Source organism: Salvelinus namaycush, chromosome 18 (assembly GCF_016432855.1).
Source record: "Salvelinus namaycush isolate Seneca chromosome 18, SaNama_1.0, whole genome shotgun sequence".
NCBI classification, from domain to species: Eukaryota; Metazoa; Chordata; class Actinopteri; order Salmoniformes; family Salmonidae; genus Salvelinus; species Salvelinus namaycush.
In genome coordinates this window covers 3,144,268-3,288,446 of record NC_052324.1, presented here as the reverse complement: position 1 = coordinate 3,288,446, position 144,179 = coordinate 3,144,268, and the positions used below count along the sequence as shown (strand labels likewise).

Sequence of the window (144,179 nt, the reverse complement as noted above, 5' to 3'; positions counted from 1 at the left end):
ATCATACTACATAAATGTAGTCAACAAATTATCTCACTAAAGCTGGTAATATTCTATGCTTTTGCAGATGACTCGACCCCAACCGAGAGAGAGCCTGGAGAAGTGGTGGATAGCCTTGTTGGCAAACAAGTGGAATATGCCAAAGAGGATGGTGGCAAAAGGACAGGCATGGTTATCCATCAGGTTGATGCCAAACCCTCTGTGTATTTCATCAAGTTTGATGACGACTTTCACATCTACGTCTATGATTTAGTAAAAACGTCTTAGGATATTGAGAAAATCATTGATTCACAGACCGTGGCAAATGTTTTCAGGATTTCTTTGAGACATCAATTTCCAGTTAAATGGACAATTCCTTCACAGGCTACGAATGTGAAACTTGTCATTTTCTGTGTCACTGCTTCCAATGCGAAAGCTTTTAGTGTACTTTGTCTGAAGTCCACTTTTGTTTGAAAAGAGACCTCTGCAGAATTCACCATGTCTGAACATTTACTCTGTTCAATTGGGCCAGACACCAGGAGCCTAATCAGTTTTTCTTAACGTGAAAGAAAAGTGAGATTTTTTTTTTTTTTTTTCATGTCTATGATGCTGTAAATGAATTCTTGTGAGGTTCTCGTAACATGTTTCCACCACTTTTGTTAACTTGTGGGTTTAACATCCTCAGAATTTAGCATGCATCAGTCCAACAGCTGTGGTCCTTTGTAGCTCAGTTGGTAGAGCATGGCACTTGTAACGCCAGGGTAGTGGATTCGATTCCCCCATCCATATGTAAAATGTATGCACGCGTGACTGTAAGTCGCTTAGAATACAAGCGTCGGCTAAATGGCATATTACTGTATCAGTCAAACACACCAGTAATCAGTTTAAAAAGAAGGGTATTACATGAAATTCTGTGATTTCATTTTATTCCTTACTTCTGTACTTGTATGAACTGCCATTGTGAAATTGTCCTTCACATAAGGCTAGTTTCTGAGACCAAGGAAATCCAAGCGCTTCTTCCTTTTAGTTTTTAATCAGTGTTATTTTATGTCGGCCACACTTAAATTCTCCCGAAATGGGTGTCTAGACCTCTTTTACTCTGTCAAATCGAAATTGTATTCGAGTAATTTCCCTCAGCAATTTGGCTGATTGATTGTGCAAAGTTCATCAATTATTTAATTATAATATTTTTTGTTTACTGTGGCTTTTAGAATTCATTTTAATTTCCTTCAACCTGAAATGATTTGTTTTGTTATGTAATACTCTGTATCATCCAAATCTGATTTAAAATGTGTATTAACACATTCCACTCTTACCCCTTTGCTAGAGCTACTGTATTGCAACTTTGTTGTCAAAAACACTAAAAGGATAATGATTGATACACATAACTAACTATACACTGAGTGTACAAAACATTAAGAACCCCTTCCTAATATTGAGTTCCACCTACTACCCCGTCTAAAGGCACTTAAATAGGCACTTGCCTATTCACCCTTTGAATGGCACGCATACACAAGCCATGTCTCAATTGTCTCGAGGCTTAAAAATCATTTTTAAACCTGTCTTCTCCTCTTCATCTACACTTGTAGTGTATTTAACAGGTGACATCAATAAGGGGATCATAGCTTTCACCTGATCAGTTTGTCATGAAAAGAGCAGGTGTTCTTAATGTTTTGTACACGATGTATATGAAAGACGATTATAAATGCGGCTTACATGAAATATATTTAATCAATTATCTTCTTGTTAGCATATTGATACATTTGGAAGTATTTTTACGACTTACCTTCAATTCTACATGCCCTTTTTGCCTGTTTCATGTCTGTGCCATATGTTTTCAGAGTGATAGATCTCAGAAATGTTTCTATCAAAGAATGTGTGGTCTAAATTGAATAAGCAAAGGGTCTGTTAATGTTCTAATGGATTTTGGGTCATATGCCACTGAGCCACCTACCATCAATGAGGTTAATTTTGAAAATGTCATTGTTTAATTGAATTCAGCATCAATCCAATCCATACGCTTATTTCTCATTTAAGTAAATATGAATTGCTTGCTGTTTTCTGACCTGAGCCTAGGTTGATTTCATGATTTAACTTGATACTGTATAATAGTATTATACATCACTTGCAACATTTTGAATTTCATCCAAGGATTTAGAAAGCTATTTAAATGGTCAACATGTCATGGTTATTTTAGAATTGTTGTATTGTTAGCATGTTCAAATTGTGTTACTGAAGCCTACAGTGCATTCGGGAAAGTATTCAGACCCCTTGACTTTTTCCACATCTTGTTATGGTACAGCCTTATTCTAAAATGGATTAAATATTTGTTTTCCCCTATTCAATCTACACACAATAGCCCTTTAACAAAAGCAAAAACGTTTTTTTTTTTTAATGTATTAAAAACAAAAAATGGAAATATCACATTTACGTAAGTATTTAGACCCTTTACTCAGTGCTTTTGTTGAAGCACCTTTGGCAATGATTACAGCCTTGAGTCTTCTTGGGTATGACGCTAAAAGCTCGGCACACCTGTATTTGGGGAGTTTCCCCCATTCTTCTCTGCAGATCCTCTCAAGCTCTGTCAGATTGGATGGGGAGCGTTGTTGCACAGCTATTTTCAGGTCTCCAGAGATGTTTGATCGGATTCAAGTCGTGGCTCTGGCTGCGCCACTCAAGGACATTCAGAGACTTGTCCCGAAGCCACTGCTACGTTGTCCTGTTGGAAGGTGAATCTTCACCCTAGTCCTGAGGTCCTGAGAGCTCTGGATCAGGTTTTCATCAAGGATCTCTCTGTACTTTTCTCCTTTCATCTTTCCCTCGATCCTGACTAGTCTCCCAGTCCTTAAGGCTGAAAAACATTCGCAACGCATGATGCTGCCAGCACCATGCTTCACCGTAGGGATGGTGCCAGGTTTCCTCCAGACATGACGCTTGGCATTCAGGCCAAAGAGTTTAATCTTGGTTTCATCGGACCAGAGAATCTTGTTTCTCATGGTCTTTAGGTGCTGTAGAGATGGTTGTCCTTCTGGAGGGTTATCCCATTTCCACAGAGGAACTCTACAGCTCTGTCAGTGACCATTGGGTTCTTGGTCACATCCCTGACCAAGGACCTTCTCCCCTGATTGCTCAGTTAGGCCAGGATGCCAGCTCTAGGAAGTCTTGGTGGTTCCAAACTTATTCCATTTTAAGAATGATGAAAGCCACTGTGTTCTTGGGGACCTTCAATGCTGCAGACATTTTTTGGTACCCTTCTCCAGATCTGTGACTCGATAGAATCCTGTCTCTGAGCTCTACGGACAATTCCTTCGACCTCATGTCTTGGTTTTTGCTCTGACATGCACTGTCAACTCTGGGACCTTTTATATAGACAGGTGTGGCCATTTCCAAATCATGTCCAATCAATTGAATTTACCACAGGTGGACTCCAATCAAGTTGTAGAAACATCTCAATGATGATTAATGGAAACAGAATGCACCTGAGCTCAATTTTGAGTCTCATAGCAAAAGGTCTGACTACTTTTATTTTTTTATACATTTGCAAACATTTTTTACCTGTTTTTGCTTTTGTCATTATGGGTTATTGTGAATAGATTGATTTAATGTAATACCTTTTAGAATAAGGCTGTAACCTAACAAAATGTGGAAAAGGGAAGGGGTCTGAATACTTTCTGAATGCACTATGTCTGGAGCTTCTGCAGGTTTGCTTGCCACCACTAGTCACACTCCCGCACAAAGATGAGATCCTGCTAACCTCTGTAGTATTATTAAGACATCTTGAAAGCGGGCAACAGGTCTATTTAAAATCCTTGATTGCTCCTTCGTGATTTCCAAAGTGAGGAAATCATCATATGCTGCCAATGGCTGTGGGAGTCAAAGCATTTAACATTTTACATTACTATTGTAATGTACTGTGTATATTGTCAGTTCCACTTCTGAAAAGCAGACTTATGTCGCATGCATATAGCTAAATGTAAGTTGATGTGAGTTGCATGTAAGTTTGTTTTCAAAGTTATTAGCATATGTCAATTGTGACATTTTGTTGTTTTTGTACTGTGCATTACAGGAACGCACTGATCATGCTAAATGAGTGCCAACTAAAGGTGCCAGTCTTGTACAGCATTTAAGGGGTAACATTTGTAAATAAATCATTTGTCAGTTTATTTAAAAAAATGACTGGCTTATTTATATGTATCCATAAAGAGCTTTCCTTATTTGATTGGGAGAAATGTGTGTGCATGTAAGGATGGACCTTGTGCGTACATATTCAGTCAGTCGATATGTTAAAATAGATTTAAATAAGGGACAGTAGTAAAGTACTTTTTTTTTTAAAGCAATTTGTATATGTTTATATATCAAAATAGAGGTAAAATTCTGTCTTAATGGCCTTTTTTTAATGAAAATTGTTACAGTTTAGTCATCTGGCACAAACACTTTAATGTTACAGAATTCTTTAAGAAGATTTGATAATGAAGGACTAACCTGAATATTAAAAGAAATAAGTAGTCCTATGTAATGTTTATTTTTTTAATGTTATGTTTCGTTTTCACACAACAGTGGAAGATCCATTATTTGTGTGGCGGGTGTAGTCGTCCAAATGGGGTCCATGGAAAAGCTTTCTTAATATTGAGTGTTGCAGAACTCACATACTAGCCATTCCCTTTGTCATGCCAACTCTGAGAAATATGAATATAATTACATACAGAATATAAATTGTAGGATCTTTTGTATTTAGCTGCAGAATATTATCAAAGTTTGTATAATTTATTAGTTGATTTCTTTATCAATACTCAGGCATATCGTGAGCAGAAACAATAGTCTAGCTAGGCCTTAAATACTGCGTTTGTGATGTCTGAGGGTTGGACTGTGTCCCTGGCTGTCCATAAATAAAAATATAAAAACAAGATAATTATGCTGTCTGATTTGCTTAATATAAGGAATTGGATGTATAATATTTGAGTACTTTTTCCACCACTGTACTTATATTTTAAACCAGAAACTTTTACTCAAGTATTATTTTACTGGTGGACTTTTACTTGAGTCATTTTAGTTTTTACACAATTTTTGTTACAAATATAGTACATTATTCATATACTTTACATACATGGTACTTTTATACACAGTATTACATGATAAGAATACAGTTTGACATACACATTACACATGAAATGGTACTCATCATTACATTCTCTTGCAATAAGTGCCATGGGATCTTTAGTGACCAAAGAGTTGGGACACCCATTTAAAGTCCCATCTTCTTAAATTTTATTGAGGAACATTCCATTGTTAGTTAGTACTTCAACATTATTAAAATGAAATGAATTTTGTATAAATTACAGTGATCTGTCGTAGAAATGACTGCCGCCTTGTTCAATTCAGCAGCATATTTCTCTTTGGCTTTTGCCTTTCCCCAGGTGGCATTCATGTCTTTGTGCCCACAACTTGAAACGGAACACCATTGAATGGGAGACTTTTACTCTCTCAACTTTGTTTTTATCCTTCCAAAGGCTGTGCATGTGTTGAAGGTCAAGAATATGATGTATTACTATTAGAATGAAAGGCTTGTATGGAACCTAATAACATTCCTCTATCAAATAGAATAACTCCTCTGTGCTTGGAATGGAATCCCTTATGTTACGCTAGCTCACTCATTTTAGATAAGAGTAGCAAAAGCTTATCTTAGAAAGAAAAGACAACTGAATTATGTGAGAAATGGCAGTGGAAACGCTTGATATAACACATTTTCTGACAAGCAAGCGCTTAGATATGGACATTTTTACGTTTACATACATTCATAGAATGTTTATCAATATACTGTGTGAAAGCGGCCGTGCATTTGGACAATTAATAGACACTGCAGTAAATAAACCTAATAAAAACATCTGTCTTGTCCAGGACCAGGGTCTACACAGACTGATGTGCCATAGCCAATCAGAGCTACAGTAGGCCTTTAGAGCCACACAGTGGAAGTGTCATAAAACCTAGTGGTCAAACAGGGAAATGGTTCCAATCGTTTTTACACCATTAATATTTTAGAAACACAAAATAAGAGCTGTGTTTCGTGTAGGCCTACCCTGGAATGACATTTTAATAACCATGTATATCTCGGACAAGGTGACTTTTGTCAATGTATTTGGTCTCAGTTTTGAAAATGCTAATTAGCATCAAAGTAGACATGCAAAACTACAAATCACTGCAAGCTCCTGCACGTCATCTCTAGCTGATACCTTTGCTAATAGGTATTGTCAATTTAAAACTTGCACAAGAAAGTTCACAGAATTGGCCATTTAAAGAAATTTAGACTCTTTATTAATGACTACGGTTAGCTAACATTACATACAGTGCATTCGGAAAGTATTCAGATCCTTGACCTTTTCCAAAAAATTTTACGTTACAGCCTTACTCTAAAATAGATTGATTAAAAAAAATATTTCAATATACACACAATACCCCATAATGACAAAGCAAAAACAGGTTTTTAGAAATTGTTGCAAATGTATTAAAAATAAAAAAAACATATCTTATTTACATAAGTATTCAGACCCTTTTCTATGAAACTCGAAATTGAGCTCCGGTGCATCCTGTTTCTATTGATCATCCTTGAGATGTTTCTACAACTTGATTGGAGTCCACCTGTGGTAAATTCAATTGATTGGACATGATTTGGAAAGGCACACACCTGTCTACATAAGGTCCCACAGTTGACAGTGCATGTCAGAGGGGGAAAAATCTGCAGCATTGAAGGTCCCCAAGAACACAGTGGCCTCCATCATTCTTAAATGGAAGAAGTTTGGAACCACCAAGACTCTTCCTAGAGCTGGCTGCCCGGCCAAACTGAGCAATTGGGCCTTTATGGTAAAGTGACCAGACGGAAGCCACTCCTCAGTAAAAGGCACATGACCGCCCGCTTTGAGTTTGCCAAAAGGCAACTAATGAACAAGATTCTCTGGTCTGATGAAACCAAGATTGAACTCTTCGGCCTGAATGCCAAGCGTCACGTCTGGAGGAAACCTGGCACCATCCCTACGGTGAAGCATGGTGGTGGCAGCATCATGCTGTGGGGATGTTTTTCAGTGGCAGGGACTGGGAGACTAGTCAGGATCGAGGGAAAGATGAACGGAGCAAAGTACAGAGAGATCCTTGATGACAACCAGTTCCGGAGCGCTCAGCACCTCAAACTGGGAGCGAAGGTTCACCTTCCAACAGGACAACGACCCTAAGCACACAGCCAAGACAACGCAGAAGTGTCTTAAGGACATTCAGAGACTTGTCCCGGAGTCGCACAGCCAGAGCCTGGACTTGAACCCGATCTAACATCTCTGGAGAGACCTGAAAATAGCTGTGCAGCGACGCTCCCCATACAACCTGACAGAGCTTGAGAGGATCTGCAGAGAAGAATGGGAAAAACTCCCCAAATACAAGTGTGCCAACCTTGTAGTGTCATACCCAAGAAGACTCCAGGGATTAATCGCTGCCAAAGGTGCTTCAATAAAGTACTGAGTAAAGGTTCTAAAAACTTATGTAAATGTGATATATTTTTTTTATGTTGCAAAAATGTCTAAAAACCTGTTTTTGCCTTGTCAATATGGGGTATTGTGTGTAGATTGATGAGGGGGAAAAACTATAATCCATTTTAGAATAAGGCTGTAACATAACAAAATGTGGAAAATGTCAATGGGTCTGAATACATTCCAAATGCATTGTAGTTAATGCAGAGATTCTTACCTTAGCCTTGTTTCGGAAGTCTCATCCAGATCATCATGGCATTTGTAGTTTATGATAACCATAATAGCAGCTAATTAGCATTTCATTTTGGGGGGGGTAAATACAGGTGAATATACTGATAAAAGTTATCTTGTCCGAGAGAGATTTCCACGGTTATCAAAATCTCAGGCCAGGGTAAATCTACATGAAACACATCCCTTATTTGAGCTAAACGACTATCGCCCCATAGCACTCACTTCCTTCATCATGAAGTGCTTTGAGAGACTAGTCAAGGATCATATCACCTCCACCCTACCTGAGACCCTAGACCCACTCCAATTTGCTTACCGCCCCAATAGGTCCACAGATGATGCAATTGCAATCACACTGTACACTGCCCTAACCCACCTGGACAAGAGGAATACCTATGTAAGAATGCTGTTCTTTGACTATAGCTCAGCATTTAACACCATAGTACCCTCCAAACTCGTCATTAAGCTCGAGACCCTGGGTCTCGACCCCGCCCTGTGCAACTGGGTTCTGGACATTCTTACAGGACACCCCCAGGTGGTGAGGGTAGGAAACAACATCTCCACCCCGCTGATCCTCAACACTGGGGCCCCACAAGGGTGCGTTCTCTGCCCTCTCCTGTACTCCCTGTTCACCCATGACTGCGTGGTCATGCATGCCTCCAACTCAATCATCAAGTTTTCAGACGACACTACAGTGGTAAGCTTGATTACCAACAACGACGAGACAGCCTACAGCGAGGAGGTGAGGGCCCTCGGAGTGTGGTGTCAGGAAAATAACCTCACACTTAACGTCAACAAAACAAAGGAGATGATCGTGGACTTCAGGAAACAGCAAAAGGAGCACCCCCCTATCCACATCGACAGAACAGTAGTGGAGAAGGTGGAAAGTTTTAAGTTCCTCGGCGTACACATCACGGACAAACTGAAATGGTCCACCCACACAGACAGCATGGTGAAGAAGGCGCAACAGCGCCTCTTCAACCTCAGGAGGCTGAAGAAATTTGTCTTGTCAACAAAAACCCTCACATACTTTTACAGATGCACAATCGAGAGCATCCTGTCGGGCTGTATCACCGCCTGGTACGGCAACTGCTCCGCCCCCACAACCGTAAGGCTCTCCAGAGGGTAGTGAGGTCTCACCGGGGGCAAACTACCTGCCCTCCAGGACACCTACACCACCCGATGTCACAGGAAGGCCAAAAAGATCATCAAGGACAACAACCACCCGAGCCACTGCCTGTTCACCCCGCTATCATCCAGAAGGCGAGGTCAGTACAGGTGCATCAAAGCTGGGATTGAGAGACTGAAAAACAGCTTCTATCTCAAGGCCATCAGACTGTTAAACAGCCATCACTAACATTGAGTGGCTGCTGCCAACATACTGACTCAAATCTCTAGCCACTTTAATAATAAAAAATTGCATGTAATAAATGTGTCACTAGTCACTTTAAACAATGACACTTTATATAATGTTTACATACCCTACATTACTCATCTCATATGTATATACTGTACTCTATACCATCTACTGCATCTTGCCTATGTCGTTCGGCCATCGCTCACCCATATATTTATATGTACATATTCTTATTCATTCCTTTACACTTGTGTGTAAAAGGTAGTTGTCGTGAAATTGTTAGATTACTTGTTAGAAATTACTGCATGGTCGGAACTAGAAGCAAAAGCATTTTGCTACACTAGCACTAACATCTGCTAACCATGTGTATGTTGCCAACAAGATTTGATTTGATTTATTTTAAGTGCTTCTAAAATCCCCTATGGGAAAAATGAATGGTGGAAAACGACTGAAACCATTTCCCTGTTTGATCTCTTGGTTTTATGGGTATTATGACTTATACTGTGGTACTCTAGTCTGTTCAACCTCTCTTTCGTATCGTCTGAGATTCCTAAAGATTGGAAAGCTGCCGCGGTCGTCCCCCTCTTCAAAGGCGGTGACACTCTAGACCCAAACTGTTACAGACCTATATCCATCCTACCCTGCCTTTCCAAAGTCTTCGAAAGCCAAGTTAACAAACAGATCACTGACCATTTCGAATCCCGCCGTACCTTCTCCACTGTGCAATCCGGTTTCCGAGCTGGTCACGGATGCAACTCAGCCACGCTCAAGGTACTAAACGATATCATAATCGCCATCAATAAAAGACAGTACTGTGCAGCCATCTTCATCGACCTGGCCACGGCATTTAACTCTGTCAATCACCACATTCTTATCGGCAGATTCAACAGCCTTGGTTTCTCAAATGACTGCCTTGCCTGGTTCACCAACTACTTCTCAGACAGAGTTCAGTGTGTCAAATTGGAGGGCCTGTTGTCCGGACCTCTGGCAGTCTCTATGGGGGTACCACAGGGTTCAAATCTCGGGCCAACCCTTTTCTCTGTATATATCAATGATGTCGCTCTTGCTGCGGGTGATTCCTTGATCCACCTCTACGCAGACGACACCATTCTGTATACTTCTGGCCTCTCTTTGGACACTGTGTTAACTAACCTCCAGACAAGCTTCAATGCCATACAACTCTCCTTCCGTGGCCTCCAACTGCTCTTAAATGCAAGTAAAACTAAATGCATGCTATTCAATCGATCACTGCCCGCCCGTCCAGCATCACTACTCTGGACGGCTCTGACTTAGAATACGTGGACAACTACAAATACCTAGGTGTCTGGTTAGACTGTAAACTCTCCTTCCAGACTCACATTAAGCATCTCCAATCCAAAATTAAATCTAGAATCGGCTTCCTATATCGCAACAAAGCATCCTTCACTCATGCTGCCAAACACCCTCGTTAAACTGACCATCCTACTGATCCTCGACTTCGGCGATGTCATCTATAATATAGCCTCCAACACTCAACAAATTGGATGCATTCTATCACAGTGCCATCTGTTTTGTCACCAAAGCCCCATACACTACCCACCACTGCGACCTGTACGCTCTCGTTGGTTGGCCCTCGCTTCATACTCGTCGCCAAACCCACTGGCTACAGGTTATCTACAAGTCTCTGCTAGGTAAAGCCCCATCTTATCCCAGCTCACTGGTCACCATAGCAGCACCCACTCGTAGCACGCGCTCCAGCAGGTATATCTCACTGGTCACCCCCAAAGCCAATTCCTCCTTTGGTCGCCTTTCCTTTCAGTTCTCTGCTGCCAATGACTGGAACGAACTGCAAAAATCACTAAAGCTGGAGACTCATATCTCCCTCACTAGCTTTAAGCACCAGCTGTCAGAGCAGCTCACAGATCATTGCACCTGTACATAGATTGGCTGTTTACAGACGGGCTATCTACCTCATCCACATACTGTATTTATTTATTTATCTTGCTCCTTTGCACCCCAGTATCTCTACTTGCACATTCATCTTCTGCACATCTACCATTCCAGTGTTTAATTGGTATATTGTAATTACTTTGCCACCATGGTCTATTTATTGCCTTAACTCCCTTATCTTACCTCATTTGCACTCACTGTGTAGAGACTTTTTGTTTTCTTTTATTTCTAAAGTATTATTGACTGTATTTTGTTTATTCCATGTGTAACTCTGTGTTGTTGTGTGTGTCGAACTGCTATGCTTTATCTTGGCCAGGTCGCAGTTGCAAATGAGAACGAGTTCTCAACTAGCCTACCTGGTTAAATAAAGGTGAAAAATATATATTTTTTAAATTAAACAGAGGGTAGTGCGAGAACGGCCCAGTACATCCCCGGGGCCAAGCTTCCTGCCATCCAGGACCTCTATACCAGGCAGTGTCAGAGGAAGGCCCTATAAATTGTCAAAGACTCCAGCCACCCTAGTCATGGACTGTTCTCTCTGCTACCGCATGGCAAGCGGTACCGGAGCGCCAAGTCTAGGTCCAAAAGGCGTCTTAACAGCTTCTACCCCCAAGCCATAAGACTCCTGAACAGCTAATAAAATGGCTACCCAGACTATATGCAATTTTTACTGAACACTTATTTATCTTAAAACTGCATTATTGGTTAAGGGCTTGTAAGTAAGCATTTCACTGTAAGGTCTATACCTATTGTATTCAGTGCATGAGACAAATAACATTTGATTTGAATTCATTTGTAATTTGTTTTTAAATAGAACCAAATTCATTCCTATATTATGACAAGTTCAGGGGGTTCTGAGCTTAATTTAAAATATATGACAGTACCTCTGGCTTCCCGATGGCCAACAGCTGTTTCCTCAAACCTTTGACAATGTGCCACAGGTCGTACTCATGCCAGATATAAGGATAGGAGTCCCTTAACCACATCTGGACCCAGTACACGGAGGCCATTCTGGCTTCTTTTGGTGACAGTCCACTGATTGTATCTGGAAACGCACGCTGTGATTCACCAGCCCACTGTGCCTCCGTTGGCACTTACACCATCCTGGACTCTGCTTCCCAACTGATCCTCGCCCAAGAGACTGTGCATGTGACAGAAGTGGAGAACAGCTACTAATTGGAGACAAAGGGATTAGAGAGATGCTGGCAACACATTGTGGTAAGCTATAACCCTTTCTTTTTTTGTCAAAGGCAATTAATGCTGTTATGCAATGTGTAGGCCTTCTTTAGGTACCTTTAGTAATAATGCCTTTATTATTGTCCTTACAGGCCCATGGATGCGTAGTCAAAAACCTGGCCACTGACAGGCATCCAAGTGTAAGGTGCTCATAACCTCTGGCACAATGTGGAGGCGCTGTATGTTGGTGAAATGTCGCCGCGATATGGACACCAGGCTGAGGAGGTGACAAGTTTCCACAAACTTGGAGTGGGAGACGCCAGTAAGGAAGACGGCTGATGGCACCAAAAGATTCCCTGCAAACAGATTTCCCGCTCTGGTCTGGGACTCTTCCTTCTGTGACCCACAATGCACTCGGTCTCCATCGTGATGACAAAACCACTTTTGTTCTGCTGCCACCACCATGCTACACCGTAGGGATAGTGTCTGATTTCCTCCAGACGTGACGCTTGGCATTCAGGCCAAAGATTTCTTGGTTTCATCAGACCAGAGAATCTTGTTTCTCATGGTCTGAGAGTCCTTTAGGTGCCTTTTGGCAAACTCCAAGCCGGCTGTCATGTGCCTTTTACTGAGGAGTGGCTTCCGTCTGGCCACTATCATAAAGGCCTGATTAGTGGAGTGCTGCAGAGATGGTTGTCCTTCTGAAAGGTTCTCCCATCTCCACAGAGGAATTCTGGAGCTCTGTCAGAGTGACCATCGGGTTCTTGGTTACCTCCCTGACCAAGGCCCTTATCCCCCAATTGCTCAGTTTGGCCAGGTGGCCAGCTCTAGGAAGAGTCTTGGTGGTTCCAAACTTCTTCCATTTAAGAATGATGGAGGCCACTGTGTTCGTGGGGACCTTCAATGCTGCAGAATTGTTTTGGTACCCTACCCCAGATCTGTCCTTCGACACAATCCTGTCTTGGAGCTCTAAGGACAATTCCTTTGACCTCGTGGCTTGGTTTTTGCTCTGACATGCACTGTCAACTGTGAAATATTATATAGACAGGTGTGTGCCTTTCCAAATAATGTCCAACTGAATTTACCACAGGTGGACTCCAATCAAGTTGTAGAAACATCTCAAGGATGATCAATGGAAACAGGATGCACCTGAGCTCAATTTTGAGTCTCATAGCATAGAGTCTGAATACTTATGTAAATAAGATTTCAGTTTTTTATTTTTAATACATTGATTATAAACATGTCATCCTGAAAACAAACAAAAGTTTTGTTACTTCTACAGAACCCAAATATATCAGTTGGTTATAAATGTGTTATGCACACACTACGTGACATACTGTAGCAGAGCAAATACAGGGACATTTCTCAACTTCAGTCTAACCATCTAATCTACCCCCCCACACACAGCAGAGAAAATACAGGGAGCGACTTTTCTCTTTCAGCAAACATTGGCTATGTCAACTTCAGTATAGCTGTCTAAGGTGGTCCTAACAAAATCAGGTAGCTAGCTAGCAACACTCATTGACAGCTAACATTACTGGCTAACAGTAGCTGCTGCAGGCCAAAGAAAATCTGTCAGCATAACTAGCTGAGGTTACCTTCACTGACTCGCGCCGCCTCATCCAATCATTCCTTGACACTGAAGTCATCAATGTTGTCGATGATTTTCGGTCAATAACCCCCACACCATAACCCTCAAAGTTGAAGATGGAGGGGCAGGTGAAGGGCTTCAATGTTTGACTTGTTTACATTTGGAAACTCCCACTGCGACATTTAAAGTGCCCTTAATATAAAAATCCTCTTTGGCGAAGTGCTGGCTGCAGGCCCTGCCCTGAGCTGGCACGTCCTTCCTCTTCAGGACCTGGAGCCACTTTTTCCAGTATTGTGGGTCCTTGGGTAGCCGATGGTAGCTTCCACAAGGATTGTTTTTGTATCAATTAGTACAGCCTGGTGCTATACAGTTCACGTTTGAATTACTTGTTGCCATCTTCATAACCCGCTGCTCACTCTTTCGATTCACTCTTTGCGCCAAAACTCAATACCACAGACAATTTGCTCACTCCTACTAATGAAACATTGACTGCAGTCGTTACTATGGCAATTTAACATGCCGCACACCACAGGTCAAATAAACATTGTTCAAGATCCAAATATATAAAAATAGAGATGTTTCTATGTTACATACACATGTTTAGTGCTAGTGGACTGAATACATATCGTTGCTTAGCTTTACTTCCTTTGTGTTTCCATTCCCCTTTAACGCAGGCAGATTGCTAACAACAGCGAAGCTGGCATTGTGACGCAGAACAATGGGCTGGGAATAGAATGTTCGGAAAGCGAGTTGGTGCCACGGTGCTCAATAGAACTAATAGGAGCTGGAAGGGTGAAAAATGCCCTAAAATAAAGCCTGTTTTTTCACGATTACTTCAGAACTATGGCAAGCAGCTGGGACATATGGTAATATTATGAAACTGGGCTCCATGGCAGATGCAATTAACCATGTGGTTAACTATTTTGTTAATTGTTCATGTTTAACGAAATTAGTGTATGTATTTAGCCTGGAGATGTGGTTTTATGCACTGATTAAATGGAAGCTGATAATTATGAGTTGTTTACTCCGCTGGTCACTGTCTGAGACAGAGTCAAGACTGAGTACAAATATATCTGACACCGAGACAAGACCGAGACACTCAAAATGTGGTGTTGAGATGGGACTCGAGACCGAGATCAATCTTGAGTACTACAACACTGCTAAAGTCGTGCTGTTGCAACTGCCTCTAAACACACAGTCCAGTTAAAAGTGAATGATGGCAGGCCCATGTGGCAAATGGCTTGTTTGTATAAAGGTCTACTGTAGCTCTGATTTTCTATAGCTCATCGGTCTGTGCAGGCTCCTGTCATGGACAAGAACATTGTTTTTATTCGTTTCATTGTATGTTGTATTTATTATGGATCCCCATTAGCTGTTGCCAAAGCAGCAGCTACTCTTCCTGAGGTCCAGCAAAATTAAGGCAGTTTATATAATTTTAAAAACATTACAATAAATTCACAGATTTCACAACACACTGTGTGCCCTCAGGCCCCTACTCCACCACTACCACATATCTACAGTACTAAATCCATGTGCATGTATAGTGCGTATGTTATTGTGTGTGTGTGTGTGTGTGTGTGTGTGTGTGTGTGTGTGCCAATGTTTAGGTTGCTTCACAGTCCCCGCTGTTCCATAAGGTGTTTTTATATGTTTTTTAAATGAAATTTTACTGCTTGCGCCAGTTACTTGATGTGGAATAGAGTTCCATGTAGTCATGGCTCTATGTAGTACTGTGTGCCTTCCATAGTCTGTTCTGGACTTGGGGACTGTGAAGAGACCTCTTGTGGCATGTCTTGTGGGATATGCATGGGTGTCCGAGCTGTGTGCCAGTAGTTTAGACAGCTCGGTGCATTCAAAATGTCAATACCTCTTATAAATAAAATTAGTGATGAAGTCAATCTCTCCACTTTCAGCCAGGAGAGATTGACATGCATATTATTAATATTAGCTCTCTATGTACATCCAAGGGCCAGCCGTGCTGCCCTGTTCTGTCCTTTTTTGTGGCACCTTCCCACACGACTGAACAATAGTCAAGGTGCAACAAAACTAGGGCCTGTGGGACCTGCTTTGTTGATAGGGTTGTTAAGAAGGCATCGCTTTATTATAGAGAGACTTCTCCCCATCTTACCTACTACTGCATGAATATGTTTTGACCATGACAGTTTACAATCATCTCAACTTGCTCAATTTCCACATTATTTTTTACAAGATTTAGTTGAGTGTTTTGTTCCAATTACAATGCTTTTAGTTTTAGAAATATTTAGGGCTAACTTATTCCTTGTCACCCACTCTGAAACTAACTGCAGCTCTTTGTTGAGTGTTGAGGTCATTTCAGTCGCTGTAGTAGCTGGCGTGTATAGTGTTGAGTCATCCGCATACATAGTGTCTATTAATTGTCCAAACACACGCCCGCTTTCCCACTCTATATTGCTATAGAATTTTCACAAATGTCTTAGTATAGGTAATTCCCAAACATTCTCAGAATTTATGACCATAAGTGGTCGCTTGTCAGAAATGTTTTTAAAAAGTGTCATATTCTTCCTGGGGCTGTATATAAACAGATTTCAATAAGATTTCACATTGCTAAAATGCTGTCAGTTCCACTTTATTTATATAGTTATTTTCAAAGAGCTGACAACAGCAAGCGCGCTGCGATAAAAAACACAGTTCCACTCACCAGATTATGATAATTTGAAATGTAACTTCTTGTTGAAAGTTATTATTGAAAAGGGAGAAGCAAATTAGCAACAACATTATCTTTGATAACACCTACTGCAGACACTGCAAACTAGCCGACAACAAAAGCTAGCTAAACCGCTATTGTGCAGTCACCTGTTGGCCTTCAAGAAGGCAGAAGTTTCCATACTTTTTGTAAAAACGGTCCCACTCATTAAGTCAAAATGTGATTGGTTGAGTCCACTGTCACTCAAGTGTTACCCTAATACAGTTTAATGACAGACACCTTTATATAGCTTCTGATGGCCTAGCCAATGGCTGACTTAGCTAGCTAGATTTATCTCCCCAGAAACCAGCAAAGAAAAATCCTAATTGGATCTTTTTTCTCTTTAGTGTTAACACTTTCCAACAAAAACTAAAGAGATTCAATCAGAATATCATTGAAAATGAAATTGTAATTATCATTATTATTATATTATTATAATCACTATTTTATAAATCCTTATTCCTTCTCTGAAGGTGTAGAAGGCCCATTGTTCCCCACTGTGTTTGGATTAGTAATTGTCACACCCTGATCTGTTTCACCTGTCCTTGTGATTGTCTCCACCCCCTCCAGGTGTCGCTTGTTTTCCCCAGTGTATTTATCCCTGTGTTTCCTGTCTCTCTGTGCCAGTTTGTCTTGTATGTCCAAGTCAACCAGTGGTTTTCCCAGTTTTTCTATTGTCATTTTGCTATTCCTCCCATTTTTGACCCTTTCCTGTTTCTGGACTCTGCCTGCCTTGACCTTGGGCCTGCCTGCCACTCTGTACCTCCTGGACTCTAAACTGGTTTTGACCTTTTGCCTGTCCACGACCATTCTTTTGCCTACCCATTTTTTGGCTCAATAAACATCTAAGACTCCAACCATCTGCATCTGGGTCGCACCTTGTGCCCTGATAGTAATAATTTGTAGAGTGGCTGTATTTTCCCTCAGCATGCATTTTTTACAGTATTCTGTATGTCTAAAGAATCCATATATTTTTCTGAAATATGAACACAGAAATACTGGACATTTTGAACTCTTATGGTGGTGATTCGACAAAATTACAATCATGGTCTTGAATTGGACTCACATTTTTCTGGTCTCAGTCTTGACTCAGTCTCGAACCCCTTGTCCCCCTCCGGTCTTGGTCTTGACTCGGTCTCGCTTTAGGTGGTCTCGAACAACACTGGGCAACAGTGTACACCACCACAGGATGAATGTATGTCTCATAGACAGTTTTCAGGTAGTCAGTGAGAATTAACAGACATTGAGAACCTTGCATTGTATGGGGGTTCAATTTCATTCATGTTGGCCTCTGTCCACTCAGTTAGCTCATCCAGGTCAGTTTGCAGTGAGCTGGACTCTTTGATTCTCCTGACCTCCAGTATGTTCAGGTCATCCACAAACTTCCACCTTTTCGCTTTTGCTGTCAGGGAGGCGCTGTTCATCTTGGCCCGGAAGAGAATGGTACCAAGTATTGTTCCCTGTGGCAGGCCACAGAACAGTCTCCCAATCTGAAAGAGTAGATTGATGCCTCACACGCTGTCATCTTTCTGTAAGGAAGCTACACACCTATTGGAGTAACTCTGGCTGTACACCTAGCTCAGTGGCGGTTCTAGCTTGTATGGCTCCCTGGGCGAACCCCCCCTTCAGCGCCATTTTGCACTAACTGTAAACACAAATAAATAATCATAACATTTAAAACTATATAAATATATACAAAAATAAGATTCATGAATATCAAAAAGTAACAAAGATAAATAGAAACAAATTTGTGTTGATTTGGCACTCGAGCATCAATACATTACCCATCCCCCAAAGCTGTCAACCAAGAGTCAAGACTAAACCAATTCACCTTGATGGTGTGCAGACTGGTTTTATATTATTCTTAATGATTTCGCACAAACCAGAAAAAAATGCAACAATATGTCTGTGAAACTATATATTCACAGTATTATGAAAGATTTGTGGTTTATTTGGTAGAATTTCATAGTGTGACTGATTTTACTAATTGCATTAGCACTGTACAAAGTTAGAGGTGCGCTATTTGATAGATTTCCCCGCTCCCCCTACCTCGGGCATCCGGTGGAGAGACTCGAGGTCAACCTACCCCCGCCCACCTCCCCATCTCGTACTGAGTGGGAGACCTTCCCAGGCAGTAGCTAGCCTAGCTCACAAACTAGAATCAGGGCGCCCACTCCAACAAGGTTAATTGACCCACAGTCCCACACGGTGACATGATATCATTGACATGACGTGCAAATGAGTGATATAAAACCGATCACGCAAATGTCACCATTACAATTTTTTTGTGAGGCAAGATGCCGCCCTGGGCGGCTGCCGATGTCGCCTATACCTAAATCCGCCATTACTCTTTAAGCAGCTGAATTGCTCCATGTCCAAATATGTTTCCATGTCGCTCATTATCCAGTTTGCCACATGCCTTTCCCCAGATTTGGTGTGGCCTGTGATCAGGAAGTGAAGGTCCAGACTTTGGTGGAGCTTGTGCATGGTCCGCCAGGCACAATACCAGAGCACAAACTTGTTGTTTTGGCCACAGATGGGACCTAGCTGCATAGGGTCAGAAGGATAGCCACCTGCAAACAACAAAATAACATTAAGATAAGTTAATGAAAAGAACATGTAACGTAAAACGTAATATAATTTTAATGGATTATTATCAGGTAAGTTTCACTTAGCTACAAATGTGCAGAACAGCAACACTGCATACAGAAACACCATCTTGGGAACTGGAAGTTAAAATGAGAACACACAGCCTGACTACACGGAAAATACAGAAATAATGTGAGATCAATAAAAGTAGTGCCAATCATGTTGGAGGTCAATTATGCTTTACATACCAAGTGTTGTCATCGATTCCTTGTAGAGACGCCACACTGCTACTTTTGTCACATGGGATGGCAGCAACTTTCCACTAAAGTGTTTGTGTTCTGGGTGGCTTCCTGGTAATACTATTGCATTATCCTCTGCGTAGTTGATGAAGTTCACCACTCGCTGCAAGTGCTCATGCTTCAGGTGTAACCTGTGCTTGCTTGGGCCAGCTCTCTTTTTGATGGGAGGTATTAGACCATTCTCCTTGTATGACTGGTGGAGGAGAGTCAGGTGTGTTCCGGTTGCTGAAAGACAAATTCCAGATACAAATATTTTGGCATTATTATACAATAGATAGCCGTAATCACCGTCAGACACACCTGGCTTACTTGATACTTGGCTTACTTGATGGGTCATGTAATCATCTGGCGAAGTGGAGTCTTTTGTTAAGACATGCTAGCTAAACAATGAGCCATAATCCTAATCCATTGTCATAGCTAGCTAAAGTTAACCAAATAGGTTCAATGTTAGCTAGCTAACATTAGGCTATAACTAGCAATGCGAAATGGCATTCTGAGATAACATTAACGGAAACTAACGCACTTTTGTACATCGCGCTGTTCCGTACATTTGACCTTATTTTAGCGCCCCAAAAACGGAATGCTTCCAGATCAAATGTAATATGAATACCATTGTAAAGAATCGGCTTCCTATATCGCAACAAAGCATCCTTCACTCATGCTGCCAAACATACCCTCGTAAAACTGACCATCCTACCGATCCTCGACTTCGGTGATGTCATTTACAAAATAGCCTCCAACACTCTACTCAACAAATTGGATGCATTCTATCACAGTGCCATCCGTTTTGTCACCAAAGCCCCATAGACTACCACCATTGCGACCTGTACGCTCTCGTTGGCTGGCACTCGCTTCATACTCATCGCCAAACCCACTGGCTCCAGGTCATCTACAGGTCTCTGCTAGGTAAAGAAATAGCAGCCAGGAAAAGGTTGCTGTTGGGGAGACTCGATAACTGTGGGGTCACTGCAGAGACCAAAAAGAGAGGATGGATGATAGTGGCCGAGTCTGTCTCTGCCGTCGGGGGTATGGCAAGGGACAATGACGCCGTAAAAAAAGATGTGGGCCGACATCAAGTCGGCTGCTAAGAAAAAGGGAGCTGAGAGAAGCAGGGAGTTGAAGTAGACTGGAGGGGGGGTATCGACCGTTCATGTGGATCAGCTAGAGGAGAAGGTGTTGTCCATGACAGGACAGACGTTGGTAGAGGGACTGCGTTCGGTGCATCGACTTGGACTGCGCGACCGGTAAGTTATCTAGCTAGCTAACGCGAAACAACATTAACGTTAGCTACTTAGCCAACATAGCTAACGATGTTAACGTTAGCTAATTTAGACAAGTTCTTCTTTGCAAATTGACAAGCTAACTCTAGCTATATAACACTTCTAGAATATTGTAATATATTGTTAATTACTAGCTAGCTAGATAAATCACGTTTAATTAGTTTTCTTGCCTTATTTAAATGTTCGGTAGCCATCTTTGGCAGTGGCCCAAGATTACGTTAATGGTTACAAAAGTATCCAGTCGTGCAGCTAACGTCACATTTCTTTACTTCTCTCATCATATCGAGCCTACAGCTCCTGAAATGTTGTTGTCATGCCAACACGATGTGTATGATCTTCCAGGAATAACACTGGACCTCATCCATATGCCCATGTGGCCGGATGTGGGAGCCATGGATCATTATGATCATTTGACAGAAGAACAAGCAGAGGTACAGTGGTTCCTCCTTTGAAAGTTGCGAGCTTACACCGCGGGACTTAAAGGTACCCAGCGGCACGGCTTCATTGCTCCAGACCACCACAAGGGGGAGTTAGAGCACTCATTATGCATTTGGGTCCCAAGGTTTTTATATGACCAATCATATCGAGTTGTTCCAATGACGAATTTGACGCGAACCACCCGTCCCTGGTGACTTTATGGTGGAAGCAAATGTATGTAATTATAACGTCATAACAGGTCAAGCAAAACAATTACAATTGAGAGGAATATGTTAGTTAATGTAGAGACAAACGATTGTGCATATTTGTTTGTCATAAAGCTAATTTACAAAAATGTCTATTTAGCAAGATTTTTCCAGTCATATCCAATACCAGGTGTATCAAACTCCATTCTTTGAATGATGCTGTGTATGCATGTATGTATTACAATTATACACTTCAACAGTTTTTACCACTCCTGCTCCTGGGACATCATAGATTACACATTGTAACTATGCAATAGACTAGAAACATGATTTAACTAAAGGCTGATTTGTAAATCATATAAACAGAATAAAAACAGTACATCCTTCCAGCACGCCCACAAGCGAGCCACTCAGGCGGAGAATGACGTGTGTAAGAGAGCGAGGAACGAGATGGAAGTAACAAGCCAGGCTATTTGCTCTGAGACCGGCAAAATAATGTAATGAAACAAGCAGGGAGCAGGTTTCGAACCCTCAACAATCTAGCCCGAAGTCCAGCACACTATTGATTAATTGCACCAAATGTATTAATTGGGGTTGGGGCCGATTGTGGCTAAAAACACTTTATCAACTGGAATCTTTAACATGTGGAAAGGGAAAAATATTATTATCGTTTTTCACAAGCGTAGCAGGATGGGCTATTAGCTGAACAATAGACTATTCAACCTTTACTAAAGAATTGTCTAATAGCCGCGCTAGGTGTGAACCCCCCTCCCCCTCAATTTGCCATGACATCATGGCTCCAGAGTGGCGCAGCGGTCTAAGGCACTGCAGCTCGGTGCAAGAGGCTTTACTCCAGTTCCTGGCTTGAATTCAGGCTGTATTACATCCGACCGTGATTGGGAGTGCCATAAGGTGGCGCACAATTGGCCCAGCGTCATCCGGATTTGGCCGGGGTAGGCCGTCATTGTAAATAAGAATTTGTTCCTACCTGTCTTGCCTAGTTAAATAAAGGTTCAATTTAAAAAACTGGCGGCAACAACAGCGCAATCAATAAGAGGTGAACAGTGGCTGGTGCTGAAAATATAGCTAACTTGTTATGCAAGTGTTGCACACCAACAGTTGGAGAAAACCTACACCAGTCAAGCAATTCATTTCAACAATAATCATTAATTTTAAATTTAAATTTACAAAAAACAAGAGGGCTTAATTTGAGTCTATTTCTTCAGAGCCTATATAAAATGACTTAACTGGCTGAGGTAGGCTATGAGGCAAACAGCCTAATATTAGTAGGATTTCTTTGCACATTTGTGGCCTGCTGGAGGTCATTTTGCAGGGCTCTGGCAGTGCTCCTCCTTGCACAAAGGCGGAGGTAGCGATCCTGCTGCTGGGTTGTTGCCCTCCTACGGCCTCCTCCACATCTCCTGATGTACTGGCCTGTCTCCTGGTAGCGCCTCCATGCTCTGGACACTACGCTGACAGACACAGCAAACCTTCTTGCCACAGCTCGCATTGATGTGCCATCCTGGGTGAGCTGCACTACCTGAGCCAGCCAGGAAGCATTGTGTGGGTTATAGACTCCGTCTCATGCTACCACTAGAGTGAGAGCACCGCCAGCATTCAAAAGTGACCAAAACATCAGCCAGGAAGCATAGGAACTGAGAAGTGGTCTGTGGTCACCACCTGCAGAACCACTCCTTTATTGGGGGTGTCTTGCTAATTGCCTATAATTTCCACCTTTTGTCTATTCCATTTGCACAACAGCATGTGAAATTTATTGTCAATTAGTGTTGCTTCCTAAGTGGACAGTTTGATTTCACAGAAGTGTGATTGACTTGGAGTTACATTGTGTTGTTTAAGTGTTCCCTTTATTTTTTTGAGCAGTGTATATTGATTGCAGTTATTCCCGAATGAGTTTTCATGTTTAAAGGATTAGCATTTCAATTAATATAAATATCAACTGTGTAGTGATTCCTTTTTTGTCTTTCCCGCTGTTCTCAGTCCACACCCACTTCCCTTTGTCCACCAAGCCGTCATATCGGCTTAGCCCACTAGGGAACCTCCCCTATCATTTCCTTGTAACCTTATCTACTGTTTGTTTGTTTATGCATTTCTGTGATTATTTTGTTAGTTAGTAAATAAATGATTAAGACAATTGGTGTATGGATGATTCATAGTAAAGGCTGGGTTCGTACAGATAACCAACAATTTACGATGTTTGGAATGAGACTAACGTGAGGTAAAGAATAATTCATTAATTAGAAGACTAATTGATCAGATATTAAATTATCTAAGGAGTTATATTAGGAAAATATAACTTTGTAATCTGAAGATTTTCCTTGGTGCCTCGACTTCCTAGTTAATTACATTTACATGATTAGTTTAATCACGTAACAATAATTACAGAGAATTGATTTGATAAAATAACAGTCTTCACTTTAATGATGCCAAAGACACGATACTACTGAAATAATACATTTTGATGGTGTGCAAACTCTACTTATGTAGACATATTTTGACAGAAGCTGGTTATCGTCACTGACCTTTTCTGCCACATGGGTCCCATCCACAACACCAAGGACATTGGGGAAGTTAGCCACCTCAAACTTTTGTTTGGTGCTTATTTGTTCAGCTGCAGTTGATGAGAACTTGATGAATCTTTGCACATGACGACACAGTGCATCACACACCGCACTAGCCACCCGACTCACAGAGGACTGACTAACTCCCACTGTCCCTGCAAGCAAGGCTTGAAAGGATCCCGATGCTAGGAATCTCAGTGCTATCATGATCTCATGGTCTTTCTTTTTAAGTTTTCATTTAGAAGATCAGCCAAGTACATGATAGAGTCTCGTGGTAGTCGATATTTCCTCACTAGAACATGGTCAGGGACATGTCGAGGATTCATCCGATCTCTGAGAGGTCTCTGTGGGTTCTCCCTCTCTCTAGCACCTACCCAAAGAATCATTTAATGTACAGTATTAGAAAAGCTTTGAATTACTAAATATTCCAGTTTGATTATTCTGTTTTTTGACTTATGTTATTTTAATAGCTTTTCTAATCAATACATTTGGCGTTTGTCATCATTTGATATTATGACCATTTCAAAAATTATAATAATAATATTAATTATTGTCAAATATGTCATTAAAAGCTTTTCAAATTAAGGTTTACATTGGTGTTTTTAGTTATGATGTATTTTTAAAATGCTCACCTCCTGGGCCCAGTCTGCAAACGAGAAGGGTTTAGCTGTCCTAAAGGTACATTTCCAAGAAGAAATCCTAAAGCATTATTTTCAAGAATCCATTTCTTCTGAAGGAAGAAACTCAGGAAAACAATTAAGAACATTTCCAATAACTTTATTGAGGAATAGCAACTTTGCTTAACTTTCTTCTTAAGTCTATAGTTAAGGAAAAAATGGCAGTTACTGAGAGACTGAAAAACAGCTTCTATCTCAAGGCCATCAGACTGTTAAACAGCCATCACTAGCACATTAGAGGCTTCTGCCTATAGGCATAGCCTAGGAATCACTGGCCACTTTAAGGAATGGAACACTAGTCACAGATCTGGCATTACTGATCTCATATGTATATACTATATTCTATACTATTCTACGGTTTCTTAGTCACTCAATAATGTTTACATATCTGGCATTACTCATCTCATGTGTATATACTGTTTTCTATACTATTCTACGGTATCTCATTCACTTAATAATACTTACATATCTTGCATTACTCATCTCATATGTATATACTGTTTTTCTATGCTATTTTACTGTATCTTAGTCCGTTCCGCTCGGACATCGCTAGGCCATATGTATATAGTCTTAATTCATTTCTACTTAGATTTGTGTGTATTGGGTATATATTGCTAGATATTACTGCACTGTTGGAGCTAGAAGCACACGCATTTCGCTACACCCGCAATAACATCTGCTAAACACTTGTATGTGACCAATAAAGTTTGATTTGATGGTTTCTCATCGACCGAGGGATAGTGAAATGATACCTGTTAAAAAAGTGGACTTTCTATTATTTATTGCAATGGTCATAAACTGTACAGCACAAGCGGAGGAGAAGTCTAAGACAATTGGAATTATTGTGAATGCAGCTGAACGTTTTTGGGGTCTTTGTGATTTCACAGCCGAGGCCTTGAAAGAAATCCTGTTGTTGAATGCTCTGCCATCACAGGACCCTGAGCGTGTGTATGGATGTATTTTGGAGTGGACTGTGATTGAAGTAGTATGGGTTTTGTTAGTTGAAGTGTTTAATTTTGTATGATGCCGTTTTCCCCCTTTCCCGCAGTTTTTGTTTCTTATTCAATACCCCGTCCAGCTGGTGGCGGTAATTGCACCAATAAACCCCATCGAAGAGGAAGCAATTATACCATAGAAGAAGAAGCAGGCTCCTACACATATCGCTGTTGCTTTTGTGTGTGCTTAGCTGTCATTTTCATTCAGGACACAGAGGGCAACGAGAAAGAGGTAATTTAGGAGCCACTGGATTAGCTTCATATTCAATCTTCAAACGACTTGATATTGAAAGTAGGTGATTTTGTGAAGTTTATACAATTTTGCTTCAATGAGGGGCATTGTCAGTCCAGTAGTCGCTGCGACGAAGTAACGTTAGCTAGTTCTGGTGGGTGGGTATAATTTGGGGAACGTTCCAACAGGAATCTGTTCCCAAAACTGAGTAAATAACAAGGATGTCAACAAACAATGCATACAACGTAGCATGATCAATTCACCTAGCTAACTAGCTGCCGAATAGGCATCAACTCACCACGTAGCTTATTCTTAACGTTTGTCCACAGTGTGAGGTTAGACATTTTTCGGAATAAACGTGGTGAGTGGAAAAACTCAACAAAATTGCTCACTCCCTACCTGGTATTTTACTCTGCCGCTATACAACGTTGTATGCGTTGTTTACGACGTTTTTGGAACAGATTCCTGTTGGAACGTTCCACAAATTATACCCACCCAGTTCTGGTTTCTCAAGAGTTGGCTAGCCAGCAATTCTTGGGAACTTTGTTCCTAATTAACAGTAAAAAAAAAAAACATTCACACGTTTCAATGGTTTGTGGTAAGTAATGGTCGATATCTATGTTATCTAGCAGATAGTTAGCGGCTAAAAGACAGATAACGTTAGTTGGATAACTAGCCAGCTAACGGTAATTCGCTCCGTTACCTACTAGCTAGCTATCTTGTGTGTGCGAGAGAATCATGTCATTGAAGCAGGCCCCTCGCCCGGCTTAGTATATCATTTGACTAAAGGTATCTAAATAACTATAGAAACTACAAACCAACTGTTAGAATTCAAAATATGCTTGTTTGTTAACTGACGTTAGAACATTGTGTTTTGCGAGTCGGATACCCATGTCTTGTATGAACAAAGTTTTTGACATTTGGTCCTGTTTTCATTCGGGATTTCATTTAGAGAACCAATGGGCTCTTTTAGAAAAGCAATTTTAGGCGGGTTCACATTAGGTGGTGAATGAGAATATTTAAAGTATGAATGCAAGATCAAAACAGGCGTAGCGGCCATTGCTGCTATTTTTAGCGAGTTTTCAGACCCCTCCAGCGACTTTGATTGGTAAGAGGTGTAACGGATGTGAAATGGCTAGCTAGTTAGCGGGTACGCGCTACTAGCGTTTCAATCAGTTACGTCACTTGCTCTGAAACCTACAAGTAGTGTTGCCCCTTGCTCTGCAAGGGCCGCGGCCTTTGTGGAGCGATGGGTAACGATGCTTCGTGGGCGACCGTTGTTGATGTGTGCAGATGGTCCCTGGTTCGCGCCCGTGTCGGGGCGAGGGGACGGTTTAAAGTTATACTGTTACAGAGGCTAGCGACAAATATCATGCTGATAGTTTTGTTGCCCGCGCTACAGACGGCTATATCCGTGCGGATACTACAGAAGTAGTAGTAGTAAAGGCCCAGTGCACTACTTTGGTGATATATATATTTTTTTCCATTACGATTTTTCAGGGGGTCCTGCAGCACCCCATACTATGCACAGTACACACCACAGCATGCCCACACTTGTCCACGAATGCACAAAAAAATAGCCTCTAGGGTTGGACTGTATTCAGATTTTCATACTGTCTCATTTTTTTGTATTTATTTAACTAACCAAGTCAGTTAAGAACAGTCTTATTTACAATGACGGCCAAACCCGGATGACGCTGGGCAAATTGTGTGCCGCCCAATGGGACTCCCTATCACGGCCGGATGTGATGTGACGCCTCTTGCACTGAGATGCAGTGCCTTAGACCGCTGCGCCACTCGGGATATACGTTGCACAAGGGTGCGCTAGAAAATTAAGAAATAACCATTACATTTGCTAACGAGCCCTAACGAAAATAACCTAATTGCAAAGATAGGCAATTCAACTCATAACGTTTATATATGTGTGGGGGAGCTACCGAATGTCATTTTTGGTGAGTTTGGACATTTACAAGCGAATGTGAATAAGAGACATTGTGCAAATGAACAGTACTGGCTGTGGAGCAGCATGTGTAGGCTACACGTTGTCTGTCTGGAGTCCCTAGGGCAGGGCTGTTCTGATCTCCCTGTTCCTGGAGATCTACCATCCTGTAGGTTTTCACTCCAACCCTCATCTAGTGCACCTGATTCTAATAATTAGCTGCTTGAAAAGCTGAATCAGGTTGGTTACAACTGGGGTTGGATTGAAAACCTAGAATAGCTCTCCAGGAACAGGGTTGGACAGCCCTGCCCTAGGGCAACAGACCTGCTCTACTCCGAGAACAGGGGAGAGAAGACTTGTCAAACACGGCAGAAAGCTAACACAATATGATGCCCTGGCACTTACTTGGATTAAATAGCATGTTGAATTTAGGGGTTGTGTTAATGCAGAATTCAGAGTATTTCACCCCCCAAAAATTGCTTGCAAGATGAATAATGAACCAAAATCCCAACCCATAGATACAGTACAGATGGTTTATCATAGCTAGTCACCATGCATGAAATGCTGTAGTATGAATCTGCAGGTAGCAAAAGCTAACCAACTATGTTCAATGTTAGCTAGCTAACATTATGCTATAACTAGCAATGCAAATGGGATTTCTGAGATACAAATAATATTAAGACAAAGATCATACACGTGGTGTTATCTAGCGAGCCAACAAGCTAACATTCGCTGGCTAGCTAACATTACACTTTAACCTGCAATGAAAATGACTTTCTGACGAAATTAGAAACATAATATCTGAAAATGTAGCTAGACTCTTACCATATCCATGGATTAATGCTTTTTTTTGCCCGTGGTGTCAACCGTGGTGTCAACCAATCTGAACTAATCTCATGTCCAGCCCATTAATTCTCAGCCAATCATGGCTAGCGGGAAGGTTCCTGGCTTTTTCCGTGGCTAAACCAACTAGACTCGTAATTTAACAATTTTATTTGTATTTACAGATGGCATGCAAGTTTGTTATTGAGGCACAGGAAATTTCATATGTTCCAGATCATTTTTTAAAAACGTTCTAATGCCTTCTGTGAAGTAGTGACATACGCCTAGCTTCCTGAAATAGGTCACAAATTGCATGGTATCAATACACTTAGGTATGTCACACCCAGGTTTACCATTTCCACTAAAATCTACTTTCTACGCTTGAAAATTAAACTAGAAATGGGCATTATTTCAGTGTTTCTCCCAACTCACTTTGACTACTGATACAGTTAAATCCAGCTGCTGGCTTGCTTTTAAAGCTAAGCAGAGTTGGTCCTGGCCAGTCCCTGGATGGGAGACCAGATGCTGCTGGAAGTGGTGTTGGAGGGCCAGTAGGAGGCACCCTTTGGTCTATGAAAAAAATATTCCAATGCCCCAGGGCAGTGATTGGGGACATTGTCCTGTGTAGGGTACTGTCTTTCGGATGGGACGTTAAAAACGGGTGTCCTGACTCTGTGGTCACTAAAGATCCCATGGCACTTATCGTAAGAGTAAGGGTGTTAACCTCTCTGGGATATGTGGGACGTAGCGTCCCACCTCGCCAACAGCCAGTGAAATTGCACGGCACCAAATTCAATACAACAGAAATCCCATAATTACAATTCCTCAAACATACATGTATTTTACACCATTTTAAAGATACACTTGTTGTAAATCCAGCCACAGTGTCCGATTTGAAAAAGGCTTTACGACGAAAGCAAACCAAACGATTATGTTAGGTGAGTGCCTATTCACAGAATAACACAGCCATTTTTCCAGCCAAAGAGAGGATTCACAAAAAGCAGAAATATAGATCAAATGAATCACTAACCTTTGATCTCCATCAGATGACACTCATAGGACTTCATGTTACACAATACATGTATGTTTTGTTTGGTAAAGTTCATATTTATATCCAAAAATCTGAGTTTACATTGGCGCGTTACGTTCAGTAGTTCCAAAACATCTGCACTTCTCCTTAATGAAACCGCTGTGTCAGATTTCAAAAAAGCTTTACGGAAAAAGCAAACCATGCAATAATCTGAGGTCGGCGCTCAGAGCCCAATCAAGAAAAAATATATCCGCCATATTGTGCAGTCAACATAAGTCAGAAATAACATTATAAATATTCACTTACCTTTGATGATCATCAGAATGCACTCCCAGGAATCCCAGTTCCACAATAAATGTTTGTTTTGTTCGATGAAGTCTATCATTTATGTCCAAATACCTCCTTTTTGTTTGTGCGTTTAGTACACAAATCCAAACTCAGGAGGCGCAGGCAAGTCCAGGCGAAAAGTCATAATACAGTTCGTAGAAACATGTCAAACGATCATAATAATATCCAGAAAATTGCCCATATCTGTTACGATACTCGTTTTGTCCTACTACTCGGCACACCCCTAGTAAAAAGTGAAGTATTTGGTCCCATATTCATACAGTGACTACAAATTTGTTGGATACATTTGCTGTTTTTACTTTTTGTACTTGCCAGTTAACAGTTCTCAGTTGTTAGCAGCCAATGGCTAGCCGTTTCTTAATGGCGATTAAAAACTGATTGCCATTTTTCTGAGTCATTACTGAATTATTTAATGTAACAAATCAAACATTAAACCTTAAACAGTTAATGCTATCCTTGTAAACAATTCATTTAGAGCCATTGTTTATTTGCTGAAATGTGTGCCATTGTCCGGCTATTAAAAGGGACAGGTGGCTATTTGAGACTGCATTTAATTGAAGTTTTGAAGTACATATTTTTTGGGGGGAGGGGTGTAAAACTCGAGGCCACACTTGAACGTCTAAAACTAGATAAAGTCTAGAAATTATACTGAACACCTTAATATTGAGTTGCACCTCCCTTTTTGTCTCAGAACAGCCTCAATTTCTTGGGGCATTCCACAGGGACTGCGTCCCAGTTTTCAAGTTGGCTGAATGTCCTTTGGGCGGTGGACCATTTTTGATACATGGGATATTGTTGATTGTGAAAAACCCAGCAGCGTTGCAGTTCTTGACACTTACCGGTGCGCCTGGCACCTACTTACCATAACCCGTTCAAAGGCACTTAAGTATTTTGTCTTGCCCATTCACCCTTTGAATGGCACACATAATCAAACCATGTCTCAATTGTCTCAAGCCTCCTACCTTTCTTCGATACTGATTGAAGCGGATCATAGCTTTCACCTGGATTCACCTGGTCAGTCTGTCATGGAAATATCAGGTGATAAGGTTTTGTACACTGTATAATGGACCTATATATTTTCAAACGACTAGCCTTTTTCTGGCCCGCAAATCAATTTTGATAAACAAATTGGTCATAAAAAAAATCTGTGCGGCCCACCGTTTGAATTTAGAAAATCCGGTGTGGCCCCCAAGGCCACTTTAAAAAAAATATATATATTATAATTTTTTTTTACCCATCTGAGATGAACTTAAGTTTCAGTCATGAGATGTTTTGGAGCTTTAACCCAGCCCTCATTAAACTGTACTCTCATGCCCTTAAAACAAATGATACAATTTTAATTTTGACAGTTTATTACTCTCTGTGTGTGTGTGTGTGTGTGTATATAGCAGGGGTCTCCAACAGGTAGATCGTGAGCTTCCAGTAGCTCGCAGCCCACCTATGAGTAGCTTGCCATGCAATTCTGAAAGGAGGCTACATGCATTGTTTTTTCATATTTTTTCCAATTTCGTTGTTTCTCTGAATAATTGTAATATTGAGAGAAAAAAATGTATTAACCATTTATTTTACTAGGTGTATATTGACACAACACTCTTGTACACCAAGGACCCGGGGAAGAGTTGCAGGGTAAAGCAGAAGAATGGGACTATTTGAAAGCTATAAAAAAACACTAGCTTGTGACGTTTCATTTTTTTTAAAAGTAGCTATCATGCTAGAAAAGGTTGCTGAACCTTGGTGTATAGAATAGTACTGGCAGTGACATCAATCAAAGTTGGCTTTGCCCTGTTTTATTTTAAGTATCGGGCTGTCCCTTTTCCTCTCTGTTATCATTGCCTATATATTCACACAACCTCTCAATCTTTTGCAGGTCAGGAAACAAAGACCGCTGACAAGTGGAAATCAAAGGCCCTCTGGAGAAATAGGTTTCCAGTGGATCATTTGACTGCAGTTTGGTTGAAGTGAAAGTAGTCTCAAACCTGCTCTGTGGTTGTTTTGGAGAGACAGGCGAGTTGTGTGTGTGTGCTAAAGGACTGCGATGCACCGCTTAAGGACTTGTGCTGCCCGGCTGCGGCCACTGACTGTCTCTCAGACCTTTTCACAGCAGAGGCCTGCGGCCGTACCAAAGACGTTTCAGCCAGTCAGGTGCTACACTTCACCTGTGGCTGCAGAGCCTTTCCTCAATGGAACGAGCTCTAATTACGTGGAGGAGATGTACTATTCATGGTTAGAGGACCCCAAGAGTGTGCATAAGGTAAGGCCCTTTACTTCCAGAATATTGGGGTGCAGGAGGGACATCTACCTCCTATAGAGGGAGATGTTCCTTCTCTCTCCTTCTGTCTCTGGGGGTTCTCTTTTTTTGTGGTGTGAAATTCATGGGCGGTTACAGTGCAGAGAATGCAGCATTGTTAACATGTATGATGGTCTAATTATCATAGACATGATTCAGAGGCGTTTTTCTTTGGTTATTTTAAAAACCGCTTGCAATACCAAGTGGCAAAGTATTTGTAGACTGCATCCCCAAATATGCCCATGCGTTACAAGGGTTTTTAATGTTTTGTTAATGCCCCCCCCCCCAAAAAAACACGGTTATTAACCAATACTGCCTATGAAACATTCTCACTACTCGAACATTACAGTCCTGTGGCAAAAGCAATTGCTCCAGAATGAGTTCTGCTGCCATTTAACATTTAACTTACTCTTACTCCGTGCACACACCAATTGTAGCTTTGAGTAATTGTTTGATGGTTTTAAACGTTACCAGTTTACATAATATAATGAATTTAGGAAAGCCAGGTTAATTATGTACAGCAGCATAGGCACCTGTTTGACAGCAAGGTCACATTGCTGGGATCCCTGTTTGTGTATTTATAGCTAGCTACTGGAGCGTTGTCAAAGGATTGCTGTGATCTCTGACCACGGTCTGCCTGTCCTGCTATTATTAGGCTAGCCTTTAGCCTGAATGCAGGTCGGCAGTATAGACCAGAGCCAATCCTCTCTGGCATTGCGATTAGTGCTTTGGTTATTAAAATAATAACGGTTTTGGGTTTCGATATTTTTTTCCAAAGCCAAAAATAGGAAACATTCAATTGCCAAAACATCCCATTGTCTCAGTCAGGTCCACATTGGGTAGACATCAATAGGACATTTCTATGAAATAATAAAATATCTCCATTTGTGTATATTTCTACGTTTTTATTAGACTTTATTTTTCATTCCTTAAAGTCATCAAGTTCAAGCTCTATCCAACAGTGCAGTAATCAATATCAAAATAGTATAACTAATAAAAGAATCTGTGTATATACAGTGGGGAGAACAAGTATTTGATACATTGCCGATTTTGCAGGTTTTCCTACTTACAAAGCATGTAGAGGTCTGTAATTTTTTATCATAGGTACACTTCAACTGTGAGAGACGGAATCTAAAACAAAAATCCAGAAAATCACATTGTATGATTTTTAAGTAATTTGCATTTATTGCATTTTAACCTCTCTGGGACTGCGGGACGCTTGCGTCCCACTTGGGGAGCACCCCCCACCCACCCCCCACTGATTAGCATCGCTAGCATAGCGTCACAATTAAATAGTAGCATCTAAATATCATTAAATCACAAGTCCAAGACACCAAATGAAAGATACAGATCTTGTGAATAAAGCCATCATTTCTGATTTTTAAAATGTTTTACAGGGAAGACAAAATATGTAAATCTATTAGCTAACCACGTTAGCAAAAGACACCACTTTTCTAACTCCATCAGTTTCTTACTCCATCAGGTGCTATCACAAATTCGACCAAATAAAGATATAAATAGCCACTAACCAAGAAAAAACTTCATCAGATGCCAGTCTGATAACATATTTATTGTATAGCATAGGTTTTGTTAGAAAAATGTGCATATTTCAGGTATAAATCATAGTTTGCCATTGCAGCCACCATCACAAATCTCACCAAAGCGACTAGAATTACTACAGAGAGCAACGTGTATTACCTAATTACTCATCATAAAACATTTCTTAAAAATACACAGCGTACAGCAATTGAAAGACACAGATCTTGTGAATCCAGACAATATTTCAGATTTTCTAAGTGTTTTACAGCGAAAACACAATATAGCGTTATATTAGCATACCACAATAGCAAACATCACAACAGCATTGATTCAAACCAAACATAGCGATTACGTATAAACCACCAAAAGATATTAATTTTTTCACTAACCTTCTCAGAATTCTTCAGATGACAGTCCTATAACATCATATTACACAATGCATATAGAGTTTGTTCGAAAATGTGCATATTTAGCGGCACAAATCGTGGTTATACAATGAGAAAAGTAGCCAAGCTGCAAAGAAAATGTCAGGAGAAATCTTGGGAAAGGCACCTATTCTAATCGAAAACTATTCATAAACTTGACTAAAAAATACAAGTTGGACAGCAAATGAAAGATAAATTAGTTCTTAATGCAATCGCTGGGTTAGATTTTTAAAATTAACGTTACTGCGCAATACAGCGTGCGCTAAAGCGAGACCGCCCCATAATTCATGGCGGAATTATTATTTAACATTTGTCAACATAAGTACGAATTAACAGCATAAAGACTGCTTACTATTAGCTGAGCTTCCATCAGAATCTTGGGCAAGGTGTCCTTTCTCCAGAACAATCGTCTTTGGGTTGAAAGATGTCCTCTTGTCCGGTCGAAATAGCCGCTAATGTTAGCCACCAACTGGAGAGGTGTCCAACTCGTGAAAGCGCATGACAAAGAAATCCCAGAAAATCGCAATAAACTGCTATAAACTGCTATAAGTCAGTTTAAATTAACTACCTTATGATGTCTTTAACACCTATAACGAATAAAAACATGACCGGAGATATAGAACTACTAAAACGAAAGCGTTTGCAGGACGCCATTGTGATGTCTTCTTGCGCCAGGCGCACCGTTGAAAAGGACGGTACTTCCGTTCCACGGGCTTATATAGGGCCCCAGATGGTGCAATCCACTCCATTCAAATTCTCACCGCTTACTGACATCTAGAGGAAGGCGTATGCAGTGCATGTAGCCCGATGGCTTACATGGGGACGTATAAACTGGCCTCAGAACAGGGACCTCGATTTCTGAAATCTCACTCCCTGACAGGAAATGTGCTGCAGAATGAGTTCTGTTTCACTCAGAGAAATAATTCAAACGGTTTTAGAAACTAGAGAGTGTTTTCTATCCAATAGTAATAATAATATGCATATTGTACGAGCAAGAATTGAGTACGAGGCAGTTTAATTTGGGAACGAAATTATTACATAGTGCAAATAGCACCCCCTATTGCCAAGAGGTTTTTAACTGCCTTGTTCAGGGGCAGAACGACAGATTTTTACCTTGTCAGCTCAGGGATTCAATCTTGCAACTTTGCGGTTAACTAGTCCAACGCTCTAACCACCTGCCTCACGAGGAGCCCGCCTGTTACGCGAATGCAGTAAGAAGCCAAGGTAAGTTGCTAGCTAGCATTAAACTTATCTTAGAAAAAACAATCATTCAATCATAATCACTAGTTATAACTACACATGGTTGATGATATTACTAGTTTATCTAGCGTGTCCTGCATTGCATATAATCGATGCAGTGCGCATTCGCGAAAAAGGACTGTCGTTGCTCCAACGTGTACCTAACCATAAACATCAATGCCTTTCTTAAAATCAATACACAGAAGTATATATTTTTAAACCTGCATATTTAGCTAAAAGAAATCCAGGTTAGCAGGCAATATTAACCAGGTGAAATTGTCACTTCTCTTGCGTTCATTGCACGCAGAGTCAGGGTATATGCAACAGTTTGGGCCACCTGGCTCATTGCGAACTAATTTGCCAGAATTTTACGTAATTATGACATAACATTGAAGGTTGTGCAATGTAACAGGAATATTTAGACTTATGGATGCCACCCGTTAGATAAAATACGGAACGGTTCCGTATTTCACTGAAAGAATAAACGTTTTGTTTTCGAGATGATAGTTTCCGGATTCGACCATATTACTGACTCAAGGCTCGTATTTCTTTGTGTTATTATGTTATAATCAAGTCTATTATTTGATAGAGCAGTCTGACTGAGCGATGGTAGGCACCAGCAGGCTCGTAAGCATACATTCAAACAGCACTTTCGTGCGTTTTGCCAGCAGCTCTTCGCAATGCTTCAAGCATTGCGCTGTTTATGACTACAAGCCTATCAACTCCCGAGATTAGGCTGGTGTAACCGATGTGAAATGGCTAGCTAGTTAGCGGGGTGCTCGCTAATAGCGTTTCAAACGTCACTCGCTCTGAGACTTGGAGTAGTTGTTCCCCTTGCTCTGCATGGGTAACGCTGCTTCGAGGGTGGCTGTTGTCAATGTGTTCCTGGTTCGAGCCCAGGTAGCGGCGAGGAGAGGGATGGAAGCTATACTGTTACACTGGCAATACTAAAGTGCCTATAAGAACATCCAATAGTCAAAGGTATATGAAATACAAATGGTATAGAGAGAAATAGTCCTATAATTCCTATAATAACTACAACCTAAAACTTCTTACCTGGGAATATTGAAGACTCATGTTAGAAGGAACCACCAGCTTTCATATGTTCTCATGTTCTGAGCAAGGAACTTAAACGTTAGCTTTCTTACATGGCACATATTGCACTTTTACGTTCTTCTCCAACACTTTGTTTTTGAAGTTTTCGTTCAACGTTTTCGTTCAATTGCGCAAGTGTTTGGACACGTGAAATACACATGCTAGCCAAAGTTGCTAATTCGACATAAGTAATGGACATTATAAAACAAAAAAACGATTTATTGTGGAACTAGGATTCCTGGCACTGCATTCTGATGAAAGATCATCAAAGGTAAGGGAATATTTATGATGTAATTTCGTATTTCTGTTGACTCCAACATGGCGGAGAATGGCTGAGCGCTGTCTCAGATTATTGCATGCTATGCTTTTTACTAAAGTTATTTTTTAAATCTAACACAGCGGTTGCATTAAGAACCAGTGTATCTTTAATTATATGTTAAACATGTATCTTTCATCAAAGTTTATGATGAGTATTTCTGTATTTCACGTTGCTATCTGTAATTACTTTCGCTATTTTGGAGCCATTTCTGAACATGGCGCCAATGTAAAACCACGATTTGTGGCTATAAATATGCACATAATCGAACAAAACATAAATGTATTGTATAACATGATGTCATATGACTGTCATCTGATGAAGTTGTTCAAAGGTTAGTGATTAATTTGATCTCTATTTGTGGGTTTTGTGAAAGCTATCTTTCCTGTGAAAAAATGGCTGTGTTTTTTGGGATATGGTGGTGAGCTAACATAAATATATGTTGTGTTTTCACTGTAAAACATTTTAAAAAATCGGACATGTTGGCTGGATTCACAAGATGTTTATCTTTAATTTGCTGTATTGGACTTGTGATTTCATGAAATTATATTATATTATATCCCTGTGGCACTAGGCTAGGCTATGCTAGTCAGCGTTTCTGATGACAGTTATCCCGGATCCCGGATGGGTGGTCCAGAGAGGTTCATTAATGCCAATTATTGTTTCTCTTCTCTTTTCCTTCAGTCTTGGGACATTTTCTTCCGCAATGCCAATGCAGGTGCTACCCCAGGCAAGGCACACCAGAGCCCTCTGAGCCTGGCCGGGCAGCCCCAGGCCCAGTCCCTGGTGGGGGCTCAGATCAATGTGGAGAAGCTGGTGGAAGATCACCTGGCTGTCCAATCCCTCATCCGTGCCTACCAGGTCAGTCTAGTCAGTCACCACAGGGTCTCACAGAGCTGTAAATTGAGAAAACGAGGACGACCATGTCCATATCTTAGTGAGCATGCCAAGTAGTCTAACCATTACAACACATTCAGCAGACAGAAAGCTGTAACTGTTTAACAAAAATATTTTGTAAAATGTGTCTAGAGCTGTGGCTTTCGCGTAAGGTCGGAAAACTATTTCAGCCAAAGAATTGAACCAGTATTGCCTGTCCTCAATATTTGAGCAATTTCTACCTGTGTTTTAAGGTTTAAGATGTATAATCTGTTTTCTGTAAGCAAAGCTAATTATTTCCACAAAGTTGACCAACCGACTTAATGATGGACTAACATTCTAGTGAAATAGTGTCTTCAGAAAGTATTCACTAGACTTTATCCACTTTTTGTTGTTACAGCCCCAATTTAAATTGATTCAGTTGAGATTTTCTGTCACTGTTCTACACACACGCAGTACCCCATACTGTCAAAGTGGAATCATGTTTTCCAAAATGTTTACAAATTTAATGGCAAACCTAAATAAGTTCAGGAATAAAGTTACTTAACAAGTCACATTGTTGCATGGACTCACTCTGTGTGCAATAATAGTGTTTAACATGATTTTGGAATGACAACCTCATCTCTGTACCTTACACATACAATTATCTGTAATGTCCCTCAGTCAAACAGTGAATTTCAAACACAGATTTAACCACAAAGACGAGGGAGGTTTTCCAATGCCTCGCAAAGAAGGGCACCTATTGGTAGATGGATAAAATATAAAAAGCAGACATTGAATATCTCTTTGAGGATGGCGAAGTTATTAATTACACTTTGGATGGTGCATCAATACACTCAGTCACTACAAAGATACAGGTGTCCTTCCTAACTCAGTTGCTGGAGAGGAAGGAAACAGGAAACTACTCAGGGTTTCACCATGAGACCAATGGTGATTTTAAAACAGAGTTTAATGGCTGTGATAGGAGAACTGATCAACATGAATTATTCCACAATACTAACCTAATTGACAGCGAAAAGGAAACCTGTACAGAATAAAAAATATTCCAAAACATGCATCCTGTTTGCAACAAGGCACTAAAGTAATACTGCAACTGTGGTAAAACCAATAACTTTTTGCCTCTCATTTTTAACTTGTTAGCAAACATGTCGGATCAGCAACTGTAAGTCATTTTACTAGCTATGTAACATTGACAAGGGTTGACATTGGTTACGATTATGACCTTGGATGCATTTCAATCAAATGTATAGGCATGACGCAAGATAGGATTCCAAACAGATGTAAATGACAAGTATTGCATATCTAAGCTAGATAGCTAAATTTACTAACAGTGAGGAGAAACAGTAATACAACAAATTACTGTTGTAAATCTCTAAAACTGAAGCTGGTTTTACAATAAAAAATATTTGCCTGATAGACATGGCTGTAGGTAGATACTGTCTACCTACCTACCTAGGCTCATTTGTACAGTCTTGTCACTGTGCAAAGGTTGAGGGTTATGCCCTATTTCTTTCTATTAGGCTACATATTGTTGTAAATGTAGTCTCTGTGCCTGTGCACATGTATGCATGTTCAACTAGTCTACCTTCATATTGATGTTATGCTGGCCCGGTTCAACTGTTGTTCGAGTATCATTTGGTTTGTGTTTTGTCTTAAAGACAACCTGGGCATCTTCCTGGAGTGGATTCTAGATACAGAATTTCTTTGCCTGTGTGTCATTCTAGCTGAACTGTATCCCTGGTTGTAGAGGGTGCAACAGGTCAGCACCTCAGGAGTAAATGTCAGTTGGCTTTTCATAGCCGATCATTCAGAGTATCTCTCTAGAGAGTTGAAAACAGCAGGTCTGGGTCAGGTTTCACATCCGGTGAACAGGTCAGGGTTCCATAGCCGCAGGCAGAACAGTTGAAACTGGAGCAACAGCACGACCAGGTGGACTGGGGACAGCAAGGAGTCATCAGGCCGGGTAGTCCTGAGGCATGGTCCTAGGGCTCAGGTCCTCCGAGAGAGAGAAAGAGAGAATTAGAGAGAGCATACTTAAATTCACACAGGACACCGAATAAGACAGGAGAAGTACTCCAGATACAACAAACTGACCCTATCCCCCGACACATAAACTACTGCAGCATAAATACTGGAGGCTGAGACAGGAGGGGCCAGGAGACACTGTGGCCCCATCCGATGATACCCCCGGACAGGGCCAAACAGGAAGGATATAACCCCACTCACTTTGCCAAAGCACAGCCCCCACACCACTAGAGGGATATCTCCAACCACCAACTTACCATCCTGAGACAAGGCCGAGTATAGCCCACAAAGATCTCCCCCACGGCATAACCCAAGGGGGGGCGTCAAACCGGACAGGAAGATCATGTCAGTGACGCACCCCTCCTAGGGATGGCATGCAAGAGCACCAGTAAGCCAGTAACTCAGCCCCTGTAATAGGGTTAGAGGCAGAGAATCCCAGTGGAGAGAGGGCAACTGGCCAGGCAGAGACAGCAAGGGCAGTTCGTTGCTCAAGTGCCTTTCCGTTCACCTTCACACTCCTGGGCCAGACTACACTCAATCATAAGACCTACTGAAGAGATGAGTCCTCAATAAAGGCTTAAAGGTTGAGACCGAGTCTGCGTCTCTAACATGGATAGGCAGACCATTCCATAAAAATTGAGCTCTATAGGAGAAAGCCCTGCCTTCAGTAGTTTGCTTTGATATTCTAGGGACAATAAGGAGGCCTGCGTCTTGTGACCGTAGCGTACGTGTAGGTATGTTCGGAAGGACCAAATCGGAAAGATGGTTTGGAGCAAGCCCATGTAATGCTTTGTAGGTTAGCAGTAAAACCTTGAAATCAGCCCTTGCCTTAACAGGAAGCCAGTGTAGGGAGGCTAGCATTGGAGTAATATGATCAAATTTTTTGGTTTTACCAAAATCCCCTGCAATATGCGCAGGGGATATGGTCACTAGTGTAACCAGGAGGTGAGGCCTCATTTAAAACAGTAAATTCATCAGGCTTAAGATACTGTTGGTAGCAGGCCAATCACATCAAGATTCTGATCAGTGATTAGTTCATTGACTTTAACTGCCTTGGAAGTGAGGGATCTAACATTAAGTAGCTCTATTTTGAGATGTGAGATCACAATCTCTTTCAATAATGGCAAGAATGGAGGAGGTCTTTTTTCCAGTGAGATTGCTAAAGCGAACACTGCCATGTTTAGTTTTGCGCAACCTAGATCGAGGCATAGACACGGTCTCAATGGGGATAGCTGAGCTGACTACACTGACTGTGCTAGTGGCAGGCTCAACTAAGCTGGCAGGCTGGCTATCTCATTGTGGAGCTAGAGCCCTGTCTATGTTTGTAGGTAAGATACTGTTTGTTGTAGCACAGATAATTTTCAACCAACCTTAGAGATACCGTCTTCGTCCTTGATTCAGGGAAACGGGTGTCTCATAAAAATGTCTGTGTCCAGTTGCAGGGGGTCAATTTTGAATTTAGAAAATGCTCCTTATTAATTTTTTTTTTTTTGCACTATAATGTAATCCAACAATATGGCCGCTGCCATCGTCTTTCAAGTATTTTCACTCATTGATTGAGACAGGTCTCTCATCATGACATGCAGCACTTTGGGGTGGACACCCACCTGTCTCGATCAATGAGAGAAGACTAGAAATAGACAAGATGTCAGCAAAAATCTTTGGGTAAATCACTATCTGGTGTACAAATCTAGCTACAGTTCTCTGCACCTGTCTTTACACCTGAGACACACTGACATTTACTGCACTGATAAGACCTAAAAAAAAAACTTTTACCATATAACGTTGTTGAATACACACTTCTCTTGAGGTCAGCATTAAATAGTGTACAATTTCTTGTATTTTAGATATCCAATCTGAATGTCTAGCATCTGTTTGATGCTACAGAGCCCTGTACAGCTTATATAAATATCTTCTGTGAATCCATAAGGGCTGATATATTTCCAATTTTATGAGGGTTCCAACCCTTTTTCCTGATGATCTACTGCCCTGTAGGTTTTCACTCAAACCCTAATCTAGCACACCGGATTCTAATAATTAGCTGGTTGATAAACTGAACCAGGTTAGTTACAACTGGGGTTGGAGCAAAATCCTACAGGAGGTTGGCTCTCCAGGAACAGGGTTGGAGACACCTTTTCTACATGGTTTTATGCCAGGGTTCCCAGACTTGGTCCTGGGGACTCTAAGGGGTGCACGTTTTAGTTTTTTTTTTACATAGCACTACACATCGGATTAAAATAATCAACTAATCATCAAGCTTTGGTTATTTGAATCAGCTGTGTAGTGCTAGGGCAAAAAACTAAACGTGCACCCCTTGGGGTCCCCAGGACCGAGTTTGGAAAACGCTGTCTTATGCTGAGCCACACTGGCTGCGTTTACACAGGCAGTCTAATTATGATCGTTTTTTCCATTAATTGTTCTTAATCATATCAGATCTGATTGGTTAAAAGACCAATTTAGTTTGAAAAAATATCAGAATTGGGCTGCCTGTGGAAATGCAGACTTAGTCCTTTATCCGGGTTCGGTACACTGGCAAAGGTGGGCTGAAGAAGATGTGCTTATGGTCTGCGGTAAACGGCTAGCTGAATAAGACACTGCCGAAAGTGCTGTAGGGCTTCTTTAAACACCAACTGTTTGTTTCTCTTGCAGAATATCTTATGGTACTGTACGGCTACTGGAAAGACACAGTTGTGGTCTTTTTGTTATTATTTTTGTGGAAGGGACGTAGGGAAATGGTATCAACTGAATTGGACCGGCTAGAGTATTGTTTAAGGACAATGAGGGGATAGTGGGAGTGAATGGGCTGGGGGGCTAAAGGTGTGAAAAGTCTTCAGAAGGCAGTTCTTACACAGTATGAATTTTTGTGTATGTGAGATTGAGGAGAAATGGCAACAATTAATTTACTGTCTAAGCACAACCAAAACCCCCTTCATCTCAAAGTACTGTCTAAACCTCCCCGAGCCCATTGACTTTGACAGATCATTCTAGTCATTCTAATAGTAGCCCTTTGCAGGGGAAATTTGTAGACATGTCTTTGTATTGTGTTGTTGAGAATCTGCATAGGGAAGAATTAGGTGGTTGTCATTACTGTTTTAGTCTTGATTTTATACCTTTTTGTGTCCCTTGCTGGTTTCTGTCCAACATTCTTGTTGTGCTCTATAACGGTCTGCTCCTTCATGCTTGTGTACCCAAAATACCCTTGCTTTGGGGTATTTTTCAGCAGGGCACTGGAATGACTCCAGATAACCTGAGTTTTACATAAAGAGAAGAGGGGTAGACTACATGGTTTGGAAGATACTCTGTGATCCTCAGGCTACCTCTAACCACATGTAACCCCGTGTAACCCCATAACACAAACACTACCCAATTCATGTTTATACCATGCTTACTGTAATTTGTAAATCTTAGCTGTCAGCTTGTAAATATTTTAACTTACCGTTCACCTTGTGCAGAGCTAGGTGTTGGAAGTGCATGTTGGTGGAATCCGATTCTGTACGAACTACAACAAAATACACAATTTAACCACCCCACTAAATCGGCAGCAAGATTGCTAGCTTGCCAGCTGAGACTGTCTGAGAAGCAACCATAGACAATTTATACACATTCATAATTTCTACCAACACACAGAGTGAGCTAGATACTGTATATCGACAGTAACGGAGTGTTTTCCAGGCAAGGGTGGAATAGTTGGCTCCCAAATTGACTCTTCTTTGCTGACATTAGCTAGTTTACGTTAGTCAAAGATAGAACAAACATGTTTACTATGCTGAAGGTAGCTACCAATCTAGCAGTGACTACCATGGCGTAGGCGAAATGGATTGACAGTGTGCATACCAAAAGATAGATAAAAGATTTAGCTGATGGCTTTCAGCGTTCAATACCGGACCGTAATGTTAGTGAAAAACAAAGGTTAATAAAAAAAAATCTTGCCTAGAGAAATTCTGAGATTACTGTGTGTTGATGGTTCGATGCAAACGATGCCATTATTCGAGGGTACTACCTAGTGGGCGGTATCAGGATTTGCTATGACTGCTGGACTTTGTGGTTCACTATGAGCAGACGAATACACAGGGAGTCGACTTCCCGATTCTACCAGTGAAATTAAAATGTGCTTGTTCTAGTTTGTGGTTTGGATAATTGTGACGTTTATGATAAAAACGTAATGTTGTTAATATCGTAATGACTATATGCCCTGGTGAAATTCCCCTTTAAGCACAGGCAAAATTCTAGAGGGAAACCTGGTTGGCTGCTTTCCACCAAACACTGGTATATGAATTCACCTTTCAGCAGGACAATAACCTAAAACACAAGGCGAAATCTACACTGGAGTTGCTTACCAAGAAGACAGTGAATGTTCTTGAGTGGCCGAGTTAGTTTAGACTTAAATCTACTTGAAAATCTATGACGAGACCTGCAAACGGTTGTCTAGCAACAACCAATTTGACACATCTTGAAGAATTTAAAAAATAATAATGGGCAAATGTTGCAAAATCCAGGTGTGGAGAGCTCTTAGAGACGTACCCAGAAAGACACAGCTGTAATTGCTGCCCAAGGTGCTTCTACAAAATATTGACTCGGGTGTGAATAGTTATGTAAATTAGATTTCTGTATTTCATTTTCAATACATTTCTACATTTCTAATATTTCTTAAAACATGTTTTCAGTTTGTCATTACAGGGTGGTGTGTGTGTGTGTAGATGGGTAAAAAAACAACTAGTTAATCCATTTTGAATTCAGGCTGTAACAACAAAATGTGGAATAAGTCAAGTGGTATGAATACTTTCAGAAGGCACTTGTCCTGTGCTGAAATGGTTGACATTTGAAAGATGGGACAAAGGTGAGATGTCTGTTTTTATCCCATAAAGAACTAGTTACTTCATAACAGAAATGCCTATTATGATATACTCTTGAATGTTTCATATTTTTATGTTGTATTGTTGTTTTAATTGAATACCTTGTTTTACCATGTGACTAATGTTACCTTATTTCCAGTTGAATGGCCATCACAACGCAGAACTTGATCCTCTTGGCATCAGTTGTATAAATTTTGATGATGCCCCAGTAGCTACTGGGGTTCAGAATGTCGGTGAGAAATGTTCCCTCACAGCTGTGCGAGACAACAATGAGCTTGTTTGTAATAATGTTGCTTTTCCCATTTCCTCCCTCTTTTTTCTCTTCTCTATTTCCTTTCAAATCCCTTTCAACACTTATGTCTCTACATTCGTGCCCCCCCCCCCACCACCACCACCTGTCGGATGCTTTGTTCCATTTCCACTCAAACCTGTTTATGTAGATCCGTGGGCACCATGTTGCTCAGCTGGACCCTCTAGGGATTATGGATGCCGATCTGGACGCTCATGTCCCCAATGACATTATAACATCCTCGGATAAACTCGGTGAGAAGAATGAGCCACTCACTACAGAGCCTTCGGGAGGCTGGGAAGCTGAGCAAGCTCTGTTTGGCTTGAAATGCTGGTCTATGTATCACCTACGCCGGCCTTCTCTGTAAACGTGCCCGTTTGTCCCTGTTTTCAGTCTGCCCACTGTCATGAAAGGGCTCCTAGCACCCTGGTTTTCTGAAATGCCAAATATATTTATGCTTTCTGACTTAACTTCAACCGTCCACAGTTGGAGTATGAATGGTTTTGTTTTCTGTAATACTTTTTTTTAACAGCTGGATGGTTGATCCGCAGTGGTCGTAGATCATTTTCCTACAAGGCTTTATGATTAAGAGGTGGACTGTGGTTCATCTGACTGCTGTCCCTAGACCTGTCCGTTTTGCATAGACTTGCCGGGAGTTACCTCCAATGGGCATAGCTCTGAGGGGTCATTGAGGTACTCAAGCCCCGTCACCACGACAAGGTGACAGTCCAAAAATCATCAATACAAATAGGCAGCTTCGTGGTTAGCACTTCTTTCTAGGACAGCTCTGTCTGACTTCTCTGTCTGCAGGCAGCCAAGCACAAATTGAACCGTCATAACAATATTGTCTGGAGTGCTCCAGTGTTAAGTTCACCTACAGTAGCCTTGTTGAGGACACACAGGTAGATTCCCAATTTGAAGCCAGTGTTGAACCATTGGTTTTTATGATATGATTTCATTGTCCCATTACACATGTGGATGGACATTTCTAGACTGCTTCAGATTTCTTGGCTTCTAGCTCTACTAACCTTTTTGCATGCCTTAAAACCTTCCTGGACTGGACCACATTTTCCCTCACATTACTCACACCCTTTCTTGAGTATGGTCGAGAAAGCCCCTCTGACTATTAATCTACTTCTAAGCGTGATACGGTGACAACTCCCAGCAATTCAACGCATTGGTCGTTTCCTGCTGAATGATGGGGGACACAGATGAGTTTTTCTACTGCTAACTATAACATTTAGGCCTTAGTTGTCACTCACTGCTCACAACAACAGCTACCGTATGATTCCCAGCAGTAAGAGGTTAACTGTTTGAAAAGGTAAATCGCCTTCAACTTAGATTATAAGAAAAAAAGGGTAGGGAAGGGACATCCCCAAGCAGCAGTTTTTACGCACCAGCATGCCCCTAAACCTTGGACCTCGCTTCTTGTTGATGACTGAATATCCTAATTAGTAGTACTCTCAAGGTTTGTATACCTTATGCGTGTCGTATGGTTGTCCTTTCCAGTACAGCATGTCTCAGTCTGCATGGGACGTTTTTCAGTGAGGCTTTGATCCAGGTGTGATGTTTGTATTTGTGCAGTCAGGCAGGTGTTGCATTTTCTAGATGTGATTGGCACCGAAAGCTTTGTTTGCCACCCATGATGTGGTCGGTGCTGTCGCTAGAGTTCGGAGGCAGTCAATCAGTCGGTGTGTTGCTGTAGTGATTGACGTTGTGTGGTGAAGTCGAAGTTTGGGTGCTTCTCGCAAACAAAATCTAAGTTAAAATAACAAGCCAGTGGCCTAGCACGCTAAGCCACTGCCTCCGGCACATGTCTAGTGTCTGCATATGTTCCAATCCAGCCTACTGTCCTTAGACACAACCTCCCCTATCTTTCCCCACTGTCATCCGCTCTCTATAATGTCCAAAACTAGATACATTTAAAAAATAAAATACCTGTTTGTCAGAGGTGTTTGCAACTGAAATGTTCTAACTTAGCAAACACCAACCCACCACTGTCTGATCAATTTAATTAAGTGGTGGGAGGGTTCCCAGTCGTTTATGCCTGCCCTGGCTGCTGACCATCATGATGGTGGTCTCTGGTATGCAGAGATGGTACAAATATTACCAAACTATCTTGGTGTTACATTCACACAAGCACTTTTCCATAACTAGGTAGCTAGTTATTTTGTTTCAAGGTAACTTGGCTGTGGTTGCCACACCCGGCAAAAACAAATGCTATTTATCAAAAACAATGCTCTTTGAACACTACTATTTTGTGAGAATGATAGCTGTACTTTAGCGTTCTCAACAAGTTCGAAACACATGAATGGACACGACTCGTTGCTCCGAGTTTTAAAAGTTGTATTTCGGAAAAGTCAGATTGGACATAATCGTGGTATTAGCTAGCTACATAGCTTGGTGTTGGCTACATCCCATACAGTCTGTTTATGGCAATAAATTAATTAAATAGTACCAAGTCATAGCAAAGTTGACAACCTGCTGCCACACATCACCAGCAAAAGATACTAGTGGCACTAGTAGCGCCACTTACTGTATCTGAGTATTATAGGTGAGAACATGACTTCACAGAGTATAATTTGAGAAAAGGACATCTTATTGTCTTCGAGAACCACCCACAGTTCCACTTCGATTATAGTTTGCCAACCCCTTCGAGGTGTTTGCGTGAGTAGTGGTAGAGATGGCCCCCATGTCCATGATGGGGGCATGAGTCACTAACCTTTTCTGGGTCTCTCGCCCCCTGATGCCTCCTTCAGACCTGGCAATGTTCAAGGACCGTCTCAGTATTCTAACTGTTGGAGGTATGGAAACATAAGTCCCTGTAGTTCTGTCCCTCTATCTTTGTGCTTGAGTATTTGCTTTTTGTATTGTTCACGTAGGAACTTCTGCTTTATCTTTCTCATGTCTTTTTCCTCTTTTCAGAGTAGAATGCACTTGATAAACAACTAGTGGTGATGGGGGAAGAAATCGATGCAATTTACATATCGTGATATTATTTTTAATGTATAGTTTTGAGAATATCGCAATATTCTTTTGCGCTATTTGGCGGTACCTGCACCCAAACTCCAGTATTTTTCCTTCATAGCTTGTTCTCTGTCTTAAATAAACAATTGGTTCCCTATTAATTTTTTTTATCAGATGATTGGATGCAAAGCCGTTCAGATAGCCGCCCTGAAACAAAGACTGAGAAAGATAAAGAGCCTCTCTCTGTAGCAGCCCTAGTGTTTGGGTGTCGGAGCACACGGATGTCTTAAAGGGGAATGGAAACACTAGGATTTAGAACGCCAGCTAACTGAAAATCGCCATGTTGGCATTGTTGCGTCACTGGCAGGAAAGAATTTTGGAACTCCCAAAAATGGCTGAATTTATCAAGAGTAGCTCAGAGTCTGACAATTAGTTTATAACAGAGGATGAAATAACGTTAGTTAGGGAGCCGGTAAACCTACTGAAGCCGTTCATGTTTGAGCTGATCGTTGCCCCAGATCAAAGAGTTTGTTCTCGTAGCAGTAACACAGATATGCCGCCTGAAACACCTAAGCTAGAGGGTCGGCGTAGCGGTACACAATCTGGTGTGAGTGTGAATGCTGCCAGATAATGGCTAGAGAGTATGAGTGTGTGTTGTAGAGAGATGGTGGCGATACGGCACAAAATCCCAGTGGATGGTGGCTGTATTTCATCCAGTCAGAGGTTCCTGTCAATCTGTCTGGATGGCGATATATTTTTTTGGACATGTCACTAATCCTTATGAAGGACTTCCTGGCAGAAGAGGTTACTCGAACCAGTCAGCAGCTGATATGCCAGTTAAATAATTGGTGAAATTTTGCCAAACAGCGCTGGTGATAAACATCGTTACAGGATACTGATGTATATACAGTGTAAGTCGGAAGTTTACATACATACACTTAGATTGGAGACATTAAAACTCGTTTTTCAACCACTCCAGAAATGTCTTGTTAACAAACTATAGTTTTGGCAATCGGTTAGGACATCTACTTTGTGCATTACACAAGTAATTTTTCCAACAATTGTTTACAGACAGTGAATTATAAGTGAAATTAGCTATCACAATTCCAGTGGGTCAGAAGTTTACACACTAAATTGACTGCCTTTAAACAGCTTTAGAAGCTTCTGATATGCTAATTGACATAATTTGAGTCTATTGGAGGTGTACCTGTGGATGTCTTTCAAGGTCTACCTTCAAACGCAGTGCTGCTTTGCTTGACATCATGGGAAAATCAAAAGAAATCAGCCAAGACCTCCACAAGTCTGGTTCATCCTTGGGGGCAATTTCCAAACGCCTGAAGGTACCATGTTCATCTGTACAAACAATAGTACGCAAGTATAAACACATGGGACCACACAGCCGTCATACCGCTCAGGAAGGTTATGCGTTCTGTTTCCTAGAGATGAACGTACTTTGCTGCAAAAAGTGCAAATCAATCCCAGAACAACAGCAAAGGACCTTGTGATGATGTTGTAGGAAACTGGTACAAAAGTATCTATATAGTAGATATAGTAAAACGAGTCCTATATCGACATAACCTGAAAGGCAGCTCAGCAAGGAAGAAGTCACTGCTCCAAAACCGCCATAAAAAAGCCAGACTATGGTTTGCAACTGCACATGGGGACAAAGATCGTACTTTTTGGAGAAATGTCCTCTGGTCTGATGAAACAAAAATATAATTGTTTGGCCATAATGACCATCGTTGTGTTTGGAGGAAAAAGGGGGAGGCTTGCAAGCCGAAGAACACCATCCCAACAGTGAAGCACAGGGGTGGCAGCATCATGTTGTGGGGGTGCTTTGCTGCAGGAGGGACTGGTGCACTTCACAAAATAGATGGCGTCATGAGGAGGAGAAATTATGTGGATATATTGAAGCAACATCTCAAGACATCAGTCAGGAAGTTAAAGCTTGGTTGCAAATGTGTCTTCCAAATGGACAATGCCACCAAGCATACTTCCAAAGATGTTGCAAAATGGCTTAAGGACAACAAAGTCAAGGTATTGGAATGGCCATCACAAAGCCCTGACCTCAATCCTATAGAAAATGTGTGGGCAGAACTGAAAAAGCGTGTGCGTGCAAGGAGGCCTACAAACCTGACTCAGTTACACCAGCTCGGTCAGGAGGAATGGGCCAATATTCACCCAATTTATTGTGGAAGGCTACCCAAAACGTTTGACCCAAGGTAAGCAATTTAAAGGCAATGGTATCAAATACACTCAATTAGTATGTAAACTTCTGACCCACTGGGAATGTGATGAAAGAAATAAAAGCTGAAATAAATCATTCTTTCAACTATTATTCTGACATTTCACATTCTTAAAATAAAGTGGTGATTCTAACTGACCTAAGACAGGGAATTTTTACTAGGATTAAATGTCAGGAATTGTGAAAAACTGAGTTTAAATGTATTTGGCTAAGGTGTATGTAAACTTCTGACTTCAAGTGTGTGTGTGTGTGTGTGTGTGTGTGTGTATGTGTGTATGTATGTATCCTATAACGATGTTTATCACCAGCTCTGTTTGGCGCGATGGAAACACATTTACCTTTTGATTAGACAACCGGAGTTGGAATCGCAGACAGCATCATGATTCATGAAATCTCATTCTAACCAATAATGGGGTGTGCTGTATTAGATATGTATACTACTCTCTTCACAGAACAGCACAAACTGGCTCTAACCAGAATAGAAAGTGTGGGAGGCCCGGGTGCACAACTGAGCAAGAGGACAAGTACATTAGTGTCTAGTTTGAGAAACAACTGGCAGCTTCATTAAATAGTACCCTAAATAGTACCAGTCTCAACGTCAATAGTGAAGATGTGACTTCGGGATGCTGGCCTTCTAGGCAGAGTTGTAAAGAAAAAGCCATATCTCAGACTGGTCAATAAAAAGAAGATTAAGATGGGCAAAAGAACAGACACTGGACAGAGGAAGATTGGAAAAAAGTGTTATGGACAGACTAAACTAAGTTTGAGGTGTTCGGATCACAAAGAAGAACATTTTTGAGACGCAGAAGAAATGAAAAGATGCTGGAGTGCTTGACACCATCTGTCAAGCATGGTGGAGGCATTGTGATGGTCTGTGGGTGCTTTGGTGGTGGTAAAGGGAGATTTGTACAGGGTAAAAGGGATCGCTCCATTTTGCAACCCCATGCCATCACTCTGTGGACGGCACTTAATTGGGAGCCAATTTCCTCCTACAACTGGACAATGACCGAAAGCACAGCTCCAAACTTTGCAATAACTATTTAGGGAAGAAGCAGTCAGCTGGTATTCTGTCTATAATGGAGTGGCCAGCACAGTCACTGGATCTCAACCCTATTGAGTTGTTTTGGGAGCAGCTTGACCGTATGGTACGTAAGTGCCCATCAAGCCAATCCAATTTGTGGGAGGTGCTTCAGGAAGCATGGGGTGAAATCTCTTCAGATTACCTCAACTGGAATGCCAAAGGTCTGCAAGGCTGCAATTGCTGCAAATGGAGGTTTCTTTGACGAAAGCAAAGTTTGAAGGACACTAATTATTTCAATAAAAAATGATTATAACCTTGTCAACGTCTTGACTATTTCCTATTTATTTTGCAACTAATTTCTGTATGTTTTCATGGAAAACTAGGACATTTCTAAATGACCCCAAACTTTTGAACGGTAGTGTAGGTATGCACGTCAGCTTTGACGTTGGTTTTACACATTGGCGTTAAACTAGACATCAGGCCGATGTTGGCATTTTTATCTAATATCGGCCGATTCCGATATCCTTACCGATAAATCGTGCATCCCTAGTTACAGGTACTATATAAATGTCCCATCACTCAGACAGTTAGTGAATACACAGCATCCAGCACAGCAATCAATCAATCAAATGTATTTTACAAAAGCCCTTTTTTACATCAAAATAATAACCACAGTGGTTATAGAGGGTGCAACAGTTCAACACCTCAGGAGCAAATGGCAGTTGGCTTTTCATAGCTGAGCATTCATAGGTTGAGAGAGTAGAAACGGCAGGACCGGGACAAGGTAGCACATCCTTCTCCATTTTCAGAACACCAGCCCGCTCCCCCAAAGTGATCGATAGTATGTCTTGGCTCGCACTGTGATGATTGTGATTCTGAGCTCCCAGGTTCATACAGCAAGTTATGCTCTTCACTGATCTCACTCTCCGTCAGCTCCATCTGTGGCGTATAGGGGCACGACTCGGTTGTACACTGATGGTTGTGAGCTTAATCTAGCTGGTCCTCGAGCTTTTTAGGGATGGTCTCGGTGGACCTCTTCTCCACCGCAGCACAGGAACACTGTCACCCAGGGGTCAGTTTGGCATGCTGTACTAACCGTTCTTTCCTGTTGGTAGAAACAATTAAGGCATCTATTAGGCTATAGTTATATTCAAGAATCCCTGCATATACTTGAAATAAACAATAGACTTAGAAATAACATGGATTTGCATGTACCTCTGCCTCCTTTTCAGGGATGAAGATGTCATCCTGAAAACAAACAAACCTTTTGTTAAGACAACTGAACCCAAATATATCAGTTGGTATTCACAAGCTACCTGTATTCTATGATTTGTCAACACGCACAGCAAATACAGGGAATTTTTTTTAGCAAACAATAGCTTTGTCAACTTCAGTCTAGCTAAATGAGGTGGAGCTAACAAAACATTACAAAAACAAATCTGTCAACAAAATGTATTCCAGTAACGTTACTTGACAATCTGAGGTGGAAGCTAGCTACAGTAACTACCTAATAATGGGTTCACGGAGAAACTGTTGCAGTTGAGTTGCTTGCTAACGTTATTTGCTGGGGGGGGGGGGTGTTACACAAAACACTTCAGACGCAATTAGCTGGTTACCTTCAACTAGAGTTGCAACAAAGTTGTCCAGTTTCTAATGACCGGTTAACAATACCTCAGGCTCCATTGCATTGACTCGCGTCACCTCTTCCGGTCAGTCTTATTTGCTTGTCTCCGAAGTAAGCGATGATGGTCGGTCGGTAACCCCTACACCATAACCCTCAATGTAAAATGGAGGTGCAAGCAGAGGGCTTCAACGTAGGCCTATGACTCCTTTCCATTCGGAAACTCCCAGTTGCCGAATCGAAAGTGCCCTTCATCGCGAAGTCTGCTTCCGTGAAGTGCTGTCTGCAGATCCTGCTAGCTCGTGCTGACATGTTCTTCCTCTCAGGACATGGAGCCACTTCGAAAGTTCTGGGTCTTTGGGCAGTCGAACAGCCTGGCGCTATACAGTTCATGTTTGAATTACTACTTGTTGCCATCTTCGTTGTCTGCACTTAACCTCACTCTTTGATTCACTATACGCGCGAAAACTCAATACCACAGATAATTTGATTCCTGCCAGTGACGCACTGGCGTCGGTCGTTACTATGGCAATTTAAAATGGCGCTGACCATAGCTCAAATAAACCTTGTTTTTATGTTAAATGCACGTCTTCATGTTTAGTAATGGTGGATTGAATACATATCTTTGCTTAGATTTACTTGCTAAGGTGTTTCCATTACCCTTTAAGACAATAAGCTCCTCTATATGTCAGTGTACTTTTCACATTTTAGTGCAGTGTGTTTCTCAGTCCTGCTCCTGCCATAGTCCTCCTATAGTGCTTTCCTGTCGTTGCTCCAGCTGAGTAGACACTGGGTGTGGAGTAGTCAATAGGTTTATTTAAATCTATCCACAGTGCCTTCAGAAAGTATTCATACACCTTAACTTATTCCACATTTTGTTGTAGCCTGAATTCATGGATTAAATAGATTTTTTTCCCCGTCTACACACAATACCCAATAATGACAACGTGAAAACATGTTTTTAGAAATGTTTGCAAATATATTGAAAATGAAATACAAAAATATCTAATTTACATAAAGTAGAATGCACTTGATAAACAACTAGTGATGTGGGAAGAAATCGTTGCAGTTACATATCGTGATATTTTTTTTGACGATGTATAGTTTTGAGTATCACAATATTTTTGCGCTTGTTGGCAGTACCTGCACCCAAACTCCAGTATTCCTACTTCCATAGCTTGTTCTCCATCTCTCAGAACTTATTTCCATGACCGATCAATAAAAAAATACATAAATATTCACAACTCTGAGTCAATACGTTGAAATCACCTGGCAGCGATTACAGCTGTGAGTTTTTCTGGCTAAGTCTAAGAGCTTTGTACAATATTTCCACCATTTTTTTATTCTTCAAGCTCTGTGAAGTTGGTTGTTGATCATTGCGACACAGCCCTTTTCAAGACGATTTAAGTGAAAACTGTAACTAGGCCTCTGTAGCTAAGCCACTCGGGAACATTCAATTTCGTCTTGGTAAGCAACTCTAGTGTATATTTGGTCTTGTGTTTTAGGTTATTGTCCTGCTGAAAGATGGATTTGTCTCCCAGTGTCTGTTGGAAAGCAGACTGAATCAAATGTATTTATATAGCCCTTCTTAGATCAGCTGATATCTCAGTGCTGTACAGAAACCCAGCCAAAAACCCCAAACAGCAAGCAATGCAGGTGTAGAAGCACGGTGGCTAGGAAAAACTCCCTAGAAAGGCTAAAACCTAGGAAGAAACCTAGAGAGGAACCAGGCTATGAGGGGTGGCCAGTCCTCTTCCGGCTGTGCCGGGTGGAGATTATAACAGAACATGGCCAAGATGTTCAAATGTTCATAAATGACCAGCATGGTCAAATAATAATAATTACAGTAGTTGTCGAGGGTGCAGCAAGTCAGCACCTCAGGAGTAAATGTCAGTTGGCTTTTCATAGCCGATCATTAAGAGCATCTCTACCGCTCCTGCAGTCTCTAGAGTTGAAAACAGCAGGTCTGGGACAGGTAGCACGTCCGGTTGAACAGGTCAGGGTTCCATAGCCGCAGGCAGAACAGTTGAAACTGGAGCAGCAGCAGCATGGCCAGGTGGACTGGGGACAGCAAGGAGTCATCATGCCAGGTAGTCCTGATGCATGGTCCTAGGGCTCAGGTCCTCCGAGAGAGAGAATTAGAGAGAGCATACTTAAATTCACACAGGACATTGGATAAGACAGGAGAAATACTCCAGATATAACAGTCTGACCCTAGCCCCCCGACACATAAACTACTGCAGCATAAATACTGGAGGCTGAGACAGGAGGGGTCAGGAGACACTGTGGCCCCATCCGATGATACCCCCGGACAGGGCCAAACAGGCAGGATATAACCCCACCCACTTTGCCAAAGCACAGCCACCACACCACTAGAGGGATATCTTCAACCACCAACTTACCATCCTGAGACAAGGCCGAGAGTAGCCCACAAAGATCTCCCCCACGGCACAACCCAAGGGGGGGCGCCAACCCAGACAGGAAGACCACGCCAGTGACTCAACCCACTCAAGTGACGCACCCCTCCTTGGGACGGCATGGAAGAGCGCCAGTGACTCTAATAGGGTTCGAGGCAGAGAATCCCAGTGGGGGAGTGGAACCGGCCAGGCAGAGGGCGGTTCGTTGCTCCAGTGCCGTTTCGTTCACCTTCACACTCCTAGGCCAGACTACACTCAATCATAGGACCTACTGAAGAGATGAGTCTTCAATAAAGACTTAAAGGTTGAGACCGAGTGTACGTCTCTCACATGGGTAGGCAGACCATTCCATAAAAATGGAGCTCTATAGGAGAAGGCACTGCCTCCAGCTGTTTGCTTAGAAATTCTAGGGACAATTAGGAGGCCTGCGTCTTGTGACCGTAGCGTACGTGTAGGTATGTACGACAGGACCAAATCGGAAAGATAGGTAGGAGCAAGCCCATGTAATGCTTTGTAGTTTAACAGTAGAACATTGAAATCAGCCCTTGCCTTAACAGGAAGCCAGTGTAGGGAGGCTAGCACTGGAGTAATATGATCAAATTTTTGGGTTCTAGTCAGGATTCTAACAGCCATATTTAGCACTAACTGAAGTTTATTTAGTGCTTTATCCGGGTAGCCGGAAAGTAGAGCATTGCAGTAGTCTAACCTAGAAGTAGCATTAATATTAAGATTAATTTTTCTGCATAATTTTTTGACAGAAAACTTCAGATTTTTGCAATGTTACGTAGATGGAAAAAAGCTGTCGTTGAAACAGTCTTGATATGTTCTTCAAAAGAGAGATCAGGGTCCAGAGTAACGCCGAGGTGAACCATGATAATGCATGTTCCAGCCACCACCATGCTTGTAAATATAAATGTGTTGTTGGACTTACCTCAAATAGTGCCTTATTGCAAACAGGATGCATGTTTTGGATTATTTTTATTCAGGACAGGCTTCCTCCTTTTCACTCTGTCATTTAGATTAGTATTGTGGAGTAATTACAATGTTGTTGATCCATCCTCAGTTGTCTCCTATCACATCCATTAAACTTTAACTGTTTTAACTGTTTAGTCACCATTGGCCTTGTGGTGAAATCCCTGAGTGGTTTCCTTTCTCTCTGGCAACTGACGTAGGAAAGACACCTGTATTTTTGTATTGACTGGGTGTATTGACACACCATCCAAAATGTAATTAACTTGACCATGCTCAAAGGGATATTCAATGTCTTTTTTTATGGATATACCAATAGGTGCCCTTTGCAAGGCGTTGGAAAACCTCCTTGGTCTTTGTGGTTGAATCTGCGTTTGAAATTCAGTGCTCGACTGAGAGACCTTACAGATAATTGTATGTGTGGGGTACAGAGATGAGGTAGTCATTCAAAAAAGTATTTTTAACGCTTTTATTGCACATAGTGAGTCCATCTAGTAATGGCGAGGATTACTGCCGTTTTATTGGCTCTTAACCAACCGTGCTACTATTATTATTTTTTTGTTGCATTGTTTAACTTATTTTGTACATAATGTTGGACATCAGAACAGTTATTACTCCCCTTGAATTGGATGAAGAATTTTTCTCTAATGAGTCGGACGAGAGCGATTTACTCCTGATACCCGAACAGGCCCTCATCCCCGTCATTTCCAGGAGAAAGAGACGGAAGAGGTATCGCGGCAGGAGATCGGGGTGCCTTGTGAGGATCCGCCGATGAGTGGCTAATCTGCCTTTGCCATCGGTCCTATTGGCCAATGTACAATCGCTGGATATTAAATTGGATGAACTAAAAGCACGTGTATCTTACCAACGGGACATTAAAAACTGTAATATCTTATGTTTCACTGAGTAGTGGCTGAACAACGGCATTAATAACACAGCTGGCGGGTTATACACTGGATCGACAGGATAGAACAGCAGCCTCTGGTAAGACACGGGGTGGCGGTCTATGTATATTTGTAAACAACAGCTGGTGCACAATATCTAAGGAAGTCTCGAGGTTTTGCTCGCATGAGGTAGTGTGGTCTACAGCTTATCATGAGATACTCTATCTACCTAGAGAGTTTTCATCTGTATTTTTCGTAGCTGTCTACATACCACCACAGACCGATGCTGGCACTAAGACCGCACTCAATGAGCTGTATACCGTCATAGGCAAACTGGAAAACGCTCATCGAGGTGGCGCTCCTAGTGGCCGGGGACTTTAATGCAGGGCAAGATCTACCAGCATGTTAAATGTGCAACCAGAGTGAAAAAAAACTCTAGACCACCTTTACTCCACACACTGAGACGTGTACAAAGCTCGCCCTCCATCTGTCCTCCTGATTCCTGCTTACAAGCAATAATTAAAGCAGGAAGTGACTCGGTCAATAAAAAAGTGGTCAGATGAAGTAGATGCTAAGCTACAGGACTGTTTTGCTAGCACAGACTGGAATATGTTCCGGGATTCTTCCGATGGCATTGAGGAGTACACCACAACAGTCACTGGCTTTATCAATAAGTGTATCGATGACGTCATCCCCACAGTGACCGTACGTACATACCCTAACCAGAAGCCATGGATTACAGGCAACATCCGCACTGAGCTTAAGGGTAGAGCTGACACTTTCAAGGAGCGGGACTCTAACCCGGAAGCTTATAAGAAATCCCGCTATGCCATCCGACGAACCATCAAACAGGCAAAGTGTCAATACAGGACTAAGATCGAATCGTACTACACCGGCTCCGACGCTCGTCGGATGTGGCAGGGCTTGAAAACTATTAGACTACTCAGGGAAGCACAGTCGAGAGCTGCCCAGAGACACGAGCCTACCAGACGAGCTAAATTACTTCTATGTTCGCTTCGAGGCAAGTAACACTGAAACATGCATGAGAGCATCAGCTGTTCTGGACGACTGTGTGATCATGCTCTCCGCAGCCAAGACCTTTAAACAGGTCAACATTCACAAGGCCGCTGGGCCAGGCGGATTACCAGGATGTGTACTTCGAGCATGCGCTGACCAACTGGCAAGTGTCTTCTGATATTTTCAACCAGTCCCTGACTGAGTCTGTAATACCAAAATGTTTCAAGCAGACCACCATAGTCCCTGTGCCCAAGAACACTAAGGTAACCTGCCTAAATGACGACCAACCCGTAGCACTCATGTTTGTAGCCATGAAGTGCTTTGAAAGGCTGGTCATGGCTCACATCAACACTATTATCCCAGAAACCCTAGACCAACTTCAATTTGCATACCGCCCCAACAGATCCGCAGATGATGCAATATCTGTTGCACTCCACACTGCCCTTTCACACCTGGGCAAAGGTGTGTGAGAATGCTAGTCAGTGCGGCTTGGTGCGCCCCAACCAAGCCGCACCTTTCACACCTATGTGAGAATGCTAGTCATTGACTACAGCTCAGCGTTCAACACCGTAGTGCCCTCAAAGCTCATCACTAAGCTAAGGACCATGGGACTAAACACCTCCCTCTGCAACTGGATCATGGACTTCTTGATGGGCTGCCCCCAGCTGGGAAGGGTAGGTAACAACACATCCGCCACACTGATCCTCAACACGGGGGCCCCTCAGGGGTGCCCTTCCTGTACTCCCTGTTCACTCATGACTCATGACTGCGCGGTCAGGCACAACTCCAACACCATTAAGTTTTTTTATTTTTTATTTTAATTTAATTTTTTTATAAATGTATCCCCTTTTCTCCCCAATTTTCGTGGTATCCAATCGCTAGTAATTACTATTTTGTCTCATCGCTACAACTCCCGTACGGGCTCGGGAGAGACCAAACCCAACCAAGCCGCACAACCCAACCAAGCCGCACTGCTTCTTAACACAGCGCGCCTCCAACCCGGAAGCCAGCCGCACCAATGTGTCGGAGGAAACACCGTGCACCTGGCCCCCTTGGTTAGCGCGCACTGTGCCCGGCCCGCCACAGGAGTCGCTGGAGCGCGATGAGACAAGGATATCCCTACCGGCCAAACCCTCCCTAACCCGGACGACGCTATGCCAATTGTGCGTCGCCCCACAGACCTCCCGGTTGCGGCCGGCTGCGACAGAGCCTGGGCGCGAACCCAGAGACTCTGGTGGCGCAGCTAGCACTGCGATGCAGTGCCCTAGACCACTGCGCCACCCGGGAGGCCCCACCATCATTAAGTTTGCCGATGACGCAATAATGTTAGGCCTGATCACATACAACGACGAGACCGTGTGGTGCATGGACAACAACCTCTCCCTCAACGTGATCAAGACAAAGGGGATGAGTGTGGACTACAGGAAAAGGAGGACCGAGCACGCCCTCATTCTCATCGACAGTAGTGAAGCAGGTTGAGAGCTTCAAATTCCTTGGCATCCACATCACCAACAGAGAATCCTGACGGTTTGCATCACTGCCTGGTATTGCAACTGCTTGGCCTCCGACCGCAAGGCACTACAGATGGTAGAGCGTACGGCCCAGTACATCACTGTGGCCAAGCTTCCTGCCATCCAGGACCTGTATACCAGGCGGTGTAAGAGGAAGGCCCTAAAAATTGTAAAAGACTCCAGCCACCCTAGTCATAGACTTATCTCTGCTACCGCGAGTACCAAGTCTAGGTCCAAGAGGTTTCTAAACAGCTTCACCCCCAAGCCATAAGACTTCTGAACATCTAATCAATTGGCTACCCAGATTACCCCTTTACTCTGCTGCTACTCTGTTATTATCTATGCATAGTCACTTTAATAACTCTACCTACATCTACATATTACCTCGACTAACCGGTGCCCCCGCACATTGACTCTGTACCGGTACCCTCTGTATATACTCTTGCTGTTGTTATTTTACCGCTGCTCTTTAGTTATTTGTTATTCGTATCTCTTACATTCAAAAATTATTTTTTTACACTGCATTGTTGGTTTAGGGCTTGTAAGTAAACATTTCACTGTAAGGTTCGGCGAGTGTGACAAATAATATGTGATTTGATTTTGATTTGATTAAACTAATGTGACTTGTTAAGCAAATTTTGACTCCTGAACTTATTTAGGCTTGCCATAACAAAGGGGTTGAATACTTATTGACTGAAGATGACATTTCAGCTTTTCATTTTTAAACAATTTGTAAAAACTTTTTAATAAATTCTATTTTGACATTATGGGGCATTGTGTGTAGGCCAGTGACACAAAATCTAAATGTAATACATTTTAAATTCAAGCTGTAACACAACAAAATGTGGAAAAAGTAAAGGGCTGTGAATACTTTCTGAAGGCACTGTACATAAGTGTTAAAGTTGTAGTTGTTGTTTGCTTACTGGTGGATGTGTGATGTGTGATGCCTGTGTGATGCCTAGTAATATTTCTCTCAAACTGTGGCGAATTTTGTTTAAATTGTCGGTAGGAATATTTCACTGAAAGTCCCAGTTGGATCTCTTGTAAAACCAACTTAAGTGTGTTTATCTGCTTCCACTTTGTTTCAGAATCTGACTGCGTGTCACATTTTAGAGCTGACAAACATTGGGAGAGTGGTAATAATCAAATCATTTGTCATAACACGCACCCAAATGCTCTCGTAGTTAGTTGCCTTATGCTAGGTTTTTGAAAATGTGCACAAGTTTTTGCACTTCACTGCTTGCACTACGACATACTGTAGAATAGCAGGATCTTGCCTTTGTATAACTGCGATTAAGAAATCATCACCGACCCTCGTTGTACCCTGATGATGCTTTTGCACAGCTGCTTTTGCACAGCTTTGGCCCAGTGTAATGCTAGAAGACTGCTGCTATGGAACCGCCATGGGTCACACTGTCTCTCACACCATATAAAGATGACGTGTGCTGTCTCGCTCGCGATGGTAATGACCTGGGCATTGGTGAACCATGTCTTGTCTCCACTTTGCGGTGGAGAATGTGTATTCCTTGCTGTGTGCTGCTGCTGTCTGTCTGGCGTTAAGGAGCAGCCATGTTTGTTGCTGCCTTGTGAGCTGACAGTTTTGTTGTTGGAAGTGAACTTGCAGTCAGTGTGCAGAATCTGCAAGAAGCTGCTCTCCCTGTCCTTGGAGAAGCTTCACTACTGCAGGTCAGCTCTTCGGTCAGGTCAGCTAAATGCTGTTTGTTTCTGATGCCACAGTGTTATAGGATACCCATAGTTTGTCCTGCTTCCTGTCCAGTCGTTTGAAGCTTTTGTTCTGTCCCAGAGCTTATTCTTCTTTGCTTGGATACTCTTCAGTATTGCTCAAGTCCTTAACACACCCTTTCAGTCAGTCATGCACAAACCCACACACACATTCTTTTACATTTTGATCTGTCTTTCTTTGATCTATGTAATATAATCCCTATAACTGCCAATTTGTTGTAGCTAGAACTATTACAGTTGTTAAATGAATTTCCTATATCACCAATGCTCGCATTCATTTTTTTTTTGGTTTATGCATTGACTAGCCAAGGTCATAGTTGTTATTTTTTGCAATTACAATGTTGTTGCCCTTCTCTTCTTTTCCTGAGGCAATCAAAGAAACAGAGATGATTATTCTTATCTTAGATTGCCCTGACTTCTATTTCATTACCTTTCTTTTGGCACTTGCATTTTAAGAGTTACCTCTACCATAAAACAACAAGCAATTTATTTAGTTATCCTCCTGGACCATAGATGCCACACTACAAATTTGGGTAATGAAATCTGATTATTTCTTAATTGCCTCAAAATATCTCTTTAAATTCGCTTTCATCTCCTGGAAAATCTAGTCCCCATAAAGATATGGTGGAAATCTACACTTAACTTTAAGCACGCATTGATCTGTGTGGATAGTTAGGTGTGTTTTCCCCCCCTACTCTTGCTCTGTTGGGTAGAGTTTTAACAATTTCATGTTTCCCCTACCAGCTATTGTTTGTCTAACAAAAGATTTTCGATGTGTCTGTACATTTTGTAGGAAAGGTGCTTATCCGGAGTAGGCTGTCTTTGAAAAACAAAATCTAATGTATCTGTGTTTCCTCTGGAAAATGTGTTAGCTGTGGGGGAAAAGTTAGCGGGGGTGGGGGGGGGTTAAAATATATATATAATAATAATATAATATAAGTACTGAAAAGCTTGGTTCTGGTGACTTTTTAAAAGGAAAAAACTAAATATAATTTCCACCCCAAGAAATGAGCTCAATAACGTATTGGTAAAATTATTATAGTACATTCAAATCTTCTTACTCGTTTCATTGCAGAGAAGTCCTTCTCTCAATTAACGGAAGACACTGGTAAAGTCAGTGCGATTGCTGCCAGCTGTCTAAGGCAGGGGTAGACTGCCCTCACTCATCAAACTGTGAGGCCAGCTTTGTCATTGGTGTCAGCTGGTCCAAGCTCTGAAATGCATGAAAAACAAAAAAATATACAACATTAAAGAAGAGTTACCTGACACTCTTGTCCCTGTTTCCCCTTTCTCTTTCGCTGCTGTGGCTGGAAATATTACAATGAACTCATCTGAGAAAACAATTATCTAATCGAAGACCGATAAATGTAGCTATCTTGCTTGCACTTGATACAGTTCCAAACAAACTAGCTAACTAACTTGCTTAACTAGTAACCATGTTTCTATCATCAACATACTTGTGGAATTCAGATAGCTAATTGCCGTTACAATTGTGGCAGCAATATTATAGATCTAAATTATGTTAGTAGAGTTTTTAGGTTATACCTAGCTTATGTAGTTAAGTAGTAGGCTAGCTAATGTTAGTCAAACAAGCTAATGTACCTTGCAGTTTCTCACACGAGCACTCTGAGGTGATTCAAGTTAATTGTGTTTCGCGCTGCAGAGCTTCTGTATTGCGCACTGGTCACTCATGCACTGTTCCCTGGCATGCCATTTCTCGCACAGGTGCATTCTAACGTGATTCAAGTGAATTGTGTTTTGTGCCAGAGCACCTGTATTGAGCACTGGTCACTGGCGCGCTGTGTTGAGTTGCAGGCTGCCTGCCACAGCTCACAGAGCTAAATAACCTTAAGAACTGTGTTGAACCCAGACAGATCTATTTACCAAGAAAGCAAATGTGCTTTACAGAACTTTATTGAAACTATGTTCGGTAGAAATGGATGTTTCCTTTGATGTAGAGGCAATGATTATGCCGTGGCGCAGCACCACACTTAAATGAACGCAGAGGAAACACTGCTGTATCTGTTGACCTAAAACTGGTGTAGCCTTCCCTTACTTCATAGACATGCTCCACCAATCTGGGTATTCTAGATGCTATTACCTTCTCCATACCCTCTCTAATAGAGAAGCACTGAAACCATAGAGACACATGGGCTCATATTTGCATCACAGGAAACAGCATTTTGAAATTAACTTTGCAAATGTTCATCACAGTTACCATTATTTTCAAAGTAGATATAGTCCTACTTGATTGACTGGATCTTAAGGTGTATAAGAACATATGAAAAATTATAATTTTGGGTGCAGCTCAGGTCATAAGCGTTCTGCTAGACCCTGTAAAACCAGGCAGTTTTTTTTTTTTACCCCACAAGTATACCTCATTTAATGTCTTGTGCTTGTTTTGTAACCACTCAACCACGCTTTGTCTCACCCCTTCATTCACTTTCCATTCATTCATGTTGCATGCCTCCACCTCTGTCATATTCGTTTGCCTGTGATGCTGCACAACCTTTTGATTTTGCTGCATTAACTCAATGTTGCCATTATGGTGCCATCAACCATATGGCATATTCCTGTGTTTTAATCCATCCATTGCCCTCTTTTTTTCCAGCCTAAATCCTAATAACTAATCTCTGGTTGTTTTTCTGTTTTGTTTTTCGATGGTGGATGTCTTTGTGGCCTACATTCTTTCCCTCTGTGTTTCTGGTCTCTGGGTGTTTTCTCCTCTGGCCTGACTGTCTCCACATATGCCCTCCTCCTCAACCCCCTCCCTCCTGCTCCTCTGCCCTTCTGGACGGTCTGCTGCCCCTGGATGCTGGACAGGCTTCTATGGACTGGATGAGTCGGACTTGGATAAAGTGTTCCGTCTGCCTACCACCACCTTCATCGGGGGCACTGAGACAGTCTTGCCCCTGAGGGAGATCATCCGCCGCCTGGAGGTATTCAAACTAAACCACACACGTCTGTCAAAGAAGTTGGGTTCCTGTCAACCGTTTTGTCTTGAATGGGTGAATGGTGTACAATACAGGCTTATTAGCCTTGTAAAGTGACAAGACACATTGTCCCATATTTCAGATGGCCTACTGCCAGCACATTGGGGTGGAGTTCATGTTCATCAATGACTTGGACCAGTGCCAGTGGATCAGGGAGAAGTTTGAGAAGCCCGGCGTCATGCAGTTCACCCTGGAGGAGAAGAGGACCCTGTTGGCCCGCATGGTTCGCTCCACCAGGTCAGAGCGACGCTCTACAACACTTCACTCACCCCCACCTACGCAAACATTTTAGTCAGCCAATCAATCAATCAGATGTATTTATAAAGCCCTTTTCACATCAACAGTTGTCCTTAAGTGATTTGACTCACCACCTGAATTTGGTCTTATGTAGCAAAATTAGATTTTTATTTTATTTTATTTTTTACATTGGCTAAAAGTAGAGACTACAAAATGGTATATCATACACAGCATTTTTGAGGAACAATGGGAAACTAAAACACTTGTAAAAAATGGCCTTTGAATGTTTTGGTACCTGCTGGAGAGCTCTCCTTTGTCTACACCCATTCAGCATTGTTCACACCCTCTTAAACCAGCCCCACCCATCTCATTAAGGATTCACATGTGAGGTCATGTGCTAAACAGTGAGTAGTGTAGTAAAGTTTAAGACTAAAAGTGGTAGTAGCCTACAATAAGGAAAAATTCCAAGTTAACAAAGTGTCCAGATAAAAAATATTTTAGAAATATTAGATGACGCTTACCCTTACACACTTGTCTAAATTGATGGGTCATGTGAAAGAAATGCTGTAACCCCCAGCCACATCCAGTGGTGGAAAAAGTACTAAATTTTCATATTTTTTTTTTTTTTTTTTTTTGACTGATAGCCAGGGGCACACTCCAACACTCAGAGAATTTACAAACAAAGCATTTGTGTTTAGTGAGTCTGCCAGATCATATGCAGTAGGGATGTTCTCTTGATAAGTGTCAATTTGACAATTTTTCGGTCAAAATGTAACGACCACTTTTGGGTGTCAGGGAAAATGTATGGAGTAAAATGTTTTTTTTTCCCAGAATGTAGTGAAGTAAGAGTTGGCAAAAATATAAATAGAAAAGTAATGTACAGATACCCCCCAAAAATACTTTAGTACTTTAAAGTATTTTTACTTAAGTACTTTTGACCACTGCCAAATGCCTTCACACCAGTACATAAGCATACATTATATACTGTTACACACACACTTATCACATAGTATTCCATACATAAGTTAAGGCCATGCAAACTGAGTTGAAACTTGAGTGAGGTGCACATGTACAGTACATAAACAGATGCATGCGCCATTTATTTGTGGTGGACACTTAATATTGTTGTGGTATGTCACAAAATTATGTTACAACCACGCATATCAATGCCACTGCATTTATCACAATTCAGGTCCACACGTGTTTCCCCAACCAGGCAATCACTACGTCAGGCAATCTCTAAGGCATCAGAGCGCTACGTATGTTTTTTGTTGTTGAACGCTGTTCGAATGCCGAAACCTGAACTAAAGACCTCGGTTTAAAAGCTGACAGTGTTTTTATGTAGTTTTATTTTATTTTGAATCCTCCGGCTCTGTTGGGTAAAATTGCGGTGAGCGCTGCTATCTGTCTCGCGATCCTGCCAGATTCTGTATAGGGGGAGAGACGCGAAAGCCCAGCTAGCGTAGCTGGCTCGGCGGTCTCAAATGGAGGCCGCTATTGAACGCTTCCAGCGTTGCAGGAGCTGTGTTTACTTTACTTTGTTCCGGTACAATGTGGACCGCGCTGACTTTCAATGTAGGAACTTCTCGCTTGCGGAGGACTACAGGAGCGAAGTAGCTACTCTTAGCAAGCAAGTAGCAAACCTACATAAGCTACTGGGGAACCCATGCCCACCGTCTATCTTTTTTCTTCCACCCCAGTAGCCAGACGCCGCTCTGGTCTGGTGGAAGTTTCCCTGACGTGTCGGCTCTCCACAGCCGACTGGCCGGTGCTAGGCAGGGTTCCTTCCCCGAAGGGGTCTCCCCCTCCACTGGAGAACGTAGCTGATCTCGACCCAACCAACCAGCCATGGAGGTACGTCACTCGCCGTGGAAGTCGAAGAAGGCGTCCTCTGGCAAGGGGGGGGGTCTCCATGGAGATGTTGAGCCCAGAACTGACACAGACCAGAAACAGCTTTGCCGCCCTGGATCCAGAGGTTCCGGCGCTTTCGTCCTGGGTGGCTTCCCAATCAAGATGGAATCCGGAGGTACCTGCGTCTTTGTCCTCGGTTCTGTCTCCCTCTCCGGTGGCTTCTATCTCGGGTTCAGATCCTCGGGGCTCCCAGCCTCACCAGACCGTGAGGCTGCCTGAGAGACCGTCCCATTCAACATCACCAGCTGTCATCATAGGCAGCTCTATGGTAAGGAACATCTCGGTCGCCAAGGCAAAAACCCTGTCCTACCCAGGAGCACGAGTACAGGACTTAACAAGGGTGCTTCCGACTGTTCTACCACAGATGTTGGGAGCTGACACTGTCGTAGTCCATGTGGGGTCAAACGACATCAGGAGGGCTAGCTCGGAATATTTGAAAATTGATTTTAAAGAATTGATTTTAGCATTAAGACTCCAAAAAATTGCCAATAATTTCAAATCCAGTACCATCGTTGGGCTGTGGGTGTGAAAGATTCTACAGACTGCTAGCATTACACGTCTGGCTAAAAGACTACTGTAGCTCCGCTGCAGTCACTTTTATTGGTAACTTTGACACTTTCTGGAAACAGAAGATACTCTACAGGAATGACGGAGTCCATCCAAATCATCTCCTGGGCTCATTTCAAGGCTGCATTGAAACAATGACTGGTAAATGATCCAAGACCAGCTCAATTAATCCCTACCATTGTGACAATGAGTCGTCATAATACTGCATCAAATGTACATGATCTTAGGGGCATTGGCAAACACAATGTAAGTAGTTTAATTTATGTTCCCCCAATTGCACCGAATACATCTGTTTATCTGACAGCTATTGTAAGCAGTTTCGTGACTTTGTATTAGTTAATGTGACGACTGTTGCTCATCGAATGATTAAAGGGTTCTAATTGCGTGATTAGATGAATCAAGCAATTATTAACTCATTAACCTGGGGCACCATGGGAAAATGTGTTTTATTAAGTTTCTATTTTCCAAATGAACTCAAAGAATATCAGAATATCGATTTTACAACAGTCGCTAATTAATCAGTTTCCTCTTCAATCTCATTCGGAACTTCGCATAATCCGGGAATCTGCACGGATCCAGGTCCCACCAATGAGTTCGTACCACACCAATCTTAGTTGATTATTTATTTACTAGGAAGCTAAAATGATGATAACAGATACACATACACAAAACACACTCTTGGCTATTGATTAGAGCTTAGTATAACGTGCCAACACACTATGGCGCGTGTTACCCAAAATGGGGATTTAAAAGAGAGAGAAAAAGAGAAAGTACACGAGAGAAATATACATTTGGGTGCATTTGTCAGCAATGCTTATCTTAACCCTAGCCTTGCCCCGAACTGCCGTTCTTATGGGTCAGAATATAATGATGTAATTACGTGTTGGAGGTCTGAGGGGAAGCTCCGCGTGGGTGGTTTAGGCTTCTCAATGACGCACTTCTCCGGCGCAACTCTCTGGTTGTCCTCACGATGTCAGTGTCCTTCTGAGGACAGACAGCTCTGTAGCTCAGAGGTCACAGCGTAGGAATGAAACAGTGTAGATACCACGATTCGATGGAGAGTGGAGGCTAGATGGTCCGGCTTAAATTCACCCTCTTAGACAGCTACTCATACGTAGCATGGGTAAAAAACAAATATTTATTTTTCTTCAGTCTTGTGTTGCGTTTTGGGTTCGACATTTTAGACCTTGGATGCAGCTTGGGTCACTTAGTCTCCTATGTTAATTCTTAACTCACATGTCTTATACCCTCAGGTCAGAAGTGGGCTTAACCACCTTTAGGGCAATTCTCTGGGCGTACCAAGTTAACCTATCTTGGGTAGGGGGCAGTATTTTCACGTCCGGATGAAAAGCGTGCCCAGAGTAAACTGCCTGTTACTCAGGCCCAGATGCTAGGATATGCATAATATTAATAGATTTGGATAGAAAACACTCTGAAGTTTCTAAAACTGTTTGAATGATGTCTGTGAGTATAACATAACTCATATGGCAGGCAAAAACCTGAGAAAAAATCCAACCAGGAAGTGGGACATCTGAGGTTTGTAGTTTTTCAACTCTTTGCTTATCCAAGATACAGTGGGAATGGGGTCATATTGCACTTCCTAAGACTTCCACTAGATGTCAACAGTCTTTAGAACCTTGTTTGAGGCTTCTACTGTGAAGTGGGGGCGAATGAGAGGGGAATGAGTCAGAGGTCTGCCAGAGAGCCACGAGCTGACCAGGCGCGTTCGTGAGAGAGTTAGCTTGCGTTCCATTGCATTTCTGAAGACAAAGGAATTCTCGGGTTGGAACATTATTGAAGATTTACGTTAAAAACATCCTAAAGATTGATTTTATACATCGTTTGACATGTTTCTACAGACTGTAACGGAACTTGACTTTTCGTCTGCACCTAGTGATCGCGCGTCATGAATTTTGATTACTGGGCTAAACGCGCTAACAAAAAGGAGGTATTTGGACATAAATGATGGACTTCATCGAACAAAACAAACATTTATTGTTGAACTGGGATTCCTGGGAGTGCATTCTGATGAAGATCATCAAACGTAAGTGAATATGTATAATGCTATTCTGACATCTGTTGACTACACAACATGGCGGATATCTCTTTGGGTTGTGTTGGTCTCTGAGCGCTGTACTCAGATTATTGCATGGTGTGCTTTTTCCGTAAAGTTTTTTTGAAATCTGACACAGCGGTTGCATTTCTGTAAATTGATGTGGCTCTCAGCAAAATCACCGGATGTTTTGGAACTACTGAACGTAACGCGCCAATGTAAACTCAGATTTTTGGATATAAATATGAACTTTACCGAACAAAACATACATGTATTGTGTAACATGAAGTCCTATGAGTGTCATCTGATGAATTTCATCAAAGGTTAGTGATTCATTTTATCTCTTTCTGCTTTTTGTGACTCTTTGGCTGGAAAAATGGCTGTGTTTTTCTGTGACTTGGCTCTGACCTAACATAATCGTTTGGTGTGCTTTCATCGTAAAGACTTTTTGAAATCGGACACTGTGGCTGGATTTACAACAAGTGTATCTTTAAAATGGTGTAAAATACTTGTATGTTTGAGGAATTTTAATTATGGGATTTCTGTTGTTTTGAATTTGGCGCCCTGCAGTTTCACTGGCTGTTGACGAGGTGAGACGCTACCGTCCCACATACCCTAGAGAGGTTAAGAGGCAAGGTATAGATTTTATTCAAATCGTGTTTTAAACAACTAACTTCACATTTCATCTTTACCAAAACATTCTCTTTGATTTGGACATTTTCCACACAACGTACAATGTATAGACATCAAGCATATACTGGGAAAACTCTTAAAGTTACAATGTTTTTGTAATAACGTCATCTATTAACCTTTAATAACTAAACAAAAATTACATACATTTTCATATTCCATCTATCGTCATGACCACCATTGTGGCTGACGGAAACCATTCTTCCAAAGTCCCTTTATTGCATGTTTAATGTTCTGAGGCTGGTTCTCCATAGTGAGAGGACAAAGGAATTTTGTCTGTGGCCTAAGATTTACCATGGGCGTGAGGGGTCATAAAACCCCCACATCTTCAGACCCCTAGATCTTTCCTCCTCTGTTGGGGGTAAGAGATAATCTGTAGGGTTGTGGTCTCCTGTAACCTGACCTGATCAGGACAGTCATGACAGCAGTAATCATGAGCCTATAAACCAGAGTTACACTGTTAGCACTGAAGCGGTGTGCAATAGTAGGAACACCACTTTATGCAGCTCACTCTGCACTATCAGCTCCAATGTAAATAACATGAGTAAGTCTACCTCTGAAAAGCTTCCCAGTAAAGCATTAAAAACAATCAAGCAACCCAGAAAAGTGCTAAAAATACCCCATATTAACATATGTAGCCTAAGAAACAAGGTCCATGAAGTAAATCACTTGCTGGTAACAGATGACAGTCATATTCTATCTCTGAAACTCACTTAGAGATACCTTTGATACAGTGGTAGCAATGCATGGTTATAACATCTATCGAAAATACAGAAATGCCAACGGGGCGGTGTTGCTGTCTATATTCAGAACCACATTCCTGTGAAGCTTAGAGACGATCTAATGTTAAATACTGTTGAAGTAATGTGGCTACAGGTTCAGCTGCCTCACCTAAAGCCCATTCTTGTGGGAAGCTGCTATAGACCACCAAGTGCTAACAGTCAGTATCTGGATAATATGTGTGAAATGCTTGATAATGTATGTGATATCAACAGAGAAGTATATTTTCTGGGTTATTTTAAATATTGACTGGCTATCCTCAAGCTGCCCTCTCAGGAATAAACTAACCAGTGCCAGCAACCTGGATCAGGTTGTCAGTCAACCTTCCAGGGTAGTTACAAACAGCACAGGAATTAAATCATCAACATGTATTGATCACATCTTCGCTAATGCTGCAGATATGTGCTTTCAGTTTTGCGTGAATGCTGCCATCAATCCACGGTTTCTGGTTTGGGAATGTTTTAATAGAAGCTGTGGGTACGACATCGCCGATGCACTTGCTAATAAACCCGCTCACCGAATCAGCGTATTCATCAATGCTGTTGTTCGACGCAGTGCGGAACATATCCCGGTCCACGTTATCGAAGCAATCTTGAAGCGTGGAATCCGATTGGTCAGACCAGCGTTGGACAGACCTGAGCGCGGGAGCTTCCTGTTTTAGTTTCTGTCTATAGGCTGGGAGCAACAAAATGGAATCCTGGTCAGCTTTTCCGAAAGGAGGGCGTGGGAGGGCCTTATATGCATTGCGGAAGTTAGAATAACAATGATCTAGGGTTTTGCCAGCCCTGGTTGCGCAATCGATATGCTGATAGAATTTAGGGAGCCTTGTTTTCAGATTAGCCTTGTTAAATTCCCCAGCTACAATAAACGCAGCCTCACGATTTATGGTTTCCAGTTTACATAGTCAAATTAAGTTATTTCAGGGCTGTCGATGTGTCTGCTTGGGGGGGAATATACACGACTGTGATTATGAGCGAAGAGAATTCTCTAGGTAGATAATGCACATTTGATTGTGAGGAATTCTAAGTCAGGTGAACAGAAGGACTTGAGTTCCTGTATGTTGCTATGAACACACCACGTCTCATTAATCATAAGGCATACACCCCCACCCTTCTTCTTACCAAAAAGATGTTTGTTTCTGTCGGCGCGATGAGTGAAGAAACCAGGTGGCTGTACCGACTCCGATAGCGTGTCTCGAGTGAGCCATGTTTCCGTGAAACAAAGAACGCTAGTGCCCGATGAGACAAGGATATCCCTGCCAGCCAAACCCTCCCTGCCAAACCCTCCCTACCCGGACGACGCTGGGCCAATTATGCGTCTCCCCATGAGCCTCCCGGTCGCGGCCGGCTGCGGCAGAGCCTTTGCTCGAACCCAGAGTCTCTGGTGGCACAGCTAGCACTGCGATGCAGTGCCTTAGTCCACTGCGCCACCCTGGAGGCATAGTGGGAGATTTTAATACAGTCTTAAATACCTCTATGGACCGGAAAGGAAATCACACTACAAACTATCACCTTCGGGCACTTAAGGAAGTCATGAATGTTATGGATATATTGGAATTAGTGAATATATGGAGACTTAAATACCCTGACCTAGTGAGATATACATGGTGGAGGCTTAATCAAGCTAGTTGTCTTGATTACTTTCTTATGCCATTCTCTCTGGCACCAAAAGTTAGTGTTGATAGGGGACAGAATGCGGTCGGATCATCACATAATTCAACATAGAAATGCTACTAAAAAAAATGTATTGCAACTTGTTAGAAATGGAGTCACGCATAATTTACCAAAATATATTTTGAAAGATTAAGTAAAGTACTTTAAGAATATGTTTTCGTTTGTCTCCTCCATCTCCGCTAACTGAAGCTAATTGTATGGATTTTTCCCCTAATAATGTAAAATTAACATCTGTACAGAAAGACTCATGTGAAGGCCAAATTACAAAGTAGGAACTTCTTCATGCAATTAAAGCCTTTAAGGCTGGGAAAACTCCAGGGCTGGATGGCATACCAGTGGAAGTATACGCAACTTTTTTTGATATACTCAGAGGACCATTATTAGCATGTTTTAACCACTCCTATATAAATGGTAGATTATCAGGCATGCAACAAGAAGGTCTGATATCATTATTCCTGAGACAGGACCCAAGTGGTGTATATATAAAGATCCAGTCCATTAAAAAAATTGGAGACATCTTACACTTCAGTGTTGTGATGCAAAAGTCCTAGAAAAATGCTTGGCGCGTAGACTTAAAGTGTTGTCAGATATTATTTATCCTAATCAAACAGGTTTTTTACATGGACGATACATTGGAGATAATATAAGACAAGTACTGGAAACAATAGAATACTATGGCTTTTGATAAAGTGGCGGCGGCGGCAGGTAGCCTAGTGGTTAGAGCGTTGGGGCGGCAGGTAGCCTAGTGGTTAGAGCATTGGGCCAGTAACCGAAAGGTTGCAGATCGAATCCCTGAGCTGACAAGGTAAAATTCTGTCGTTCTGCCCCTGAACAAGGCAGTTAACCCACTGTTCCTAGGCCGTCATTGTAAATAAGAATTTGTTCTTAACTCACTTGCCTAGTTAAATAAAGGTTATCAACAAAAAAAGTACGAATGGAGTTTATATATAAATGCCTTGAATATTTCAACTTTGGGGAATCTCTTATAAAATGGGTTAGTTATGTATAGTAACCCAAGGTATAAAATAGTAAATAATGGCTACATCTCAGAAAGTTTTAAACTATCTAGAGTAAAACTAGGTTGTCCACTATCGGCATATCTATTTATTATTGCCATTGAAATGTTAGCTGTTAAAATTAGATCAAACAATAATATTAAGGGATTAGAAATCCGTGGCTTAAAAACTAAGGTGTCATTGTACGCTGCTGATTCATGTTTTCTTTTAAAACCACAATTAGAATCTCTCCACGGCCTCATAGAGGGATCTAGATACTTTTGCTATCCTCTCTGGATTAAAACCAAATTATGATAAGTGTACTATATTACGTATTGGATCACTAGAAAAATGTGAATTTTACATTACTGTGTAGTTTACCAATTCAATTGTTTGACGGAGATGTGGACATACAAATCCCAAAAGAAAGAAATTATCTCACTCCAATAAATTTTCAAAAAGTTAGCAAAAATAGATAAGATCTTGCTACCATGGAAAGGAAAATACCTGTCTATTTGTGGAAAAATCACCCCGATTGAACTCTTTAGTCATATCACAGTTGACCTATTTGCTTATGGTTTTGCCTATACCTAGTAACCTGCTTTTTAAATTATATGAGCAAAGAATATTATATTTTATTTGGAATGGCAAGCCAGACAAACTTAAAAGGGCCTATTTATATAACGAATATGAATTTGGAGGGCAGAAATTGAATATTAAAGCATTAGAACTCTCACTAAAGGCATCAGTCATACAAAAGTTATACTTAAATCCAAACTGATTCTCTAGTAAATTGGTAAGAATGTCTCATCCTATATTCAATAATGGCCTTTTTCCCTTTGTTCAGATTATACCTGCTCACTTTCAGTTGTTTGAAAAGGAAATAATCTCCAATATTGTTATTTTTTTAAACAAGCCTTAGAAAGTTGGTTGCAATTTCAGTTTAATCCACCTGAACAGACAGAACAAATAATACAACAAATATTGTGATTAAACTCAAATATACTAATTGATTTTTTTTTTAAACATTTTTTTTGAAGAAATTTTTAAAATAGGTATAATTTTAGTGAATGGTATCATGAATAGGACTGGTGGAGTTACAGTGGGTCAAAAAAGTATTTAGTCAGCCACCAATTGTGCAAGTTCTCCCACTTAAAAAGATGAGAGAGGCCTGTAATTTTCATCATAGGTACACTTCAACTATGACAGACAAAATGAGAAAAAAAATCCAGAAAATCACATTGTAGGATTTTTAATGAATTTATTTGCAAATTATGGTGGAAAATAAGTATTTGGTCAATAACAAAAGTTTATCTCAATACTGTTGAGATGTTGTTGGCAATGACAGAGGTCAAACGTTTTCTGTAAGTCTTCACAAGGTTTTCACACACTGTTGCTGGTATTTTGGCCCATTCCTCCATGCAGATCTCCTCTAGAGCAGTGATGTTTTGGGGCTGTTGCTGGGCAACACGGACTTTCAACTCCCTCCAAAGATTTTCTATGGGGTTGAGATCGGGAGACTGGCTAGGCCACTCCAGGACCTTGAGATGCTTCTTACGAAGCCACTCCTTCGTTGCCCGGGCGGTGTGTTTCGGGTCGTTGTCATGCTGGAAGACCCAGCCACGACCCATCTTCAATGCTCTTACTGAGGGAAGGAGGTTGTTGGCCAAGATCTCGCGACACATGGCCCCATCTATCCTCCCCTCAATACGGTGCAGTCGTCCTGTCCCCTTTGCAGAAAAGCATCCCCAAAGAATGATGTTTCCACCTCCATGCTTCACGGTTGGGATGGTGTTCTTGGGGTTGTACTCATCCTTCTTCTTCTTCCAAACACGGCGAGTGGAGTTTAGACCAAAAAGCTCTATTTTTGTCTCATCAGACCACATGACCTTCTCCCATTCCTCCTATGGATCATCCAGATGGTCATTGGCAAACTTCAGACGGGCCTGGACATGCGCTGGCTTGAGCAGGGGGACCTTGCGTGCGCTGCAGGATTTTAATCCATGACGGCGTAGTGTGTTACTAATGGTTTTCTTTGAGACTGTGGTCCCAGCTCTCTTCAGGTCATTGACCGGGTCCTGCCGTGTAGTTCTGGGCTGATCCCTCACCTTCCTCATGATCATTGATGCCCCACGAGGTGAGATCTTGCATGGAGCCCCAGACCGAGGGTGATTGACCGTCATCTTGAACTTCTTCCATTTTCTAATAATTGCGCCAACAGTTGTTGCCTTCTCACCAAGCTGCTTGCCTATTGTCCTGTAGCCCATACCAGCCTTGTGCAGGTCTACAATTTTACCCCTGATGTCCTTACACAGCTCTCTGGTCTTGGCCATTGTGGAGAGGTTGGAGTCTGTTTGATTGAGTGTGTAGACAGGTGTCTTTTATACAGGTAACGAGTTCAAACAGGTGCAGTTAATACAGGTAATGAGTGGAGAACAGGAGGGCTTCTTAAAGAAAAACTAACAGGTCTGCGAGAGCCGGAATTCTTACTGGTTGGTACGTGATCAAATACTTATGTCATGCAATAAAATGCAAATTAATTACTTAAAAATCATACAATGTGATTTTCTGGATTTTTGTTTTAGATTCCTTCTCTCACAGTTGAAGTGTACCTATGATAAAAATTACAGACCTCTACATGCTTTGTAAGTAGGAAAACCTGCAAAATCGGCAGTGTATCAAATACTTGTTCTCCCCACTGTATATCTAAAAATGATCATATACACCTGAATGTTCAACCCCCTAAGGTCAATTGATGCTCCCTAGCGTCACACAGTGATGTCATTATGTTTATGCTAGAGACTTGCCGTGTCTTGTGGTGGCTGCAGCTCAATCCCCTCTTTCCGCCAATATAAAGCTTGTTCCTATTCCATAACATGGGGCTTGTGAAAGTGTTCTTTTTTTCTCTCTTATTTTTATTTTTTACAAATTAAGATCCGGACAAGAAAATCTCTAAAATCCAAATCATTTGCGGTACAAACTAATATGTCACCAATATCGATAGGGGAGACTCTCACGAAGGTGTCGGTTGTTTTGCTCTACGATGCACACAAGTTTCAGGAGAGTCGTCTGAAGGTATTTGTAGATGTATTTATTAGGGATCCCCATTAGCTGCTGCCAAGGTAGCACCTACTCTTCTTTTGGTCGAAACATATTAAAGCAAAAATATTAAACAGTACATCATATAACATTATTACACCACTACATATCTACAATACAAAATGTTTAGTATCACCATACAACAGTATCACTGTGTGCGTATGCATGTGTCTGTACCGTTGTCTGTCTCTTCAGTCCCTGTTGTTCCATAAGGTGTATTTTTACCTGTTTAAAAAAATCTGACTCTACTTCTTGCATCAGTTACCTGATGTGGAATATACAATTGAAGTCGGAAGTGTACATACACCTGAGCCAAATACATTTAAACTCAGTTTTTCACAATTCCTGATATTTAACCCTAGTAAAAATTCCCTGTCTTAGGTCAGTTAAGATCACCACTTTTTTTAAGAATGTGACATGTCAGAATAATAGTAGAGAAGGATTTATTTCAGCTTTGATTTCTTTCATCACATTCCCAGTGGGTCAGAAGTTTACATGCACTTAATTAGTATTTGGTAGCATTGCCTTTAAATTGTTTAACTTGGGTCAAACATTTCAGGTAGCCTTCCACACAAGCGTACCACAATAAGTTGGGTGAATTTTGGCCCATTCCTCCTGACAGAGCTGGTGTAACTGAGTCAGGTTTGTAGGCCTCCTTGCTCAGACACGCTTTTTCAGTTCTGTCCACAAATGTTCTATAGGATTGAGGTCAGGGCTTTGTGATGGCCACTCCAATACCTTGACTTTGTTGTCCTTAAGCCATTTTGCTACAACTTTGAAAGTGTGCTTGGGGTCATTGTCCATTTGGAAGACCCATTTGCAACCAAGCTTTAACTTCCTGACTGATGTCTTGAGATGTTGCTTCAATATATGCACATAATTTTCCTCGCTCATGATGCCATCTATTTTGTGAAGTGCACAAGTCCCTCCTGCAGCAAAGCACCCCCACAACATGATGCTGCCACTCCTGTGCTTCACGGTTGGAATGGTGTTCTTCGGCTTGCAAGCCTCCCCCTTTTTCCTCCAAACATAACGATGGTCTTTATGGCAATTATGGCCAATTTTGTTTCATCAGACCAGAGGACATTTCTCCAAAAAGTACAATCTTTGTCCCCATGTGCAGTTGCAAACCGTAGTCTGGCTTTTTTATGGCGGTTTTGGAGCAGTGGCTTCTTCCTTGCTGAGCGGCCTTTCAGGTTATGTCGATATAGGACTCGTTTTACTGTGGATATAGATACCTTTGTTCCGGTTTCCGCCAACATCTTCACAAGGTCCTTTGCTGTTGTTCTGGGATTGATTTGCACTTTTCGCACCAAAGTATGTTCATCTCTAGGAGATAGAACACTTCTCCTTCCTGAGCGGTATGACGGCTGACCCACTGGAATTGTGATAGTGAAATATAAGTGAAATAATCTGTCCATAAACAAATGTTGGAAAAATTACTTGGGTCATGCGCAAAGTATATGTCGTAACCAACTTGCAAAAACTACAGTTTGTTAACAAGAAATTTGTGGAGTGGTTGAAAAACGAGTTTTGATGACTTCAAATTAAGTGTATGTAAACTTCCGACTTCAACTGTAGATCCATGTAGTCATGGTTCTTTGTACTACTGTGTGCCTCCCATAGTCTGTTTTGGACTTGTGGACTGTGAAGAGACCTCTGGTGGCATGTCTTGTGGGGTATGCATGCGTGTACAAGCTGTGTGCTCGTATTGTCAACAGACAGCTCGGTACATTCAGCTTGTCAACACCTCTTTCAAAAACAAGTAGTGATGAAGTCAATCTGTTAAAGGAATTTTGATTCCTGTTTATTAACCAATTCAATTAAAACACTCTGCCCATAAATAAGAATTTGTAAGATAATTATCTGCATAAAATGGACAGATACCAGTCTTAAAATCAATCAATCAATAGCGTTTATTCTCGAGAGTACTGAATCATAGTACAATTTACATCAGGTTATATAATAAAGATGATGTCATAGGTTATAATGTCCATCCTCCTCTAGAATACAATGGCAATACAGTTCACAGCCTCATTACTGTCTGCCACCTGTTAAACTATCTGCAACCAACTCAAGGTCTTTCCCCTCCCTGGGTAGAGACAGAATGTCCTGTAAGGAACACAGCATTCCAGCCTGTCTGAAGATAACTCCATTCTTTCTAATAAGGAACATATTACACTCAGCATTATGATTATAATAAGTTTCATTCATACAGTAACATCTAAGTCAAATGTATACATATTTTAGTCATTAAACACAAAAATCCCATAACACAATCTCTCTTCCACTTTGAGCCGAGAGATTGACATGCATGTCATTGTTAGCGCGCCGTGTACTTTTAAGGGCCAGCCTTGCTGCCCTGTTCTGAGCCAACTGCACTTTTCCCTAGTCTGTCTCTGTGGCACTCGACCACAACGACTGAACAGTAGTCTAGGTGCGACAAAACTAGGGCCTGTAGGACCTTCCGTGTTGATAGTGTTGTTAAGAAGGCAGAGCGGCGCTTTATTATGGACAGACATCCCCCCCATCTTAGCTATTGTTGTATCAATATGTTTTTGACACTGACAGTTTACAATCCAGGGTTACTCCAAGCAGTTTAGTCACCTCAACTTGATACATTTCCACATGATTCATTACGAGATGTAGTTGAGGTTTAGGGTTTAGTGAATGATTTGTCCCAAATACAATTCATTTAGTTTTGTTAATATTTAGGACTATCTTATTCCTTGCTACCCATTCCGAAACTAACTGCACCTCTTCGACACTGACTTTATGGAATTCAAAAGTACAATTCTTGTCTTTCATAATTTAGTCCGATATACTTGGATGTCATCCCTTTTGTTGCTTGCATGTCATCCCAGTTTGCTGATCTTGCCAATTTAAAAATTATTTAAAGTAGTTGGTAATATCAGTGGGTTTTGTGATGAATGAGCCATCTGATTCAATGAATGATGGAGCAGAGTTGGGTTTTTTCCCCAAAATGTTATTTAAGGTGCTCCAAAGCTTTTTACTTTCTTTCCTTATATCATTTATATTTGTTTCATGTTATAGTTTATTTTTTATGTAGTTTAGTCACCTGATTTCTTAATTTGCAGTACGTTTGCCAGTCAGTTGGGCTGCAGACTTATTTGCCATACCCTTTGCCTCATCCCTCTCAACTATACAATTTTTCAATTCCTCATCAATCCAAGGGGTTATAACAGTTTTTACAGTCATTTTCTTAAAGGGTGCGGGCTTATTAGAACTGGAGTAAGCAATTTCAAATGTGTCAAGTGCAGCGTCTGGTTGCTCCTCATTACACACAACAGACCAGCAAATATTCTTTACATCAACATATGAATCACTACAAAACTTATTGTATGACCTCTTATACACTACATTAGGCCCAGCTTTGGAACTTTGGTTTTCCTAGATATGGCTACTATATTGTGATCATTACATCCTATGGATTTTTATATTGTTTTAAAGCAAATTTCTGCAGCATTAGTAAATATGTGATCAATACATGTTGATGATTTCATTTCTGTGCTGTTTTTAAATACCCTGGTAGGTTGGCTGACAACCTGAACCAGATTGCAGGCACTGGTTACAGTTTGAAGCATTTTCTTGAGTGGGCAGCTTGATGAGAGCCAGTCAGTATTTAAATAACCCAGAAAATATACTTCTCTGTTGATATCACTGTATCATCAAAGGTATTATCTAAGTGAGTTTCAGAGATAGTCAGAATATGATTGTCGTCTGTTACAATCAAGTTATTGACTTCGTGGACCTTGTTTCTCAGACTGCATATGATATGGGCTATTTTTTAGCACTTTTCTGGGTTGCTTGGTTGTTTTTAATGCTTTACTGGGAAGCTTATCAGAAGTAGATTTGCTCATGTTATTTATATTGTAGCTGATAGTGCAGGGTGAGCTGCACACAGTTGTTTTTCTACTAGGGCACGCCACCTCAGTGCCAACAGGTAACCCAGTACCGTGCTGTAAAAATAGCACAACATGCATAGGGGTTATATATATGAATAACTTGACCAAACATGAGTCTTAATTATTTAATTGCGATCTAAGAACTAATCCTTAATCTATTGACACAGCTGTGCGTCAATTTTAAGTAACATATTTAAAAAAAATCCTCATCAAAATACATCAGGTTAAACTAGAGATCTGTTTTGTTTTGCATGGGCTGGGTCTCAAGCCACCGCATCCGCCTATGTCGGTATTCCGCATCTGTGGTGGAAGGTGGCCAAGCTACAGCGGTGTTTGTCAGACCATGAGACATCTCTAAAATCGTTCTTCTCCCAAATGTCTGTAGCAGCTGAACGGTTTGGCCCATCAAAAAAATAAATACTATGGAAAGGTGATTCTCACCAACATGATGGTGTTCTCCATTTTGCTCTACAACCCCCACAAGTGTCACGGGACTCATCTGAAGGTAACCCATACAAATGAATGAAAGTACGGAGGCAGTTTTGTGCCAACAAAAATAAGGGGTTAAATATGTGTACAAAAAAATTAAAATATTTCCTGAGCTTTCTTATATGGCTTAGAAATAGTACAGACACTTCAAAACCTTATTCCTTAGGATACCTTTTTAAAAAAAAAAAAAAAAATTACAATTTATTCAATGCGTTTCTATGGGCATTATACAACGGGTGGGTCTAATCCTGAATGCTGATTGGTTACAACAGCATTCCAGCCGGTGTCTTCCAAGTTACCACCGGCTAAATCTGACGTTAAAATGCCTATTTACTCTGTTCCATCTGACTGCACGATTCACTGTCTCATCAGCCCAGCCAGGCACTTTATAAACTTGATCTCCACTATAAAAAGCATCTCGACATTATCTCACATTTCTTTTAGACTTAACATTTCGTTTTCAACAGCGGAGATTTGTATAAATATTGCTGTTTGTCTCTCTGAAATCTGCAATAGTGTTTCAATATTCAAATTCGATCTCCAGCTGTCCCATAGTAATGAACGTGTCGGGATGAGACAGGCAGGCAGCGTTTCTCAGCCAGTCGAAATCATGAACCAGATGGCATAATTTTTATGGATATATGTATACAAAGAAATGTAAATATAAAAAAGGTAAAATGAAACGAAGTGCAGCTAGTTTGCAGTCTTTCCAGCTTCAATTTTAATTGATTGTGTTAGCTGTGTTGTTGGTTAGCTCTTCTGAACTACAGTGTCCTGACGAGTGAGCACATTTTCTATGCCAGGCAAAATCGTGCCTCATTAGCTCATTGTTATGGATGTATCCAAATAAATGTCACTTGAAAACAGTTTAAACAAATGCAAATGCAGCTACTTTGCTGTTATTCTGGCTGCACTTTGAGGTGGATGTAAATTAGCCGTAGTTGCTTGCTTGCTAGCTAGACAAGGGATAAGAACGTTGCCAGCCATTATGACAATGGAACATTTTGAACAAACGACTGGGTTGCGTCCATAGATACAGAACAAAAAGACTGAAGGACTGGGTTGCGTCTCTATTAACCGTACCGATAGAACGAATGACCACCCCGCTTGGGTAGCAACCCTAGATTTGTGTTGGGACTGTATCTTGTGGAAAGATGTAATAGTATGGATAAATTCACAAAAATAACTTTTTATGAAAATACAGTACCAGTTTGGATACCTACTCATTCCAGTGTTTTTATTTTTTACTATTTTCTACATTGTAGAATAATAGTGAAGATATCAAAACTATGAAATTACACATATGGAATCATGTAGTAACCAAAAAAGTGTTAAACAAATCAGTGGGCAAAGCTGTCATGAAGGCAACGGGTGGCTACTTTGAAGAATCTATATTTTGATTTGTTTAACACAAATACTTGTTTGAGATACCTAAAATTTTAAATGATCCATGGTATGAACATCTTAAAACAATTCCATATGTTACAATCCCCCCCCACCACGGCATAGACTTTTAGAGGTTTAATAGGCTATATTTGGTTATTATGATATATATTAAAAAAACAGTAATATAATTTAGCAATGCAAGTCATTACTGAATTCCTTAGAATTGCATTTGATTAATTGCATTCATTTTATCTCTAAAGTAAGTCATTTTGAGAATAGGATGCTGCCTCTTTAAGACAAACGTTCTTAAAGAGATATCGACTTGCTGGTTTTTTATTTTTTGTAGCCTTCTTTTTGCAGACTGTCAACAGCATATTGCTAGTATGTCCGCTATTGAAGGTTTACTTTTGTAAATCACTTTCCTTAAGTAAATAAGTTCAGTGAGCAGATTGATGGGTGCTTCTTTTTGCTCTGGACAGCTTGTGTATGATGTGTAGACTTATGTAGTCTACTGATCGGGAAAGTTGTGACTTTCGGGAGCATGGTGATGATTGAATGAACGGCCAATTATATTGCTCAAACACAAATAGCATGACTTTTCCGCATGTGGTCTTCAATTGTTTTTAATGGTAGACTGCGACAGAGCAGGTAAGTGTTGAACTGGAACGCCAAAATTACAGTTTCGGGAGCGCTAACACACCTACCTATGCTGACACTCTTAAAATAGTGCAGTTTGTGCAAATTTTTAGGAGTTATGAAGTAATAATGGGAACCTGGGATCCCCTCTCTTTTTAACAAAGTGGGGGGAGGGTTTTTCCCGATTTTTGCATTAAGAAATGTGGTGCACTGTCTGCTTATCAGAATGCATGGCGCTCTCCCTTTTTGAACTCGCAACTTGAATGCACCTCTAGAGGAATATTTATTTCTCGCATGGAGCGCGCAACGACAAGCTGACTAGGTTAACTATTCTACAATGGGGTTGTCTGATTCTGCTGTTCATTCCTCGTTTTGTTGTCAGAAGCCCTATGTCTCTCCCAGTCTTCTCTTGCTCTCTTTGCTTCTTAGAAGTGGCTTGCTCTGTTTCAGCTGATGCAACATTGCATGCGCAAGAGCAAGTAACACAGCCTACTATTGCCTCCTTGAGAAAATTCAGACAAATTACTAGACAGACATGATCCGCTCAGTCAGTATACGACGCAAGACTTAATTGATAGAAGTGCCGAAAGTAACACAAATTCTACTACTGAACCATTATTCATGTTCTAGTATCGAAAAAGTTCAGAAGTTTCGGTATACCGTGCAACACTACATTGTGCCAATCCTACACACTAATATCAAAGGAGATTTCTGGAGTCCTTCTCTCCAAAGGGATATGGCTGTGTGCTGACGTCGTATGCTGTGTACCGCAGGTTCGAGGAGTTTCTCCAGAGGAAGTGGTCATCAGAGAAGCGGTTCGGCCTGGAGGGCTGCGAGTCTCTGATCCCCGCCCTCAAGACCATCATTGACAAGTCCAGCGAGAAGGGTGTGGAGAACATTGTCATGGGCATGCCACACAGGTAGGTAACAACAGGAACGCTTGAGTTTCTGCTAAGTGGTTTCACTGTCTGCCTTATCTGACAAGTGCTCCTCATTTTTTAGGGGTCGTCTGAACGTCCTGGCCAACGTCATCCGCAAGGAGCTGGAGCAAATCTTCTGCCAGTTTGACTCCAAGCTGGAGGCTGCTGATGAGGCGAGTCCCATCTAGCCCACCCACTGCATGGGAATTCTCGATTCTGTAATCAATCCAATACAACTGCTTTCAGTGGGATATGGCTGTGTTCTTTCAGGGCTCTGGAGACGTAAAGTACCACCTGGGAATGTACCACAGGAGGATCAACCGTGTGACGGACCGCAACATCACCCTGTCCCTCATGGCTAACCCCTCGCACCTAGAGGCCGTGGACCCCGTGGTGCAGGGCAAGACCAAGGCCGAGCAATTCTACTGTGGAGACACAGAGGGACACAAGGTACCAACCCACTGACTGACACAGCTGGTTTTAAATGCAGTTTGAATAGCGATATATGCATTTTCTCAAAGTGTTGGAAGTCCTTGTAAAGATCATTGTCCTTTTTTGTTCTGTAAAGAATGCACCCTTAAGGTTCAATCCCGGGTTTCGGCAGCAACAAAAATAAATGCACCTTTTTCTGCCCTTCACATACACACTGATATGTAACGGATGAGTGAAACTATGTTTTTCACCATGTCGGTTTCACCAATCGGACTTTATCTGATGCGTTATTACCTTAAATATTGGGTTGTAAATGGTTTTTGAAGTTGGATTGTTTGTGTTCCAGGTGATGTCTATCCTGATGCACGGTGATGCTGCCTTTGCCGGCCAGGGCGTCGTGTACGAGACCTTCCATCTCAGCGACCTGCCCTCCTATTCCACTCACGGCACGGTGCACGTGGTTGTCAACAACCAGGTGCAGACACACACTCACACCAAGCTAACCACAGACCACACCTGGTCTAGAGAAGATAGAAATAGACTTTGTTCCACGTGGGTTACAGCCATGCCAGGAAACCATTAGTGGTGTGGATGGATGGCATGCTAACCCTATCACCCTGTCTACCCCTAGATTGGCTTCACCACTGACCCCCGTATGGCGCGTTCCTCTCCGTACCCCACTGACGTGGCCAGGGTGGTCAATGCTCCCATCTTCCATGTCAACGCTGACGACCCTGAGGCTGTGGTGTACGTGTGCAACGTGGCAGCCGAGTGGAGAGCCACCTTCCACAAGGACGTGGTGGTGGACCTGGTGAGTAAGAGTTCCCCACTCCCTGGAAATGATGATTAAGTTCAACTCACTCTGGTTATAGGATAGGATGAACTTTAATGTCCCCAAGGGGACATTTGACACACAGTTGTCTTTGACACACAGTACTGCAATATACAAATTAAACATAATACACTAAACCTAATATATACATTACTCATTTCATACACATAGTACACACACATTACACCATAGAGGTTAGGGGAAATAAATATGAAAATAGGTCTAATTACTCACGTATGCAGGAGTACCCGTGTAAACCCCGCCTTATGACCCATGTCCACAGCAGTCATCATTATCACTGTGTGTGCGGTTTTGTGTTTATCAAGCAGCAGCAGTAATGTTTTCGTGTCGGCAGGTGTGCTACCGGCGATTGGGCCACAATGAGATGGATGAGCCCATGTTTACCCAGCCCCTGATGTACAAGCAGATCAAGAAACAGAAGGGAGTGATGCAGAAGTATGGCGAGAAGCTAATCGCCGAGGGCGCCGTCTCGAGACAGGAGTACGAGGTCAGGGCTTGACCGCTCTGACCCGATCTCTCTCTCTCTCTCTCTCTCTCTCTCTCTCTCTCTCTCTCTCTCTCTCTCTCTCTCTCTCTCTCTCTCTCTCTCTCTCTCTCTCTCTCTCTCTCTCTCTCTCTCTCTCTCTCTCTCTCTCTCTCTCTCTCTCTCTCTCTCTCTCTCTCTCTTACATACATACATACATACATACATACATACATACATACATACATACATACATACATACATACATACATACATACATACATACATACATACATACATACATACATACATACATACATACATAGAACAGAGTCTTGTGGTGATCATCTATCTCCATGTCTGCCCCCACCCTCATCTCCCTCTCTACAGGAGGAGATAGCCAAGTATGATAAGATCTGTGAGGAGGCACATGTTCGCTCCAAGGATGAGAAGATCCTCCACATCAAGCACTGGCTGGACTCTCCCTGGCCTGGTGAGTGTGCTAACTGCTCAGACACATACTAGGGGTGTGAATGTTTAAACTAAATTGAGATCGTTAAAGAAAAAATCCTTAACCGAAAAACTGATATAAAGCACTCCGCACGTCATTGTCATTAACAGTTGAAAAAATGGCAGAGAAAAGCAAGAAACGGCAGCAAAGTCCTGTATGGCAATACTTTGAAAGTTAAATGAGACGGTGGTGAAATGCAAACTTAGCGAGGTGTAATGGTAGTACAGGTGCAATGCTTAACCATCTGAAAGGGATGCACAATGAGAACCAAACCGTTACTGGCAGCAGCGCAGGCCCCACAACAACAGACATTAGATGGCTTCACACAAAAGAAGTGCAATAAGGGACCGTGAGGAAATCACTGCGCTGTTTACAGAAGTGATTGTAGTTGATATTCAGCCATTGTCAATAGTTGAGAATGCCTTGATGGGTGTATCTAGAAGCAGACTACAATATGCCATGTCAATAGAACGTAATGGCCCGGGAGGACATTTTTTACAATGATTACTCTACAATTACAAAATAAATCTTGCCAGCTTATAGTCCTAAAAAACAGAAATTAGTTAGCAATGGCTTGTTGGTCAAAGCCTTTGGGGAAATGAAAGGGAATTTTGTAGGGTTTTTAGATAAACTCTGAAAATAAGGTCTGAGGTTAACCCCCTAGAGTCGATGTCCACTCCCCTGCAGAAATATAATTATAATAATAAAAAAATCCCCTTAAAAATCTATCAGTTTAAGCAAGATATATCCATTTTTGGATTATGCTTCTCAATCCACCGCATAGGCCTATGTAACACTTCCTAATCTGCGGTAAAAGGTGACCGAGCTAGAGCAGTGTTTGTCAGACCATGAGACATCCCGAAAATTGGTCTTCTCACAAAATCGGCTCTAGCGTCTGAATGGTTTGGCCTACAAACTATTTTGACCCTTCTATGGAAAGATGAGACTAGGACTCTGAGTAACACGATGGTGTTCACCGTTTTGCTCTACGACCCCCAAAAGCGTCTTGGGACTCGTTTGAAGTTGGCACAGTCGATTTGACATCTTCTGTCTGTAGTGTCCGATCAGTTTGCTCTAGGATGCCCACAGGCCTCACAAGACTCGTCTGAAGGTCCCCCTGTACCAGTTGCAAAAATAAATGGAAGTAATATGGGGGACTGTTTAGTGACAAAAAAGAGTCGAAAGCCTTGGCCAGGTCGATGAAGACGGCTGCACAGTACTGTCTTTTATCGATGGCGGGTTATGATATCGTTTAGGACCTTGAGCGTGGCTGAGGTGCACCCATGACCAGCTCAGAAACCGGATTGCACAGCGGAGAAGGTACGGTGGGATTCGAAATGGTCGGTGATCTGTTTGTTAACTTGGCTTTCGAAAATTTTAGAAAGGCAGGGCAGGATGTATACAGGTCTGTAACAGTTTGGGTCTAGAGTGTCACCCCCTTTGAAGAGGGGGATGACCGCGGCAGCTTTCCAATCTTTAGGGATCTCGGCCGATATGAAAGAGAGGTTGAACAGACTGGTAATAGGGGTTGCAACAATGGCGGCGGATAATTTTAGAAAGAGAGGGTCCAGATTGTCTAGCCCAGCTGATTTGTACGGGTCCAGGTTTTGCGGCTCTTTCAGAACATCTGCTATCTGGATTTGGGTGAAGGAGAAGCTGGGGAGGCTCGGAAAAAGTAGCTGCGGATGGTGCAGAGCTGTTGGCCGGTGTTGGGGTAGCCAGGAGGAAAGCATGGCCAGCCGTAGAGAAGGCCTCCTCTGCCCGTCTGAACTGTGGGGCAAGATCATGGGCAGGCTCATGCAGAATTTTGTAGAAAACCCTCCGAATTTCACATAAAACGCGTAGGATTCTAAAGCGAAAAATAAACTACCAGCTGATAGATAAGTTCACTAAGATTGACTTGAATTTATTTCAATCACCCAAAAGTTTAGCCAGAGTAGTCCCACTCTCCCAACTGTAGCCCCTCTCCTGTGTGAGTGGTGCAGACAGCAGTGAGTGAATCGCAGCTATCTTAGGAATACTTCAGTGCAGTTTGAATTCAATCGACTACGTAACAGCATCAAACTGCAGTGACGTTATCTAGCTAAAAATGCCCAGATTTACATCAGAGGAGCTGAGGAGTAAACACTTGGCGATCAGAAGAACAGCCAGGCACAGGGCCTGGGAGTTTCTAGCTAAACTTTACGAGGATTGGAGGAGTACTTTTCTGTAGACTGTCAGAATTCAATCGACTACGTAACAGCATCAAACTGCAGTGGAGCACCTGATTTCACACCAACACAAAATAGGAGGGCTAGTGGCCAAGGTAAGCGTTCTAATGCTTTAGCTAGCTGTCTAGCTGCAGATATACACTCGTGGCCAAAAGTTTTGAGAATGACACAAATATAAATTATCACAAAGTTTGCTGCTTCATTGTCTTTAGATATTTTTGTCAGATGTTACTATGGAATACTGAAGTATAATTACAAGCATTTCATAAGTGTCAAAGGCTTTTATTGACAGTTACATTAAGTTTTGCAGAGTGTCCATTTTTGCAGTGTTAACCCCTCTTTTTCAAGACCTCTGCAATCCGCCCTGGCATGCTTTCAATTAACTTCTGGGCCACATCCTGACTGATGGCAGGCCATTCTTGCATAACCAATGCTTGGAGTTTGTCAGAATTTGTGGGTTTTTGTTTGTCCACCCGCCTCTTGAGGATTGACCACAAGTTCTCAATGGGATTAAGGTCTGGAGTTTCCTGGCCATGGACCCAAAATATTGATGTTTTGTTCCCCGAGCCACTTAGTTATCACTTTTGTCTTATGGCAAGGTGCTGCATCGTGCTGGAAAAGGCATTGTTCGTCACCAAACTATTCCTGGATGGTTGGGAGAAGTTGCTCTCGGAGGATGTGTTGGTACCATTCTTTATTCATGGCTGTGTTCTTAGGCAAAATTGTGAGTGAGCCCACTCCCTTGGCTGAGAAGCAACAACCACACATGAATGGTCTCAGGTTGCTTTACTGTTGGCATGACACAGGACTGATGGTAGCGCTCACCTTGTCTTCTCCGGACAAGCTTTTTTCCGGCTGCCCCAAACAATCGGAAAGGGGATTCATCAGAGAAAATGACTTTACCCCAGTCCTCAGCAGTCCAATCCCTGTACCTTTTGCAGAATATCAGTCTGTCCCTGATGTTTTTCCTGGAGAGAAGTGGCTTCTTTGCAGCCCTTCTTGACACCAGGCCGTCCTCCAAAAGTCTTCTGCCTGCTGCCATTCCTGAGCAAGCTCTGTACTGGTGGTGCCCCGATCCCGCAGCTGAATCAACTTTAGGAGATGGTGCTGGCGCTTGCTGGACTTTCTTGGGTGCCTTGAAGCCTTCTTCACAACAATTGAACCGCTCTCTTTCAAGTTCTTGATGATCCGATAAATGGTTGATTTAGGTGCAATCTTACTGGCAGCAATATCCTTGCCTGTGAAGCCCTTTTTGTGCAAAGCAATGATGACGGCACGTGTTTCCTTGCAGGTAACCATAGTTGACAGAGGAAGAACAATGGTTCCAAGCACCACCCTCCTTTTGAAGCTTCCAGTCTGTTATTCGAACTCAATCAGCATGACAGAGTGATCTCCAGCCATGTCCTCGTCAACACTCACACCTGTGTTAACGAGAGAATCACTGACATGTCAGCTGGTCCTTTTGTGGCAGGGCTGAAATGCAGTGGAATTTTTTGGGGGGGGATTCAGTTCATTTGCATGGCAAAGAGGGACTTTGCAATTAATTGCAATTCATGTGATCACTCTTCATAACATTCTGGAGTATTTGCAAATTGCCATCATATAAAATGAGGCAGCAGACTTTGTGAAAATGTATATTTGTCATTCTCAAAACTTTTGGCCACGACTGGACACCTGCTCGACGAAAATCTCATTCCATAATCATAGGCATAAATATGGAGTCACTCCCCCCTTTGCTGTTATAACAGCCTCCAGGCTTCTGGGAAGGCTTTCCACTAGATGTTGGAACATTGCTATGGGGAGTTGCTTCCATTCAGCCACAAGCTTTAGTGAGGGCGTGCACTCGCTTTGTGCAAGGGGGCATTGTCATGCTGAAACTGGAATGGGCCTTCCCCAAACTGTTTTCATAAAGTCGGAAGCACAGAATCGTCTAGAATGTCATTGTACAGTGTGCTGTAGCATTAAGATTTCCCTTCACTAGAACTAAGGGGCCTAGCCCAAACCATGAAAAACAGCCCCAGACCATTATTCCTCCACCTAACTTTACAGTTGGCACTATGCATTGGTGCAGGTAGCGTTCTCCTGGCATCCGCCAATCCGCCAGATTCGTCCGTCGGACTGCCTAATGGTGAAGCGTGATTCATCACTCCAGAGAACGCGTTTCCTCTTTTCCAGATTGCAATGGCGGTGAGCTTTACACCATTTCATCCGACGCTTGGCATTGAGCATGGTGATCTTAGGCTTGTGTGCGGCTGCTTGGCCATGGAAACCCATTTCATTAAGTTCGGGACCAACAGCTCGAACTTCAGATCCAGTGTCTTAGACCGCTGTGCCACTCGAGAGCCCATGTCAAGTGGTTATTATCACTGTACACTGTCACAGAGGGGAGCATAAAAGAGGTCATCTCGGAACCGCTCTGTCACTGCCCATTTGCGTGGCCAGAATTCCACTTTCCCCGAGTGAAGGTGATAGTTTCTCTCTGCTTGTGTCAGTGTGCGGGAGCCATATCCAATGACTCTGTTTGCCACTTTGTTCTTGGTATAACACACCTCCCAATCCTTCTTCGGAGGCATCAACGTGCAAGATAAAAGGGTTCATGAAATCTGGGTAATCAAGCACAGGTGGATTAATCAACACACTCATGAAATGCTCTCTGGTGCGCATCCTCCCAAATAACTTTTGGTGAGGCGGAGCCTGTCCCGACTGTATAGCTATCTTGGTCCTTCGCTTCCCGGATGCTGAGGTCTCTGACTTCACTGCTAGTAAATCAGAGACATTTTGCATGTTGTGTGAAGTTCTGTACATAACCCCTGTAGTACCATATAAAGCCCAGTAGTTTCCTCAGCTCTCCCACGTTTGTTGGTGGCCTGTTTACCAAATTCTTGCACTGCTACAATTTCTTTAATATCCATTCTGTAACCCTCAGCAGAAATATTTTTTTCCTAAATAACGGACCTCATTCCGCCCTAAGTTTAATACCCCATTTATTTTGCTGCCTGAGTACCTGACGGACATCTTCCACATGTTGTTCAAATGACTGACAACAAATAATAAGCACATCCAAATATGGTATACAGATGTCATCTTTGGCAAAAATGATTGATTCCTTTCTGAGCATCTGTTTGATTAAAGCCTGTTCTTGGTTCAAGTGCTGTATAGCTACAGGTGGGTCCCACCACTCTGTGACCGGTGTCAGGGCCAGGCTCCGGTGGGCATCTCATATGGGCACAGGAATTGGGTGACACGTTGTAACGTCCCTGTCACTGTTTGTCTAAGGTAATGTCATGTGTGGTAGTATTCACTACTGCAATGTTTCGAGATGGGCGTTTTGATGTTTTCACTACCTGACTTTGTAGGTCCAGGCCCCAGATCACTCTTATGTGTGGTTCAAAGAACACCATTTCATCATTGAAGGAGGCCTCTTTTGGGATACAGGGACGAATCCATTTTGTTTGTCAACCTGGAATGACAAAGTCACGTTTGCCTGCTGTAAGCAAGCATTCCTCCATGTGCTGAAGCAGATTGTGTAGATTATTTGCCTTGCCGTTTCCTAGTTTAAGTGCATTTCTTATCGTCTTTACTGTATACATCAGCTCTGAGGGCTCATTGTTACTTTTAGTTTTTACTATTTCTTCAATTGCATTAAACCCAATGATTGGTTTCTCCAGTCTTTCATTTGTGACTAATAGAAGAATCCTCAATTATTTTCCTGCAATGGCATCAGCTTTGGGATCAAGCAAACTAAAACAAATGTCCATCCAACCCAGAAAGGGAATTTCAGTGCTATTGGATGCCCTCAGATTTCTGCCAGTGGTCTAATTTGTGTTTCTTTGAGTGATGGATACCTGAGCCCTTGCTGTTTCCAATGATCCTGTTTGCACACTTTGGAACAATCAGCAGCTTAATGACTCTGAGGTTCTCTCTCCCTTTGCACTGCAGCCGCTGCAACCCTGGATGGAACTAGATGTATCTGAGGTCACTCCCCGCTCCAGGGTTGTGAACCCCAGGCATTTCCTGATGGGTGTGCGTTGCCCCTGATTCTACATCCTACTGCCCAATGGCTATCACTGCCACATTTGTAGCAATGTTGACCAGTCTCATAACTTTTGCATTTTATTTTCTCTCTGTTGGTTGTATTTGGTTTTCTGTTGGAGCAATTCCTAACTAAACTGTCCCACTGGCCCTGCACTGACTGTACTAATGATGCTACCTGACAGGTCAGTTCTTTGATTGCTTCATTGCTTGCAAAAAATTTAACCGGGAGACGATTGTATTTCTTTCGTTTTCGGACTGTGGTCTGTGGGGGCTCGACCTATGCACATTCCTCTCCACTATGTCTGTTATCATCACTCTGTACTGCGTTCACTCATGTGAGTGTGAACTTGAGTGAAATCCCGGCCTTTGGCATGCGCGCACTCTAATTTCCCTGGGCAATTTGCATTTTCTAAGTTCAGCACTGGTGTTAATATTCTGGAAATGCACTCTCCTCTCTGCCCTGACGTTATCATTTGTTAATCCAGTAACAAACAATGGCCTGCAGGCATTGGCTCTAACTCTGTGCCATTTTTCAGTCCTGATTGGGCACGAGCTGAGGCTAACACTTTCTGTCTCAGGTCGAAGAGTCTGACTAGGAAGTCCAAGGTGGACTCTCCCGACTCTTGTGTTGCCTAATTCAACTTGTGATACAGTTCAGTGGCATCCTTCTCTGCATAATGTGTCCTCAAGATTTGCCTTAGTGTGTAGATTGTAGGGCTGACCGCATTTAGTCAACTGGTCGATTGTTTGGTCGATAGGCTTTTTGGTTGACTAAGATTTCTTTAGTCGAGCAGTAGCAAAAAAAGACACCTGTCTGATTCGCGCTTGTGAGTGGACTGCTCAATTGTGGAGGCCGTTGGGATGGCAGAGTCCATCAGTCTAAGACGTGCTACTGAAATTGTATGTGGTTATGTTTCATAAGAACAATGGTGCAACACTAATAAAAATATTATTTTATTACAAATGCGCTTTCTCCCTCGTTGGATAGCGGTTGTTGTCCACGGATCTGAAATCATCAGTGCGCTGTTGAATTGGTGCCTTTTCCTAGACCATGTTGCTATGTGCATAATAGCAAAGTTAACCAGCATATTGGTGTTGAGAACAATGCCGTGGAGGCAGCAGCAGAATGAGGAGATGAGAAAACAGCCCTTGCCTTATTGTCTAAGAAAAGTGAGGAGAGAGGAAACCCAAATTTAATTAGGTCTATAAATCAACAGCCTAACTGTTAAATGTGCCTTGCTTTATAAGTCAATTTATCAATTTATCATGTCACATTTTATTGGTCACATACACATGGTAAGCAGATGTTATTGCGAGTGTAGTGAAATGCTTGTGCTTCTAGTTCCGACAGTGCAGTAATATCAACAAGTAATCTAACAATTCCACAACTACCTAATACACACACATGTAAAGGGGTGGAATAAGAATGTTATATATGGATGAACAACAACCAAGCGGCATAGGCAAGATGGTATAAAATACAGTATATACATATGGCATGAGTAATGCAAGATATGTAAACATTATTATTAAAGTGGCATTATTAAAGTGACTAGTGATCCATTTATTAAAGTGGCCAATGATTTCGAGTCTGTATGTAGGCAGCAGCCTCTCTGTGTTAGTGAAGGATGTTTTGTACCGACCTCTGTACTGACCTCGCCTTCTAGATGGTAGTGGGGTGAACAGGCAGTGGCTCGGGTGGTTGTTGTCCTTGATGATCTTTTTGGGCTTCCTGTGACATCGGGTGCTGTGGTTGTCCTGGAGGGCAGGTAGTTTGTCCCCGGTGATGCGTTGTGCAGACCGCACCACCCTCTGGAGAGCCCTGCGGTTGTGGGCGGTGCAGTTGCCGTACCAGGCGGTGATACAGCCCGACAGGATGCTCTCAATTGTGCATCTGTAAAGGTTTGTGAGGGTTTTAGGTGACAAGCCCAATTTCTTCAGCCTCCTGAGGTTGAAGAGGCGCTGTTGCGCCTTCTTCACCACGCTGTCTGTGTGGGTGGACCATTTCAGTTTGTCTGTGATGTGTACACCGAGGAACTTAAAACTTTCCACTTTCTCCACTGCTGTCCCGTCAATGTGGATAGGGGGTGATAGCTCTGCTGATTCCTGAAGTCCACGATCATCTCCTATGTTTTGTTAACGTTGAGTGACAGGTTGTTTTCCTGACACCGCACTCCGAGTGCCCTTACCACCTCCCTGTAGGCTGTCTCGTCGTTGTTGGTAATCAAGCCCACTACTGTTGTCGTCTGCAAACTTGATGATTGAGTTGGAGGCGTGCGTGGCCACGCAGTCATGGGTGAACAGGGAGTACAGGCGGGGGTGGAGCACGCACCCTTGTGGGGCCCCAGTGTTGAGGATCAGTGAAGTGCAGGTGTTTCCTACCTTCACCACCTGGGGGCGGCCTGTCAAAGTCCAGGACCCAATTACATAGGGTGGGGTTGAGACCCAGGGCCTCCAGCTTAATGATGAGCTTGGAGGGTAGTATGGTGTTGAATGCTGAGCTGTAGTCAATGAACAGCATTCTTACATAGGTTTTTTTCTTGTCCAGATGGGATAGGGCAGTGTTACAGACGGATGGCGATGTTTTTGTCTGTGGACTTAATGGGGCGGTAAGCAAACGGAATTGGGTCTAGGGTGGCAGGTAAGGTGGAGGTAATATGATCTTTGACTAGTCTCTCAGAGCACTTCATGATGACAGTGAGTGCTACGGGGCAATAGACATTTAGTTCAGTTATCTTTGCATTCTTGGGTACAGAGACAATGGTTGACATCTTGAAGCATGTGGGGACAGCAGACTGGGATAGGTAGAGATTGAATATGTCCGTAAACACACCAGCCAGCTGGTCTGCGCATGCTCTGAGGACCCGGCTAGAGATGCCGTCTGGGCCGGCAGCCTTGCAAGGGTTAACACGTTTCAATATCTTACTCACGTTGGCCATGGAGAAAGAGAGGGGGGTGCCCACAGTCCGTGGTAGCGGGCCGCGTTGGTGGCGCTGCATTATCCTCAAAGCGGGAAAGGTGTTTAGTTTCTCTGGAAGCAAGACTTCAGTGTCCGTGACATGGCTGGTTTTCTTTTTGTAGTCCGTGATTGTCTGTAGAGCCTGCCACATACATCTCGTGTCTGAGCCATTGAATTGCAACTCCACTCTGACCCTATACCGACATTTCGCTTGTTTGATTGCCTTGCGGAGGGAATAACAACACTGTTTATATTCTGCCATATTCCCAGTCATCTTTCCATGGTTAAATGTGCGCTTTCAGTTTTGCACGAATGCCGCCATCCATCCACGGGTTCTGGTTAGGGTAGGTTTTAATAGTCAGTGGGTACAACATCGGCAATGCACTTCCTCATAAACTCACTCACCGAATCAGCATATAGATCAATGTTATTCTGAGGCTGCCCGGAAAATTTCCCAGTCCGCGTGATCAAAACAATCTTGAAGCGTGGATTCCGATTGGTCAGACCGGCATTGAACAGTTCTTGTCATGGGCACATCCTGTTTTGAGTTTCTGCCTGTAGAACAGAAGTAGCAAAATGGAGTTGTGGTCGGATTTACCGAAGAGAGGGCGGGGGAGGGCTTTGTATGCACCGCGGAAGTTAGAGTAGTAGTGATCCAGTGTTGCCCGCACGAGTGCTACAATCAATATGCTGTTAGAATTTAGGTAGCCTTGTTCTCAAATTTGCTTTGTTAAAATCCCCAGCTACAATAAATGCATCCTCAGGCTATATGATTTCCAGTTTGCATAGAGTCCAGTGAAGTTCCTTGAGGGCCGTTGTGGTATCGGCTTGAGGGGGGATATACAATCACCGACGAGAATTCTCTTGGGAGATATGGTCCGCTTTTGATTGTAAGGAATTCTAGGTCAGGTGAACAAAGGACTTGAGTTCGTGTATGTTACGGGGGCTGTACTGACTCACACATATCACGAGAGAGCCATGTTTCTATGAAACAGAGAATGTTACATTCTCTGTCTCTCTGGAAAGCAACCCTTGCCCTAATTTCGTCTACCTTGTTGTCTAGAGACTGGACATGGGCAAGTAATATACTCGGAAGCGGTGGGTGGTGTACACGCCTTCGAAGTCTGACCAGGAGGCCGCTCCTTCTACCTCTTTTGCGGCGACGTTGTCATGGGTTGGCCTCTGGGATTAGATCCAATGTCCTGAGTGGTGGTGCAAACAAAGCATCCGCTTCGGGGAAGTCGTATTGCTGGTCGTAATGTTGGTAATTTGACGTCGCTCTGATATCCAATAGTTCTTCCCGCCTGTATGTAATAACACTTAAGATTTTCTGGCCTAAAAATGTAAGAAATAATACATAAAAATACTGCATAGTTTCCTAAGGACTAGAAGCGAGGCGACCATCTCTGTCGGCGCCACAGCAAGCTGTGACATGTCTGAGTATGCAGGCCATGGAAGAACTGGGAAATGATCAGCTTCCAGCAATTATGTGTAGATCCTTGCGACATGGAGTCATGCATTATCATTCTGAAACACGAGGTGATGGCGGCGGAGGAATTGAACGACAGTGGGCCTCAGGATCTTGTCACGGTATCTCTGTGCATTCAAATTGCCATTGATAAAATGCAATTGTGTATTTTTCCCATAGCTTATGTAACCCCACCGCCACCAAGGGGCACTCTGTTCCCAACGTTGACTTCAGCAAACTGCTCGCCGTATGCTATCTGCCCGGTACAGTTGAAACCGGATTCATCTGTGAAGAGCACACTTCCCCAATTGCCATTGAAGTTGAGCATTTGCCCACTGAAGTCAGTTACAACGTCAAACTGCAGTCAGGTCCGGACACTGAGCAAGCAAATGAGCTTCCCTGAGACGAGTTCTGATAGTTTTTGCAGAAATTCTTCGGTTGTGCTAACCTACAGCTGGTCTCAGACAATCCTGCAGGTGAAGAATCCAGATGTGGCGGTCTTGGGCTGGCGTGGTTACACGTGGTCTGAGGTTGAGGCTGGTTTGATGTACTGCCAAATTCTCTAAAACAAGGTTGGAGGCGGCTTATGGTAAAGACGTTAACATTTAGCTTCTTAATATGCCACATGTGTCTTGTGGATGTATTATCTTGGCAATGTAGAAATGCTCACTAATGGGGGTGTAAACAAATCTGTGCACAAAATTGAAGAGAAGTAAGCTTTTTGTATGTGTGAAATTTCTGGGATCTTTTATTTCAGCTCATGAAACATGGGACCAACAGTTAACTTGTTGCGTTTCAATAAAGTACCATTCAAAAGTCTTTCTAGATTTTTTTACTATTTTCTACATTGTAGAATAATAGTGAAGACATAAACTATGACATAACACATGGAATCATGTAGTAAACAAAACTGTTAAACAAATGAAATTATTTTATATTTGAGTTTCTTCAAAGTAGCCATGTTTTGCCTTGACCGCTTTGCGCACTCTTGGCATTCTCTCAACCTGCATCATGAGGTAGTCACCTGTAATGCATTTCAATTAACAGATGTTCTTTTGTGGAATTTCTTTCCTTAATGCGTCTGAGCCAATCAGTTGTTGACAAGGTAGGGGTGGTATACAGAAGATAGCCCTATTTGGTAAAAGAACAAAGTCCATATTATGGCAAGAACAGCTCAAATAAGCAAGGAGAAACGACAGTCCATGACTTTAAGACATGAAGGTCAGTCAATCCATACAATTTCAAGAACTTTGAATGCTTCTTCAAGTGCAGTCGCAAAAACCGCCAAGCGCTATGATGAAACTGGCTCTCATGAGGACCGCCACAGGAAAGGAAGACCCAGAGTTACCTCTCCTGCAGAGGATATGTTCATTAGAATGACCAGCCTAAAAAATTGCAGCCAAAATAAATGCTTCAGAGTTAAAGTAACAGACACATCTCAGAATCAACTGTTCAGAGGAGACTGCGTGAATCACTACTAAAGGACACCAGTAAGAAGAGACCTTCTTGGGCCAAGAAACATGAGCAATGGACATTAGACTGGTGGAAATCTGTCCTTTGGTCTGAGTCCAAATTTGAGGTTTTTGGTTCCAACCGTGTGAGACAGAGTAGATTAATGGATGATCTCCGCATGTGTGGTTCCCACCGTGAAGCATGGAGGAGGAGGTGTGATGATGCTTTGCTGGTGACACTGTCTGTGATTTATTTAGAATTCAAAGCACACTTAACCAACATGGCTACTACAGCACATTCTGCAGCGATACGCCATCCCATCTTGTTTGCGCTCAGTGGGACTATAATTTGTTTTTCAGGACAATGACCCAACACACCTCCAGGCTGTGTAAGGGCTATTTGACCAAGAAGGAGAGTGATGGAGTGCTGCATCAGATGACCTGGCCTCCACAATCACCCGACCTCAACCCAATTAAGATGGTTTGGAATGACTTGGACCGCAGAGTGAAGGAAAAGCAGCCAACAAGTGCTCAGCATATGTGGGAACTCCTTCAAGACTGTTGGGAGAGCATTCCAGGTGAAACTGGTTGAGAGAATGCCAAGTGTGCAAAGCTGTCAAGGCAAAGGGTGGCTACTTTGAAGAATCTCAAATCTAAAATTTGTTAACACTTTTGGTTACATGATTCCATATGTGTTATTTCATTGTTTTGATGTCTAAACTATTATTCTACAATTTAAAGGAAATCAAAAGCTGTAGGAAGAGCTAAGAAATGTATTTAAAGTGTCAAATATATTTTATAAAAGATAACGGTCTATAATATGTAGATTTTTGGTTAGGCATTACAATTGGAAGGTTTAAAAAAATATATATAAAAATGGATCCTGGTGCGTCTCTGCTTGGCACTCAGCATTAAGGAGATGGATTAGGGTTAAGGCCCTGCGATAGACCAGGGGGTGTACTTGTACGTCAAGCTGCCTCACACTACAGAAACAGGAGATAGGGCAGGAACCTATGAGCCGTTCTGGCTCACACAAGCCCAGGCTCGTACAAGGCTACTTACTAGGCGTTACAACTAGAGCAGCAAAAGACCAACAACTCACAACAGTTTTGGAGTGAGATCAACAAGTTGGGCCCCAAAAAGGTTAATCAAATTAACATGAACATTTTAAAATAGATTTAGCACTTTTATTTTCAGGTTTATTTTCAGCCCAAAAATGTTTTTTTTTTTTTTTTTAGAAACATGTTCTTGTAGAGATGAGTTAGTTGGAGGAGGAAATGCATAGGGAGTCATACTACCCTAACCAGTATCTGAATGCCAGTCTTACCCTAGAGAAGGTCAGTAAGTGGTTTAGCATGCAAAACCACAAGAAAGCTACAGGAATTGATTATTTGTCTTTTGAAGTTTTGGAGTCATCGAAATAGTTTCAAATATTATTTGAACTCTTCCAGGCTTCTTTTGAGAATGGTATTATTCCAGCTGTATGGTACACATCCATAATCAAGCCTGTCCCCAAATGACCCTAGAATCCCATAGATCTGTTGAGGGATAATTAACACTGTCAATTGTATTCCTACATTCTAAATAGGCTCTCTATAGTGAACAGAATGGAAGCCAGTGTGTATAAACCACATTACGGTCTCCACAGTGGTTCGGGCTGCAACTTTAGCCTGTTTTTATTGATTTTCAAAAGGCTTTCAATTGGGTGAATAGAGACCTCCTTGCTTTTAGACTAATTAAAATGGTATATGATGGAAGATTCTGTGACGCCGTCAAAGCTCTTTATCGGGCTCGTTTCCAACCCCTTAAGGTGTAAAGTAGGGGGGACATACTCTCGCCCACTTTATTTGTACTACATGTTAATTCTTAAGTCTAAGGCGTTGTTCATTCTTAGTTCTCTTTGCCGTTGGGGAGGTCTAAGCTGACATGGAATTGTGGATCATTTAGCTATTTGATTTTTAATTTTAGGACCCCTTTATATCAATTTTTTTATAGAGATATATCTGGCCTTAACTACTGTAGCCCAGAGAAACGCATTGAATAACACATTCATAAATGAAGTCAAAAATGACAGTCAAAAAGATGTATCACAAGAAGCAAGGTTTTGATGTGTTTGGAATATATCTAGGATATATAAGAGCTCTTTTTTACACATTTAACCCCTTTTTTGGCATAAAACTACCTTTTTGATAATTAAAAAAATAAATAAAATTGTACTGGTTACCTTCAGACACGTTCTGTGACACTTGTGGGGGTCGTAGAGCAAAACGGAGAAAGCCACCACGTTCGTGATAATCTCCCTTTTCCACAGTGTGTAGCCCAAACAGTTTGAACACTACAAACAGAAGTTGGCATATCGACTGTACCGACTTCAGACGAGTCCCCTGACACTTATGGGGGTCGTAGTCTCCCTTTTCCATAGACTGGTCACAATAGTTTAGTCAATAGTCAAACCGGACGGTACAGATGTTTTCGTGAGAAGACCGATTTTCTGGGATGTCTCATGGTCTGACAAACACCGCTCTAGCTCTGCCACCTTTCACTGCAGATGTTGAAGTGCGATATCAGAGAATGTGGTGGATTGAGACGCATCCAATGCAAAAAAACACGTAATTTGATGGGGATTTTTTAAAATGTTACTTACATTGACGCGCTGGTGTGTCAATCGACTGTAGGGTGTTATTGATTTAGCCCTACAAATCAAACATGCTAAACTTGGAGTTAAAGTTGTGCATATATTCCTGGCCATCTTGTTGTATGCTGGTGACATAGTTTTCCTTGCCGAGACCGAAGATCACCTCCAGAATATGTTGAATATGGTTAATTTATGGTGTAGTAAATGGAGACTTTCGATAAATCAAGAGAAGACCCATAATGTTCATTTCAGACAGAAGGGCATGCAGAAAAGTGCATACAAATTTTGTTTTGGTACAACCCCATTATTCTACACTAGGCTCTATAAATACCTTGGTTTCACTCTGGATGAAGAGATGACCTTTGAAGATGGCATTAGATCACTAGCAGATTCTGCAGGTAGAGCCTTGGGGTCATTGTTAAACAAAATTAAAATATGTAAGGATCTTTGTTACTTTGCTTATTCTCAGCTCTATACATCCTGTGTTTGCCTAGTGATGGACTATGCTGCTAGGTTATGGGGATCCAAAGTGCGTACTAATTGTAAAACAGAGCAATCCGCTGCTCTCTTTGTGTGCACAAACTGACTCCAAACCCATCTGTGGAGATATGGGTTGGGAACCATGTGTGGTTAGGCAAAAGATGACATGGTATGTCTATGGAACGGACTGTTAAATATGCCAGAAAACAGAATCACAAAACAAGTGTTCAACTGGGACCTTACTCATAACTATCCGTGGGCTAGAGAATTATCTATTTTTTGTGAAACTGATTTGCAGAATATATTCAGGAACAAATTACCAAGTGGTGTTAATCAAATCAAGGACAAGCTTTTTCTGATCCACAATGTAAAATGGGCAGCTGATATTTGGTTTAAACTTTAACTTAGAACATACACTCTCATCACTCTCATCAAAGCGAACTACAACACAAAGCCGAAGGTTAGTTTGTGCACATAGACAGGTAGATTTAACAGAGTACCTGAAGACAGCATTTGCCTACTGCGTGATCTTGGGGAAAACAAAATCCAATTTGTTTTATTTCCCTCTGTATGATCATTTTTTGTAAAGATGTTGGCGATTACCCTGAAGTATTCTGGTTACGGGACGAGCAGAGGCTTGAATTTTGTTTCAGACAGGGTGCGTTTGAGATTACTCAGTTTGTTCAAAATGCTTGGAGGAGAATGAGAAATGTACTGTTTGTGGCTAAATGGTAGATATACTTGCCATGATTATTGTATGTGTATAATTTGTTATTTTGCTTTGAGTACAAGGAAATGATACTGTGTTTAGTAGTGTCTTGTATGCCTAGGTGGGCTGGGCACCGGTAGGTGTATGCACTTAAATACATCATATCAACCAATCGTAAGGCATTACTCTATTCTTTAGAATTGCATTGTATTAATTATACTGAACAAAAATATAAATGCAACATGTAAAGTGTTGGTCCCATGTTTCCTGAGCTGAAATAAAAGATCCCCCAACATTTTCCATATGCACAAAACTTTTCTCTCAAATTTTGTATACACATTTGTTTATCTCTGTTAGTGAACATTTCTCCTTTGTCAAGATAATCCATCCACCTGACGGGTGTGGAATATCAAGAAGCTGATTAAACGGCATGATCATTGCACCTTGTACTGGGGACAATAAAAGCCCGCTCTAAAATTTGCACTTTGGTCACACAACACAATAGCACAGATGTATCAAGTTTGGGGGCTGGTCATGCTGACTGCATGAATGTCCACCAGAGCAGTTTCCAGAGAATTGAATGTTTATTTCTCTACCATAAGCCACCTCAAATGTTGTTTTAGAGAATATTTTCACTACGTCCAACCTGTGGAGCCCAGGTTCTTCACATCTGGCTTCTTCACCTGCGGGGATCGTCTGACACCAGCCACCTGGACAGCTGATGAAACTGTGGCTTTGCACAACTGAAGAATTTCTGTCTCGGGGAAGCTCATCTGCGTGCTCGTCGTCCTCACCAGGGTCTTGACCTGACTGCAGATCGGCGTCGCAACTGACATCAATGGGCAAATGCTCACCTTCGATGGCCACTGCCACCCTGGAGAAGAAGGGCATACAGAAATTGATGATACAATTGTGGGGGCTGTCTTGTTAGACTTCAGTGCAGCTTTTGACATTATTGATCATAGTCTGCTGCTGGAAAAACTTGTGCTATGGCTTTACACCCCCTGCTATAATGTGGATAAAGAGTTACTTGTCTAACAAAACACAGGGTGTTCTTTAATGGAAGCCTATGAAATATAATCCAGTTAGAATCAGGAATTTCCCAGGGTAGCTGTTTAGACCCCTTGCTTTTTACATTTTTTTACTAATGACATGCCACTGACTTTGAATAAAGCCAGAATTTCTATGTATGCAGGTGACTCAACACTATACACGTCAGCTACTACAGCGACTGAAATGACTGCAACACTCAACAAAGAGCTGCAGTTAGTTTGAGTGGGTGGCAAGCAATAAGTTAGCCCTACATTTTTATAAAACTAAAAGCATTGTATTTGGAACAAAACACTAACTAAACCCTAAACCTCAACTAAATCTTGTAATAAATAATGTGGAAATTGAGATGACTAAACTGCTTGGAGTAACCCTAGATTGTAAACTGTCATGGTCAAAACATATTGATGCAGTAGTAGCTAAGATGGGGAGAAGTTTGTCTATAATAAAGCGATGCTCTGCCTTTAACAACACGATCAACAAGGCAGGTCCTACAGGCCCTTGTTTTGTCGCACCTTGACTATTGTTCAGTCGTGTGGTCAGGTGCCACAAAAAAGGACTTAATTGCAATGGTCTCAGAACAGGGCAGCACGGCTGGCCCTTGGATGTACACAGAGAGCTAATATTAATAATATGCATGTCAATCTCTCCTGGCTGAAAGTGGAGGAGAGATTGACTTCATCACTAATTTTATTTATAAGAGGTATTGACATTTTGAATGCACCGAGCAGTCTAAACTACTGGCACACAGCTCGGACACCCATGCATACCCCATAAGACATGCCACAAGAGGTCTCTTCACAGTCCCCAAGTCCAGAACAGACTATGGGAGGCACACAGTACTACATAGAGCCATGACTACATGGAACTCTATTCCATATCAAGTAACTGATGCACGCAGTAAAATTAGATTTAAAAAACAGAAAAATATAAACAGATAAGATAAACACCTTATGCAACAGCGGGGACTGTGAAGCAAGACAAACATTGGCACAGACGCATGCACACATATACACACACACACACACACAATAACATACGCACTATACATACACATGGATTTAGTACTGTAGATATGTGGTAGTGCTGGAGTAGGGGCATGTGGGCACAGAGTGTGTTGTGAATGTATTGTAATGTTTTAAAATTGTATGAACTGCCTTAATTTTGCTGGACCCAAGGAAGAGTTGCTGCTGCTTTGGCAGCTAATGGGGATCGATAATAAATACAAATACAGTGTGTCAACGAGTGCCCCATGGTGATGGTATGGGCAGGCATAAGCTACCGACAATGAACACAATTGCATTTTATGGACGGCAATTTGAGTGCACAGAGATACCGTGACGAGATCATGAGGCCCATTGTCGTGTCGTTAATCCGCCGCCATCACCTCATGTTTTAGCATGATAATGCACAGCCCCATGTCACAAGGATCTGTACACAATTCCTGGAAGCTGAAAATGTCCCAGTTCTTCCATGGCCTGCATACTCAGACATGTCACCCATTGAGCATGTTTGGGATGTTCTGGATCGACGCGTACAACAGCGTGGCATATCAAGAAGCATGTTCATGGATCGACGTGTACGACAGCGTGTTCCAGTTCCCTCCAATATTCAGCAACTTCGCACAGCCATTGAAGAGGAGTGGGACAACATTCCACTGGCCACATCAACAGCCTGATCAACTCCATGCGAAGGAGATGTGTCGTGCTGCATGAGGCAAATGTTGGTCACACCAGACACTGACTACTTCTCTGATCCACACCCCTACTTTTTTTTTAAGCCATCTGTGACCAACAGATGCATATCTGTTCATATTTCCTTATATGAACTGTAACTAAGTAAAATAATAATGCCAAATGTACAAATGCCACGACTTTTCTGTGTGTAGTCTCCAATGGTATACTGTGACAGAGCAGGTACAGTTGCAAGAAAAAGTATGTGAATTATCTGGATTTCTGCATAAATTGGTCATAAAATTAGATCTGATCTTCATGTAAGTCGCAACAACAGACAAACACTGTCTGCTTAAACTAATAACACACATTGTCGGACCCTGCAGTGTGTGTGTGTGTGTGTGTGTTGTAGGTTGTGAATAATGTGCCTGTTTGTGTGCAGGTTTTTTCAACCTCGATGGCCAGCCCAAGAGCTTGACCTGCCCGACAACCGGCCTGACTGAGGAGGAGCTGATCCACATCGGACAGGTGGCCTCTTCAGTGCCAGTCGAAGACTTCACCATCCATGGTGGTGGGAAACCCTCTTGACCGTTGCATAAATATTACATAATAATATGATATCATGTATTTCTTGAGGTAGGGAGGCCAAAAGAGTGAACACATGGCTTTTCAATGACTGGCTTTAAACACACATTTGATGGCACCTTTGTTTTCTGTGCATACAGTAAAATGTACACACCATAAGATTGGAGCGGTTTTAGGTGAGAACAGATTACAAAAAGACTGCCTCGTTACCTGGTGACGAACGTCTGGTTTTCTGCTACTCCGCAGGTCTGAGCCGTATCTTGAAGGCCCGAGGAGAGATGATCAAAAACCGCACAGTGGACTGGGCCCTGGGGGAGTATATGGCCTTTGGCTCACTGCTCAAAGAGGGCATCCATGTTCGCCTCAGTGGCCAGGATGTGGAGAGAGGCACCTTCAGGTGAGGAGAAGGGGGGAAAAGAGTCTCGATCTCAGACAAAACAATGGTTTCCATTTTTGAGTGTGTAATCTTGGCTTGTGTCAAACTACTTAATTTTTGTTGTACCTTGTACAGGGTGTCGTGCTGAGACCAAGGTCTCTTTCACAGATGAGCCCTATATACACATCAATATACACTATACACATACATTATTGACATCCCATACATGAAATGAAAAACACAATCATAGAGAACACACTCTTCAGTAAAAATGTCCCCAATCAGCTCTTTGATCTGCCCAAGAGGCACCAATTCATCAAACTTTAGAGAGCCTTGGAGATTACAAGTAAGGTGCAGAAAACCTGAAAGCAGATTTACCTAACTCCGTGGAGATCGAAGGGATCTACAGAGTTAGCCATCCCTGAGACCGGGTCTGGTATCGTACATTTTAAGTTAGCAATGAAGTAAGGTACGGCGGAAGTTTCTGCAGGAGGGCTTTATAAACAAAAAGAGTACAATGCATTGACCTATGAGACTTGAAAGACGGCCAGCCTGCTTTCTAATACAGATTGCAGTTATGTGTACTTAACCTATCACATGTAATAAAGCATACTGCGCTGTGACAAACTGCGTCCAATGGCTTTAATACAGTGGCAGCTGCATTTAGAGGTCGACCGATTATGATTTTTCAACGCCGATACCGATAATTGGAGGACCAAAAAAGCCGATACCGATTAATCGGCAGATTTTTTGTTTTTTTTGTAATAATGACAATTACAACAATACTGAATGAAAACTTATTTTAACTTAATATAATACATCAATAAAATCAATTTAGCCTCAAATAAATAATGAAACATGTTCAATTTGGTTTAAATAATGCAAAAACAAAGTGTTGGAGAAGAAAGTAAAAGTGCAATATGTGCCATGTAAGAAAGCTAACGTTTAAGTTCCTTGCTCAGAACATGAGAACATATGAAAGCTGGTGGTTCCTTTTAACATGAGTCTTCAATATTCCCAGGTAAGAAGTTTTAGGTTGTAGTTATTATAGGAATTATAGGACTATTTCTCTCTATACGATTTGTATTTCATATACCTTTGACTATTGGATGTTCTTATAGGCACTTTAGTATTGCCAGTGTAACAGTATAGCTTCCATCCCTCTCCTCGCCGCTACCTGGGCTCGAACCAGGAACACATTGACAACAGCCACCCTCGAAGCAGCGTTACCCATGCAGAGCAAGGGGAACAACTACTCCAAGTCTCAGAGCGAGTGACGTTTGAAATGCTATTAGCGCGCACCCCGCTAACTATCTAGTCATTTCACATCGGTTACACCAGCCTAATTTCGGGAGTTGATAGGCTTGAATTCATAAACAGCAGAGCTGCTGGCAAAACGCACGAAAGTGCTGTTTGAATGAATGCTTACGAGCGTGCTGGTGCCCACCATCGCTCAGTCAGACTGCTCTATCAAATCATAGACTTAATTATAACATAATTACACACAGAAATACGAGCCTTAGGTCATTAATATGGTCGAATCCGGAAACTATCATCTCGAAAACAAAACATTTATTCTTTCAGTGAAATACGGAACCGTTCCTTATTTTATATAATGGGTGGCATCCATCAGTGTAAATATTCCTGTTACATTGCACAACCTTCAATGTTATGTCATAATTACGTAAAATTCTGGCAAATTAGTTCGCAATGAGCCAGGCGGCCCAAAATGTTGCATATACCCTGACTCTGCGTGCAATGAACGCAAGAGAAGTGACACAATTTCACCTGGTTAATATTGCCTGCTAACCTGGATTTCTTTTAGCTAAATATGCAGGTTTAAAAATATATACTTCTGTGTATTGATTTTAAGAAAGGCATTGATGTTTATGGTTAGGTACACGTTGGAGCAACGACAGTCCTTTTTCGCGAATGCGCACTGCATCGATTATATACAACGCAGGACACACTAGATAAACTAGTAATATCATCAACCATGTGTAGTTATAACTAGTGATTAGGATTGATTGATTGTTTTTTATAAGATAAGTTTAATGCTAGCTAGCAACTTACCTTGGCTTCTTACTGCATTCGCGTAACAGGCGGGCTCCTCGTGAGGCAGGTGGTTTGAGCGTTGGACTAGTTAACCGTTAAGGTTGCAAGATTGATTCCCTGAGCTGACAAGGTAAAAATCTGTCGTTCTGCCCCTGAACAAGGCAGTTAACCCAACGTTCCTAGGCCGTCATTGAAAATAAGAATGTGTTCTTAACTGACTTGCCTAGTTAAATAAAGGTGTAAAAACTTTTTTTTTAATGAAAACTCGAAATAGGCCCTAATTAATCGGCCATTCCGATTAATCGGTCGACTTCTAATATAGATCCTTCAAACTCAACACTGCTTTTTTTTATTGTTCCACTCTAATCAGGGACTGATTTAGACCTGGACACCAGGTGTGTGCAATTAATTTTCAAGTAGAACAGAAAACCAGCAGGCTCCGGACATCATAGGGATTAATGAAAGGCATGACCTATTCCTATTATTGAACTCATCAAGATGCTTTTTGAGAGATGGCTTTTCGTCAATTCAGATACCCAGATATTTATAAGCGGGGACTCGGATCAATGAGGGCTCCATCCAAATAACATATGCATAAATCATCAGATACATTTTTGTGATTTGTAGAGTAACATATACACTGAAAAACAATATAAACGCAACATGTAAAGTGTTGATTTCATGAGCTGAAATAAAAGATCCCAGAAAGGTTCCATACGCCAAAAATGTTATTACTCTCAATTTTTGTGCACAAATTTGTTTACATCTCTGTTAGTTAGCATTTCTCCTTTTGCCAAGATAATTCATTCTTCTGACAAGCGTGGCATATCAAGAAGCTGATTAAATGGCATGATCATGAATTGACGTGTACGACAGCGTGTTCCAGTTCCTTCCAATATACAGCAACTTCGCACGGTCATTGAAGAGTGGGGCAACATTCCACAGGCCACAATCAACTGCCTGATCAACTCTATGCGAAGGAGATGTGTCGTGCTGCACGAGGCAAATAGTGGTCACACCAGATACTGGCTGGTTTTCTGATCTAGGCCCCTGCCTTTTTTTTAAGCTACAGTATCTGTGACCAACAGATATACAGTTGAAGTCGGAAGTTTACATACACCTTAGCCAAATACATTTAAACTCAGTTTTTCACTATTCCTGACATTTAATCCTAGTAAAAATTCCCTGTCTTCGGTCAGTTAGGATCACCACTTTATTTTTCAGCTTTTATTTATTTCATCACATACCCAGTGGGTCAGAAGTTTACATACAGTCAATAAGTATTTGATAGCATTGCCTTTAAATTGCTTAACTTGGGTCAAACGTTTTGGGTAGCCTTCCACAATAAATTGGGTGAATATTGGCCCATTCCTCCTGACAGAGCTGGTGTAACTGAGTCAGGTTTGTAGGCCTCCTTGCTCGCACATACTTTTTCAGTTCTGCCCACAACTTTTCTATGGAATTGAGGTCAGGGCTTTGTGATGGCCACTCCAATACTTTGACTTTGTTGTCCTTAAGCCATTTTGCCACAACTTTGGATGTATGCTTGGGGTCATTGTCCATTTGGAAGACCCATTTGCGACCAAGCTTTAACTTCCTGATGTCTTGAGATGTTGCTTCAATATATCCACATAATTTCTCCTCCTCATGATGCCATCTATTTTGTGAAGTGCACCAGTCCCTCCTGCAGCAAAGCACCCCCACAACATGATGCTGCCACCCCCTGCTTCACGTTTCCGATGTTGTTCTTCGGCTTGCAAGCATCCCCCTTTTTCCTCCAAGCATAACGATGGTCATTATGGCCAAATAGTTCTATTTTTGTTTCATCAGACCAGAGAACATTTCTCCAAAAAGTGCGATCTTTGTCCCCATGTGCAGTTGCAAACCATAGTCTGGCTTTAATGGCGGTTTTGGAACAGTAGCTTCTTCCTTGCTGAGCGGCCTTTCAGATTGTGTCTATAGGACTCGTTTCACTGTGGATATAGATACTTTTGAACCCGTTTCCTCAAGCATCTTCACAAGGTCCTTTGCTGTTTTTCTGGGATTGATTTGCACTTTTTGCACCAAAGTAGGTTAATCTCTAGGAGACAGAACACGTCTCCTTCCTGAGCGGTATGACGGCTGTGCTGTCCCATGGTGTTTATACTTGCGTACTATTCTTTGTACAGATGAACGTGGTACCTTCAGGCGTTTGGCAATTGCTCCCAAGGATGAACCAGACTTGTGGAGGTCTACCATTTTTTTTCTGAGGTCTTGGCTGATTTCTTTTGATTTTCCAATGATGTCAAGCAAAGAGGCACTGAGTTGAAGGTAGGTCTTGAAATACATCCTCATGTACACCTCCAATTGACTCAAATGATGTCAATTAGACTATCAGAAGCTTCTAAAGCCATGACATAATTTTCTGTAATTTTCCCAGCTGTTTAAAGGCACAGTCAACTTCTGACCCACTGGAATTGTGATTAAGTGAAATAATCTGTCTGTAAACAATTGTTGGGAAAATTACTCGTGTCATGCACAAAGTAGATGTCTTAACCGACTTGCCAAAACTATAGTTTGTTAACAAGAAATTTGTGGAGTGGTTGAAAATTGAGTTTTAATGACTCCAACCTAAGTGTATGTAAACTTCCAACTTCAACTGTACATCTAATTATTAATTGCCTGAAGCGCTGGCAATCAGCTACCAAGTCAGTTTTTCTATCCTTGGCCCAGGCCTGATTTCTCATCATAATGACATCTGAAAGTTCTATAGAGAACCAAGGATCAATATTTATTTTTTTATTTGTTTTAACTAAGGTGTTTAAAGGGGCATTTTTTTGTCTGCCAGAAATAAAAAATAAAAAATGAATAGATGAGAAGTTCTAGAGCCAATTCAGAGTCCGGCATAATAAAGGCAAGTGCGGAGCAATCCATATGAAGAAATGTCTGGTCAAAAGAAGTGCACTATAAAGGGAATAGGGTGCCGTTTGGGATTTGCAGATCTTGTCCCTCATTGTCCTTGTTGGTGTGTTTCCCTCCTTGCCAGTCATCGTCACCATGTGCTGCACGATCAGAACGTGGACAAGAGGGTCTGCATCCCCATGAACCACGTGGCCCCCAACCAGGCCCCCTACACCGTCTGCAACAGCTCCCTGTCGGAGTACGGTGTGCTGGGTCAGTCTCGGTCTCTCTCTCTGTCTGTCTCTGTGTGTCTGTCTCGGTCTCTGTGTGTCTGTCTCGGTCTCTGTGTGTCTGTCTCGGTCTCTGTGTGTCTGTCTCGGTCTCTGTGTGTCTGTCTCGGTCTCTGTGTGTCTGTCTCGGTCTCTGTGTGTCTGTCTCTGTCTCTGTGTGTCTGTCTCGGTCTCTGTGTGTCTGTCTCGGTCTCTGTGTGTCTGTCTCGGTCTCTGTGTGTCTGTCTCGGTCTCTGTGTGTCTGTCTCTGTCTCTGTGTGTCTGTCTCTGTCTCTGTGTGTCTGTCTCGGTCTCTGTGTGTCTGTCTCTGTCTCTGTGTGTCTGTCTCTGTGTGTCTGTCTCTGTCTCTGTGTGTCTGTCTCTGTGTGTCTGTCTCTGTCTGTGTGTGTCTGTCTCGGTCTCTGTCTGTGTGTGTGTCTCGGTCTCTGTCTGTGTGTGTGTCTCGGTCTCTGTCTGTGTGTCTGTCTCGGTCTCTGTCTGTGTGTGTGTCTCGGTCTCTGTCTGTGTGTGTGTCTCGGTCTCTGTCTGTGTGTCTCGGTCTCTGTCTGTGTGTCTCGGTCTGTGTGTCTCGGTCTCTGTCTGTGTGTCTCGGTCTCTGTCTGGGTGTCTCGGTCTCTGTCTGTGTGTCTCGGTCTCTGTCTGTGTGTCTCGGTCTCTGTGTGTGTCTCGGTCTCTGTGTGTGTCTCGGTCTCTGTCTCTGTCTCGGTCTCTGTGTCTGGGTCTCGGTCTCTGTGTGTGTGGGTCTCGGTCTCGGTCTGGGTCTCTGTGTGTCTCGGTCTCTGTGTGTCTGGGTCTCGGTCTTGGTCTCTGTCTGTCTCTGTCTCTGTGTGTCTGGGTCTCGGTCTCTGTGTGTCTGGGTCTCGGTCTCTGTGTGTCTGGGTCTCGGTCTCTGTGTGTCTGGGTCTCGGTCTCTGTGTGTGTCTCGGTCTCTCTCTCTCTCTCTGTGTGTGTCTGTCTGTCTGTGTCTCTCTCTCTCTCTCTGTGTCTGTCTCTCTCTCTCTCTGTGTCTGTCTGTATCTTTCTCGCACACACTGTCGTGACTTAACATTAATCTGAAGACTGTTATTTATCTAATCAACTATGTTTAATTGTTACCCGATTTTAAATTAATCGTGATGGATCTGGGGTACCACGAGAGCGTTTTTTTAAAGAGTTACAATCTCCCGAATTAAACTGTAAATGTTTATAAACAGTCAACTTATTAATCATAACCTAATATCATATAATTCTGAACAGTCATAACCTCCTTGCATCTGCAAAAACCTGAGCCTTACTTATGATTCAGTACTACACAAATTGGTTTAATTATTTATTTACTAGATAGTAAATGGTAACACAGGATAAACATACACACTTAATATGTTAAAAACAGGTCCCTAGCAGACTGTCAACAATATGGCTGCTTGTTACAAAAGACATGGAGATGGCGTGAGAGAGAACGGGACAGAGTAACTTAACGCTGGTACATTTAGAAACTACTCTGTTTTAGTACTCTTATACTTTGCACACGAACCATCGGACGCTTGCACGTGAATGTATTTACGTGCAATTCCTTGGTTCGCCGTGTATCTCTCGGAACCGGGCCGCCTTAGAAAGGGCCTTTTCGCGGCACGCTTGTAAGGCTCTGATTGTCCCAAAATGGTTCCACAAGTCTTCTACTGTTGTTCTCCTCTGCAGTTGTCCAGTAACCGGTGACTTGTCGTGTAGTCCTGAACAGAACTACAGAGTTGATTCTCCTTCCATTCACTCTGGAAGATGCCTTTTTGAAGATAGGCTAGCCAGCCGTGTCGATGGTTCGCAGTAGGGTGATGAGATGGTTTGAGCAGAGTAATAGAATGGTCCCACTTAAATTCACTTTTCTAGATACTGAGGACAGCTAATCAGCCGTACCAGTGATGGTCCGGGAGTTGAGTTTATCGTCTCTACCTCGCGTTGAGATTGAGTTCAGACCACAGACCTGCAGCTCTACGTCTCTCTGGTCTGATATGTTCATTCTTAACCCATTCTTTTATACAGTTTGTTAGGAGGCGGTTCCGTCCGGATGACACGCTCTGACCTCACTACTTACTGTGCACAGTTATAGAAACACTTTTCTCTTATAGTTTCTCAAATCACATCCCTCTCAACAAAAACACATTCTTTTCATATTTCATACACAACACATAGGATGGAAACTTCGTACTTGTAGTGGGTACACTTTCCAGGTTACAGTATTTCCTTTTATAATATTTTTAAAGACATCACAAAATAACAAACCAAAACGACTTCACTGTTCTTTGGGGTGGAAGGTAGCCTAGTGGTTAGAGCGTTGGGCCAGTAACCGAAGGTTTGCTAGATCTTTAGATCGCCTCTGACCATTCCCCACGTTCTATGTTAGAAACATTGTTCCAGTAGTTGCCCTTGAACGTGTTAGTTTTGGTGGGAAAAAAACTCCTGAAACAAAGGCACATTCCTTTGGTGAATTTGGAGAGGGAGAGATGAATGTTCTGTCCTTGATTTACAACAGGGTGTGAGTTTTTAACCCCCACCAGTTCCTTCCTCCACCCCTCTGTGGGTGAGAGGGGGTCTGGTTGAAGTCATTCATTGCAAACCTGATCTGACCTATTTGAATCCTCATAGGACAGTCATGACACCACACTGACACACACAGCTCCCTCACATACTCACTCACTCACTCACTCACTCACTCACTCGCATTTAGTGTGAAACTACAATTGGAGAAACTGGAATACACAGGAATGCTCATTCAAATAACCGCTTACTACTATCTCCACCGCTACTAACTGGGGACTCACACTTCGTGAGATAATCAGCGACCAGTCCTTTTCAATGAACGTAGATGCACAGCAGCAGCCAACATTCAACAATTCAAATTTCAGTGACGCGACAGCCAATTGGGAAAGGGCAGCTCTTGCCATTGGCTATAACAGCTGCCGTCATGCATTCTGTTTGAATGATACACCCACCAGAAGAGATCTCAACGACTTGCTCATTGATTATCATCTCGGCAAGTGTGCATCGTCCAGAGTTATGAACCTCTCTTACTCTCTCTCAGTTGCATTCTCTTTCCTTTTCTCCCTGTCTGTGTTGTTAGGTTTCGAGCTGGGCTTTGCCATGGCCAGTCCCAATGCCCTGGTGCTGTGGGAGGCTCAGTTCGGAGACTTCCACAACACAGCCCAGTGCATCATCGACCAGTTCATCTGCCCCGGCCAGGCCAAGTGGGTCCGCCAGAACGGCATCGTCCTGCTGCTGCCCCACGGCATGGAGGGCATGGTGAGTCCTCCAGAGCGCCAATTGGAGGGAGGAGATGGAGTGTCAATTGTTCATAATCATTAATTTACCCTTTTACACATTTACACAATCATTAATTTACAATGACTTATCAATTACCCAAAACCAGCTCAATTAATCCCTACCATTGTGAAAATGAGTCGTCATAATGCTGCATAAAATGTACATTATCATAGGGGCGTTGGCAGACACAATGTAAGTAATTTAATTTCCAGAATACCTCTGTTAATCCTACAGCTATTGGATGCAGTAATCATGAGCCTATGAATCAGAGTTACTGTTAGCACTGAGGCGGTGTGCCCTAGTAGGAAGACCCCTTTGTGTAGCTCACCCTGCACTGTCAAGTCTACTTCTGATAAGTTTCCCAGTAAAGAATTAAGACTTTAAGTGCTAACAGTCAGTATCTGGATAATATGTGTGAAATGCTTGATAATGTATGTGATATCAACAGAGAAGTACACTGCTCAAAAAAATAAAGGGAACACTAAAATAACACATCCTAGATCTGAATGAATTAAATATTCTTATTAAATACTTTTTTCTTTACATCGTTGAATGTGCTGACAACAAAATCACACAAAAATTATCAATGGAAATCAAATTTATCAACCTATGGAGGGCTGGATTTGGAGTCACACTCAAAATTAAAGTGGAAAACCACACTACAGGCTGACCCAACTTTGATGTAATGTCCTTAAAACAAGTCAAAATGAGGCTCAGTAGTGTGTGTGGCCTCCACGTGCCTGTATGACCTCCCTACAACGCCTGGGCATGCTCCTGATGAGGTGGCGGATGGTCTCCTGAGGGATCTCCTCCCAGAACTGGACGAAAGCATCCGCCAACTCCTGGACAGTCTGTAGTGCAACGTGGCGTTGGTGGATGGAGCGAGACATGATGTCCCAGATGTGCTCAATTGGATTCAGGTCTGGGGAACGGGCGGGCCAGTCCATAGCATCAATGCCTTCCTCTTGCAGGAACTGCTGACACACTCCAGCCACATGAGGTCTAGCATTGTCTTGCATTAGGAGGAACCCAGGGCCAACCGCACCAGCATTTGGTCTCACAAGGGGTCTGAGGATCTCATCTCGGTACCTAATGGCAGTCAGGCTACCTCTGGCGAGCACATGGAGGGCTGTGCGGCCCCCCAAAGAAATGCCACCCCACACCATGACTGACCCACCGCCAAACCGGTCATGCTGGAGGATGTTGCAGGCAGCAGAACGTTCTCCACGGCGTCTCCAGACTCTGTCACGTCTGTCACATGTGTGTGTGAACCTGCTTTCATCTGTGAAGAGCACAGGGCGCCAGTGGTGAATTTGCCAATCTTGGTGTTCTCTGGCAAATGCCAAACGTCCTGCACGGTGTTGGGCTGTAAGCACAACCCCCACCTGTGGACGTCGGGCCCTCATACCACCCTCATGGAGTCTGTTTCTGACCGTTTGAGCAGACACATGCACATTTGTGGCCTGCTGGAGGTCATTTTGCAGGGCTCTGGCAGTGCTCCTCCTGCTCCTCCTTGCACAAAGGCGGAGGTAGCGGTCCTGCTGCTGGGTTGTTGCCCTCCTACGGCCTCCTCCACGTCTCCTGATGTACTGGCCTGTCTCCTGGTAGCGTCTCCATGCTCTGGACACTACGCTGACAGACACAGCAAACCTTCTTGCCCCAGCTCGCATTGATGTGCTATCCTGGATGAGCTGCACTACCTGAGCCACTTGTGTGGGTTGTAGACTCCGTCTCATGCTACCACTAGAGTGAAAGCACCGCCAGCATTCAAAAGTGACCAAAACATCAGCCAGGAAGCATAGGAACTGAGAAGTGGTCTGTGGTCACCACCTGCAGAACCACTCCTTTATTGGGGGTGTCTTGCTAATTGCCTATAATTTCCACCTTTTGTCTATTCCATTTGCACAACAGCATGTGAAATTTATTGTCAATCAGTGTTGCTTCCTAAGTGGACAGTTTGATTTCACAGAAGTGTGATTGACTTGGAGTTACATTGTGTTGTTTAAGTGTTCCCTTCATTTTTTTGAGCAGTGTATATTTTCTGGGTGATTTAAATATTAACTTGCTCTCATCAAGCTGCCCACTCAAGAAAAAGCTTCAAACTGTAACCAGTGCCTGCAACCTGGATCAGGTTGTCAGTCAAACTTCCAGGGTAGTTACAAACAGCACACGAATGAAATCATCATGTATTGATCACGTTTTTACTAATGCCGCAGATATTTGCTTTAAAGCAGTATCCAAATCCATAGGATGTAGTGATCACAATATAATAGACATATCTAGGAAAACCAAAGTTCCAAAGGCTGGGCCTAATATAGTGTAAGAGGTCATACAAGAAGTTTTGTAGTGATTCATATGTTGATTTAAAGAATATTTGCTGGTCTGTGGTGTGTAATGAGGAGCAACCAGACGCTGCACTTGACACATTTGAAATAGCTTACTCCAGTTCTAATAAGCCCGCACCCATTAAGAAAATGACTATAAACTGTTAAATCCCCTTTGATTGATGAGGAATTTAAAAATTGTGATGAGGCAAAATAAATGGCAAATCGGTCTGGTTGTACAACCGATTGGCAAACGTACAGCAAATTAAGAAATCATGTGACTAAGCGAAATCAAAAGAAACTATACTTTGAAACAAATATACATTATATAAAGAATGATATTAAAAAGCTTTGGAGCACCTTAAATGACATTTTGGGGGGAAAAGCCAACTCGGCTCCATCATTCATTGAATCAGATGGCTCATTTATCACAAAACCCACTGATATTTAATTACTTTTTCATTGGCAAGATAAACATGCCAGCAACAAACGCTGACACTACACATCCAAGTATATCTGACCAAATTATGAAAGACAATAATTGTACTTTTGAATTCTGTAAAGCCAGTGTGGAGGAGGTGAAAAAATGATTGTTGTCTATCAACAATGACAAGCCACCAGGGTCTGACAATCTGGATGGAAAATGACTGAGGATAATAGTGGACGATATTGCCACATCTTCAAATTAAGCCTACTAGAAAGTATGTGCCCTCAGGCCTGGAGGAAAGCTACAGTTATTCCACTACCCAAGAAGAGTAAAGCCCCCTTTACTGGCTCAAATAGCCGACCAATCAGTCTGTTACCAAACCGTAGTTAACTTCTGGAAAAAATGGTGTTTGACCAGACAATGCTATTTCACAGTAAACAAATTGACAACAGACTTTCAGCACGCAAAGAGAGAAGGACACTCAACAAGCACAGCACTTACACAAATTACTGATGATTGGCTGAGCGAAATTGATGATAAAATGATTGTGGGGGCTGTCTTGTTAGACTTCAGTGGGTGAACGCAGAGGGTGTGCTTTAATGGAAGTCTCAAACATAATTCAGGTAGAATCAGGAATTTCCCAGGGTAGCTGTTTAGGCCCATTACGAGCTGCAGTTTAAGAATGGGGAGCAAGGAATAAGTTAGTCCTAAATATTTCAAAAACTTAAAGCATTGTATTTGGGACAAATCATTCCCTAAACCCTAAAGCTCAACTACGTCTCGCAATGAATAATGTGGAAATTGAGCAAGTTGACTAAACTGCTTGGAGTTACTCTGGATTGTATACGGTCATAGTCAAAACATATTAATACAACAGTAGCTAAGATGCGGAGAAGTCTGTCCATAATAAAGTGCTGCTCTGACTTCTTAACAACACTATCAACAAGTCAGGTCCTACAGGCCCTGGTTTTGTCGCACCTGGACTACTGTTCAGTCGTGTGGTGAGGTGCGACAAAGAGGGACTTGAGAAAATTGCAGTTGGCTCAGAACAGGGCAGCACGGCTGGCCCTTAAAAGTACACGGAGAGCTAACATGCATGTCAATCGTTCATGGATCAAAGTGGAAGCGAGATTGACTTCCTCATTACTTATTTTTGTAAGAGTTGTTGACAAGCTGAAGGTACCGAGCTGTCTGTTTAAAACACTGGCACACAGCTTGGACACCCATGCATACCCCACAAGACATGCCACAAGAGGTCTCTTCACAGTCCACAAGTCCAGAACAGACTATGGGAGGCGCACAGTACTACATAGAGCCATGACTACATGGATCTCTATTCCACATCAGGTAACTGATGCAATCAGTAGAATCAGATTTAAAAAGCAGATAAAAATACACCTTATGGAACAGCGGGGTCTGTGAAGTAACACAAACATAGGCACAAACACATGCATACACACACATGATAACATGCTGTCGTGGCAATTTCCTGTATTACCAAATGAGGAGAGTTACAAACCACACACCAGTCAGAGTTATACTTAAACTTCATCTTTAATAATATGAGCTTTACAATAGCCCTTTGACTCTCAGATCAATTCAGTGTCTATAATGAATTCTGAGAGTCCCTACATAAGAATACAAATATATTTTATAGCCAAGATACACCCCTCTCAACTTACATGACGAACCACAGATCTTAGGAAAAGTTCACAAAGGGCCTTTTACTTGAGAGAGGAATATCCCATAGCCAGATAGCATTCGCTATAAATTATCGTTCAGTTTGGTCTCTAAGACGAGGTTCTAATCTCGTTCCTGGTACTTCATAGTACAAAAACATTACCTCATCCAAGGCATAACTCAATTGTCAACTCTAGATACTCCCATCTCAAGTCAACCCCCTCTTGACCCCACTCCTGGACAAGCTCACTGAGGGGAGTGACTTGCGCACAGACATTGTAGAGACAAGTAATTGGTTCCCCCTTAATCACGCCATCCCTTCACATGGTTTAACAGATACATTCACATATGAAGACAATGTTCCATCCTGTCCTCTTCCCTTTCTGATATTCTGCATAGCACCAGAGACATGTAAAAGACAAGCCTGACCTCTCCCCTCTCTGGGCCCCAAGTGACTGAGCCCTGTTTGAGAAGGGAAAAGTGCAACTGTCAACACTATAGTCCAAAGGGATACATTCTAATAAAAAGTATATCACATAAGAATATTATGCAGATATGACATCTTAATTACTTATGTTACCCAACTAATTCTGATTCATCCACCACAATGGATTTTGTGTTGTAAATATGTGATAGTGGAGTATGGGCCTGAGGGCACATGTTTTTAAAATTGTATCACTTCCTTAATTCTGCCTGACCCCTGGAAGGCATCAGCTAATGGGGATCCATAATAAATACAAATACACTACATGCTTTTGGGTAAAGTATATCTACTTGACAATAAAGTTAGTTACACGATTATACAGTGACTGTGCCAGCCCTTCTGACCTCCTTTCTCTTCTCTCCACAGGGCCCAGAACACTCCTCTGCTCGTCCAGAGAGGTTCCTCCAGATGTGCAACGATGATCCTGACATGCTCCCAGTGGGTCCATCCCTGTCTCCTAATCATTCTGCACTGCCTCTTGTATCCAAAATACCACTCACTTTCATTTACTCGTTCATGCCTGACATAGCTAGACATTTTCTTCCAAACAGATTCTATGCTTTCGCTGGGGTAATGTTATTAAAAGAATACTGCAAGATTCTGGCAATGTGCTACTGTACCTGTGGTCTTCCAGTCATTGCGTTAATGCTAGTTACCATTGGCTCATGAAACTTCCTTCATACTGCACGCAGAGATATAAAAGTGGTATCCACAAGATAATCTGACTGGGTAAATCAGAATCATACAGTAACCCTTCAAGGCAATTTTGCAACTGAAACAGGTGGTCGATGTGTCTCCTGCACACTGTGTGAACTCGCAAGTGTATACATTAGTCACATAGACCTTCGTCAGACATGAAGACAAAGACTGAGGGGGTAGAATATAAAAGTCCCATAAACAGAATTTCAAATCAAATTTAAACACACCTAAATCTTCAGTGGCATGGTACATAATGTGAGAACACAAAGTATCAGTGGAAGTGTAGACTGTATGTGGATGAAACAGTGACTGGTCCTCACCCTTTCCTCTCACCCTCCTTCCCACCAGAGCATCACAGACGACTTTGCCATTCGCCAGCTCCATGACTGCAACTGGATTGTGGTCAACTGCTCCAACCCTGGCAACTTCTTCCACGTGCTGAGGCGGCAGATTCTGGCGCCCTTCAGGAAGCCTGTGAGTCCCCGTCAACAACAGGTTTACCCTAAAGCTGCTTATTAGAGCTCATTGACCTCTGATCTGTCCTTTTTTATAGCTCATTGTTTTCACCCCCAAATCCCTGCTGCGCCACCCTGATGCAAGGTCCAACTTTGACGAGATGTTGCCAGGTAAGAGTGCTTGTGTGTTTGCGTGTGTGTGTGTTTGTTGGTGTGTAGGCGTGTGTGAAGGACAGTGCTGGTGTATATGCCATTTGGATGTCTGGCAGTCAGTGAGTGTTGCCGTGTCCCGACGCTGTGTTCCAGGCACAGAATTCCAGCGCCTGATCCCAGACAGTGGCCCCGTGACCCAGAACCCAGCCGGGGTGAAACGCATAGTCTTTTGCACAGGAAAGGTGTACTACGAGCTAACCAAGGAACGCAAGGCCCACGGCATGGAAGACATGGTCGCCATTGCTCGCATGGAGCAGGTAGCTACACACACACTCAACACGTATACAGGCATACATCTCAGGGCTCCTACATACATAAAGGTATGTGCTAGAAAAATGCTCAGTTGAAAGGTGAAAAGAATTGAACTTTTGCCTGACCTAAAGTGTTTGACGTGTTCTCTGTGTATATGGTGACCTAAACCGACTGGTGCTTCCTTTGGCTATCCGAGCTACCTTCCCCTTACTCATCACATGACCCTTGTCTCTGTATGCAGCTGTCTCCCTTCCCCTTCGACCTAGTGAAGGCTGAGTCCAAGAAGTACCCCAATGCCGACCTGGTGTGGTGCCAGGAGGAGCACAAGAATCAGGGCTACTATGACTATGTCAAGCCCCGCATGCGCACCACCATCGAACGCGCCAAGCCAGTCTGGTAAACAAACCCTTCATCTCTTCTTGTCTTCTCTCTGTGTTTAAACTCTTATTAAGCTCTTCCATCACGTGTGTGTTCAGGTATGCTGGTCGCCCACCTGCCGCGGCCCCAGCCACAGGAAACAAGAAGGCCCACCTAGTGGAGCTGAAGAATTTCCTGGACACTGCCTTTGATCTGGATGCCTTCAAGGACCAGATGTAACCATCTCCCCCACCTCCTCGGTCCCAGGAGAAGGGGTAGCCTTCACCCTCTGCAACCCAGAAGCCCCTCCGTCCCATACACGCACACACATATGCCCACATACCACCTGAACTTGTCGCTCAGAGCAAACCTACTCTCCTGGCCGGGGTCTCTCTGCCTAGTCCACAACAGCACCAGTCCTGTTCATTTTAAACCACTGCTATCTTTCCCCTACCCAGACCCTCCCTCATCCACTCCTCTTGGTTCTGTTTGAGCATGCCCTCTCCCACCTTCATCAGACACATGCCCCGAAACCACACACTCAGCAGTAGAGAGCCAGCCAGTCAGTCAGTGGTCAGGAAAGAGAACCTTTGTACAGTCAGTGATAAGTGATCCTTAGCTTCATTTCATGTTCTACTACTGAATTAATGACATTTTATTTTCATGTCAAATTAGCAACCCATCCTTTATGGGATTAATTGACACATAAACAAACATTACAATTTACTACGGTCATTAAATGATAATTCTTCTTCTGGTGTTCTCTACCTGTATTTCTCTGGTTAACACTCCACTCACCAACAATATAACCTTCTTGTGTTGAATTTTGCTTCTTAAGCCGTGTGTGTGTGTGTGTGTGTGTGTGTGTGTGTGTGTGTGTGTGTGTGTGCGTGCGTGCGTGCGTGCGTGCGTGCGTGCGTGCGTGCGTGCGTGCGTGCGTGCGTGCGTGCGTGCGTGCGTGCGTGCGTGCGTGCGTGCGTGCGTGCGTGCGTGCGTGCGTGCGTGCGTGCGTGCGTGCGTGCGTGTGAGAGCTGTACTGGTGATTGTATTTCATTCTGTTGCTATCACAATTGTCATCCTTTCGAAAAGCACCTTCATCCTTTGGCTCCTTACATAGCCAGAGGATGGGGCAATCAGTTTGAGATAACTACAGCTAGTATTTGGCAAACACACAACGGTTAGTTCAATTTTGATAGGAATCAGGTGTTCCCACCTCCTGTTCTCTGCTCTGAGTGCACTGCAGTGCACTCTCTGAGCTCCAGGGCTATCCCCTTTGTGAGTGTTGCTGATATCACCATCTGCAACAGATTTACCTTTTAGTTAGTTTATTGGTTGTTTTATTTTTTTGCTTTTCAAATCAACGTTCTCGTAATGGCTAATAGAAAAAGAGATATTGAATAAGGGGAATGGGCAATATCTTTGGATTCACTCACAGTTGTGTTCAGTGAAATACTAGTACATTTAACTAGATGAATGATCTTATTTTTCTCTATCTTGCACAGTTTCTTGCGAAATGGGCTGAGAGTTGGATGAGGGAAATTGGAATGTTGAAATGGTGAGATGACTTAGTACCATGTTTGTCCTTCTGCAGTGCAGGACAAGCAGTTTGGAGCTGATCTTGACATATCCCCCACCGTGCCAAAACATTTTTCCAAGCATTTATAATTTGTTTGAGGGTGTGTATGAATTAATTACCAGAGGATTTATTTTTAGCTAGCTGCATACCTAATACAAATAGATTTATACAATCACATTTTGTATGGAAAGAAAGCTAATTATTTATTTTCAAATAGGGGATTGAGATTCTTCCCCTTTTATTATTTTGCTTTATTCAATAAAGACTTATCTTCCCAAATCAGGTGTTGAATTCTTGTGCCTCTTTCAAATAATGCTCATCAGATGCCATCTCTGGCATTACTGCCTTAATTAACTCCAGGAAGAGTAACTGCTGCCTTGGCAGCAGCTAATGGGGATCCATAACAAATACAAATGCAAATCTCACTACCTCGTTCAAATAAGAGCCGATCTCTCGTGCCAATGATCCCAGGAGCAAATGCAATCAGAGATTGTAATTTGACTGAGGGCAATGGGTTGTGGTATGGGTATGGGTTGTGGTACCAAGGGAATTGGCATGTTTTGCAACAAGCTCATCCAATACTATATTACAGTGAGTCCGTTACTACATTTGGGTGAGTATGTCAGTGACCTCTGAATGTCCTTCATCTGTCTGAGTCATTCCATTTTGACCGTTGAATTCAGGTCAAGTTAATCCTTTGTTATTTAGGAACCTGCACCATATTTCCAGTCTCTATGAGATTTAAGAATAACATCTTATCTCCTCAAATTCAAAGCTTTACATTGAGCCATATTGCCACCTTTAGGTATGCTAGCTAACTCGGCTTTCATGAGTCATGTCATCCCATTCTTCTGGTTAGGCAAAATATTGATCACTGGGTCCCTCTTTAAATCAAATCAAATGTTATTTGTCACATGCACCGAACACAACAGGTACCTTACAGTGAAATGCTTACTTACAAGCCCTTAACCAACAATGCAGTTTTAAGAAAAATAAGTGTTTAAGTAAAAATAAAAGTAACAATTTTAAAAAGCAGTAAAATAACAATAGAGAGGCTATATACAGGGGGTACCGGTACAGAGTCAATGTGCGGGGGCACCGGTTAGTTGAGGTAATATGTACATTTAGGTAGAGTTAGTGACTATGCATAGATAATAAACAGAGTAGTAGCAGTATAAAAGAGAGGGGGGGAGGGCAATGCAAATAGTCTAGGTAGCCATTTGATTAGCTGTTCAGGAGACCTGTGTCTTGGGGGTAGAAGCTGTTAAGAAGCCTTTTGGACCTAGACTTGGTGCTCCGGTACCGCTTGCTGTGCGGTAGCAGACAGAACAGTCAATGTCTAGGGTGGCTGGAGTCAATTTTTAGGGTCTTCCTCTGACACCGCCTGGTATAGAGGTCCTGGATGGCAGGAAGCTTGGCCACAGTGATGTACTGGGCTGTACGCTCTACCCTCAGTTGTGCCTTACGGTCAAAGGCCGAGCAGTTGCCATACCAGGCAGTGATGCAAGCCGTCGGGATGCTCTCGATAGTGCAGCTGTAGAACCTTTTGAGGATCTGAGGACCCATGCCAAATTTAGTCATTTGTGTTTCTTCATTTATATTTGCAGTGCTTAAAGCATCAGCCAAAGTAGCCTGCATACACTGGTTCCTCCTTAAAAAGTTGTCATACTGCAGCACATGTTGCGGGCTGCTGCAGCATTCTGTGGCACGTTATCTAATTGTCGGCCATTTGTTCTGTTAATGCAAGTTAGTGCTAGTTTGACCACTAGAGGGCATCTTTGAGAAGCGTTTGATAGGCTCTATACCTTTTTTGATATATAAAATACACTGAAACCAAAATACCTTTAGTATTTTTGATCCTTTCAGCTCCAGCTCATTTTCAAGTCCTCTGGTGGTTACAGTCCTAACCCTGGAATGGGTAGCACCATAAAAAGAAGCTGGCTTGATGAAAACTATGTCCATTTTGTCTGTTCTCTTTGGTCCCAATGTCATTTTTTTAGATAAGCAGCTCGTTTTTTAATGGTAACTTTGTTAAGGGTGGAGTTTTGGTCCGGGTGAGGAAAGGTGTGACTTTCAGGTTACAATAGGCTTTGATTATACTGTAGTGCCATTAGGGCAATCAGCAGGAATGGAAAATCTACTGGAGACATAAAAATAAAAAAAATGATAGACTTGGGGATTTTGGTCACGGACAGTGCTATTTGCAAACACTATCATCAGATGCCTGTTTTATGCCGAACTTGAAAGTCCAGGAAAATTAACAGGTACAGTAGGCGGCAATACTGTAAAGTAGGCCTAATAATGCTAAAAATAATGCTTAATTAAATTGACTGCTGGTCTTTACTGTATGCTGCATATTTTTACATTGTATTTCATTTCCAGCGAGACTGTTCAAGCCTTTGACTCACTGATGAATGAAGACGATGAGCGATCGGCAAAGGCCATCTGTAATCTGCTGGCATCACGGCACAACATCAACATTCCTCTAATCAGTCAGAAGACAGTTGAAGAAACTTGTGTAGACTTATGGAAAGGCTCGATAAGAAATGTTTTATATGTTTTATTTATATATATATTAATTATATATATATTTTTTTAAATTCTCTGAACATTAACCATGTGTGTAAGCTTGTTCTGTAGTTTCGACCTAGTGGATCATGGCTGGTGAGACTTTCAATGACGTCATCTTCACAGACGAATCAACCGTGGCCCTTGAGCAATTTGCTCAAAATTGCTACAGAAAAAAAGGAAGAAGATCAAGAAACCCGAGTCCCAAAAATCCGCTCACACTCGATGTGTGGGGAGCAATTTCTCCCCAGCGACCAAGCCCATATTTTATTTTTAATGGTACGTTTGGCTATAATGGTACATAAAATATTGTAGCCTACACCTCACAAACTGTTATGTGTTTCACAATAATTCACTCTTGCCTCCTTTTTCGGGTATCATGGCTCGTCTTTCTTTGAGGAAGAAATCATCGAGATATGCTGGACCCTATGTCAGGGAGGTGTTTTTGGGACCACGTCGTTTCTTTCAAGGTAGGATTATAGCGACATTTTGTTTAGACCTATTTACATGTACAGTTGAAGTCTGAAGTTTACATACACCTTAGCAAAATACATTTAAACTCAGTTTGTCACAATTACTGACATTTAATCCTAGTGAAATTCCCTGTCTTAGGTTAGATAGGATCAACACTTTATTTTAAGAATGTGAAATGTCAGAATAATAATAGAGAATGATTTATTTCACCTTTTATTTCTTTCATCACATTCCCAGTGTGTCAGAAGTTTACATACACTCAATGAATATTTGCTAGTATTGCCTTTAAATTGTTTAACTTGGGTCCAACATTTTGGGTAGCCTTCCACAAGCTTCCCACAATAAGCTGGGTGAATATTGACCCATTCCTCCTGACAGAGCTGGTGTAACTGAGTCAGGTTTGTAGGCCTCCTTGCTCGCACACGCTTTTTCAGTTCTTCCCACAAATTTTTTATAGGATTGAGGTCAGGGCTTTGTGATGGCCACTCCAATACCTTGACTTTGTTGTCCTTAAGCCATTTTGCCACAACTTTGGAAGTATGCTTGGGGTCATTGTCCATTTGGAAGACACATTTGCGACCAAGCTTTAACTTCCTGACTGATGTCTTGAGATACTGCTTCAATACATCCACATCATTTTCCTGCCTCATGATGCCATCTATTTTGTGAAGTGCACCAGTCCCTCCTGCAGCAATGCACCCCCACAACATGATGCTGCCACCCCCGTGCTTCACGGTTGGGATGGTGTTCTTCGGCTTGCAAGACTCCTCATTTTTCCTCCAAACATAATGATGGTCATTATGGCCAAACAGTTCTATTTTTGTTTCATCAGACCAGAGGACAATTCTCAAAAAAGTACAATCTTTGTCCCCATGTGCAGTTGCAAACCGTAGTCTGGCATTTTTATGGCGGTTTTGGAGCAGTGACTTCTTCCTTGCTGAGCGGCGTATCAGGTTATGTTGATATAGGACTCGTTTTACTGTGGATATAGATACTTCCTCCAGCATCTTCACAAGGTCCTTTGCTGTTGTTCTGGGATTGATTTGCACTTTTCGCAGCAAAGTACGTTCATCTCTAGGAGACCGAACGCGTCTCCTTCCTGAGCGGTATGACGGCTGCGTGATCCCATGGTGTTTATACTTGTGTACTAGTGTTTTTACAGATGAACGTGGTACTTTCAGGCGTTTGGAAATTGCTCCCATGGATGAACCAGACTTGTGGAGGTCTACAAAAAAAAATTCTGAGGTCTTGGCTGATTTCTTTTGACTTTCACATGATGTCAAGCAAAGAGGCACTCAGTTTGAAGGTAGGCCTTGAAATACATCCACAGGTACACCTCCAATTGACTCAAATTATGTCAATTAGCCCATCAGAACCTTCTAAAGCCATGACATAATTTTCTGGAATTTTCCAAGCTGTTTAAAGGTACAGTCAACTTAGTGTATGTAAACTTCTGACCCACTTGAATTGTGAATTAAAAGTGAAATAATCTGTCTGTAAACAATTGTTGGAAAAATGACTTGTGTCATGCACAAAGTAGATGTCCTCACTGACTTGCCAAACCTATAGTTTGTTAACAAGACATTTGTGGAGTGGTTGAAAAACGAGTTTTAATGACTCCAACCTAAGTGTATGTAAACTTCCGACTTCAACTGTAGGTGTGAACCCCCCCCCCCCCTCACCAACTTGCAACAAATCATTTGTATCTACCTTTCCACATCTACATACACACATATCTACCTACACACGGTTAATGTTCTGAAAGTATATATATATTTAGTTATGGATCCATAACGAATTACTATGGGAATAAATATCACTGAATTACAGAAATATTTGAACAAAGTTGTCTAATGAAGGTGAACAAATTGTTGCTTACTGGAAAGTACTCTTTCAAACACACAGTCACGTTGTATAGCACCATTATGGCTTTTAGCAGGGCTACATTTTGGCCTTGTAGGAGTAATTGATACATATGTAGGTAGATATCACACTATTAAAACAATAGACAGGTGTACACTAGAAAATAGGAGAAGAAGGCAGACGTGAGTGCATTTGCCATTCTGGTAAATACAGGAAACCAAAGATTAGCAGATGGCCAAAGTCATACGTGCTTTAAAGTGCATGTATGGAAAAAGCAGGACACCATTATGAAGATAAAATTGACAGGAACAGCCATAATTGCTTAGGGTAAAAGGCCATAAGTGCTTAGGGCAAGATAGACATATATTAATTTTAGGGGACAAGGGGGTCCTGCCCCCATTATAATCTAATCAAGAGCGGATACAGGCGTTATTGGGCGTAGACAAGCAGGAAGCCTGAAATGAAGGATAATGGTGGCAGATGACCATAGGAGAAGTAATTTAATTAATGTATGTAATGATCTCATGTGTGTGGATGTGTATAAAGAGCGAACCAGTGCTCTGGGAAGGGGGGGGATCCGCGGATCGTTCCGGCTTGTGATACATAGTATTAAAAGTCTATTTGAATTTACAAGTTCTTGTAAGTGTTATGGTTTGAACCGATTTTCCACGACATATTTGGCGAGCTGAGCCAGGAGGGACAGGGACTGAGGAATGGCGTCCAGGGCTGGAGATAGTTTCTTTGGACAATCTTGCAAACACTATGGCCACAACTATAAAAAGGTAAGCTTGTTCTTACATAGTTGAAATGTTTGTATGGATTGCTTCAGAGATCCTGTCTCAGCGAGAGGGGCGCCATGTAAGTCTCTCTTTCAAATTTCCTAAAAAGAAACCAGTAAAAACGAAAGAACTTTTGAATTCAAATAAATTTGCATGTATGTGTAATTTGGGGAATTGTATTAAATATAAATGCATGCGCATGTATAGAGAATGAGTGAATAGGCGATGTGAACTTTGTTTGTGTTAGGTGTTTAGTGGAGCATGCGCTCGTTCTGATTAGACCGTTCGAATGTGTAGCTTAAATGATGTGCTTGTTTGTGCCATCTGGCTGAGATGGCTGGCTATAATGTCGGACAGCTCATACGGTAAAAACAGATAATATAGGTAGAAAATCCTGTGATACCTCTTCAATAAAATTAGTAGAAGGAATGCTTGGACAGGTTACTTATGAATAACGGCTCTAAAGATAACAGAGAACTGCATAAATAAGTAGTTAGAAAGCCACCGCTCTTTAAAAAAGGAACATTTTTAAAGAAGTCTGATTGGGTGGATATTTAGTAAATAAATACTTCATGGCTACCGCCCCAGAACGGGGGACTGAACGGATGAATATTTAGAAGGCAGGAAAAACGTTTGCCCGATTGTGCAGCGTTCAACTGCAAAAGTAGCTTATAAATATTAGGTTGTAGGAAAAACGTTTGCCCGATTGTGCGGCGTTCAACTGCAAAAGTAGCTTATAAATATTAGGTTGTAGGAAAAACGTTTGCCCGATTGTGCGGCGTTCAACTGCAAAAGTAGTTTATACGGTCGAAACATAAATCAGTAGTTAAATAAATATTTCATGGTTAACGCTCTGAAAGGAGGACTGTACGGATGAATATTTAGGACGTTTGCCCGATTGTGCGGCGTTCAAATGCAAAAGAAATCCTGCGAATAAAAAACCGCTCTGTCTAGCTAACAGGGTTTTGTAATTCAGTAGGTCACGCCACAATACTACTCTAATAAAAGTAGTAAAGATCAGTATTGGGGGGTGGGTAGGATATGAAGACAAGCTGATCCGATTAGACAGTAGTCTCGCGTCATATCGTAGAAATCCTATTAGCCTAGGCTTATGTTGAACAAAGGGATTAAGTAAATAAAGAAAGAACTGAGTTGTTTTGAGGTAAAAACAAAGGGATTGAATGAACGGATGAAACATAAAAGGATGAATGATAATGTTGTAAGAAATGAGTAGATCTGTGTAGAGATAGAACATTAGGAAGAAAGAAAGGACAGGTTGGGTTGTGTGTGTGTCTGTGACCAACTGCTGGTAGGAAGAGGCATGCGCAAGCCTCTCTGATAGTTAACTGAGTGTAATTTGAGAAGGAGAGTGCAGTTAACTGCTATTAGGCAGATGGAATGAAATTAAGGAACATCGAAGTAAAATAAGTTATAATCAAGGATAAAAACACTGATGTGATAAAGTAATAAGCGACCATAGTAGAATACTAAAAAAAGGTGTTAAAATAAATAACCATAAAGATAATAAAAGAGGATTAAACCAAATAGTGTGTAACAAGACAGAAAGTAGAATCATCGATAAATTGAAATTGTACTATAAAGTTAAAAACGAATCTAGGTTAGTTAAGATAAATAGTGATAAATAGTGAAATTCAGGACAGATTAAGGATTCACGAACGGTGTAACAAAGGAAGAGGAAAAAACAGGCCGTCGATCACTATGTACCCACAGAGACTGCGGTCTAAAAATAGCCTGAAGGACAGAGACCAGAATATGAGAGGTTTGTTTCACTAAAACCGTGAATCGGGAATTAAACAGTAAAATGGGATAAAAGACAATGAAATAAAAAGAATATAGGGGAGAGGTAAGAAAGTATAGACAAAATAAATTAATAAAGGTAAAAGTAAGACGTTAGATAGAGATCTTAACGGAGCGGGCAGTGGACTGGTGTGACTCAGTTGGTAGAGCATGGTGCTTGCAATGCCAGGATTGAGGGTTAAATTCCCACGGGGGACCAGGATGAATATGTATGAACTTTCCAATTTGTAAGTCGCTCTGGATAAGAGCATTTGCTAAATGACTTAAATGTAATGTAAATGTAATCATAAAATTGATTAGAATTATAAAATGAATAAATAATGATATCTGTAAAGGGGAAAACACAGTGATATTTGAAGTATTGTACTAGAATAAGACATTAAGTCATCTGTAGTATTCAGAAATAATGTCTGTACTATATAGAGCGTGGTTTGAGAAGAGAAATTAAGTGATGTGACAAATGCATTTTTAATTGGAAAGGGGATTCGCTCTACCTTGGAAAAATAGTAAATAAAAGGTGTATAATACATGGGAGTATTTAGAAAAAATAAATAAATAATTAGTGGCATGACAACAAAATGACTGTTTCCATAGAATAGGGAGAGAAGGACACTATTACCTGATAAACAGGATAAATAGGACAAGGGAATTAAACAGTCACATGGGACCAAAATGTGAAGCTCGATTTGCAGGCGTTCTGATGTCAACATTCTATGATCAGAAAATACATTGCGATGAGGTTGTGTGTGTGGTTCCTCTAGTCCTCGCAGACGTGCGGGTGATTGGCAGAACTATTGACAAGATCTAAGAACCAATAAGAAAATAGCTCTCTGTTCTGGATATAGGTATATCGGGTATGAGAAAAATTAGTGTAATGTGACATTAGAACTTAGTGCGGTAGAAGGAAATGCCGCTATACAAGAGTATATATCCTTGTCAAAATAACAAACAACTAATTGGTTTGAGGTTAGTGAGAATGGAATTTTTTACTTGTCGGTGTATAGTCTCTGAGCGAACAATGAGTGTTTCATAGAGATTACAGTTTATATGTGGTCAAGAAGAAGTATTAGATCACGTTTGACATCTAGTAAAATAACGATGGAATTTTAATTGTTAGACATTCTATACCACAATTCTCTGGAACTGTTAAAGACGCTTTAGAATAAAATCTATGGATAAGTAAAATTATTGGTTTGCTGACTAAAAAGTAGCATTGTGAATATTAACGATATGTACACTTTCTTTTCCAGAAAGAATAAGGAGAAAAAAAAGGGTTTTTTAATCTTCTCTGGTCAAAAATGTCATTGGAGACTGCATTACTGTGGAAAGCAGTTAATTAAAGTCAGCCGCTTTAAAAATAAAAATATCTGGATAAGGCTAAAACATGGAGTTCTGGATGAGTGAGTTCAGTCCCTTTGCTATTATTGGCTTATGATTCTCTAGTGAGTACACCATGTACTGGGAATGAATATGCATTAGTAGATATATTGGAAGGGTTTTTTCCAATTCAGTTTCAAATTGGGTATGCAAAAGGATGAACATGTTTTTGAAAAATGTATTTAAGTTGCTCCTAAAGAAAGGGGGAGTGGAAACATATTAATGGTGTCAAAATGCCCTGAATCCTAGGAATTTCCTGTGAAAGACTGATCACCTTTTACTAGAAATTGTTGGAACAGGTGGGATTTACTTATAAAATGTTTAAGACACCAGACTCTATTCAAACTGTATAATTACTTTGAAAATCTATTATGTCTCTGGGAAAATTATGAAGAGTTGTACCCTTAAATTGAATAAGTTATTCGAATAGGTTTATTTTAATTTTTATTTTTGATATAACATGGGTTCATAGGTAAAACTATCAGTTCCTTGGGGTTATGGTCTTTGGGTAAATACACAAATGTGGTTTGTTCATTATGCATATAAAAAGTGTTGAAAGTTATTCCAACGGGTTTATTGGAGTGTGGGTTTGTGAGGGTTTTTGTTGATAAAAACATCATCTGTAATTCATCTGAGAGAACACTGGTGAAATAAGGGAGTTATCATAAGAAGGTGACGTCAGAATGCTTTAAGGCATGGGAGAGAATATCACCACAAGTGGGTGTGGAGATCAAACCCACCCTAACCGACTGAACAGTGAGGGACAACTGTGTCTGATGACCTGTGAACTGTATCTAAAAAAAGACATGCTGTAATGATATGGGCCAGGGAGAGTAATGACTTAAAGGATTGGGGTACTGATCTTTTCATTATCAGGCCACAAATGAGAGAAAAACTGAGACAACGGGGCTATTGGAAAATAGATAATACTGGTATTTAAAGTGTTTAGTATAAATATTAATTATTAATGGGATGTTGTGTATTGAATAGATAAGGTCAATTTTGAGTTAAAGTAAACACTAAGGACTGTTATCCTGAATATTGGGTTGGAAAATGTATTTAAGAAATAACTGTTTAGTTATTTAGATATAGAACTGTTTAAATTTAATAGGCCTAGGGAAGCTCTGGAAACTAATCCTGAGACAAGGTGGTTGACAAAACTTACAGAATATTAGATTAAAGTTTTTTTTTTTTTTTTTTTGTTTTATAATGTCATTGGAATTGGAATGATAAAATCTAATGTTTAATTGAATAAAAAGATAGTATGTTGTGCGATGATACCCAAGAATGAAGAAGAAAGAGACCAATAATAACAGGGGCATAGAATGAAACAGATGGACGTTTTCTCCAGGTTTAATTACATTACGAATAGTGGAAATTTATTGCAAATGTGTAATTATTATAATTTTTTTTCTTTTTTTTTCGCTTTTTCTCGTTTGGTCAATTTATTTTTGTTTTGAGGAACATAAGGTTGTGTATATGTTCCTGAGGAGGGACTGATACTGATATCAATGATATATAAATTGACTTAAGGATGTTTTAAGTATGTATCAAACAATGGCTGTTATGGGTTAGGGGACTCATAAATGAAGGTAATGGTAGTGAAGGGGTGTTATTTCTAGAAACTATGTATAATAATAGAGATAATTCACAGAAAAGGAAAGACAGCTGACTGTGTAAAATATAGGGAAAATTCTAAAGTAAATAGAACAATTCACATATCTAAAGATATGGTAAAAATAATAAGTGGTGGCATTTTGAACACTAGAGCAAAAGTTTAAGAAACTTATTACTTAGTTTTGATAGGATTGGATATTAATCCAACTGGAAGACATTTGACTGATTACATGTTATTGTACAGCAGTTGATGTAGGGAACATCATTTGACTATCATTGAATATTTCTGTGACAGGAGGCCAGGTATTTGAGGCAGAATGGATACATAGGGCTGTTATTAAAAATTAAGATTTAGTGATCTTGCTAATGTTGTCAGGAAATAACCCATGTGTTAGTGTGTATGTCCTCAGGAAAAAACAGCCAGAAATGGAAGGGCTTGGGCTGCATTCTGGAGACTGAGTGTACATCAAGATACACCAGGCTGGTGGTATACTTCTTACAACACTGCAGTGGTAAAGTTCTTCATGTCTCTCTTTGGTGGGTGCATAAGTCTCACGAGAAGTAAGGTCCAGCTGAATAATGGGTGAGCTTGAAAACACCATGACAGAGGATGTGGAATCAGAGAGAGAAAGAGAGAGAGACTAGATTCCACTATAGACATACTGGGTTGAGTTTGGAGGCTACTTGTTTTATTTTTAATACATCATGTGAAAGAGAATGGATGATAGGATATTATACTCTAAACAAACATGTTAAAGGGATTGATATGAAAGCATATACAGTGTTGAATTAATTCAAGAAGAGAGAATGTTAATTGTAGGATTATGCACATGATTATCAGTTGAAATGGAGCAGATGGGAAACTAAGTAAAAATGACATGATTTGGGAACACCTCTCAGAACCTGTGGCCGAAAGGGGAAGACTGGGTGGAAGCATGAGGAAGCTTTTTAGGGCTTTTATTTTTGTGGAGTCCAGCAGAAAAGTATCCTGGAGGCATAGAGTCAGGTAAAGAGAGAGTGGGAATTGTCATGGTCTCAGATTTCAGTTTGCATGAATATATTTATGCATAACACATAACATTGTCAATGCTGTTATGTTTTGTCTGTTGTTTTCCAAGTCTTATGTTTAGGAAACCAGAAGGAGAGGGGTTCGCCAGCTTCAGCTGGAATGTCTGTTTGTTGTGTGATGAGTGATGGAAGTAAGAGGATGTATGGTGCAATCATAGAACAGAGGCCATAAGTCTCTAAGTATGAATGCTTCACAGAAAGTAGGCAGAAACCTGAACCAGGATGAGAGGTTCTGCGTCTGATGATCCAAGGGGACCAGAAGGACCTCTCCCAGTGATACCAGGAGATCTAGTCCACGTTGGAGGGATCCGGAGGAAGTGGGATCAACCGAGGAGAGATGGACCCTATGAGGTGGCCAAAGCAACAAGAACGGCCGTCCAAGTGAAAAGAAGCCAGACGTGGTACCATCTGAACCACTGCAGCTGAGTCCCAACAGAGAGAAGGATACAACCACATAGAGATGAGGACACAGAGGATGCTGATTCACCAGGAGGGAGCCTGGAGGGAGCAGGAGTAGCGGAAACGATTGAGACGCCAGGGAGGAGCCAAGAAAACAGCAAATCAAGTGAAAGCCAAAATATGACACGTGCATCGACTAATGCACCCAGAAGAGGAGGAGAGGCCTCACAAGGAACAGAATGAGAACATTTCTTCCCTAAAATTGAAACCCTTCCAGATGGAAGTTAAGTCTGGCCTGAGGAGGGAGCCTCAGGTGAAGAAAGAGGAGGAAAAGTCCCGCAAGCTGAAGAAAATGGGGATTTCCCCACAATTGACTTTTAAACTTTTGAATGGTCTCCTTTACAGACAATTGAAGTTAGAACAACAAAAGAATAATGACATTGACATAACAAAAGTAACAGTGAATGCTAGTATAGAAACAACAGACTAATGTGCAATCAAGATGTATGGTGGAAGCAGGAAGAGAAGAAAGGAATCAGCCGAACAATCCAAAAAGACTGACAAGGTTTGAATCTCTGTTCCACCTTAACTTATAACAGAAGCAGGAGAACTGAAGTCTATCTCAATCATAAGGATCAAACCCTTACCGGAGATGGCACTCTGTGGATGGACACATCACCAAACAAAGGGACAAGTCGTTTGGGATCCGAAAGGATGTGACCTGACATTAATCAAAGAAAAAGACGAGAGGGTGCTCATCATGAATCAGATTGAACCAGTTGAAGGTGAAGAATTAATAGTTGAAATAGCAAGAACAACAGTGACCAAAGGGAGTAGCACCATGGTCATTAAGATTGATCCTACCCCTGCACCTGAACAGGAAGAACCTGTGACAACAACAAGGGTGGCGGTTGCTGTGACGACCACAGTAGCTACCACTAAGATGACATCGACCTCCCTTTCCAAGCAGTTCACTGTACCCACAAAGCAACCTGAGACATCAGAGTCAGGAGAGTTTTTTACTGACATTTGGAACTTTCTGATAAACTCTAATGATCTACCTCAAGATAAGAACATTGAAAAAGCAACAGAATTAGATATATCAGAATCAGAACCACTCAAGGACACTACATGAGAAGAAGTAGTGAAGAAGGAGTGATACGAATGGGCTAAGTATATGGCAAACAGACACAGAATGAACAATTGTATTTTGTGAAGAAAATCACCTTTGTCTGATCTTTTAATAGTCTCTGAACCAGCATCATGTAAAAACTGTGTAAGTTGTAAAAATGACTATTGTACCAATAGAAAGTATTCTATTCCCTTGTGTGACATAAAATGTAGGATTGTTCTGGGTAAGTACTAGGGGTAAAACTATGTTGAATGAGACCATGATGGGAGACAATGATTGTGTTGCCTATAATATTAGAACTGAATTAAATGTACCTCAATTAGACAGAGGTACCGTGGTTAAATTAAAATATGAATGTATTTACAGACACCACACTGAAGGAATTGATGTAGGAAACACCACTGTAGAATGTGATACTATTTGGGTGTTAGAGAATGCGGGAGTTCGTAAAAGTAATGATAAAGGGTTGATTATGAATAGAAAAGGGTTGTGTAGTTACATAACTCAGGTTGCGCCATCTCTTACTATGTTGAAAATTCAAGACAGAGGTATTGCTGATAGTTTCTGGATGTGTGGAAAAAACTAACTGTTGAATGTATTGTCTGATGGATGGATTGGTCTTTGTGCCTTAGAGCAATTAAATAGGTTACGATTATTAAATCACCCCATGATGACTATGTAAAACCTAGAGTTAAAAGGGCTTATGAGAAGGATCCTGAGGTATACCTTAATGCAATTGGACTGCTTAGAGGTCTACCTAGGAATTTCAAGGCCAGAGATGAGGTTAAATCAGGATTTGAATCTATATTTTTGTGGATAACACCAAATAAGAACTTAGAGTGGATTAATTATATATGCTATAACCAACAGGGATTCATTAACTATACTTAATTGGCTCTTAGTGGAGAAGGGTGGAGTTTGTGTCATGTTTGGGGATGACTGTTGCACCTTTATTCCCAATAATGCTATGGCCAAACTCAAAGGATTATGAGCAGAAGTAAAGGCTAATTCTGGTTTAGACTCTCATGTTTGGGATTGGTTGGACCTAGCGTTAGGAAAGTGGGGAGCCATGTTTGCTAGGATGGCCATCATGTTGGGAGGAGGGTTATTGGCTCTGGGTATTGTATTTTGTTGTGTTATACCCCTGCTAAAGTCAATTGTGGTTTAGACAACAGTTAAACAGATGTCTGTAAGGAGAGAGGGGTGGTCATGCGTGTCATGGTTTCCATGTATATGTTCAATTACCCAGTTCAGATTAATGTTTACTCATACATGTCCACAAAAAGTGTAATTTGCGTCACAATTGCAAGTGGTGTACAAAAATTCATGAGGATGGTCATTATCATCACCTAGAACCTTTTTTCTGTCAAAATGTCAGAGGAGATTGTCTTATATGTAAGGATGAGGACTGTGGTCTTATGTAAAGGGGTTTTAGCATATCTATTTTGCCTAATGCTTTGTGTTCTTTGTAACCTCAGGCAGGGCTTCATACTACATGCTCATGCTTCATCAAAATATAATGGTTGATTATAAGTGTTTTTTATTTTTACTAACTAGATCTTTCACTCCTATTTTATGTTATTAATTGGAGATGTTTGGTCTAGTTGGGTTTTGTAAGTGTATTATGTTTCAATTGGATCTTTTTATTCCTGTGTGTTTATGTATTGGAGATGTTTGGTACAAGTGATTTGTAAGCTTTATTTTGATGATGTATTAGTCAATTGTTGGTATTGATATCTACTCGCTATATGTCATTTTAGTATAGTTTTTGAGGCTAATTACCCTCAAGAGGAGGGATTATGTAGGAGTAATTGATACATATGTAGGTAGATATCACACTATTAAAACAATAGACAGGTGTACACTAGAAAATAGGAGAAGAAGGCAGACGTGAGTGCATTTGCCATTCTGGTAAATACAGGAAACCAAAGATTAGCAGATGGCCAAAGTCATACGTGCTTTAAAGTGCATGTATGGAAAAAGCAGGACACCATTATGAAGATAAAATTGACAGGAACAGCCATAATTGCTTAGGGTAAAAGGCCATAAGTGCTTAGGGCAAGATAGACATATATTAATTTTAGGGGACAAGGGGGTCCTGCCCCCATTATAATCTAATCAAGAGCGGATACAGGCGTTATTGGGCGTAGACAAGCAGGAAGCCTGAAATGAAGGATAATGGTGGCAGATGACCATAGGAGAAGTAATTTAATTAATGTATGTAATGATCTCATGTGTGTGGATGTGTATAAAGAGCGAACCAGTGCTCTGGGAAGGGGGGGGATCCGCGGATCGTTCCGGCTTGTGATACATAGTATTAAAAGTCTATTTGAATTTACAAGTTCTTGTAAGTGTTATGGTTTGAACCGATTTTCCACGACAGCCTTCATAAATATTATTTTGGCCTTTATTCAGATTACAATCGCTCATCTCCAAAATGTTGTTATATAGGCTACCTGGGGTGGCAGTAGTAGTGGTTAGTATTTGTGTGGTTAGAAGTCTTGTGTTTTGGGTCAATATTTATGTCTTTGTGCTCATTATTTGTGTGGTTCAGTAGTTGTGTGGTTAGTAGTTGTGTGGTTGTGGTCAGTAGTTGTGGTTCAGTACTTGTGGTGAGTAGTTGTGTTGTTGTGGTTCAGTAGTTGTATGGTCAGTAGTTATTTGGTCAGTAGTTGTTGTGATTTGTTGTGATCAGTAGTTGTGGTCAGTAGTTGTGTAGTTGTGGTGAGTAGTTGTAGTCAGTAGTGTCTGTGTGGTCCAGTAGTCATGGTCAATAATTGTGTGGTTGTGGTCTGTAGTTGTGGTCAGTTGTGGTGATTAGTTTTCTTCGGTAGTAGTGGTCAGTATAGGTGAGTAGTATAGGTCAGTAGTTGTGTGGTTGTGGTCAGAGGTTGTGGTGAATAGTTGTCTGGTTGTGGTCAGTAGTTTTGTTGGTAGTTGTGTTCAGGAGTTGTGGTCAGCAGTTGTGTGGTCAGACGTATTATGTTTGTGCTCATAATTTGTCTGGTTCAGTAGTTGTGTGGTCAGTAGTTGTGGTCAGTAGTTATGGTCAATAGTTGTTTGGTTGTAGTCAATACTTGTGGTCAGTAGTTGTGGTAAGTAGTTGTGGGTGGCAGGTAACCTAGTTGGGCAGCAGGTAGCCTAGTGGTTAGAGCGTTGGGCCAGTCACCAAAAGGTTGATGGATTGAGTCCCCTAGCTGACAAGGTAAAAATCTGTTGTTCTGCCCCTGAACAAGGCAGTTAACCCACTGTTCCCTAGTAGGCCGTTATTGTAAATAAGACTTTGTTCTTAATAAAGTAGTTCTGTGCTTTTGGTCAGTAATTGTGGTTTAGTAGTTGTGTGGTTATGGTCAGTAGTCGTGATCTGTAGTTTTGTATTTTTTTCAGTAGTTGTCAGTAGTTCTGGTAAGTAATTATGTGGTTGTGGTCAGTAGTTGTGGTTTAGTAGTTGTGGTCAGTAGTTGTTTTCATTAGTTGTGTATGTTATGGGTGTAAGATGGCACAGTGATGCCATCTGTTGGTAAATGTTCATTACTGCAACTCATGTATTTATACCGGGGTGCTTGAGATACCCGGATGTGTTGTGATGTACAGAACAAGGCTGGTTACTCTATGAATGTCTCTGTCTCGTCATTTAACAGTGTGGTTCAGTAATTGTGTAGTTCAGAATTTGTTGTTAGTAGTTGTGTGGTTGTGGTCAAAAGTTGTGGTTCAGTACTTGTGGTGAGTAGTTGTGTTTTTGTGGTTCAGTAGTTGTGTGTTCAAAAGTTGTGGTGAGTCGTTGTGATCAGTTGTTGTGATCAGTAGTTGTGGTGAGTAGTTGTAGTCAGCAGTGTATGTAAGTAGTTGTGTGGTCCCGTAGTCATGGTCAGTAATTGTGTGGTTGTGGTCTGTAGTTGTGGTCATTAATGGTGAGTAGTATTGGTCATTAGTTGTGTGGGTGTGGTCAGTAGTTGTGTAGTGGTGAGTAGTTCTGTGGTTGTGGTCAGTAGCTTTGTTGGTAGTTGTGTTCAGGAGTTGTGGTCAGTAGCGTTGTGTTTGTGGTCAATAGTTTTGTGTTTGCTCATTATTTGTCTGGTTCAGTAGTTGTGTGGTTAGTAGTTGTGGTCAGTAGTTAATGTTAGCTAGTCAGATAACTTGCTAAATAGCGATTTTCGTAAATTAACCCAATGACAAAAAATATGCACAAATGTTTGTCTCTACATTAACTGTCTCAATTGTACATTTTATGCTTGACTCGTTATGACGTTATACTAACCGCTACTGATCAGTAGTTGTTTGGTTGTGGTCAATACTTGTAGTCAGTAGTTGTGATCTGTAGTTGTGTTCAGTAGCGGTTAGTATCTGAGGTCATTAGTTTTGTATTTTATTCAGTAGTTGTTGTCAGTAGTTGTCAGTAGTTCTGGTAAGTAATTATGTGGTTTGGTCAATAGTTGTGGTTCAGTTCTTGTGGTCAGTAGTTGTGTTGTTGTGGTTCAGTAGTTGTGGTGAGTCGTTGTGATCAGTAGTTGTGGTCAGTAGTTGTAGTTGTAGTGAGTAGTTGTAGTCAGTAGTGTGTGTAAGTAGTTATGTGATCCAGTAGTCATGGTCAGTAATTATGTGGTTGTGGTCAGTTGTGGTGAGTAGTTGTGGTCAGTAATGGTGAGTAGTATTGGTCAGTAGTGTGGTTGTGGTCAGTAGTTGTGAAGTTGTAGTGAGTAGTTGTGTGGTTGTGGTCAGTAGTTTTGTTCGCAGTTGTGTTCAGGAGTTGGGGTCAGTAGTTCTGTGGTCAGAAGTGTTGTGTTTGTGGTCAATAGTTTTGTGTCTGTGCTTATTATTTGTCTTGTTCAGTAGTTGTGTGATCAGTAGTTGTGCTCAGTAGTTATGGTCAGTAGTTGTTTGGTTGTGGTCAATACTTGTGATCAGTAGCAGTTCTGTGCTTTTGGTCAGTAATTGTGATTTAGTAGTTGTGTGGTTGTTCAGTAGCGGTCAGTATTTGTGGTCAAATGTTTTGTATTTCTTTCAGTGGTTGTGTGATTGAGAAATTATGGAGTTCAGTAGTTTTGGATAGTAGTTGTGTGGTTGTAGTCATTAGTTGTGTGGTTCTGTAGTTGTCTGGTCAGTAGTTGTTGTCAGTAGTAGTGGTAAGTAAGTCTGTGGTTCTGGCCAGTAGTTGTGGTGCAGTACAGTGGTTCCACCTTTAAAAGTTGCGAGCTTGCACCGTGGGACTTAAAGGTACCCATCGTCACGGCTTCATTGCTCCAGACCACCACAAGGGGGAGTGAGAGCACTCATTATGCATTTGGGTCCCAAGGTTTTTATTTGACAAATCATATCAAGTGGTTCCAATGACAAATTTTGACGCGAGCCACCCTTGCCTTGTGGTGTTCTTAAACAAAGATGGCTCACAAAACATTACGGCGGAACCAAATGGAAGTTGTTATAACGTCATAACGAGTCAAGCAAAAAATGTACAATTGAGACAGTTAATGTAGAGACAAACATTTGTGCATATTTTTTGTCATTGGGTTAATTTACGAAAATCGCTATTTAGCAAGTTATCTGACTAGCTAACATTAGCCAGCTAGCTAGTGTTAGGAGAATTAATTTGTAATTTGTGTTGTTTAATGTTTTAGGGACTCCTGAGAAAACCAGCAAACCAGACTGTCGTCTTGTGAAACAGTGGATGTATAGAATCTAGCTAGCTAAAGCATTTACTGCAAATTGAATGTACAATTGTGTAAGCTTGCCTTGCAATGCAGCTGAAAAAGCATAAGAACAAGTGTATCTTTAATTCTATGTAAAACATGTATCTTTCATCAAAGTTTATGATGAGTATTTCTGTTATTTGATGTGGCTCTCTGCAATTTCTCCGGATATTTTGGAGGCATTTCTGAACATGGCTCCAATGTAAACTGAGATTTTTGGATATAAATATGCACATTATCGAACAAAACATACATGTATTGTGTAACATGATGTCCTATGAGTGTCATCTGATGAAGATCATCAAAGGTTAGTGATTAATTTGATCTCTGTTTCTGCTTTTTGTGACTCCTATCTTTGGCTGGAAAAATTGTTGTGTAACTGGGAGTCTCGTGAGTGCAAACATCCGAAGATTATCAAAGGTAAGCGATTAATTTGATTGCTTTTCTGACTTTCGTGACCAAGCTAACCAAGCTAATATAAGGCTAACTGTTCTAGCATTGATTGATACACTCACAAAAGCTTGGATTGCTTTCGCTGCAAAGCATATTTTCAAAATCTGACATGATAGGTAGATTAACAACAAGCTAAGCTGTGTTTTGGTATATTTCACTTGTGATTGCATGATTATAAATATTTCTAGTAATATTTTTGAATCTGATACGTTTGGGAATTTTCTTCTGCCTTTCAGGACCGGAACGAGGCTGTAGTTTTCTGAACATAACGCGCAAACCAAATGGCATTTTTTTGTTGTAAAAATAATATTTATCGAACAAAAATAACATTTATTGTGTAACTGGGAGTCTCGTGAGTGCAAACATCCGAAGATTATCAAAGGTAAGCGATTCATTTAATTGCTTTTCTGACTTTCGTGACCATGCTAATTTGGGGCTAGCTGCTCTAGCATTGATTGATACACTCACAAAAGCTTGGATTGCTTTCGCTGCAAAGCATATTTTCAAAATCTGACACGATAGGTGGATTAACAACAAGCTAAGCTGTGTTTTGGTATATTTCACTTGTGATTGCATGATTATAAATATTTTTAGTAATATTTTGCGCCCTGCAATTCAGCGGTTGTTTAGGAAAATGATCTCGCTAAAGGGATCCGTAGCGCAGAGAAGTTAATGCAACCGCTGTGTCAGATTTCAAAAAAACTTTACGGAAAAAGCAAACCATGCAATAATCTGAGACGGCGCTGAGAAAAATATATATATTCTCCGCCATGTTGGAGTCAACAGAAATCAGAAATTACACTATAAATATTCCCTTACCTTTGATGATCTTTATCAGAATGCACTCTCAGGAATCCTAGTTCCACAATAAATTGTTGTTTTGTTCGATAATGTCCATTATTTATGTCCAAGTAGCTACTTTTGTTAGCACGTTTAGTACACATATCCAAACGCTCGTGCAGGTCCAGGCGAACGTCGGACGAAAACTTCAAAAAGTTATATTACAGGTTGAAGAAACTTGTCAAACTAAGTATAGAATCAATCTTTAGGATGTTGTTATCATAAATATTCAATAACGTTCCAACCGGAGAATTCCTTTCTGTGTAGAGGAGCAATGGAACACAGGTCGCTATCATGTGAAATGCGCTTGACCAGGAAATGAATCTCTGCCAGTAACCTGACTCATTCCCCTCTTATTCAGCCCCACAACACAGTAGAAGCCTCATTCAAGTTTCTAAAGATGGTTGACATCTAGTGGAAGCCATAGGAAGTGCAAACATATCCATATCCTACTGTGCATTCAATAGGGACTGAGTTGAAAATCGATCAACCTCAGATATCCCACTTCCTGGTTGGATTTTTCTCAGGATTTCGCCTGCCATATGAGTTCTGTTATACTCACAGACATCATTCAAACAGTTTTAGAGACTTCAGAGTGTTTTCTATCCAATAGTAATAATATTATTCATATATTAGCATCTGGGACAGAGTAGGATGCAGTTCACTCTGGGCAAGCTATTCATCCAAAAGTGAAAATGCTGCCCCCTATCCCAAAAAAGATAACTTGCTAACTATTTACTTGCTTATTGTGTAGTGGAGGATAAAAATGACTGTATGCCTATGGATGTGTAGCTAGCTACAGTATGTAGCTGATCTGTGTATGGACCCTAAAACGTTTGGTGTGAATATTAGTTCAGAACTTATCTATGAACCTCAGCTATCATAGATGTATCAACTTCACGTCTGAATGGCATTAATGAAGCCTATGGATAGAGTAGAATATAATAACTTTATTGTGCCAAGGATGCAAGTCCTATATCCACATGTACTGTAGTTATTACCACGCATGAGATTCCCACATTGTGGCCAGTACATTGAATATATTCACTGATCATATACTCTTCCTTGGCAAATAAAGGTGCGGTTCAGGGATGAATCTCTGAGACATTCTTTTTCAGTCATATCAAACTCCATTATTTGAATGATGCTGTTTCTGCATGTATGTATTACAATTATACACTTCAACAGTGTTTAGCACTCCTGCGCCTGGGACATCAATGATTACACATTGTAACTATGCAATAGACTAGAAACATGATTGATTTGTAATTCATATATACCAACAAAAAAAAACGATGCATATCTAACTCCCTTCATCTGCATTAATCTGAGGACACAGGATAGTATTTCAATGAGATACTTAATTTCAACCAGTGGAGAATGTGAAACGCTTTATTGAAAGAAATTCATTATCCAGGTGTTATAAGTACGTAAATACAAGTTCAATCTGTACTTCAATGCACATATGGTGTGCATTATAAAATGAGGAAGAAAGACGAGGTGGGGAGAGAGGTGTAGAAGACAGAAAGCGAAACATACATAGGCATACGGACCTCGGCGTAACTCTGAACCCTGATCTCTCTTTTGATGAACATATCAAGAATGTTTCAAGGACATCTTTTTCCATCTAT

The 144,179-nt window shown here is 41.7% G+C and overlaps 2 protein-coding genes across 5 annotated transcripts in view; both read left to right on the top strand.

The window, feature by feature from the left end:
* Positions 1–515, top strand: part of LOC120062663 (spindlin-Z-like) — a 5,428-nt gene extending 4,913 nt beyond the window's left edge. Inside the window, exon 5 of the mRNA XM_039012709.1 lies at positions 68–515. Coding sequence (XP_038868637.1) covers positions 68–267 — 200 coding nt within the window. The 3' untranslated portion in view covers positions 268–515. The remainder of the gene's footprint in view (positions 1–67) is intronic.
* Positions 516–25,673: 25,158 nt separating this feature from the next.
* On the top strand, positions 25,674–121,651 carry LOC120063024 (2-oxoglutarate dehydrogenase, mitochondrial). 4 transcript variants are annotated; one of them, XM_039013124.1, is made up of 23 exons: positions 25,674–25,764; positions 31,771–32,154; positions 37,489–37,665; positions 44,999–45,101; positions 64,066–64,181; positions 64,318–64,472; positions 83,451–83,597; positions 83,680–83,770; positions 83,868–84,047; positions 84,376–84,504; positions 84,661–84,840; positions 85,217–85,369; positions 85,736–85,838; positions 104,969–105,097; positions 105,358–105,508; positions 110,568–110,695; positions 113,807–113,985; positions 119,288–119,359; positions 119,969–120,094; positions 120,174–120,246; positions 120,382–120,545; positions 120,782–120,936; positions 121,017–121,651. In XM_039013124.1, the coding sequence occupies exons 2-23, from the start codon at positions 31,939–31,941 to the stop codon at positions 121,135–121,137; spliced, it is 3,048 nt and encodes a 1,015-aa protein (XP_038869052.1). In that variant the 5' UTR covers positions 25,674–25,764; positions 31,771–31,938; the 3' UTR covers positions 121,138–121,651. The 4 variants fall into 4 exon arrangements, with proteins under 4 accessions (XP_038869052.1, XP_038869051.1, XP_038869053.1 ...); XM_039013123.1 differs by having other exon boundaries at positions 25,699–25,824; XM_039013125.1 differs by lacking the exon at positions 44,999–45,101 and adding an exon at positions 44,698–44,791 and having other exon boundaries at positions 25,699–25,824.
* The last annotated feature ends 22,528 nt before the right edge of the window (positions 121,652–144,179 follow it).

Coding starts and splice junctions, on each gene's coding strand:
- LOC120063024 (XM_039013124.1), top strand. CDS start 31,939: ATGCACCGCTTAAGGACTTGTGCTGCCCGGCTGCGGCCACTGACTGTC. Junction 85,370..85,735: donor TCTCGAGACAGGAGTACGAG/GTCAGGGCTTGA, acceptor CCCTCTCTACAG/GAGGAGATAGCCAAGTATGA. Junction 120,095..120,173: donor TGGCGCCCTTCAGGAAGCCT/GTGAGTCCCCGT, acceptor CCTTTTTTATAG/CTCATTGTTTTCACCCCCAA.